General features: G+C 39.7%; 13 non-coding genes across 13 annotated transcripts; 11 read left to right on the plus strand and 2 right to left on the minus strand.

Moving 5' to 3' along the window:
- Window positions 1-26,812: 26,812 nt before the first annotated feature.
- Window positions 26,813-26,884, plus strand: trnap-ugg (transfer RNA proline (anticodon UGG)). The gene has a single exon. It is a non-coding gene; the product is annotated as a tRNA-Pro (tRNA).
- A 1,968-nt stretch (window positions 26,885-28,852) lies between these two features.
- trnas-uga (transfer RNA serine (anticodon UGA)) lies at window positions 28,853-28,934 on the minus strand. The gene has a single exon. It is a non-coding gene; the product is annotated as a tRNA-Ser (tRNA).
- Window positions 28,935-34,106: 5,172 nt separating this feature from the next.
- Window positions 34,107-34,178, plus strand: trnap-ugg (transfer RNA proline (anticodon UGG)). The gene has a single exon. It is a non-coding gene; the product is annotated as a tRNA-Pro (tRNA).
- Window positions 34,179-36,146: 1,968 nt separating this feature from the next.
- On the minus strand, window positions 36,147-36,228 carry trnas-uga (transfer RNA serine (anticodon UGA)). The gene has a single exon. It is a non-coding gene; the product is annotated as a tRNA-Ser (tRNA).
- Window positions 36,229-45,189: 8,961 nt separating this feature from the next.
- Window positions 45,190-45,261, plus strand: trnap-ugg (transfer RNA proline (anticodon UGG)). The gene has a single exon. It is a non-coding gene; the product is annotated as a tRNA-Pro (tRNA).
- Window positions 45,262-50,779: 5,518 nt separating this feature from the next.
- trnap-cgg (transfer RNA proline (anticodon CGG)) lies at window positions 50,780-50,851 on the plus strand. Its single transcript has one exon. It is a non-coding gene; the product is annotated as a tRNA-Pro (tRNA).
- A 5,517-nt stretch (window positions 50,852-56,368) lies between these two features.
- Window positions 56,369-56,440, plus strand: trnap-ugg (transfer RNA proline (anticodon UGG)). Its single transcript has one exon. It is a non-coding gene; the product is annotated as a tRNA-Pro (tRNA).
- Window positions 56,441-61,962: 5,522 nt separating this feature from the next.
- On the plus strand, window positions 61,963-62,034 carry trnap-ugg (transfer RNA proline (anticodon UGG)). Its single transcript has one exon. It is a non-coding gene; the product is annotated as a tRNA-Pro (tRNA).
- Window positions 62,035-67,557: 5,523 nt separating this feature from the next.
- Window positions 67,558-67,629, plus strand: trnap-ugg (transfer RNA proline (anticodon UGG)). The gene has a single exon. It is a non-coding gene; the product is annotated as a tRNA-Pro (tRNA).
- Window positions 67,630-73,151: 5,522 nt separating this feature from the next.
- Window positions 73,152-73,223, plus strand: trnap-ugg (transfer RNA proline (anticodon UGG)). Its single transcript has one exon. It is a non-coding gene; the product is annotated as a tRNA-Pro (tRNA).
- A 9,318-nt stretch (window positions 73,224-82,541) lies between these two features.
- On the plus strand, window positions 82,542-82,613 carry trnap-cgg (transfer RNA proline (anticodon CGG)). The gene has a single exon. It is a non-coding gene; the product is annotated as a tRNA-Pro (tRNA).
- Window positions 82,614-88,131: 5,518 nt separating this feature from the next.
- Window positions 88,132-88,203, plus strand: trnap-cgg (transfer RNA proline (anticodon CGG)). The gene has a single exon. It is a non-coding gene; the product is annotated as a tRNA-Pro (tRNA).
- An 11,110-nt stretch (window positions 88,204-99,313) lies between these two features.
- Window positions 99,314-99,385, plus strand: trnap-ugg (transfer RNA proline (anticodon UGG)). The gene has a single exon. It is a non-coding gene; the product is annotated as a tRNA-Pro (tRNA).
- The last annotated feature ends 2,779 nt before the right edge of the window (window positions 99,386-102,164 follow it).

The following is a 102,164-nucleotide window of genomic DNA, read 5'->3' on the forward strand; positions in this document are numbered from 1 at the left end:
GGGTGCATCAAAAACCAAACCTAAAAAAAGATAATTGGTCAATTTTGGACAAGTGGAATAAACTTAAAAAAGAGATCAGGAAGAACTGGAAATACAAAATGGGGACATTTGGACAAACCATTTCCAAACTCTCTTCCAGACAGTAGAATCAAATGCAAATCTTCAACAAAATCCTATAAAGCAAAAACTGGAGGTGCTACAATTGGCTAATCAAAACACATTAGACTTCTCAATTACTCAGCAGAAACTTCAGGAGAAAATTAACAAACTAAAATCAAAGAAGGCATGTGGGCCTGACAGTGTACTAAATAAAATGATAAATTTTTCAAGCTCTAAATTTCATTTGGCTATTCTAAAACTGTTTAACCTGAATGGAGGTTTTTTCCCTGAAATCTGAAACCAAGGATTAATAGCACCAATCTTTAAATCCGGTGATAAATTCGACACTAAGAATTACAGAGGCATCTGTGTGAACAGTAACCTAGGGAAGATAATGTGTAGTGTAGCATTTTAAATTCTAGATTTCTGAAATTCCTTACTAAACACAATATCCTGAGTAAAAGACAAATTGGATTTCAGCCAAATTACCACACCATTGCCTATATTTACCCCCTATATTATTATAATTATTATTATTGTTTATTGGTAATAGGAGTTGTTGTAGTTATATTATTGTTGTACTTACTATCATTGTTAGCAGTAATTTCTTCACTAAAGCTTTGGCACAATTGAATTGAACTGAATGTGTGTGTGTTTGTGTTCTCATAAAAAGTCTTCAAGTGTCCAGAACAACCTCTCAATCCCAGAACACCCTGAGCAAGAGAGACACAGAGAGAGGGAGAGGGAGAGGGAGAGAGAGAGAGAGAGAAAGAAAGAAAGAAAGAAAGAAAGAAAGGGAAGAGAGAAAATGGGGAGACAAATGAAGGGAGAGGGACAGAGAGGGAGAATGAAAGATGAAGAAGAATGGAAACAGAAACCGAGAGTTGATGGGTGATATTTTGTTGAGTGAATGAGAGAGTGAACTTAAGAGACTCAGAAAGATACCCGAAAGAGAAAAAGCAGGATTAGATGTGGGAGTCTATTGGATGATGGATGACGAGTAAGGGCAGTGGAGTCTGACACAGCTGGAAACAGCCCTCAAGCTCCATCCATTCCAACTCCAAACTTGGACAAATGTGGTCAAAATTGGAAAAAGATCTTAAGGCATTCTTGGCAACTTGCTTGTCTAAATAGGAGCATTATTCCTGCTGTCATGGAAGCAAACTGTAACACTGCATGAATTCCATGCCTGTTAGTCTGGCTGAGATTGCTTCTAGTAGCAAGGAACCATTTATAAAAGTCTTACTGAACCCACTGACAAGTAGGGCTACCAAGGTCTGCACAAGGGCAGGTATGAGCAATCATTTTGGGAACACAAACTTTATAATAGGAACTAGAATAGATAAGACCTTTGGAAGATCTGGCAACCCAAAACAAACTTTGATGTTTGTACCAGTGTGCCAGTAATCCCCCCAGCTACTTGTACATCTGCATATCTTCCAGTCTACTTTTCAAAGAAAGAAAGTAAGGGATAAATATTATGCTGAATTTCCAAAGCACTTATATTTGTCATGTTGTGAATACGATGTTACTTCTGTGCTTGGTGGAATAGAAGGTAACATGCCTGCATACAGGATATTAAAGTAAAGGGCTTGTGCGTTTGTGTGGCTGTCTGTGTGTGTGTGTGTGTGTGTGTGTGTGTGTGTGTGTGTGTGTGTGTGTGTGTGTGTGTGTGTGTGTGTGTGTGTGTGTACGCGTGTGTGCGTGTGGCCATGTGTCTGTCTGTGTGTGTGTGCCCATGCCTAAAGTTTGACATTGACCATATGTACAGTGTTTATATCATCATACAGTAACAGTGATGAAAGCCAGTGTGTGTCACAGGGTGTCGACAAGTGAAAGATCCATTATGAAGAAGTTGGAGAAAAATCTGTTATTGCTTATTACAGCCTATTATATATAGATTGCAGGCAGTAATAATGGAAGAATAAGAGGATGAAGGAGTCCAACAGACAAGTAAAAGAACCCTTATAAAGAAGTTGGGGGAAAAGGAAGAGAACGGGGCAGTACAGCGCTGCCTATACATGAAGTCTCAGTGAGAAAGAATGAAGCCCAACTCAGTGTCCTGATGTTCAGTGCTTATGAATCAAACACATGCTATTAGTTTAGCATGGCAGGCCTGGTGAGGCTAATTCACTATAATAACGATAAAGCCCTGAAATTCATTTGTATTCTAAAATTTGTGAAATATTTTTCATAAAACATGTCTGTGAAATTAACTAACTGTCCCTCTGAATATTTAGTTCAGTTCTACATATAAGTGCCTTCACTGTCATGTGGTATTATGACATCACAGTCTAGCCCTATGATGTCACTATGTGTGTAATAAAACTAAATATAAATCTATGAATATAAATCTATAAATAGGGGTCATTTTGCAAGATGGTCATTAAAGAAGTTGTGAAGCGTTCATGCAGTTTGGAGCGTGTCTGATCTGAGGCAGGAACTTTCCCAAAGGTGAGTACACATAAATGAAGACAGACTGCTTGGAAATGTCTTGGCCTCGGACTAAAAGACATTTTGTGAAAGAGTCCAAGCGCTAAAAATCAGATTGTAGAAGAGGGAAAAGGCCACGGCTGGATAAACTTGGTCATTGTCTAATTCTAACTCTCTCTCCAGCTAGCGGAAATTAGCCAGACTGTCATTAGCGATCCAGGTAGATGTACCACATGCATAAATAAACGCCAAAGAGTCAAGCTTATTTGAAGTCGTTTCTAGTAGGCTGTGTTGTTGTTGACTTAATTATGGATAAGCCGTTCACCCGGTGAGCTCGAGATTATAAGCCAAACCCGACACGTCCACGTGCTAAAGACAAACCACGCGACTCTTGTGATCGTACACGAACTTTCCGATTCGCACACTGCTGATGTGAGATTTTAGCACCGATCACAACCTGAGTTTCTCCTAAGAGCGGCATAAATGTTGGCCTATGTGGGAGCAGGTGTAAGGTGAGGCTTCACAGCTCCCTTTTCTGTGGGAACAGAGTTAAACTCTCCAACAGCAGGTGCGCGTGATGGCGACATCATATCAGCTTTACATGTTCAGCTAGAATAAAGCAACGTGAGGCCTGATTCAGAGACTCGGGAGCACATTAGTCACGTAACTGTTGTTAAGCAGCTTTGTTTAGAGCTCAGCATGGTTTATATGAACAATATAATTTGTTTATATGAGAGATGCAATTAGTAATAGTGCAGGTTGCTTAGCAATGGGCATACATTCCAAGTTTTAAACGAGCACATGCATCTCTACTAGTCTTGGTGCAACAGGCTTAAACCTCTCTATGAAAAATGGTCTCAGTTTCCGCCAGTTTGGCAGTTAATCCCAGTTGGTGCACCAGCCCTGGGGACGAGCATGAGGACCGGGCATCCATTCAATTCAGCTGGATCTCAAAGTCACGTCCTTGTGCACTAGCGTTTACTGAAAAGAAATCAAGTCGGACTGAAAGGTTCACGGAAGGTTTTACGGCCACATTTCTTAAGTCTGTCATGCACCATGTCACCCCCTCCACTCCGGATGGACATGCCAGTGCCTGCAGATCTAACTACACCTGCTACTTGGTACCTTCATTAACGCTCGTGTATAAAACCTCCTGGTCTGTGTTCCAGTTGCGAAGTCTCTTTCTGCACAGCGAGCGTGTCTGAACCTTGTTTACACTTTATGGCTTGTTTTCTTCTTTCAACCTATGCCTGATATTATGGTTCCTGCCTTTGCACCTGTAGTGGTTTGTATTGTTTAATCCAGTCTTTACTTTGTTCAATAAAGCCTTAAATTCCTTTTTATCTGTGTAACGATGAACGGTTGGAAGGTGAACGCACACGTGGAGAAGCGCAAGATTTATTAAGGGCTGATGCAGAATCATAATCACTACACCAGCCCAATGCCATAGAATACATGATACAAAGAGGCTGAGAGTACATGCTGAACAAAAGTAAACAACACAGATGAAGACAAAGTGGAAGGAGGCTAAAACAATAACACAAGCAATGACAAGAACACTTAACTAATACTGGCAATAGAAAACATGAGGCTTGGACTACGAACAGAGGCTGGGAATAATAATGAGCAGCAAATGAACAGTGCACAACACAGGGATTTCCAATGCTTTGCCCCATTATCTGAAAATGACCTTTGTGGTTTCCCTTGTTCCACAGGTTTTATTTTAACTGAAGTTTATGTGGAGTTTTGATGCAGTTACGAGTTGCATGCTGATAGTGATGGTTCAGTGTCTTCTGGCATGGACTACTATGTTTGCATTGCAAATCATTGGTGGTATCCTTTCACTGCTAGAAAAATTCGTAAGTGCTGTTAAAATCGTAAGTATAAATGAACGTTTGTGCATTAAAGAAAGCATAATATTTTTTAAGCTTATTGCAGTATTTTCCCCAGGATAGCTTTTTAGCCTAATGGCAATGGAGATAATGTTATTTAGCCTTTAATAATGAAGCTTTATTGAAGCTAATAATTTATTTTAGTAAGTTGTCAAACATTGTTGTGACATTTTAGGAAAAAAGTCGCACACTCGATGTATATTGTCTGACTTTTTGTCGGTCTGAAAAGGAGAGGGTTTTTTTACACCTAGTGGAAACTATTGTGCAGTTCCTGAGTAATTGTAGCTCCTATACATTTCGAAGAACAATGTGTTGTTGATGCTGTAAAATTGCTGTTCTGTGCATCTTGGTGTATGTGTGTTTATGCATGTATGTAAAAAGAATGCTAAATATTATACACGTTTTTCATAGTGTGAAAGAGTCAAGTCCAGTTTCGCCACAGTGTTTCCACAACTACAGCGCACCGGGACTCCCTCATCCATCCTCCAAAAGCCTGGCAAGGCTGCGCTTAATGAGCCTAACTGCCTCCTGCTACCTGTGGGCATGGAAACCTCCGATCGCAGCTCTGACGTTGCCCAGAGTCGGCATACAAAGTTTGCATCTAGTAAGGAAAGCTTGCATGATAGATCGCTGCTGCCAGAGGTGAAGTATATGACTGCCAAGACAGGCAGAGCCCGCACACTGAATGAGGAGAGTGATGCAGCAGCTGATTTTGCAGTTGTGAGTAAATGTGTCATAAGATATTTTCATACAGTAGTCATTTTATGCATAATCTCTACTATATGTTTTCTGTTTTTCTGTCTGGAGTTGGCATTCTCAAACTGTCCCATGCTTAATGCCATGGTAAACAGAATGAAGTAATTTGAATCAATGTCTGAATACATGTTAGAAAGTGTTATTATAATAGGAGGGGCTCATTGTTTGCTGTGGCTAAGATATGTCCACTCATAAGGCAGTGTCTTGTTGTTTTCATTCCTTCAGAGAGACTGGATTTCCCACGTTAAGATGAGAGTGGATGAATTGGAGGCAATAATTCTGATGGAAGAAGAGTATGAAGGAGTCCAACAGACAAGAAAAGGAACAATTAAAAAGAACTTGGAGAATGTGGAGCTCAAAGATGAACTGAAGTCCCTGAAAGCTCAAATGGAGATAGTAGGAACACAAAAATGAAACCTTCAGTTCCACTGCAGTCACATACAGTCAATGTCATACTATAGACAGAGGGTGATTTTAGACAGAAATAAGGAGATGTCTTATGCCTACAGCACAACTTCACAACTCGACGAGCAATGTGGTGTTGGTCATGTCAGATTGCTTTTCTGTGTGTTAGTGTTTTTGCGCATGTGTGTAATAAGAATGCTAAATATTATGCACTTTTTCCACAGTGGAAAAGAATCAGGTTCAACTTCCCTAGAGTGGTTACAACACTGCATCCCACCAGGACTCCCCCATCCATCCTCCAAAAGCCAGGCAGGGCTGCTCTTAATTGCCCCCTGCGACCTGCAGCCACGGAAACCCCCAAGCGCCCCATTGCTGTTGCCCGGAGGCAGCACAAAAAGTTTGTGTCTAGTACACACGTCCCGTATTGCAGAACAGGGCTGACAGTAATTATGGAGGAGGATGAAGGAGTGATAGTGATTATGGAGGAAGAAGAGGATGAAAAAGTTCAGCAGACATGTGAAGGAACCTATAAAAGGAAGTGGTGGAAAAATCTATGGAATGTCCTGATAAGGACTAAGAAATCTGAGGAAAATGCAAGAGAGAAAGAGAGAAAAGCAAAGGAAAAACAGCTGCAAAGGAAAATTAAGCACCATATTAAACAGGAAAAGGAACGGAAGAAAAGACGAAAGCGCCGGGAGAGGGAGCGTAGACTGTGCAGAATGATGGAGATGTTGAGGCTGAAAGGCTTCCAGAAAGAGCAGAAGCAGCAAACCAAAGGAAAACGTAAATCAAAACGTAAGGGAAAAGGATTTCTGCAGCGATTGTGGCTCTCTGTGAAAAGAAGATGAGGGCGCATTGGATTGGAACAATATACAAAAAGTACCACTTTTGTAATAGACCATAAACCCAAAACTAATAAAATCAATAATGAATCTGAGAAGGCTTGATGTTACAAAGAACACATGTTAACAGTGAAAGCAAGTCCATTCACAGCCACTTATGAAGAACATCTGTTTTCCCCAACACACAATCAGCTTCTTCAACCATGAAGTGATAGGAATCAGGAATCAGTTCCAAATTGTCCGATCCATCGGAATGATATGCCTCCAAGATGATCACTTCTTTTTAGCAATGCGAGGATATTTTTCTGACAGTTGAGAATTGCAAAAATCTTGAGCGTCATGATGTCAAACCATGTATGCGCTGCAGCAAACTTGCAACAAGGGGTCAGAGAGGGGAGGCCACCCCAATGCTGCTGCCAGGATTGAGGTTAAAATGGACAGGGGTCCCATCTGGGAGCAGCAGCCATAGAAACCCGTGTGCCACACGAGAGGTTGGTCTTTCCTCTGGTTCCATGCATGATACTTACATCAGTTTATTCTCAACAGACACAGAGCAAGAGACACTGAGACAGTGTGATGAAGAGGAGGAAGACTATGCTCAGATCATTATTATGATCATATGGCATGGATTATAACATGAAGCTTCAATAAAGTCATTAAACTAAACCTGATGATGATGATGATGATAGTAATAATATTAATTATAATCATAGAACAAAAAAAAGTACACAGTCAAGTTATAAAACAGTAAAAACATAAGGATAAAGCACCGGATATTAAAATTATAAAACCTGCTAATACTGAGTGTACAATAGAAAACAGAAAAACAGAAAAAAAGTAGTTAGAGGGATAAAACTTTATGATATTAAAAAAAAAGTTTATGAACCATGTAATTTTCAGACTCCCCAACTGAGATGGATTATGCAGATCTGTGCCCTTCAGAGCTATTAGACTGAAACAGGTCAAAAGCATTTATGACAGGCCCCACCCCACCCCACCCATGTGCTCCACACGCCCCACATGATCAACACAATGCTGAGCTGGGATTTGACCTGACCGTTAAGATTTGTATTCTAGTGTTCATCCTCTTCACTGGATGTTAAAAATAACCACTGGCTATATGCACAGTAAATGGGGGAAGTGTGACTTGTGTGTCACCTAGAGGATTTCTAATTCCTAATATTTTCTAAAACATTCCACCATTAATTATTAATCTTAATTAATGATATTCTTCCATTCCACTGAAATTTATATATAAATATTTTATAGTTAATTTTGATCACCTGGCAAAAAAGTGTATATACTCAGCAAAAACCATCACAAAGGCAAAGTTCCTTCAAAAATGATTTAGTCATCAAAATAGCTTTAAACAAAAATAAAACAGTAAAACAAAGACAAATACAACTTTTTGTAATTAATTAATAATCTGTCTATGCACATCCAGGTCTAAGCTCATTTGTGAACGATTTGCACTTGTTCACTTTAACATTAGTTATCTGAAATTATACAAGCTTATTTTTCCATCATTTAGGTTGCATTTGAGCTCTTCTAATACAAAACAAAAATGTAAAAAAAAAATTAAAAAAAACCCCACCTTTGATTCTTGGGGTGTATAATGTGTCTTTTGATGCTGGAGATTAATTTTCAGTCATGCTCTACATTTCCTGATTCACTTGGGTAAATAAATAAATTCAACACTTTTCCACTATTTTCCACTAGGTGTCCTAGACATCTCCACAGTGTCCAAAAACCTCTCCAAATGCACACAAAGTCATCAGTCACTATACACTGAGTTTGCATGTTTATTTTGGCTAAAACATCACAGTAAGTTACTTTAGTAAGTTCCACAACAATTATAGCTTCATAGCATCATTGTTATTAGGGGAAAATACTGTAATACTGTAAATGCTGTAATACTGTAAAGAAATAATAATCTTTCTCATTTATACTTACATTTTGTAGAAGGATTACGATTTTTTCCAGCAGTGAATGGAAACACCCAGTGATTTGCGATGCAAACATTGTAGCTAGTCCATGCTAGAAGCACCCAGACAACTCCACATAAACTTGGCGATCAAATCATTCTTACAGCTGAATGCGTTTTGCCAAACAGCGTCAAACGCATGCGCAACACTTTGTCTGCTTACAATGCGGAAGCTGGTTCACAGTAGTCTAAGTGTTCACTATTTGTTGAAACAGCTGCAAATCACGACGTTTGCCACTGAAAACGCTTGTGAAGTAATATTAAAGTTCCCCTCCCCTTCACACCTCCGTGAGAATTGCTTTCATTCAAAGACAATGGCGCTGCAATGGCCAATAGAAATCAATATATTGATGAAAGCCAGTGTGTGTCATGGTGTGATGTCACATGGAGTGATGTCAGTGTTGTGTCCATGTGCTTCAAAGTGTCACTAAAGTCTCAGGCTTTTGTTGTTCTACGTCACTAAGCATTTTTTGTTCTAGCTGCAAGCTAACGGTGCTTTAACCTACCTATGCTTTAGTTATCTTGAAATAATTGAGGTTCATCGCGAGAGGGTGCTGTTCACTTTTATGACCACAGCTTTCTTTTACGTATATTTTTTTATTATGGAAGAAGTTGTAGCATTTACTGGGAGGTGCATGGCAGAGCGAGACATACCTGCTGTGGGCTTGTTTGCTGACCCCTCAGTGAAATCAAATGTGGTTGCTGAAGTTCTTATAGTGTGGAAAATAAAAGGAAACGTCAGTGCCCGAGATATATTTGCAGTATATTTGACAAACTAAATTACATAAATTTGAATTGGGATTTTCATGCCATTTGCAATATATTTGACACACCACTGAAACATACTTGAAGTGAGATTTTCATTCCATTTGCAATATATTTGACACACCACTGAAACATACTTGAAGTGGGATTTTCATCCCATTTGCAATATATTTGACACACTAAATGACATACTTGCATTGGCATTTTCATGCCATTTGCAGTATATTTGACACACTTAATGACATATACCTGAATTGGGATTTTCATCCCATTTGCAGTATATTTGACCAGACTAAATGACATACTTGCAATGGGATGACATACTTGCATTGGTATATTTTCCATCCCACTTGCAATATATTTGACAATGTTAAAATACACTTGAAGTTGGAGTGTCAGATCTCAGCTTTGGAACAAGATATCAAAGAAAAAGGAGGGCCCCTGTATACATCTGGGTCTCTCCTAATCAAAATGTGAGTTTGAAGAAGATTGGAGAAAGTCAACATTTTCACCCAAAAAAACTCCAAGATGTATGTACCCCCTTGGGGTTTTTTGGTCCAAATTTTTGACTTTTTCCAATCTAATCCAAACTCACAACCTTAGTAAGAGTGACCCAGATTTAGATAATGGTGCTGTTAGTTTCAAAATATCTCCCACAAATTCAGAGATGTGATGATCCCATTTCAAGGATATTCCATTCAAGAATATATATACGGGTTTTGGACAGTAAAATTTCACAACTCTTTTGAGACAGATATGGGGTTAGGTAGAGATGGGTTACAAGGAAAATTGGTATTAAAGCATCAAAATCATTTTTTACAATAATACTTTGGAAACTTTGGACACCATCCCACATGCAGTGTATTTGAGATCTCACGGGCAATATATTTGACATAATTCAAATATACTTTGAAGTGGGACTGTCAGAAAGTGGGACTGTCAGAAAGTAAAAGAGCATATGTTAAGGGTCGGCCTATGCCCACCTTTTACCTAGACACTTCAAACTTGGAAGACTTCATCGCACTTAGGTCTAGTATCTAGCTTGTGAGTACTGGACACCTATGTTGGGTTTAGGGCCCTGAAATGTAAGTTAGGCCTCTCCTATTTATATGCATTGACTATGAGAGCTTATGTTACGAGTTGGCGTACGTAAACCTTTTAACCTAGAAACTTCAAACTTGGGACACTTCAAATCACTTAGTTTTAGTATCTAGCTAGCGAGTTTGTGGCTCCTATGTTGCACCACTGTTCCTTAGAGCCCTAAAAAATACATATCAAAAGAAAGGGTTATCGTTTCAGGATCAGGAACACGTAGGGTCATGAAATTTCATGGGTGGGATGTAGGAGGTCTCTTAGATGACATATTGGGGCAGTGGCCCCCTAGGTGATCAGAAACAACAAAAATCAACTGATATCCAAAACAAGTATATGACATATGAATGGAAATATGCTTGGAGAGGGGTGTTTACAAACAGTGTTTAGGATGGGGCACAGACTTTACTGCATCGAATGTTGACAGAGCTGGGTGCCCCAAATAACAAATCAGACAGCCGTGTTGCTACGCCCTTCCCTAGCCGAGAAAAAAAATCAACAAATTTATTCTTGAAAAATGTTTTCTTCCTGCTCCTGTGTGTCTGTGTCCTTTCAAATCTGCACACAATGCAGGGAGAAATCTTCTGGGTTGTTGTAATAGAAAACAACACACTAGGGTGTCCTCCTTTCACACACTGTCTCATGGGTTGGCCCTGGCAAACATAATGAATTTTTGTGTCAATCTGACCTTTCTAAAGGGTGTCCAAAACAAGTATATGAGATACGAATGGAAATATACTTGGAGTGGAATGTTTACAAACAGTGTTTTAGGGAGGGGCCCAGACTTTGTCGTGTTGACCGGTGGCTCATCTGGATGCCGAATAACATATCAGAAGGCCGAGGTTCCACAGCTTACGGAAAACTACTTTCTGTTTCATAAGCTCTAGGGGTCTGGCACTTTAATATGTTGACGCTGAAGCCTCCTTTACCCAGCCAGTGAAATCATGTGACCCTACAAGTGAGGGAAAGTTACTTCCTGTTCCTTAAATTCTAGGTGTCAGGCACTTCCATTTTTGTCCTTGGGGGTGCCACTTTGCGAATGGATGCACTTTGGGGCCAATCTGGCCTTCCTTGACCTTTCCTGACCTTTTCTGACCAGTGTCCATTTGGTGCCCATTCATATATACTCAGAGTGGGATCCATTAGACAGACAGACAGAAATGGACAGGACAGCTGTAGTGGACCAATGAACGGTCCATCCCACTCCAAATATAAATGACACCATCCAACATGCTTGAATTGGTGTTATAGATTTCTCTGTGCTCATACTGCTTTCAGGGTGTTCAATTTGTATGTGGAACTAGGGTCTAGGGTGGGGTGAGGGGCAAGAAAGCACAAGAGTGCTAGTGAGTCCCAAAACCTGTATATTGACTGTGGTAAGCATGTCAGTAAAAGGCAGTAAAGGACAATCACTTAACCTAGCACTTACTGGGATCCAAAATGAGCTAGCAAACCCATTGCGCATATATGTGTCCAATGGCAGTATGTAAGAATGGGGCCCGATCCCAAAAAGTGTATGTCAGTACTAACTAGTGAAATAGCATATTGTCAGACATTTTTCTAACTGGTCTTTCACTCCTGATTTGCACATAGATGTTTAAAAAATTGAGACATATTTAAACATTGTTTCCTTGAATATTCTCTAATGTTTTGTCTTTGAGTAATGAACAGTTTTTGAGGTCCTTCATCAGCTGTGCAAGCAAAGTACTTCTGAATTAGTGGTAGGAGAAGCCAGTTTATATATGAAAAATTAGTTGTTTGCTTTATATTGTTTGTAAGAACTGTTTCTTTTTATTTAGAAATATGCAGACTAAGTGCTCAGGTGAAATTAGTGTGATAAAAATGTTCCCACCTATTAGTTCAAGTTCAACCTTCAAAAGGCTTTTATTGTCATTTCAGCTTTATACAAGTACACTGCAAAAATGAAACGATGTTCCTCTCGGACCATGGTGCAACATAAAACAAGTGCAACAGACAGCACTCTACACGAGTGCAAACAATACAATCCAGTACAATAATGTCATACAATAAATAATTACAGGACAGGACCAATATACAAAGAACAGACAGTGCATTTATTTTTACCAGTACGTAGTATTGGGAATATGCAAAGTGCGTTGTGCATAGGAGTCAGTGACACGCTATACTGAACATAGCAGTCACTGGTAGCAGCCAGAACAGTTCAGAGTACAGTGCTGATTTAGTACAGTACTCTAGCAGTAAGTAGGAATGATGTGCAAGTGTGCAAAAGGAATGCGTATATGTGTGTGAAGTTTGACTTCAGCAACTACTCCGATACAAAAACAATGTGTGTGTGTGTGTGTATGGATATGTATGTATATGTGTGTGTGTGTGTGTGTGTGTGTGTGCGTGTGTGTGCGCGTGTACATGACTGTGTATAAGAGAGAGATAGTATATAATGGTAAAAATGATTTATTGCTTGATTTTACTGATTGATTTGACAGCGGTCTAAATATATATATATATATATATATATATATGTATATATATATATATATATATATATATATATATATATATATATATATATATATATAATTATTATTATGATATATGATATGATGTGACATTATATGAAAATAAAATAAAACACAATGAGGGATCCTCAAAATAGTTTTATTGACTTTTTTTTTTTTACATTTGAGAAATAGTGATTAAAGATCAAGTGATTAAAGTAAATAAAAGTTATCAGTCTTAAACAAATATGTACCACATAGTATTTAATGTCCGCTCTGCTCCACTGCCGGTCATGTACTGATACTCAAACATGTTAATGGGTCTCAGTTGTTTCGCTGTCTGCCTCTCTCTTACTCACCCACTCACTCACCCATCCCACTCTCCTCCCATTGGCTGATTCTCTAAAAAGTCACACCTCCTCCCGAGTCCCTCCCCCTAATTTACATGAAAACCACTTCTGACAAAAATTGATATATGCCCCAAAATTTCAAATTTTGCCAACTTTTTCTTTCTACCCAACCAACCAGACCTGTGTATAAGAGGTTTCTCTAATTGAGAAATATTGTCGTGATTAAAGAAATATTGTCGTGATTTTCTCCACTTTCGCTGTCTTTACAGTATCCTCTCTGACAGACACTCTGCAGTCAGGGGTCATTGACACACACACTCTCTCTCTCACACCTCCTCACATCTTATCTGCCATATGTACTAAAACAGGGCAATAAGTAAACTTTTCACAAAACATAAAGTTTCCTTTTATTTATTTTTTCTCTGCTCTCTAAGCAAATGTACTTACTCTATAAGTTTTATCACACAAGGTTCTTGTCTGTTATCACATGTTGGGCCCTTAACACTTTACAGTGCATTCCACATCTGAGAGTGGTGTTGTGGAGGGGTGAATTGTAATTTACAGCTTTTATTCGAAAACCATCTCTTTTCCCCACCTACATTTCTTTCTTAAAGCCGTGCTTTACGGTACTTCACGCCTTTAGGTCACAGTCGTAATTGTAAGCGATACATCTGAAAACTTTTGCCAAGACCTCTGAAAGAACATGGACATGGCTCAGCAGTTATCAACAGGTACGTTCTTTTTATCCATTCATGTTATAACTTATATTAGTATATGTTACTAAAAAGGCTAACGTGTATTTAGCTATTTATTTAGCTAATGGTTGAAATACTTTATCGTTCGTTGTTGGATTTAACTCGTTGGGGCCTACATTCAGGTCTAGATAAAACCTACAAGACCTGTACTGTCAGGATCTGAAAATTATTAATCGGATTAGAAAATGAGTACATTGGTCAGTCGTCTTTTATCACCGCCACATATTAGCTAAACTAGGGGGAAAATAGCAATGTTCTTCCATGAAGGTATTTTATGAAATAGCCGATTGGATATCTCTACCGGTTGTGTAAATTAATTGTATTTTATCAAACAATCAATACATATTATGTACAAGCTATTGTAACTATTCTTTTCGTGAACTATCTAGGAAATTATATTGTCTTTATTCTGCTGACTACTGATCATTATGTAATATGCCCAATGTGTTTTAGAGTCCGTGAAACATTTTGATCGACTGAAACTCTTTTGATCGACGGCTATTCTTATTCTCATGGCTAGCTATATAGAAAAACTTAAACTTAGAAGGAGGTGATTCTATTTACTTAAATTAAACATTAAATGAAGTAACATCAATGTGTTTTAGTGTAAAGTATACCATCATGATGATCTTTCCTATGCACGGTCTATAATTCTATTCTGTGTATTTTTGTAGGTTCAGACGATCACGAGTTCCTTGAATGTGTCGAGAGAATTGCTGATCAAGGTAATTTCTTATTTGTGAACTTTTAGACATTTTATTTTTATGAATTTAATTTATCATATTAAAATTTTTTGTTAATTTTTATCAGCCGATATAAGGACACAAGGTGATGAAACAGTTCATATACTGAATGAGTTGATACAAGTTAATCCATTCTAGAGCGAGTCTAACATATGTTAAAAGACCGCATTTTGTCTAAAGGTTTATGCAGTGCATCCATTTGTCACACAGAGGCAGAAGGGGTGAATCCCTCTATCGTCATCCACTATTCATCGAGCCCCCTGGCTGAGCTCACAATCTTTTCAGGGGACCTCATACAAATGGCAACATCTATAGAAATGTATGTACAGGTCATTGTGGCTTATAACATACGTCTAAATAACTCTAGGCCTATTCAAGCTGTTCAACCACTAACCTGTAGGCCACCATCACCGTGTAAGTATAATTTTAAAAGCATGATTATTAATCACATTTATACCAGAATAATTGAATCAATTTTTTTTCCAAGATGTCTCGGACGATCGGGATCAGGGGTTGACTCTGTTCGACTGGGAGGAGGAATTAAGAGTGCCTCCCCCATCATGTGACTGATCTGATAAAGAATTCTAACTGATTACTGAAAATAATCAATTTTTTTCCCAATCAATTGCTAAAGTTGTTATCAACATTGTTGAGTCAACAGAAGCAACAGTGGCAGCAGCATCACCTCCTGACCATCTTTCACAACTGGAGCGTATATTGTCTGACCTGTTATGAAAAATAACTTGTGGATCGAGTGTTTGCTAAACTGATCTCTACACCTGTATATGGTCCTGGGTGCGGAATACACACCCACATGCCCTTGTTATTGTAGTGGATAATATCTCTTCCTGTCATGCGTAAGACTGGGATTTGATTCCCTGATGGGGAGACTCTGTACACTAAGTGTTCAGTTGGACAGCATTTTGTCAGAGGCACACTGAGCCAGAAAATAGATCAAAACCATGGAGGAAAGTGCAATGCATTATCTCGGGCATTGACCTAAGCTGAATGTTGTCAAGACTCTGCAGCTCAGTACAATAAATTACAATACAATAAGAAAACGTCCGGCAAATTGAGTCAAAGCCAAATTTGATAGAAAAGGTACATATGACTTAACTCGTAGAGCAGATCAATCAAATGATCAATCCTCCAGGTGGGGAGGCTCCCAACACTAAGCCCTTTGCTGACAAACCGCTACCTTGGCTACTTTTTCAGGAAAGATAACCTTGCGCTACTTTTTTCTACATAGATGAATCAAGAGTTGACCAAGTTGTAAATCGTTCATTTGATAAAGCACCTATGAGAGAAATTGGTAAACAGTGGCAACGTGATGTCTTAGAAGTCGTGACAAAACATACATGCCAACAAGGCTGAAACTGAAGAGGTCATCATGAAAAGTCAAGTGGACACAACACAAGTCCTAGGGTAGAGTGGAATATTGAGGAGGCTACCTGTGCCTTTTGCCAGCTTCAGTATGCCTGTCAATAATCAGGGTTGTAACCACACCAATAGAAACACTGCCAACACAGTCGACACTTGCAAAGTCACCTACATGGAAACACAGGACAGCTGAAGTTGGCTCAGCAGGTTGGCATGAACACTTTGTTCATTAAAAAATGAAAACTAGCTGTTTAAAAACAATTTTGTCACAGGCACACTGATCCAGAATAGACACTGATCCACAACACATCAAAATCAGTGGGACGAGTGCATCTCTGGCATTATCTTGGGCATTATCTTTGGCATTAACCTAAGCTGAATGTTGACAAGACACTGCAGCTCAATACACTAAATTACAATACAATAAAAAAATATATTGCAAATTAAGTCAAAGCCAAATTGGATAAGAATGGTGCATATGACATAGCTTGTAGTGTAGATCAATCAAATGTTTAGCACACTGAGGTAAGCAAAATGCTCTGAATTATTTTCCATTTTTCCAAGTATTCGAAAAGAAGCACGAATCATAAGCCATCACACCGATGCTGGTAAAAGAGGAAAATGAAGAGTGAGTAAACATGCAACATCGTGCTTCAGGTCTCATGGAAGAATGAATTCCCACTTGCTGTCCAGACAGCAGAGTCCCTTGCAGTCTTCAAACACAGACTGAAGACCAATCTATTTGTGGAATATTTAAATGACAACTGACCCTCCTCCCATATTGACTGACAAAATTGATACTTATTGCAGGGTATTGTGTTTTACACTGCTGTTGTTTATCAAGCTCTAATACATATTGTTTATTACACATTGTTTAAAAGAGACCTTATGTATTTTGTACTTCTAAATATCAGAATTAACTATACCCGATACCAAGATGCTGGAGTCTCATCGCTCCCATGAGGAGCAGATGTACTGGAGTAGGAGTGATCACCTATGGAGAGCAGATCTATGTTGTATGGACCACATGCACACACTTATGCCTAGTATATGACACACAATAACACGGACCTCAATCAGATACACACACATACGGTTACAACCCCAGGTCAGTTGTTTTGTTTGTATGTCCTGTTTCATGTTAAGTGTCTAGTCGGCCACTGTCTCCATCCATGCACCATGCCAGTGACTGTGAGCCGCACCAGTGACCTCTAAGAAGTAAATATCTCGTTTTTGTCTGCTCTTGTCGAGACTGCAGAATTTACCAGAGGATCGGTAGTTCCCAGATGTAAGGTGACTGTAATTAATGTAACTTCTACCCCAAAGTAACACATTCAGAAGAATCTCTCTTTACTGCATTTGTAGGTGGATAGAAGCGTAGAAGCCTGTGACCCCATGACGAACATGCGGACAGACATCCCCACGGTGCTCAACCCACGAAGCAGCTATTGCATTGAGGTGGCAACACACTCTCTCACCAACACACACACACACACACACACACACACACACACACACACACACACACACTCTCACTCACTGAGGCGATGATGATGATGAGGATGATGATGGGGCAATATTTTGTCACATAAAACTGTCTCACAAAATGGACTGTATATAGGTGTATACAGGCACCATAAAGGAAGACAACAGACAACAGATAGTGGTTACACTGTCACACTTTTGTGGAAATTTACTTTGCCTCGCTTTACTTTGCTTTGTGTTTCTATAGTCACAGCATAACAGTCCGTAGATTGGCGGTTTTCTGTTTCTCAAAGAGGGTTTGGTTGACTGGGCTCACTGCACAACACTGGGTCTTTGCTATTCATTTAATGGGCTATTTATTTTTATCTGATGGATGAGCAGCCAAGACAAAATGATGCTGTACCTGTAACCCTAAATCAAAACCCGCACAAAGGAAAATGTTTTTAAGATCCAGATTTAAATAATCGCACAAAATATGGAGCAGTCCCCATTTATAGGATGTAAAAGATGTGAAAAACAGAGACGACTGTCTTAGAACAGCAATGTTAATCGCTTCAAAAATGAGGGACGTGCCAATAGCAGTTTTCCCGCACGCACTGCGTCAAGCAGAACGCATGCCAACAGTTTGGACTTATTCATCCATGCAGTCTGTACTTCACGTGTGGACTTGCTATCCAAAATACAACATTTATTCTTTCTTTTTTCCATTTTCATTTGATAAAGCTGTGATTGCATATGAGGTAATGTAAGCCTACAACATTTGTAATTTGCAGGACAACCTCAGCCAACTGAATGTTTGCTGTCTAACACTGAAGCTTGAATATCTGACAACAGTTATCCAGGCTTGAATATCTCAGTAATTAGAAAAATAAGTACCAGAATGCTTTATCGTTTTATTTGAAATATGTGATTTAAAATAAATAATCTAATTGTAAGTATTTAGCTGGAAACTAGAGTTATATTATACAGCATATCATTAGGTTGATTGGGATTGTAAAATAGTAGCTAGTGAGTTGCGACCCACTCAACGATGCACACCAGGTTGTGGATGAAGGGGGTTTCCTTTTATTTTCCACACGATAACAACTTCAGCAACCACATTTAATTTCCATGAGGGGTCAGCAAACAAGCCCACAGCAGGTATGTCTTGCTCTGCCATGCACCTCCCAGTAAATGTTACAACTTCTTCCATAATAAAATATATAAATAAAACAAAGCTGTGGTTATAAAAATTAACAGCACCCTCTAGTGATGTACCTCAATTATTTTAAGATAACTAAAACATAGGTAGGTTAAAGCACCGTTAGCTTTCTGCTAGAACAAAAAAATGCTCAGTGAGGTAAAACAACAAAAGCCTGAGACATTAGTGACACTGTTTGAAGCACATGCCTACAACCCTGACATCACACCATGTGACGTCACAGCATGACACATACTGGCTTTCATCACTCTTACTGTATGATAAACACTACATATGTTCAAAGTTACAGTTTAGGCATTGGCATACACACTCAGCCCTTTAGTTTCCTGCATGCTAAAAAATAAGTTTTTTAATGTTAACATTTTAACTACTAAATTCTTTTATAAGATATTCTTTTAAAATGTTCTCTTGTTCTGCTTTAGGCATGTTGAATAAGTTGGATAAAAACTGCCAACCAGCCTGACAACGCATTAATGTCAGATGGTGTATGTCTGCCTGTTGCATTATTTAGCTTCGAGCACTGGGTGACATTACAAGATTTTAAAATGTTTTCGGGTCAAAGAAAAGCCAAGTAATTCTCTGTACTTTCATAAGGTGATCTGTGATATATAATAGTAGAATTTGAATGTCTCTGTGACGGGTTCAGAGTGGTGCAAGACTGTTTAAAAGCATAAAGGTTTAGAACTTTTCTGAGGAATCTTAAGATCCTGGTACAGAGAGCTTCCAGACTACTGACCAGGAGAAAAGCAGATTATTAGAAGGACAGGCGAGATTTGTTTTTGTTTTTTTGTTTTTTAAAAGAGAAGTCCAACTTCTTAATAAAGGTTTTTTTTTACTTGTCTGCTGGACTCCTTCTTCCTCTTCTTCTTCCATAATTACTGCCAGCAATCAATATATAATAGGCTGTAATAAGCAATAACAGATTTTTCTCCAACTTCTTCATAATGGATCTTTCACTTGCCAACACCCTGTGACACACACTGGCTTTCATCACTCTTACTTTATGATATAAATACTGTACATATGGTTAATGTCACAGTTTAGGCATGGGCACAGACACACAGACAGACACACAGTCACACGCACACACACGCGCACACACATGCACAAGCCCTTTACTTTAATATCCTTTATGCAGGCATGTTACCTTCTATTCCACCAAACACAGAAGTAACATCGTATTCACAACATGACAAATATAAATGCTTTGGAAATTCGGTATAATATTTATCCCTTACTTTCATTCTTTGAAAGGTAGTCTGGAAGATATGCAGATATACAAGTAGCTGAGGGGATTACTGTCACACTGGTAGACCAGCTCTCAAAGTTTGTTTTGGGTTGTCAGATCTTCCAAATGTCTTATCTATTTTAGTGCCTATTATAAAGTGTGTATTCCCAAAATGATTCCTCATACCTGCCCTTGTGCAGACCTTGGTAGCCCTGCTTGTCAGTGGGTTCAGTAAGACTTTTATAAATGGTTCCTTGCTACTAAAAGCAATCTCAGCCAGACTAACAGGCATGGAATTCATGCAGTGTTACAGTTTGCTTCCATGACAGCAGGAGTACTGCTCCTATTTCAGACAGGCAAGTTCCCTTTCTCCTTTCTCTTTCTCTCTCTCTCTCTCTCTCCCACTCTCTCTCTCTCTCTCTCTCTCTCTCTCTCTCTCTCTCTCTCTCTCTCTCTCTCTCTTGCTCAGGGTGTTCTGGGATTGAGAGGTTGTTCTGGAACTCTCCTACCACTGGTGGTGGCAGCCAAGATAGATTCATGAGGACACTTGAGGATTATTCATGAGGACACACAAACACACACACAAACACACACACACACACACACAGTGTGTTCACACAGATGGCTCTGTAATTCTTAGTGTCGAATTTATCTCCGGATTTAAAGATTGGTGCTCTTAATCCTTGGTTTCAGATTTCAGGGAAAAAACCTCCATTCAGGTTAATCAGTTTTAGAATAGCCAAATGAAATTTAGAGGTTGAAAAATTTATCATTTTATTTTGTACACTGTCAGGCCCACATGCCTTCTTTGATTTTAGGTTGTTAATTTTCTCCTGAAGTTTCTGCTCAGTAATTGAGAAGTCTAATGGGTTTTGATCAGCCAATTGTAGCACCTCAAGTTTTTGCTTTATAGGATTTTGTTGAAGATTTGCATTTGATTCTACTGTCTGGAAGAGAGTTTGGAAATGGCTTATCCAAATGTCACCATTTTGTATTTCCATTTCTTCCTGGTCTCTTTTTTAAGTTTATTCCACTTGTCCAAAATTGACCAATTATCTTTTTTTAGGTTTGGTTTTTGATGCACCCTTTTGTTTTAATGTTGGTTTTGCTGGTGTCTTTTCTAAGAACACATTTAGATGTTTTATTGCCAGATTGAGTCTTCTATATTTTGAACACATGTGGTGTCCAGAAAGGCATCTAAAAGTATTTTAATTTAGGCAGTTCTGATTTCTTTCTGGAATTGTTCTGTGCTGTTTTGGGCCCATCTGTATGGTCACCTAGTGTTGTACAGCTTACTGGGCTGTGCGAGTGCAGTGTTAGTCTCTGTTCTATTCATGAACACAGCAATCTGGTTGTGATCAGACAGAGGGGTTTGTGTTTTAGCAATGAATGCACTGAGAGAGAAATGGTCTAAATTTGTTATGACATAATCTACTGTACTATTCCCAAGAGGTGAGCACAACATGTATCTTCTTAAGGAGTCCCCCGTGTCCTACAATTGACGACGTACAGACCCAGACTTTGACAGAGCTGCAGAAGTTATTTTCCATTTTTGTTGATTACATTATCATGTTTTTTTCTGTAGGGGCAAAAATAATTGTTATTTATACCAGATAATTTGTTAGTATTCTATTAAATAAGTTTTTTGTAGAAATCCTTTACAATATTTGTTTGATGTCAGGCTGATGTTGGGCATGGTTCTGGTACAGAGGCGCTGATGTGGGGTGTGGTCTGGCTGCTGTGGGGCAATGGTCCTGGTAAAGAGGTGATGATCTGGAGGTGTAGTCAAGCTGCTGTGGGGGGTGGTCCTTGTACAATTTGATTTGTTTATTTTATAGAGCTTCCAATATTGCATATATGAACCCGGACTTTGGTACCCCATTACTCCGAATTCCTACGGTAAAAATGACTATAAATCATGCAATGGGTACAAGAGGATGTGTGCTTCAAGAATCTCATACAGGGATCTGATAGCGGTTTGATTTGTGTATTCAAGTAGTGATATACAGTGAACCGAATAGACATTTAAGAGGATTTTGCCATCCCATGACTCCAAAGTCCTACACTAAAAACATTTCAACATTATATTTTGAATATGTTGAAAAGTGTTCTCCAAGAATGAGAGTGAGAAGGATGAGAAATAGCATGGAAATATTTGGCACTCAAGTACACAGAATACACAGTAAATTGGTACAATCAAATATGCTTTGGCTCTCTAGATGCTTTCGTTAACAGATTCAAACTTCCAAAAGGAGTGAGCCAAGTACAAATGAACCTTTCTGTGCCTCACACAGTGAACTAGACTACGTGACACACAGGTTTATGCCATATTTTGTATTTGTACAAGAATTTAAAAAGAAATACACTGACATTGTAAAAAGCAACTGACAATGTTAAAAGAGTAGAATGAAGACTAGGTCAACATCAACAGAATGTGTTTAAAAACCTTTTTGTCGCAGGAAAATTGATCCAGAATATTTAAAAACCTGTGGATCTCAGTCAGTATCTTTAAATATACATCTCCCAGTCCTCATTAAGGTAGATTAGATTGGATTTTTCTACATAGATGAATAAAGACACTAGCACAATGACTTGAAGGGTAGTACTTGGTAACTGTCCATCTTGAATTTGGATTGTATGTATTCACATGTGACTTGTCTCGGGACTTCAGTGTCAAGTCTTGAGATGTACTTGTTACATTTACACTTACTTTTACGGCATTTAGCAGACACTCTTATCCAGTGCGACTTACAAAAGTTCTTTGTCATTTACTCATAGAATACACCCTAGCCATTACAGTAGGTTAGAGTCCAATATACCAATGATCTAGAATACTGTAGAAATAGAGGGAAGAATGATGTTGCCTAGTAGTACAAAATGCACAAGGTCTATCTTAAACAATGATAAGTGCAATAAACAATAAGTACTAAAGTTTGTTAGACAACATCAGTATAATAAATAGTACCCTACAATAAGTGCTAATTTAGTTAGTCAATGTAGGAGCAGGGTCATTTCACATTTAAATATTCCATGAATAGATGGGTCTTTACTCAGTGTTTGAAGACTGCAAGGAACTCTGCTGTCAGGATAGCAAGTGGAAGTTCATTTCACCATCTGTGAGCCAGGACAGAAAAGAGTCTCAATGCTCATCTTCCATGAGACTTGGATCATCTAATTTCAAGCCGAGCCACACTTGAGGTTCGAAGCACTTGAGGTACGAATCGGGCTTTGACCATTGACTCAATGTATCAAAGGCCTGGCCCATTTTTGGCTTTGTAGGGGAGTATCAAGATTTTAAATTTAATGTGTGCAGCTACTGGAAGCAAACGAAGGGAGCGCAGCAGCGGGGTAACACGTGTGAACTTTGGAAGAATGAAAACGAGTCATGCTGCTGCTACTACTGCTGTTACTTTCAAGTACATCATCTTGTTAGTGACTTTTGGTGGGTGGGCACTGGAGTGAACAGTGTAATAGCTAAAGTGTTATAGTTATAGTTAAAGAGAGAAGATGGTGCTGTCCCTGGAATGCTCATACAAGACATGGAAGAGAAGCATAGGCAAACACCACTGCAATTTGCATGTGAGAAATAGTCTTCCAGAATTTTCACTGAGCTAAGATGACTGTCCAATAGTTGAAGAGTTTTTATATGCCCTTGACATCACGGAAGTAAGAAGGATGTGCTTTCTCCACTACATGAAACAAGACACTGCTATGTGGCAGATAGATTGTTCAGGAAAGGGTCTGGGAGTGCAAGATCTCCCCACTGGAGAATTGGTGCTGTATGCCAAGTTCAAGTGTCACCTGGGAGAACAGGTGTGACAAAAAGTTCATGCCTTGGTCAGATTATATAACTTTGGGCAATCCAAAGGTAGTGCAGAATTTATTAACAGCTCTGCTTACTGTTTTGGATTTTAGGGATCAAAGGTGAATAGCCTCAGGATACGTGGTGGCAGCACACATTATAGTCAATAGGTAGCAATGCCCAGAACGGGTCTTTGGCAAAGGGCCCACACAATCAACCAACACCTTTTCAAAGGGCTCACCAACTGCTGGAATGGGGCACAGAGGAACAGACAGAATGACCTGATTTGGTTTTCCGGCCATGTAAGGCATGAACGGCAGTGTCCAACATCACTCCTAATCGATGGCCAAAAGAAATGTTGTAGAATTTGTTGTTTTGTCATTTTTCTGATACCTAGGTGTCCAGACAGGATATGGTCATGGGCTAGTGATAATATGTGTATTTGGTATGATGCTGGAACAACTACCTGGGCTACAGAGTTTCACTCCTCCTCAGAATCAGACTCACTCCATGTCCTGAATACAACACCACCTCAAATGAAATACATGCGCCGATAACCTTTCGGTTTGTTTTGTCACGATTCTTATTTTCTAGTACACATCCATTGGTCAAATATATTTATCATTTACTAAAATTTTATTCTGTGCATTGGAATACTTTTAAAATATACATCAGTAAGGTAATGTACATGAACCCATGTTTTCTGATTGTTTTTGGATAACAGAAAAATGGCTTGTCACGTGCATCCTTGACTCAGTCTATCTGTTACAGAAACAACATTTTTTGAGACAATTCTAATAGCCATTATTGTGGAAAAACCTCATCAGCCAGGATGATTTTGCATGTAGCTGTTTAATACAATCGTATAGGGTAGTTGTGTGTTTGATTATAAATGATGATCTCATAATAATCTTATCTACATATTCTTATACATTTACATAGTAGCATTCACTCATATACTCAAATTCCATATGATACATAGAAAAGGTCCACCTCATCCATTTTAGTTTTTACCTGATCAATAATCCAAAAAATATATATAAATAACAGCACCCTCTAGCGATGAACCTCAATTATTTCAAGCTAAATATAAAGTATAGCTAGGATAAGTCAGCACTATCTTGCAGCTAGAACAAATTATTCTCAGATTAATTTATGCATCATGGCAAGTGGCTGAGTTAAAAATGAAACACAATTAAGTCAAATTAAATTGACCCACCTGCAACAAGTTCAGCAACCACATTTAATTTCACTGAATGGTCAGCTAGCCAGCCTATACAAAACAGGTTATTGTTCGAAATTCTGCATGTGTGATTCACTTATCTTCACATCTCAGATTGCTTATAATGATATACTAATGTATCCACGTTAGAAATAATTGGTGAAATCCACCACAAAAGGTGAGACTCAACATAATAAATAATGAGACAAATCTTGGGATATGACTTGGATATTAACCTACCCAAAGCAGCTATGACTCGCTCTGCTCTATATAAGGGGCTGGAGACTTTCTGACCAGCAGGTTGCGCTGAACCCATTTTGCAGGCATTTCACAACTTTATCATTTTTAACACTGAGACATTGTTTTAGGTAATCTGTGTTCTACATATTCAAAAGAAACACACTAGGAAGTAAGAATGGCTTCTTCTTTGGTGAAAATCTCCTTGTTAAATAATCTTTTTTTTCTACTGCATTGTTGTAAGTTTAAATTTGGTTAACATTTTTTCAGGGTTGCATGATTTGTAATTTTTTTACTGTTTGGAATGCCCAAGGTTTATAATATTACAAGTGGGACTATTCTCTACAAACCTATGCGATATCAGATCAAAGTTATTAGAATGTGTGATTTTCTGCTGTTTATTATATATGTCAATGTTTACAGTAGCGATTTTCTTTGTTCAATCATTTTTTATGTGGTCTAACTGGAAGCATCTAATGACTGTGGTAACTCAAAGAGCTATTTAAAGGGCTCCGTCAGTGATTTTTAATCATTGCTGCACATACATTGTTGGTTTTCTTAAACGTTAATTTTGCCATGTCATTGCCAATGTGTTTTTCACAGGCTAAGAACATCAGTGAGCCCTCTCTGACCAAGGTCTAGTTTATAGCCAGCGAGTTTGGTGGAGTTATGTTAAAGGGTTGGCATGCAGGCTTCCTGAGTGGTTTTTAAAACGTGTGTTTTGCTGAATCATTGGCAACACAAAACACCGAATGCTCCATCTGGTCATGGCCAATATTATAGCCAGCAAGTTTGTTGTTGCTACCTGAAAGTATTAGTGTGCAAGATTTAGGATTTTTTTTTTTACAGGCTATTTAAAATATGCTGTCAATGCAGTGGCTATGCTGTAACATTCTTGTTAGATTAGACTTGCAACTAGACTTTGTAGGGTGGAAGAACTACGGGAACAGAACTGGGTTGTGCTTCCGTACCCATTACCGACACATTTTTTAGTACCATTTGTGTGAAGTAGGAAAGTCAGCTGTGGTGGAACAACAGTAGAGCCAAAAACATAGCAAAGGGCTGAAATGACCTTACCTTTGATGTTAAGGTCTCTCAAGAATGCCTAAGGTAACTAAGCATGTGGAAGGTCACAAAGAGCAGATGGCTTGCATTCCCTCAGCCTTCAATGACATGCCGGCATGTTGTTGCATCATTTTCATACACTGACCCATTCTCACAAATCAAATTAATTGTCTTGCAAACATGTTTTGAATTGTTTCTAGTGGTAGATCAATGACAAGGAATAATACCTGTCAAGTATGTACCTTGCAATGTTGCAAAGTCATCAGTCATCAAAAGAACTCTAAATTAATAAAATGAAAATTGTAATAAGTCAAGAATGCCAACTGAGCAGAAGGTGTCCAAATGTGGACATGAGACAAAAATCCAAAGGTAAACAAATGCAATGGGCTTGTTGGTCTAGGCGTATGATTCTTGCTTAGGGTGCGACGGATTCCAGGTTCAAATCGGGAACGAGCTCTTTATACTTACTTTGGATCCACAGGTGTCTTGCACCATATGTTAGTGTCGCTTCATGAAAGAGTAAAAGAACTGAAAGACCACCTCAATTCTGTTTCTTAACATTGCCCAGTCAAAAAAAGGGCTATACTGAGTTTAATGATGGCTTGTTGGTCTAGGGGTATGATTCTCGCTTTGGGTGTGAGAGGTCCTGGGTTCAATTCCCAGACAAGCCCACTTTGACTTCAACCAGTTGCTGGAGGTGAGATCATGCCTTCTCTATTTAAAAGTTTTTGCTAAGGGATGTCCAAATTAAGAAAGAGCTAGAGTGCCCACTTCCTGTCCTGGTGATCCAGTCTTCCACAGAGTATACAGCTGGCTCTAAGATTCTTGAAAAATTGCATTTCATTTAGCACTTGCTTTACATTCCGTTTGGAACTAAACTCTCCAGGTCCAGAATTGGCATGTTACGTTTTAAGGAATTTACTATGGTAATGCTTACCTTAACATGAGGTCTATCTATACAGAGAAGTGGACAGGGTCGCCCTATGACCAAGGCCTTAATCTCTCGGCCATTGCAGCTGTTGCATACTTTGGGCACTTGTGGGTTATGTCCTTGGACTTCTTCAAGCTCAATTATGAGTCCACATGTGTCAATTATGAGTCCACATCACTTCAAATAAGCAACTAAATTCTCTATTCTGCAAGAGACTGCATTGGAGTTCCACACCAACACCTTAATTCCTGGGCCATCACAACTTATGGACAAAGCAGCTATTTCTGCATCAATTCGTAGGACTCCTACAGTTTCACTGGCACGAAGTTGCAAATGGCATGGCAAGCATATGCGAAAGGAGACCTATCTTGGGATATGACTTGAATGTCAAGTCCTGAGATGTACTTGTTACATATACATATACATTTACATTTACGGCATTTCCCAGACACTCTTATCCAGAGCGACTTACAAAAGTGCTTTGTCATTTACTCATAGAATACATCCTAGCCATTACAGTAGGTTAGAGTCCAACATACCAATGATCTAGAATACTGTAGAAAAAAGGGATCACTGCTGTTGCCTAGAAGTACAAAATGCATAAGGTCTATCTTAAACAATGATAAGTGCAATAAACAATAAGCACCAAAGTTTGTTAGTCAATATAGGAGCAGGGTCATTTGTCCTTTAAATATTCCATGAATAGATAGATCTTTAGTCTGTGTTTGAAGACTGCAAGGGACTCTGCTGTTAAGACAGCAAATGGAAGTTTATTCCATCTTCTGTGAGCCAGAACAGATAGTAATCTAAACACTTGTCTTCCATGAGACTTGAAGCATGGAATTTCACGCCGAGCCATACCTGAGGTTCGAAGCACTCGAGGTACAAATCAGGCTTTGACCATTGACTCAATGTAACAAGGGGCTGCACCATTTTTGACTTTGTAGTTAAGCGTCAAGATTTTAAATCTGATGTGTGCAGCTACTGGAAGCAAACGAAGGGAGCGCAGCAGCGGGGTAACACGTGTGAACTTCGGAAGATTGAACACCAGTTGTGCTGCGGCTACTACTGCTGTTACTTGCACGTACATCATCTTGTTAGTGACTTGTGGGTGGGCACTGGAGTGAACAGTGTAAGAGCTAAAGTGTTATAGTTATAGTTAAAGAGAAAAGAGGCCGCTGTCCCTGGAATGCTGGTGCAAGACATGGAAGAGAATCATAGGCAAACACCACTGCAATTTGCATGTGAGAAATAGTCTTCCAGAACTTTCTCTGAGCTAAGATGAATGTCCAATAGTTGAAGAGTTTTTACATGTCCTTTACATCACGCAGGTAAAAAGGATTTGCTTTCTCCTCTACATGAAACAAGACACTGCTATGTGGCAGATAGATCGTTCAGCAAAGGATCTGGGAATGCAATCTCTCCCCACTGGTGGCATGATGTCTCTGCAGAAATCACTTCAAATAAGCAACTAAATCCTCTATTCTGCGAGAGACTACATTGGAGTTCCACACCAACACCTTAATTCCTGGGCCATCACAACTTATGGACAAAGCAGCTATTTCTGCATCAATTCCTAGGACTCCTACAGTTTCCCTGGCACAAAGTTGCAAATGGCATGGCAAGCATATGCAAAAGGAGACCTAGAGGACACTGTACACTCATTCTTCCAGTAAAGGAATCAGAACAGAAACATGTCATCTCCTTACGCTGCAAGCAGGAGTCGAACCTGCGCGGGGATCCCCCATTGGATTTCAAGTCCAACGCCTTAACCTCTCGGCCATTGCAGCTGTTGCATACTTTGGGCACTTGTGGGTAATGTCCTTGGACTTCTTCACGCTCAATTATGAGTCCCCATGTGTCATTGATTCAGGGTTGCAAATGGCCTGATATGCAAATTCAAAGACAGGACTCTCCCGCATGGTCTGCTCACTATTTTAGCAAGCTAATGTCAATTCCAGATAAACAGGTGCTCAGAAGCTTGTCAGAGTATTAGACTGATGCACTACCTACTACACTAATGTGGCCTCCAAGGTCTTCCACGTGAAAACGTGGGACAGCTCAAGGTGGCTCACCAATTTTGCCTGAACACTGCTTTTGTTTTTAAAAAATCACACCTAGCTGATGTAGGTGTCATGTAAAGTTTTCACTGGCATGCTGTTAGTACAAGTGGGCAGAAATGTAAGTCAACAAAGATGAAACTTGCACATTGGAAATAAATTAGTGCAGGATATCGCTTGACCTAAGTTGAATGTTGACAAGAGAGTGCAGCTCAGTACATTAATTTGCAATGGAATAATCAGACATTTTGCAAACAGAGTCAAAGCCAAATTTGATAAAAATGCTGCATATGACATAACTCATAGTGTAGACCAATCTCGTGTTTATCACACAGGGATAGTCAAAATGCTTTGAATATTTTGCATTTTTACAAGAATTCGAAAAGAAATACAAATCATAAGCCAGCACACCAACATTGTTAAAAGAGGAAAATGAAGACAGGGTCAACATCACCAGAATGTGTTTAAAAAACTTTCTGTTGTATGTGCACTGATCCAAAATACTTCAAAACCTGTGGGATGTGTACATCTCAGTCAGTTTCTTTTAACACACATGCATCTGTCCTTGTTAGTATATTAGATAGTATCTCTGCCTCTCAGGCAGAAATTCTTGGGTTGTTTCCCCGGCAGGGAGTATTCCTATTCTTAGTGCACTGCAGACAAACCGGTGACTTGGCACCCTTTTTAGGAATGATAACATCGAATCCTACACCCACAGTTGCTCTTTTCTACTTATATGAATCAAGACACTAGCACATTGTGGATCAATACTTTGATAAAGCACCTGGGAGAGAATTTGGTGCCCAGTGGCGACATTATCTCTAAGCAGACATGACAAAACATGCATACCATCAAGGCCAAGACTGAAGAGCATGGAAAAATTTTGTCAATTTCATAAACTACATCAAATGCTTTGCTGGTGTCAAATATTGTAATGACATTAAATATTGTGACTTGACAATTATGTGAAGGGTAGTGCTTGGTAACTGTCCATCTTGACTTTGGATTGTACATTTTCTCTCTTGACTTGTCTCGGGACTACAGTGTCAATTCTTGAGATGTATTTGTTCCATTTACATTTACATTTAAGGCATTTAGCAGACACTTTTATCCAGTGTGACTTACAAAAGGGCTTTGTCATTTACTCATAGAATACACCCTAGCCATTACAGTAGTTTAGAGTCCAATATACCACTGATCTAGAATACTGTAGAAATAAAAGGATCACTGCCGTTACCTAGAAGTACAAAATGCATAAGGACTAAAGTTTGTTAGACAACATCAGTGTAATAAATACTACCCTACAATAAGTGCTAATTTAGTTAGTCAATATAGGAGCAGGGTCATTTGTCAGATTCCATGAATAGATGGGTCTTTAGTCTGTGTTTGAAGACTGCAAGAGCTCTGCTGTCAGGAGAGCAAGTGGAAGCTCATTTCACCATCTGTGAGTCTCAATGCTTGTCTTCCATGAGACTTGGAGCATGGAATTTCAAGCCGAGCCATACTTGAGGCTCGAAGCACCTGAGGTATGAATCGGGCTTTGACTACTGACTCAATGTATCAAGGGCCTGGCCCATTTTTGGCTTTGTAGGGCAGCATCAAGATTTTAAATCTGATGTGATTAGAGTTTTTATATGCCCATGATATCACGGAGGTAAGAAGGATGTGCTTTCTGCACTACATGAAACAAGACACTGCTATGTGGCAGGTAGATCATTCAGGAAAGGGTGTGGGAGTGCAAGATCTCCCCACTGGAGAATTGGTGCTGTATACCAAGTTCAATTGTCACCTTTGAGAACAGATGTGACATAAAGTTCATGCCTTGGTCAGATTGTATAACTTTGGGCAATCCAAAGGTAGTGCAGAATTTAATAACAGCTCTTCAATTTTAGTTATCGAAGGGGAATTGCCTCAGGTTACGTGGTGGCAGCACACATTATAGTCAATAGGTAGCAATGCCCAGAACGGGTCTTTGGCAAAGGGCCCACACAATCAACCAACACCTTTTCAAAGGGCTCACCAACTGCTGGAATGGGGCACAGAGGAACAGACAGAATGACCTGATTTGGTTTTCCGGCCATGTAAGGCATGAACGGCAGTGTCCAACATCACTCCTAATCGATGGCCAAAAGAAATGTTGTAGAATTTGTTGTTTTGTCATTTTTCTGATACCTAGGTGTCCAGACAGGGGATGGTCATGGGCTAGTGATAATATGTGTATTTGGTATGATGCTGGAACAACTACCTGGGCTACAGAGTTTCACTCCTCCTCAGAATCAGACTCACTCCATGTCCTGAATACAACACCACCTCAAATGAAATACATGCGCCGATAACCTTTCGGTTTGTTTTGTCACGATTCTTATTTTCTAGTACACATCCATTGGTCAAATATATTTATCATTTACTAAAATTTTATTCTGTGCATTGGAATACTTTTAAAATATACATCAGTAAGGTAATGTACATGAACCCATGTTTTCTGATTGTTTTTGGATAACAGAAAAATGGCTTGTCACGTGCATCCTTGACTCAGTCTATCTGTTACAGAAACAACATTTTTTGAGACAATTCTAATAGCCATTATTGTGGAAAAACCTCATCAGCCAGGATGATTTTGCATGTAGCTGTTTAATACAATCGTATAGGGTAGTTGTGTGTTTGATTATAAATGATGATCTCATAATAATCTTATCTACATATTCTTATACATTTACATAGTAGCATTCACTCATATACTCAAATTCCATATGATACATAGAAAAGGTCCACCTCATCCATTTTAGTTTTTACCTGATCAATAATCCAAAAAATATATATAAATAACAGCACCCTCTAGCGATGAACCTCAATTATTTCAAGCTAAATATAAAGTATAGCTAGGATAAGTCAGCACTATCTTGCAGCTAGAACAAATTATTCTCAGATTAATTTATGCATCATGGCAAGTGGCTGAGTTAAAAATGAAACACAATTAAGTCAAATTAAATTGACCCACCTGCAACAAGTTCAGCAACCACATTTAATTTCACTGAATGGTCAGCTAGCCAGCCTATACAAAACAGGTTATTGTTCGAAATTCTGCATGTGTGATTCACTTATCTTCACATCTCAGATTGCTTATAATGATATACTAATGTATCCACGTTAGAAATAATTGGTGAAATCCACCACAAAAGGTGAGACTCAACATAATAAATAATGAGACAAATCTTGGGATATGACTTGGATATTAACCTACCCAAAGCAGCTATGACTCGCTCTGCTCTATATAAGGGGCTGGAGACTTTCTGACCAGCAGGTTGCGCTGAACCCATTTTGCAGGCATTTCACAACTTTATCATTTTTAACACTGAGACATTGTTTTAGGTAATCTGTGTTCTACATATTCAAAAGAAGCACACTAGGAAGTAAGAATGGCTTCTTCTTTGGTGAAAATCTCCTTGTTAAATAATCTTTTTTTTCTACTGCATTGTTGTAAGTTTAAATTTGGTTAACATTTTTTCAGGGTTGCATGATTTGTAATTTTTTTACTGTTTGGAATGCCCAAGGTTTATAATATTACAAGTGGGACTATTCTCTACAAACCTATGCGATATCAGATCAAAGTTATTAGAATGTGTGATTTTCTGCTGTTTGTTATATATGTCAATGCTTACAGTAGCGATTTTCTTTGTCCAATCATTTTTTATGTGGTCTAACTGGAAGCATCTAATGACTGTGGTAACTCAAAGAGCTATTTAAAGGGCTCCGTCAGTGATTTTTAATCATTGCTGCACATACATTGTTGGTTTTCTTAAAAGTTAATTTTGCCATGTCATTGCCAATGTGTTTTTCACAGGCTAAGAACATCAGTGAGCCCTCTCTGACCAAGGTCTAGTTTATAGCCAGCGAGTTTGGTGGAGTTATGTTAAAGGGTTGGCATGCAGGCTTCCTGAGTGGTTTTTAAAACGTGTGTTTTGCTGAATCATTGGCAACACAAAACACCGAATGCTCCATCTGGTCATGGCCAATATTATAGCCAGCAAGTTTGTTGTTGCTACCTGAAAGTATTAGTGTGCAAGATTTAGGATTTTTTTTTTTACAGGCTATTTAAAATATGCTGTCAATGCAGTGGCTATGCTGTAACATTCTTGTTAGATTAGACTTGCAACTAGACTTTGTAGGGTGGAAGAACTACGGGAACAGAACTGGGTTGTGCTTCCGTACCCATTACCGACACATTTTTTAGTACCATTTGTGTGAAGTAGGAAAGTCAGCTGTGGTGGAACAACAGTAGAGCCAAAAACATAGCAAAGGGCTGAAATGACCTTACCTTTGATGTTAAGGTCTCTCAAGAATGCCTAAGGTAACTAAGCATGTGGAAGGTCACAAAGAGCAGATGGCTTGCATTCCCTCAGCCTTCAATGACATGCCGGCATGTTGTTGCATCATTTTCATACACTGACCCATTCTCACAAATCAAATTAATTGTCTTGCAAACATGTTTTGAATTGTTTCTAGTGGTAGATCAATGACAAGGAATAATACCTGTCAAGTATGTACCTTGCAATGTTGCAAAGTCATCAGTCATCAAAAGAACTCTAAATTAATAAAATGAAAATTGTAATAAGTCAAGAATGCCAACTGAGCAGAAGGTGTCCAAATGTGGACATGAGACAAAAATCCAAAGGTAAACAAATGCAATGGGCTTGTTGGTCTAGGCGTATGATTCTTGCTTAGGGTGCGACGGATTCCAGGTTCAAATCGGGAACGAGCTCTTTATACTTACTTTGGATCCACAGGTGTCTTGCACCATATGTTAGTGTCGCTTCATGAAAGAGTAAAAGAACTGAAAGACCACCTCAATTCTGTTTCTTAACATTGCCCAGTCAAAAAAAGGGCTATACTGAGTTTAATGATGGCTTGTTGGTCTAGGGGTATGATTCTCGCTTTGGGTGTGAGAGGTCCTGGGTTCAATTCCCAGACAAGCCCACTTTGACTTCAACCAGTTGCTGGAGGTGAGATCATGCCTTCTCTATTTAAAAGTTTTTGCTAAGGGATGTCCAAATTAAGAAAGAGCTAGAGTGCCCACTTCCTGTCCTGGTGATCCAGTCTTCCACAGAGTATACAGCTGGCTCTAAGATTCTTGAAAAATTGCATTTCATTTAGCACTTGCTTTACATTCCGTTTGGAACTAAACTCTCCAGGTCCAGAATTGGCATGTTACGTTTTAAGGAATTTACTATGGTAATGCTTACCTTAACATGAGGTCTATCTATACAGAGAAGTGGACAGGGTCGCCCTATGACCAAGGCCTTAATCTCTCGGCCATTGCAGCTGTTGCATACTTTGGGCACTTGTGGGTTATGTCCTAGGACTTCTTCAAGCTCAATTATGAGTCCACATGTGTCAATTATGAGTCCACATCACTTCAAATAAGCAACTAAATTCTCTATTCTGCAAGAGACTACATTGGAGTTCCACACCAACACCTTAATTCCTGGGCCATCACAACTTATGGACAAAGCAGCTATTTCTGCATCAATTCGTAGGACTCCTACAGTTTCACTGGCACGAAGTTGCAAATGGCATGGCAAGCATATGCGAAAGGAGACCTATCTTGGGATATGACTTGAATGTCAAGTCCTGAGATGTACTTGTTACATATACATATACATTTACATTTACGGCATTTCCCAGACACTCTTATCCAGAGCGACTTACAAAAGTGGTTTGTCATTTACTCATAGAATACATCCTAGCCATTACAGTAGGCTAGAGTCCAACATACCAATGATCTAGAATACTGTAGAAAAAAGGGATCACTGCTGTTGCCTAGAAGTACAAAATGCATAAGGTCTATCTTAAACAATGATAAGTGCAATAAACAATAAGCACCAAAGTTTGTTAGTCAATATAGGAGCAGGGTCATTTGTCCTTTAAATATTCCATGAATAGATAGATCTTTAGTCTGTGTTTGAAGACTGCAAGGGACTCTGCTGTCAAGACAGCAAATGGAAGTTTATTCCATCTTCTGTGAGCCAGAACAGATAGTAATCTAAACACTTGTCTTCCATGACACTTGAAGCATGGAATTTCACGCCGAGCCATACCTGAGGTTCGAAGCACTCGAGGTACAAATCAGGCTTTGACCATTGACTCAATGTAACAAGGGGCTGCACCATTTTTGACTTTGTAGTTAAGCGTCAAGATTTTAAATCTGATGTGTGCAGCTACTGGAAGCAAACGAAGGGAGCGCAGCAGCGGGGTAACACGTGTGAACTTCAGAAGATTGAACACCAGTTGTGCTGCGGCTACTACTGCTGTTACTTGCACGTACATCATCTTGTTAGTGACTTGTGGGTGGGCACTGGAGTGAACAGTGTAAGAGCTAAAGTGTTATAGTTATAGTTAAAGAGAAAAGAGGCCGCTGTCCCTGGAATGCTGGTGCAAGACATGGAAGAGAATCATAGGCAAACACCATTGCAATTTGCATGTGAGAAATAGTCTTCCAGAACTTTCTCTGAGCTAAGATGAATGTCCAATAGTTGAAGAGTTTTTACATGTCCTTTACATCACGCAGGTAAAAAGGATTTGCTTTCTCCTCTACATGAAACAAGACACTGCTATGTGGCAGATAGATCGTTCAGTAAAGGATCTGGGAATGCAATCTCTCCCCACTGGTGGCATGATGTCTCTGCAGAAATCACTTCAAATAAGCAACTAAATCCTCTATTCTGCGAGAGACTACATTGAAGTTCCACACCAACACCTTAATTCCTGGGCCATCACAACTTATGGACAAAGCAGCTATTTCTGCATCAATTCCTAGGACTCCTACAGTTTCCCTGGCACAAAGTTGCAAATGGCATGGCAAGCATATGCAAAAGGAGACCTAGAGGACACTGTACACTCATTCTTCCAGTAAAGGAATCAGAACAGAAACATGTCATCTCCTTACGCTGCAAGCAGGAGTCGAACCTGCGCGGGGATCCCCCATTGGATTTCAAGTCCAACGCCTTAACCTCTCGGCCATTGCAGCTGTTGCATACTTTGGGCACTTGTGGGTTATGTCCTTGGACTTCTTCACGCTCAATTATGAGTCCCCATGTGTCATTGATTCAGGGTTGCAAATGGCCTGATATGCAAATTCAAAGACAGGACTCTCCCGCATGGTCTGCTCACTATTTTAGCAAGCTAATGTCAATTCCAGATAAACAGGTGCTCAGAAGCTTGTCAGAGTATTAGACTGATGCACTACCTACTACACTAATGTGGCCTCCAAGGTCTTCCACGTGAAAACGTGGGACAGCTCAAGGTGGCTCACCAATTTTGCCTGAACACTGCTTTTGTTTTTAAAAAATCACACCTAGCTGATGTAGGTGTCATGTAAAGTTTTCACTGGCATGCTGTTAGTACAAGTGGGCAGAAATGTAAGTCAACAAAGATGAAACTTGCACATTGGAAATAAATTAGTGCAGGATATCGCTTGACCTAAGTTGAATGTTGACAAGAGAGTGCAGCTCAGTACATTAATTTGCAATGGAATAATCAGACATTTTGCAAACAGAGTCAAAGCCAAATTTGATAAAAATGCTGCATATGACATAACTCATAGTGTAGACCAATCTCGTGTTTATCACACAGGGATAGCCAAAATGCTTTGAATATTTTGCATTTTTACAAGAATTCGAAAAGAAATACAAATCATAAGCCAGCACACCAACATTGTTAAAAGAGGAAAATGAAGACAGGGTCAACATCACCAGAATGTGTTTAAAAAACTTTCTGTTGTATGTGCACTGATCCAAAATACTTCAAAACCTGTGGGATGTGTACATCTCAGTCAGTTTCTTTTAACACACATGCATCTGTCCTTGTTAGTATATTAGATAGTATCTCTGCCTCTCAGGCAGAAATTCTTGGGTTGTTTCCCCGGCAGGGAGTATTCCTATTCTTAGTGCACTGCAGACAAACCGGTGACTTGGCACCCTTTTTAGGAATGATAACATCGAATCCTACACCCACAGTTGCTCTTTTCTACTTATATGAATCAAGACACTAGCACATTGTGGATCAATACTTTGATAAAGCACCTGGGAGAGAATTTGGTGCCCAGAGGTGACATTATCTCTAAGCAGACATGACAAAACATGCATACCATCAAGGCCAAGACTGAAGAGCATGGAAAAATTTTGTCAATTTCATAAACTACATCAAATGCTTTGCTGGTGTCAAATATTGTAATGACATTAAATATTGTGACTTGACAATTATGTGAAGGGTAGTGCTTGGTAACTGTCCATCTTGACTTTGGATTGTACATTTTCTCTCTTGACTTGTCTCGGGACTACAGTGTCAATTCTTGAGATGTATTTGTTCCAATTACATTTACATTTAAGGCATTTAGCAGACACTTTTATCCAGTGTGACTTACAAAAGGGCTTTGTCATTTACTCATAGAATACACCCTAGCCATTACAGTAGTTTAGAGTCCAATATACCACTGATCTAGAATACTGTAGAAATAAAAGGATCACTGCCGTTACCTAGAAGTACAAAATGCATAAGGACTAAAGTTTGTTAGACAACATCAGTGTAATAAATACTACCCTACAATAAGTGCTAATTTAGTTAGTCAATATAGGAGCAGGGTCATTTGTCAGATTCCATGAATAGATGGGTCTTTAGTCTGTGTTTGAAGACTGCAAGAGCTCTGCTGTCAGGAGAGCAAGTGGAAGCTCATTTCACCATCTGTGAGTCTCAATGCTTGTCTTCCATGAGACTTGGAGCATGGAATTTCAAGCCGAGCCATACTTGAGGCTCGAAGCACCTGAGGTATGAATCGGGCTTTGACTACTGACTCAATGTATCAAGGGCCTGGCCCATTTTTGGCTTTGTAGGGCAGCATCAAGATTTTAAATCTGATGTGATTAGAGTTTTTATATGCCCATGATATCACGGAGGTAAGAAGGATGTGCTTTCTGCACTACATGAAACAAGACACTGCTATGTGGCAGGTAGATCATTCAGGAAAGGGTGTGGGAGTGCAAGATCTCCCCACTGGAGAATTGGTGCTGTATACCAAGTTCAATTGTCACCTTTGAGAACAGATGTGACATAAAGTTCATGCCTTGGTCAGATTGTATAACTTTGGGCAATCCAAAGGTAGTGCAGAATTTAATAACAGCTCTTCAATTTTAGTTATCGAAGGGGAATTGCCTCAGGTTACGTGGTGGCAGCACACATTATAGTCAATAGGTAGCAATGCCCAGAACGGGTCTTTGGCAAAGGGCCCACACAATCAACCAACACCTTTTCAAAGGGCTCACCAACTGCTGGAATGGGGCACAGAGGAACAGACAGAATGACCTGATTTGGTTTTCCGGCCATGTAAGGCATGAACGGCAGTGTCCAACATCACTCCTAATCGATGGCCAAAAGAAATGTTGTAGAATTTGTTGTTTTGTCATTTTTCTGATACCTAGGTGTCCAGACAGGGGATGGTCATGGGCTAGTGATAATATGTGTATTTGGTATGATGCTGGAACAACTACCTGGGCTACAGAGTTTCACTCCTCCTCAGAATCAGACTCACTCCATGTCCTGAATACAACACCACCTCAAATGAAATACATGCGCCGATAACCTTTCGGTTTGTTTTGTCACGATTCTTATTTTCTAGTACACATCCATTGGTCAAATATATTTATCATTTACTAAAATTTTATTCTGTGCATTGGAATACTTTTAAAATATACATCAGTAAGGTAATGTACATGAACCCATGTTTTCTGATTGTTTTTGGATAACAGAAAAATGGCTTGTCACGTGCATCCTTGACTCAGTCTATCTGTTACAGAAACAACATTTTTTGAGACAATTCTAATAGCCATTATTGTGGAAAAACCTCATCAGCCAGGATGATTTTGCATGTAGCTGTTTAATACAATCGTATAGGGTAGTTGTGTGTTTGATTATAAATGATGATCTCATAATAATCTTATCTACATATTCTTATACATTTACATAGTAGCATTCACTCATATACTCAAATTCCATATGATACATAGAAAAGGTCCACCTCATCCAATTTAGTTTTTACCTGATCAATAATCCAAAAAAATATATAAATAACAGCACCCTCTAGCGATGAACCTCAATTATTTCAAGCTAAATATAAAGTATAGCTAGGATAAGTCAGCACTATCTTGCAGCTAGAACAAATTATTCTCAGATTAATTTATGCATCATGGCAAGTGGCTGAGTTAAAAATGAAACACAATTAAGTCAAATTAAATTGACCCACCTGCAACAAGTTCAGCAACCACATTTAATTTCACTGAATGGTCAGCTAGCCAGCCTATACAAAACAGGTTATTGTTAGAAATTCTGCATGTGTGATTCACTTATCTTCACATCTCAGATTGCTTATAATGATATACTAATGTATCCACGTTAGAAATAATTGGTGAAATCCACCACAAAAGGTGAGACTCAACATAATAAATAATGAGACAAATCTTGGGATATGACTTGGATATTAACCTACCCAAAGCAGCTATGACTCGCTCTGCTCTATATAAGGGGCTGGAGACTTTCTGACCAGCAGGTTGCGCTGAACCCATTTTGCAGGCATTTCACAACTTTATCATTTTTAACACTGTGACATTGTTTTAGGTAATCTGTGTTCTACATATTCAAAAGAATCACACTAGGAACTAAGAATGGCTTCTTCTTTGGTGAAAATCTCCTTGTTAAATAATCTTTTTTTTCTACTGCATTGTTGTAAGTTTAAATTTGGTTAACATTTTTTCAGGGTTGCATGATTTGTAATTTTTTTACTGTTTGGAATGCCCAAGGTTTATAATATTACAAGTGGGACTATTCTCTACAAACCTATGCGATATCAGATCAAAGTTATTAGAATGTGTGATTTTCTGCTGTTTGTTATATATGTCAATATTTACAGTAGCGATTTTCTTTGTTCAATCATTTTTTATGTGGTCTAACTGGAAGCATCTAATGACTGTGGTAACTCAAAGAGCTATTTAAAGGGCTCCGTCAGTGATTTTTAATCATTGCTGCACATACATTGTTGGTTTTCTTAAAAGTTAATTTTGCCATGTCATTGCCAATGTGTTTTTCACAGGCTAAGAACATCAGTGAGCTCTCTCTGACCAAGGTCTAGTTTATAGCCAGCGTGTTTGGTGGAGTTATGTTAAAGGGTTGGCATGCAGGCTTCCTGAGTGGTTTTTAAAACGTGTGTTTTGCTGAATCATTGGCAACACAAAACACCGAATGCTCCATCTGGTCACGGCCAATATTATAGCCAGCAAGTTTGTTGTTGCTACCTGAAAGTATTAGTGTGCAAGATTTAGGATTTTTTTTTTTACAGGCTATTTAAAATATGCTGTCAATGCAGTGGCTATGCTGTAACATTCACGTTAGATTAGACTTGCAACTAGACTTTGTAGGGTGGAAGAACTACGGGAACAGAACTGGGTTGTGCTTCCGTACCCATTACCGACACATTTTTTAGTACCATTTGTGTGAAGTAGGAAAGTCAGCTGTGGTGGAACAACAGTAGAGCCAAAAACATAGCAAAGGGCTGAAATGACCTTACCTTTGATGTTAAGGTCTCTCAAGAATGCCTAAGGTAACTAAGCATGTGGAAGGTCACAAAGAGCAGATGGCTTGCATTCCCTCAGCCTTCAATGACATGCCGGCATGTTGTTGCATCATTTTCATACACTGACCCATTCTCACAAATCAAATTAATTGTCTTGCAAACATGTTTTGAATTGGAACACGCTGGAACAGGCTGAGGGCTCGGGCACACCGAGCTCCCTTACCTAGCATCCTGCTAGCCAACGTCCAGTCTCTGGATAACAAGCTAGACGACCTCCGGGCCAGGATAAAGTTCCAGAGGGACATTCGGGATTGCAATCTCCTCTGCTTCACCGAGTCGTGGCTGAACCCAGCGGTACCAAACCACGCTATCCTGCCGGCCGAGTTCTTCTCGGTTCACCGCATGGACAGGACGGCAGATTCGGGGAAATCGAGAGGCGGCGGAGTGTGTGTGATGGTAAACAACAGCTGGTGCAACAATGCCAACGTTGTTACTCTCGCCTGCTCCTGCTCACCCAACCTGGAGCTGCTCGACCTCAAACTTCGTCCTTTCTACCTTCCTCGGGAGTTCACTTCGGTCATCATCAACACCGTGTACATCCCACCTCAGGCTAACATGGACACTGCACTGTGGGAACTTCATGAGGCTCTCACACAGTTTCAGGCACAGCACCGGGACGCTGCACTTATTGTGGTTGGGGATTTCAACAGCGCTAACCTCAAGCGTGCGGTGCCCAACCTTTACCAGCACGTAACCTTCCCCACCAGGGGAAATAGGACACTAGATCACTGCTACACCCCATACAAGGACAGCTACAAGGCACTAGCTCAGCCACCGTTTGGTAAGTCGGACCACGCCGCCATCTTCCTCCTACCAAAATATAAACAATGGCTGAAACGGGAAGCTCCGGTTCAGAGGGAGGTCGCGCGCTGGACAGACCAATCGGTGGCCACTCTGCAGGACGCTCTGGATGACGCGGACTGGGACATGTTCCGGCGCAGCACTGATGATGTCAGCGAGTTTACGGAGGCAGTAGTAGGATTTATTGGGAAACTGGTGGACGACACGATCCCAAGAATCACCATCAAGAAGTTTTCCAACCAGAAGCCCTGGGTGGACAGAACCATCCGCGAGGCTCTGAACTCTCAAACTGCTGCCTACAATGCGGGGATCATCAGCGGGAACATGGACGAGTACAAGTCTGCAGCATACGGAGTGCGCAGGGCGGTGAGGGAGGCGAAGCGGCGCTACGGGAAGAAACTAGAGACACAGTTCCAGCAGAGTGGCTCTAGATCCCTGTGGCAGGGAATACGGATGATCACGGACTACAGGAGCCCACCCTCTGGGCTGATGAGTGCGGATGAGTCTCTGGCGAACGAGCTGAATACATTCTTTGCTCGCTTCGAGGCTACATCTAGCAGCGCTAGTGCTAACAGCACCAATGCTAACGGCGCTAGTTGTAACAGCACCAATGCTAACGGCGCTAGTGCTAACAGCGCCAATGCTAACGGCGCTAGTGCTAATGGCACTATCGGCGCAGCCAATGGCACATGCGCGGGGCCCACCATAGAACAGCGCCCTCTCATCATCACGGAGAGTGACGTGAGGAGAGTGTTTAAAAGGGTGAATACCAGGAAGGCGATGGGACCAGACGGTATCTGCGGGAGGGTCCTCAAAGCCTGCGCAGATCAGCTAGCCCCGGTATTCACCGACATCTTCAATCTCTCCCTGACGCTCGGTATTGTCCCGTCCAGCTTCAAGCGGTCCACCATCGTCCCCGTCCCGAAGAAACCTCGACCCTCCGACCTCAATGACTACCGCCCTGTCGCCCTCACATCAGTCATGATGAAGTGCTTTGAAAAGCTAGTTAGAGACTTCATCACATCTTCACTGCCAGCCTCCACGGACCCACTGCAGTTTGCATACCGCCACAACCGCTCCACTGACGATGCGATTGCACATCTGCTCCACACTACACTGACTCACCTGGACAAAGGGAGGGGAAATTATGTTAAAATGCTATTTGTCGACTACAGTTCAGCATTTAACACTATCATTCCCTCCCTACTCACTACTAAGTTGGGAGATCTAGGACTGCATACATCCCTGTGCGACTGGATCTCCAACTTCCTAACAGACAGACCACAATTATTACGGGTGGGCAACTGCGCCTCATCCACCCTCACCCTCAGCACTGGAGCTCCTCAGGGTTGTGTCCTAAGCCCCCTGCTCTACTCACTGTACACCTACGACTGCACAGCCACTTCCAGCTCTAACACCATTGTCAAGTTTGCTGATGACACCGTTGTCGTGGGTCTGATCTCGGACAACGACGAGAGGGCCTACCTGGAGGAGATTAAACACCTGGAAAACTGGTGCCAGGAAAATAATCTCCTCCTAAACGTCAGTAAAACAAAGGAGCTGATCGTGGATTGCAGCAAGAAGCAGGAGCGGCACTACCAACCTGTGAGGATCAGTGGAACCACGGTGGAGAGAGTAGATAGTTTCAGGTACCTTGGTGTTCACATCTCGCAGGACCTGTCCTGGTCCCGCCATACCAGCTCCCTGGCAAAGAAGGCTCGTCAGCGTCTTTACCACCTCAGACGCCTAAGGGACTTCAGACTGCCCACCAAGGTACTGCGGAACTTCTACACCTGCACTATCGAGAGCATCCTCACGGGGAACATCACAGTCTGGTTTGGAAATGGCACCAAGCAGGACAGACAAGCACTCCAAAGGGTAGTGCGTTCAGCAGAGCGCATCACTCACTCGGAACTTCCTGACCTGCAGACCACCTACTACAAGCGGTGCCAAACCAAGGCCAGGAAAATTGTGAAGGACCCCACCCATCCCAACAATAGACTCTTCTCTCTGTTGAGGTCAGGGAGGCGCTTCCGCTCCCTGAAGACCAAAACAGAGAGACTGAAGAGGAGCTTCTTCCCACAGGCCATTCGGGCCCTGAATCAGGGAAACTGATAAACTGTGGGGACCACCACCACCACCACGTAACATGACTGTATATCTGTACATCTGTATATATAGATTTACATTTATACTCAATTAACCTGTTACAACAACTGTAGATATGGTACTATACAATGGATCTGTACATTCTGTAGATTGTGTACATATATACTCAGCCATATACATTGTACATTGTGTATATAATCATAATATACATATATTGTACATACATTGTTAATATATTTTTGTACATACATAGAATATATATTTATCTGTATATATATTTTTTTCTCTATGCACCCCTGGTTCTCTTCCTCAGTTTGGACAGAGCACTCTCCACCATTTCACTGCGTGTTGTACTGTGTATGACTATGTATGTGACAAATAAACCGAACTTGAACTTGAACTTGTTATGTTAAAGGGTCGGCATGCAGGCTTCCTGAGTGGTTTTTAAAACGTGTGTTTTGCTGAATCATTGGCAACACAAAACACCGAATGCTCCATCTGGTCACGGCCAATATTATAGCCAGCAAGTTTGTTGTTGTTACCTGAAAGTATTAGTGTGCAAGATTTAGGATTTTTTTTTTTACAGGCTATTTAAAATATGCTGTCAATGCAGTGGCTATGCTGTAACATTCACGTTAGATTAGACTTGCAACTAGACTTTGTAGGGTGGAAGAACTACGGGAACAGAACTGGGTTGTGCTTCCGTACCCATTACCGACACATTTTTTAGTACCATTTGTGTGAAGTAGGAAAGTCAGCTGTGGTGGAACAACAGTAGAGCCAAAAACATAGCAAAGGGCTGAAATGACCTTACCTTTGATGTTAAGGTCTCTCAAGAATGCCTAAGGTAACTAAGCATGTGGAAGGTCACAAAGAGCAGATGGCTTGCATTCCCTCAGCCTTCAATGACATGCCGGCATGTTGTTGCATCATTTTCATACACTGACCCATTCTCACAAATCAAATTAATTGTCTTGCAAACATGTTTTGAATTGTTTCTAGTGGTAGATCAATGACAAGGAATAATACCTGTCAAGTATGTACCTTGCAATGTTGCAAAGTCATCAGTCATCAAAAGAACTCTAAATTAATAAAATGAAAATTGTAATAAGTCAAGAATGCCAACTGAGCAGAGGGTGTCCAAATGTGGACATGAGACAAAAATCCAAAGGTAAACAAATGCAATGGGCTTGTTGGTCTAGGCGTATGATTCTTGCTTAGGGTGCGACGGATTCCAGGTTCAAATCGGGAACGAGCTCTTTATACTTACTTTGGATCCACAGGTGTCTTGCACCATATGTTAGTGTCGCTTCATGAAAGAGTAAAAGAACTGAAAGACCACCTCAATTCTGTTTCTTAACATTGCCCAGTCAAAAAAAGGGTTATAGTGAGCTTAATGATGGCTTGTTGGTCTAGGGGTATGATTCTCGCTTTGGGTGTGAGAGGTCCTGGGTTCAATTCCCAGACAAGCCCACTTTGACTTCAACCAGTTGCTGGAGGTGAGATCATGCCTTCTCTATTTAAAAGTTTTTGCTAAGGGATGTCCAAATTAAGAAAGAGCTAGAGTGCCCACTTCCTGTCCTGGTGATCCAGTCTTCCACAGAGTATACAGCTGGCTCTAAGATTCTTGAAAAATTGCATTTCATTTAGCACTTGCTTTACATTCCGTTTGGAACTAAACTCTCCAGGTCCAGAATTGGCATGTTACGTTTTAAGGAATTTACTATGGTAATGTTTACCTTAACATGAGGTCTATCTATACAGAGAAGTGGACAGGGTCGCCCTATGACCAAGGCTTTAATCTCTCGGCCATTGCAGCTGTTGCATACTTTGGGCACTTGTGGGTTATGTCCTTGGACTTCTTCAAGCTCAATTATGAGTCCCCATGTGTCATTGATTCAGGGTTGCAAATGGCCTGATATGCAAATTCAAAGACAGGACTCTCCCGCATGGTCTGCTCACTATTTTAGCAAGCTAATGTCAATTCCAGATAAACAGGTGCTCAGAAGCTTGTCAGAGTATTAGACTGATGCACTACCTACTACACTAATGTGGCCTCCAAGGTCTTCCACGTGAAAACGTGGGACAGCTCAAGGTGGCTCACCAATTTTGCCTGAACACTGCTTTTGTTTTTAAAAAATCACACCTAGCTGATGTAGGTGTCATGTAAAGTTTTCACTGGCATGCTGTTAGTACAAGTGGGCAGAAATGTAAGTCAACAAAGATGAAACTTGCACATTGGAAATAAATTAGTGCAGGATATCGCTTGACCTAAGTTGAATGTTGACAAGAGAGTGCAGCTCAGTACATTAATTTGCAATGGAATAATCAGACATTTTGCAAACAGAGTCAAAGCCAAATTTGATAAAAATGCTGCATATGACATCACTCATAGTGTAGACCAATCTCGTGTTTATCACACAGGGATAGTCAAAATGCTTTGAATATTTTGCATTTTTACAAGAATTCGAAAAGAAATACAAATCATAAGCCAGCACACCAACATTGTTAAAAGAGGAAAATGAAGACAGGGTCAACATCACCAGAATGTGTTTAAAAAACTTTCTGTTGTATGTGCACTGATCCAAAATACTTCAAAACCTGTGGGATGTGTACATCTCAGTCAGTTTCTTTTAACACACATGCATCTGTCCTTGTTAGTATATTAGATAGTATCTCTGCCTCTCAGGCAGAAATTCTTGGGTTGTTTCCCCGGCAGGGAGTATTCCTATTCTTAGTGCACTGCAGACAAACCGGTGACTTGGCACCCTTTTTAGGAATGATAACATCGAATCCTACACCCACAGTTGCTCTTTTCTACTTATATGAATCAAGACACTAGCACATTGTGGATCAATACTTTGATAAAGCACCTGGGAGAGAATTTGATGCCCAGTGGCGACATTATCTCTAAGCAGACATGACAAAACATGCATACCATCAAGGCCAAGACTGAAGAGCATGGAAAAATTTTGTCAATTTCATAAACTACATCAAATGCTTTGCTGGTGTCAAATATTGTAATGACATTAAATATTGTGACTTGACAATTATGTGAAGGGTAGTGCTTGGTAACTGTCCATCTTGACTTTGGATTGTACATTTTCTCTCTTGACTTGTCTCGGGACTACAGTGTCAATTCTTGAGATGTATTTGTTCCAATTACATTTACATTTAAGGCATTTAGCAGACACTTTTATCCAGTGTGACTTACAAAAGGGCTTTGTCATTTACTCATAGAATACACCCTAGCCATTACAGTAGTTTAGAGTCCAATATACCACTGATCTAGAATACTGTAGAAATAAAAGGATCACTGCCGTTACCTAGAAGTACAAAATGCATAAGGACTAAAGTTTGTTAGACAACATCAGTGTAATAAATACTACCCTACAATAAGTGCTAATTTAGTTAGTCAATATAGGAGCAGGGTCATTTGTCAGATTCCATGAATAGATGGGTCTTTAGTCTGTGTTTGAAGACTGCAAGAGCTCTGCTGTCAGGAGAGCAAGTGGAAGCTCATTTCACCATCTGTGAGTCTCAATGCTTGTCTTCCATGAGACTTGGAGCATGGAATTTCAAGCCGAGCCATACTTGAGGCTCGAAGCACCTGAGGTATGAATCGGGCTTTGACTACTGACTCAATGTATCAAGGGCCTGGCCCATTTTTGGCTTTGTAGGGCAGCATCAAGATTTTAAATCTGATGTGATTAGAGTTTTTATATGCCCATGATATCACGGAGGTAAGAAGGATGTGCTTTCTGCACTACATGAAACAAGACACTGCTATGTGGCAGGTAGATCATTCAGGAAAGGGTGTGGGAGTGCAAGATCTCCCCACTGGAGAATTGGTGCTGTATACCAAGTTCAATTGTCACCTTTGAGAACAGATGTGACATAAAGTTCATGCCTTGGTCAGATTGTATAACTTTGGGCAATCCAAAGGTAGTGCAGAATTTAATAACAGCTCTTCAATTTTAGTTATCGAAGGGGAATTGCCTCAGGTTACGTGGTGGCAGCACACATTATAGTCAATAGGTAGCAATGCCCAGAACGGGTCTTTGGCAAAGGGCCCACACAATCAACCAACACCTTTTCAAAGGGCTCACCAACTGCTGGAATGGGGCACAGAGGAACAGACAGAATGACCTGATTTGGTTTTCCGGCCATGTAAGGCATGAACGGCAGTGTCCAACATCACTCCTAATCGATGGCCAAAAGAAATGTTGTAGAATTTGTTGTTTTGTCATTTTTCTGATACCTAGGTGTCCAGACAGGGGATGGTCATGGGCTAGTGATAATATGTGTATTTGGTATGATGCTGGAACAACTACCTGGGCTACAGAGTTTCACTCCTCCTCAGAATCAGACTCACTCCATGTCCTGAATACAACACCACCTCAAATGAAATACATGCGCCGATAACCTTTCGGTTTGTTTTGTCACGATTCTTATTTTCTAGTACACATCCATTGGTCAAATATATTTATCATTTACTAAAATTTTATTCTGTGCATTGGAATACTTTTAAAATATACATCAGTAAGGTAATGTACATGAACCCATGTTTTCTGATTGTTTTTGGATAACAGAAAAATGGCTTGTCACGTGCATCCTTGACTCAGTCTATCTGTTACAGAAACAACATTTTTTGAGACAATTCTAATAGCCATTATTGTGGAAAAACCTCATCAGCCAGGATGATTTTGCATGTAGCTGTTTAATACAATCGTATAGGGTAGTTGTGTGTTTGATTATAAATGATGATCTCATAATAATCTTATCTACATATTCTTATACATTTACATAGTAGCATTCACTCATATACTCAAATTCCATATGATACATAGAAAAGGTCCACCTCATCCATTTTAGTTTTTACCTGATCAATAATCCAAAAAAATATATAAATAACAGCACCCTCTAGCGATGAACCTCAATTATTTCAAGCTAAATATAAAGTATAGCTAGGATAAGTCAGCACTATCTTGCAGCTAGAACAAATTATTCTCAGATTAATTTATGCATCATGGCAAGTGGCTGAGTTAAAAATGAAACACAATTAAGTCAAATTAAATTGACCCACCTGCAACAAGTTCAGCAACCACATTTAATTTCACTGAATGGTCAGCTAGCCAGCCTATACAAAACAGGTTATTGTTAGAAATTCTGCATGTGTGATTCACTTATCTTCACATCTCAGATTGCTTATAATGATATACTAATGTATCCACGTTAGAAATAATTGGTGAAATCCACCACAAAAGGTGAGACTCAACATAATAAATAATGAGACAAATCTTGGGATATGACTTGGATATTAACCTACCCAAAGCAGCTATGACTCGCTCTGCTCTATATAAGGGGCTGGAGACTTTCTGACCAGCAGGTTGCGCTGAACCCATTTTGCAGGCATTTCACAACTTTATCATTTTTAACACTGTGACATTGTTTTAGGTAATCTGTGTTCTACATATTCAAAAGAAGCACACTAGGAAGTAAGAATGGCTTCTTCTTTGGTGAAAATCTCCTTGTTAAATAATCTTTTTTTTCTACTGCATTGTTGTAAGTTTAAATTTGGTTAACATTTTTTCAGGGTTGCATGATTTGTAATTTTTTTACTGTTTGGAATGCCCAAGGTTTATAATATTACAAGTGGGACTATTCTCTACAAACCTATGCGATATCAGATCAAAGTTATTAGAATGTGTGATTTTCTGCTGTTTGTTATATATGTCAATGTTTACAGTAGCGATTTTCTTTGTTCAATCATTTTTTTATGTGGTCTAACTGGAAGCATCTAATGACTGTGGTAACTCAAAGAGCTATTTAAAGGGCTCCGTCAGTGATTTTTAATCATTGCTGCACATACATTGTTGGTTTTCTTAAAAGTTAATTTTGCCATGTCATTGCCAATGTGTTTTTCACAGGCTAAGAACATCAGTGAGCTCTCTCTGACCAAGGTCTAGTTTATAGCCAGCGAGTTTGGTGGAGTTATGTTAAAGGGTTGGCATGCGGGCTTCCTGAGTGGTTTTTAAAACGTGTGTTTTGCTGAATCATTGGCAACACAAAACACCGAATGCTCCATCTGGTCACGGCCAATATTATAGCCAGCAAGTTTGTTGTTGTTACCTGAAAGTATTAGTGTGCAAGATTTAGGATTTTTTTTTTTACAGGCTATTTAAAATATGCTGTCAATGCAGTGGCTATGCTGTAACATTCACGTTAGATTAGACTTGCAACTAGACTTTGTAGGGTGGAAGAACTACGGGAACAGAACTGGGTTGTGCTTCCGTACCCATTACCGACACATTTTTTAGTACCATTTGTGTGAAGTAGGAAAGTCAGCTGTGGTGGAACAACAGTAGAGCCAAAAACATAGCAAAGGGCTGAAATGACCTTACCTTTGATGTTAAGGTCTCTCAAGAATGCCTAAGGTAACTAAGCATGTGGAAGGTCACAAAGAGCAGATGGCTTGCATTCCCTCAGCCTTCAATGACATGCCGGCATGTTGTTGCATCATTTTCATACACTGACCCATTCTCACAAATCAAATTAATTGTCTTGCAAACATGTTTTGAATTGTTTCTAGTGGTAGATCAATGACAAGGAATAATACCTGTCAAGTATGTACCTTGCAATGTTGCAAAGTCATCAGTCATCAAAAGAACTCTAAATTAATAAAATGAAAATTGTAATAAGTCAAGAATGCCAACTGAGCAGAGGGTGTCCAAATGTGGACATGAGACAAAAATCCAAAGGTAAACAAATGCAATGGGCTTGTTGGTCTAGGCGTATGATTCTTGCTTAGGGTGCGACGGATTCCAGGTTCAAATCGGGTACGAGCTCTTTATACTTACTTTGGATCCACAGGTGTCTTGCACCATATGTTAGTGTCGCTTCATGAAAGAGTAAAAGAACTGAAAGACCACCTCAATTCTGTTTCTTAACATTGCCCAGTCAAAAAAAGGGTTATAGTGAGCTTAATGATGGCTTGTTGGTCTAGGGGTATGATTCTTGCTTCGGGTGTGAGAGGTCCTGGGTTCAATTCCCAGACAAGCCCACTTTGACTTCAACCAGTTGCTGGAGGTGAGATCATGCCTTCTCTATTTAAAAGTTTTTGCTAAGGGATGTCCAAATTAAGAAAGAGCTAGAGTGCCCACTTCCTGTCCTGGTGATCCAGTCTTCCACAGAGTATACAGCTGGCTCTAAGATTCTTGAAAAATTGCATTTCATTTAGCACTTGCTTTACATTCCGTTTGGAACTAAACTCTCCAGGTCCAGAATTGGCATGTTACGTTTTAAGGAATTTACTATGGTAATGTTTACCTTAACATGAGGTCTATCTATACAGAGAAGTGGACAGGGTCGCCCTATGACCAAGGCTTTAATCTCTCGGCCATTGCAGCTGTTGCATACTTTGGGCACTTGTGGGTTATGTCCTTGGACTTCTTCAAGCTCAATTATGAGTCCCCATGTGTCATTGATTCAGGGTTGCAAATGGCCTGATATGCAAATTCAAAGACAGGACTCTCCCGCATGGTCTGCTCACTATTTTAGCAAGCTAATGTCAATTCCAGATAAACAGGTGCTCAGAAGCTTGTCAGAGTATTAGACTGATGCACTACCTACTACACTAATGTGGCCTCCAAGGTCTTCCACGTGAAAACGTGGGACAGCTCAAGGTGGCTCACCAATTTTGCCTGAACACTGCTTTTGTTTTTAAAAAATCACACCTAGCTGATGTAGGTGTCATGTAAAGTTTTCACTGGCATGCTGTTAGTACAAGTGGGCAGAAATGTAAGTCAACAAAGATGAAACTTGCACATTGGAAATAAATTAGTGCAGGATATCGCTTGACCTAAGTTGAATGTTGACAAGAGAGTGCAGCTCAGTACATTAATTTGCAATGGAATAATCAGACATTTTGCAAACAGAGTCAAAGCCAAATTTGATAAAAATGCTGCATATGACATCACTCATAGTGTAGACCAATCTCGTGTTTATCACACAGGGATAGTCAAAATGCTTTGAATATTTTGCATTTTTACAAGAATTCGAAAAGAAATACAAATCATAAGCCAGCACACCAACATTGTTAAAAGAGGAAAATGAAGACAGGGTCAACATCACCAGAATGTGTTTAAAAAACTTTCTGTTGTATGTGCACTGATCCAAAATACTTCAAAACCTGTGGGATGTGTACATCTCAGTCAGTTTCTTTTAACACACATGCATCTGTCCTTGTTAGTATATTAGATAGTATCTCTGCCTCTCAGGCAGAAATTCTTGGGTTGTTTCCCCGGCAGGGAGTATTCCTATTCTTAGTGCACTGCAGACAAACCGGTGACTTGGCACCCTTTTTAGGAATGATAACATCGAATCCTACACCCACAGTTGCTCTTTTCTACTTATATGAATCAAGACACTAGCACATTGTGGATCAATACTTTGATAAAGCACCTGGGAGAGAATTTGATGCCCAGTGGCGACATTATCTCTAAGCAGACATGACAAAACATGCATACCATCAAGGCCAAGACTGAAGAGCATGGAAAAATTTTGTCAATTTCATAAACTACATCAAATGCTTTGCTGGTGTCAAATATTGTAATGACATTAAATATTGTGACTTGACAATTATGTGAAGGGTAGTGCTTGGTAACTGTCCATCTTGACTTTGGATTGTACATTTTCTCTCTTGACTTGTCTCGGGACTACAGTGTCAATTCTTGAGATGTATTTGTTCCAATTACATTTACATTTAAGGCATTTAGCAGACACTTTTATCCAGTGTAACTTACAAAAGGGCTTTGTCATTTACTCATAGAATACACCCTAGCCATTACAGTAGTTTAGAGTCCAATATACCACTGATCTAGAATACTGTAGAAATAAAAGGATCACTGCCGTTACCTAGAAGTACAAAATGCATAAGGACTAAAGTTTGTTAGACAACATCAGTGTAATAAATACTACCCTACAATAAGTGCTAATTTAGTTAGTCAATATAGGAGCAGGGTCATTTGTCAGATTCCATGAATAGATGGGTCTTTAGTCTGTGTTTGAAGACTGCAAGAGCTCTGCTGTCAGGAGAGCAAGTGGAAGCTCATTTCACCATCTGTGAGTCTCAATGCTTGTCTTCCATGAGACTTGGAGCATGGAATTTCAAGCCGAGCCATACTTGAGGCTCGAAGCACCTGAGGTATGAATCGGGCTTTGACTACTGACTCAATGTATCAAGGGCCTGGCCCATTTTTGGCTTTGTAGGGCAGCATCAAGATTTTAAATCTGATGTGATTAGAGTTTTTATATGCCCATGATATCACGGAGGTAAGAAGGATGTGCTTTCTGCACTACATGAAACAAGACACTGCTATGTGGCAGGTAGATCATTCAGGAAAGGGTGTGGGAGTGCAAGATCTCCCCACTGGAGAATTGGTGCTGTATACCAAGTTCAATTGTCACCTTTGAGAACAGATGTGACATAAAGTTCATGCCTTGGTCAGATTGTATAACTTTGGGCAATCCAAAGGTAGTGCAGAATTTAATAACAGCTCTTCAATTTTAGTTATCGAAGGGGAATTGCCTCAGGTTACGTGGTGGCAGCACACATTATAGTCAATAGGTAGCAATGCCCAGAACGGGTCTTTGGCAAAGGGCCCACACAATCAACCAACACCTTTTCAAAGGGCTCACCAACTGCTGGAATGGGGCACAGAGGAACAGACAGAATGACCTGATTTGGTTTTCCGGCCATGTAAGGCATGAACGGCAGTGTCCAACATCACTCCTAATCGATGGCCAAAAGAAATGTTGTAGAATTTGTTGTTTTGTCATTTTTCTGATACCTAGGTGTCCAGACAGGGGATGGTCATGGGCTAGTGATAATATGTGTATTTGGTATGATGCTGGAACAACTACCTGGGCTACAGAGTTTCACTCCTCCTCAGAATCAGACTCACTCCATGTCCTGAATACAACACCACCTCAAATGAAATACATGCGCCGATAACCTTTCGGTTTGTTTTGTCACGATTCTTATTTTCTAGTACACATCCATTGGTCAAATATATTTATCATTTACTAAAATTTTATTCTGTGCATTGGAATACTTTTAAAATATACATCAGTAAGGTAATGTACATGAACCCATGTTTTCTGATTGTTTTTGGATAACAGAAAAATGGCTTGTCACGTGCATCCTTGACTCAGTCTATCTGTTACAGAAACAACATTTTTTGAGACAATTCTAATAGCCATTATTGTGGAAAAACCTCATCAGCCAGGATGATTTTGCATGTAGCTGTTTAATACAATCGTATAGGGTAGTTGTGTGTTTGATTATAAATGATGATCTCATAATAATCTTATCTACATATTCTTATACATTTACATAGTAGCATTCACTCATATACTCAAATTCCATATGATACATAGAAAAGGTCCACCTCATCCATTTTAGTTTTTACCTGATCAATAATCCAAAAAAATATATAAATAACAGCACCCTCTAGCGATGAACCTCAATTATTTCAAGCTAAATATAAAGTATAGCTAGGATAAGTCAGCACTATCTTGCAGCTAGAACAAATTATTCTCAGATTAATTTATGCATCATGGCAAGTGGCTGAGTTAAAAATGAAACACAATTAAGTCAAATTAAATTGACCCACCTGCAACAAGTTCAGCAACCACATTTAATTTCACTGAATGGTCAGCTAGCCAGCCTATACAAAACAGGTTATTGTTAGAAATTCTGCATGTGTGATTCACTTATCTTCACATCTCAGATTGCTTATAATGATATACTAATGTATCCACGTTAGAAATAATTGGTGAAATCCACCACAAAAGGTGAGACTCAACATAATAAATAATGAGACAAATCTTGGGATATGACTTGGATATTAACCTACCCAAAGCAGCTATGACTCGCTCTGCTCTATATAAGGGGCTGGAGACTTTCTGACCAGCAGGTTGCGCTGAACCCATTTTGCAGGCATTTCACAACTTTATCATTTTTAACACTGTGACATTGTTTTAGGTAATCTGTGTTCTACATATTCAAAAGAAGCACACTAGGAAGTAAGAATGGCTTCTTCTTTGGTGAAAATCTCCTTGTTAAATAATCTTTTTTTTCTACTGCATTGTTGTAAGTTTAAATTTGGTTAACATTTTTTCAGGGTTGCATGATTTGTAATTTTTTTACTATTTGGAATGCCCAAGGTTTATAATATTACAAGTGGGACTATTCTCTACAAACCTATGCGATATCAGATCAAAGTTATTAGAATGTGTGATTTTCTGCTGTTTGTTATATATGTCAATGTTTACAGTAGCGATTTTCTTTGTTCAATCATTTTTTATGTGGTCTAACTGGAAGCATCTAATGACTGTGGTAACTCAAAGAGCTATTTAAAGGGCTCCGTCAGTGATTTTTAATCATTGCTGCACATACATTGTTGGTTTTCTTAAAAGTTAATTTTGCCATGTCATTGCCAATGTGTTTTTCACAGGCTAAGAACATCAGTGAGCTCTCTCTGACCAAGGTCTAGTTTATAGCCAGCGAGTTTGGTGGAGTTATGTTAAAGGGTTGGCATGCAGGCTTCCTGAGTGGTTTTTAAAACGTGTGTTTTGCTGAATCATTGGCAACACAAAACACCGAATGCTCCATCTGGTCACGGCCAATATTATAGCCAGCAAGTTTGTTGTTGCTACCTGAAAGTATTAGTGTGCAAGATTTAGGTTTTTTTTTTTTACAGGCTATTTAAAATATGCTGTCAATGCAGTGGCTATGCTGTAACATTCACGTTAGATTAGACTTGCAACTAGACTTTGTAGGGTGGAAGAACTACGGGAACAGAACTGGGTTGTGCTTCCGTACCCTTTACCGACACATTTTTTAGTACCATTTGTGTGAAGTAGGAAAGTCAGCTGTGGTGGAACAACAGTAGAGCCAAAAACATAGCAAAGGGCTGAAATGACCTTACCTTTGATGTTAAGGTCTCTCAAGAATGCCTAAGGTAACTAAGCATGTGGAAGGTCACAAAGAGCAGATGGCTTGCATTCCCTCAGCCTTCAATGACATGCCGGCATGTTGTTGCATCATTTTCATACACTGACCCATTCTCACAAATCAAATTAATTATCTTGCAAACATGTTTTGAATTGTTTCTAGTGGTAGATCAATGACAAGGAATAATACCTGTCAAGTATGTACCTTGCAATGTTGCAAAGTCATCAGTCATCAAAAGAACTCTAAATTAATAAAATGAAAATTGTAATAAGTCAAGAATGCCAAATGAGCAGAAGGTGTCCAAATGTGGACATGAGACAAAAATCCAAAGGTAAACAAATGCAATGGGCTTGTTGGTCTAGGCGTATGATTCTTGCTTAGGGTGCGACGGATTCCAGGTTCAAATCGGGAACGAGCTCTTTATACTTACTTTGGATCCACAGGTGTCTTGCACCATATGTTAGTGTCGCTTCATGAAAGAGTAAAAGAACTGAAAGACCACCTCAATTCTGTTTCTTAACATTGCCCAGTCAAAAAAAGGGCTATACTGAGTTTAATGATGGCTTGTTGGTCTAGGGGTATGATTCTTGCTTTGGGTGTGAGAGGTCCTGGGTTCAATTCCCAGACAAGCCCACTTTGACTTCAACCAGTTGCTGGAGGTGAGATCATGCCTTCTCTATTTAAAAGTTTTTGCTAAGGGATGTCCAAATTAAGAAAGAGCTAGAGTGCCCACTTCCTGTCCTGGTGATCCAGTCTTCCACAGAGTATACAGCTGGCTCTAAGATTCTTGAAAAATTGCATTTCATTTAGCACTTGCTTTACATTCCGTTTGGAACTAAACTCTCCAGGTCCAGAATTGGCATGTTACGTTTTAAGGAATTTACTATGGTAATGTTTACCTTAACATGAGGTCTATCTATACAGAGAAGTGGACAGGGTCGCCCTATGACCAAGGCTTTAATCTCTCGGCCATTGCAGCTGTTGCATACTTTGGGCACTTGTGGGTTATGTCCTTGGACTTCTTCAAGCTCAATTATGAGTCCCCATGTGTCATTGATTCAGGGTTGCAAATGGCCTGATATGCAAATTCAAAGACAGGACTCTCCCGCATGGTCTGCTCACTATTTTAGCAAGCTAATGTCAATTCCAGATAAACAGGTGCTCAGAAGCTTGTCAGAGTATTAGACTGATGCACTACCTACTACACTAATGTGGCCTCCAAGGTCTTCCACGTCACGTGAAAACGTGGGACAGCTCAAGGTGGCTCACCAATTTTGCCTGAACACTGCTTTTGTTTTTAAAAAATCACACCTAGCTGATGTAGGTGTCATGTAAAGTTTTCACTGGCATGCTGTTAGTACAAGTGGGCAGAAATGTAAGTCAACAAAGATGAAACTTGCACATTGGAAATAAATTAGTGCAGGATATCGCTTGACCTAAGTTGAATGTTGACAAGAGAGTGCAGCTCAGTACATTAATTTGCAATGGAATAATCAGACATTTTGCAAACAGAGTCAAAGCCAAATTTGATAAAAATGCTGCATATGACATAACTCATAGTGTAGACCAATCTCGTGTTTATCACACAGGGATAGTCAAAATGCTTTGAATATTTTGCATTTTTACAAGAATTCGAAAAGAAATACAAATCATAAGCCAGCACACCAACATTGTTAAAAGAGGAAAATGAAGACAGGGTCAACATCACCAGAATGTGTTTAAAAAACTTTCTCTTGTATGTGCACTGATCCAAAATACTTCAAAACCTGTGGGATGTGTACATCTCAGTCAGTTTCTTTTAACACACATGCATCTGTCCTTGTTAGTATATTAGATAGTATCTCTGCCTCTCAGGCAGAAATTCTTGGGTTGTTTCCCCAGCAGGGAGTATTCCTATTCTTAGTGCACTGCAGACAAACCGGTGACTTGGCACCCTTTTTAGGAATGATAACATCGAATCCTACACCCACAGTTGCTCTTTTCTACTTATATGAATCAAGACACTAGCACATTGTGGATCAATACTTTGATAAAGCACCTGGGAGAGAATTTGATGCCCAGTGGCGACATTATCTCTAAGCAGACATGACAAAACATGCATACCATCAAGGCCAAGACTGAAGAGCATGGAAAAATTTTGTCAATTTCATAAACTACATCAAATGCTTTGCTGGTGTCAAATATTGTAATGACATTAAATATTGTGACTTGACAATTATGTGAAGGGTAGTGCTTGGTAACTGTCCATCTTGACTTTGGATTGTACATTTTCTCTCTTGACTTGTCTCGGGACTACAGTGTCAATTCTTGAGATGTATTTGTTCCAATTACATTTACATTTAAGGCATTTAGCAGACACTTTTATCCAGTGTGACTTACAAAAGGGCTTTGTCATTTACTCATAGAATACACCCTAGCCATTACAGTAGTTTAGAGTCCAATATACCACTGATCTAGAATACTGTAGAAATAAAAGGATCACTGCCGTTACCTAGAAGTACAAAATGCATAAGGACTAAAGTTTGTTAGACAACATCAGTGTAATAAATACTACCCTACAATAAGTGCTAATTTAGTTAGTCAATATAGGAGCAGGGTCATTTGTCAGATTCCATGAATAGATGGGTCTTTAGTCTGTGTTTGAAGACTGCAAGAGCTCTGCTGTCAGGAGAGCAAGTGGAAGCTCATTTCACCATCTGTGAGTCTCAATGCTTGTCTTCCATGAGACTTGGAGCATGGAATTTCAAGCCGAGCCATACTTGAGGCTCGAAGCACCTGAGGTATGAATCGGGCTTTGACTACTGACTCAATGTATCAAGGGCCTGGCCCATTTTTGGCTTTGTAGGGCAGCATCAAGATTTTAAATCTGATGTGATTAGAGTTTTTATATGCCCATGATATCACGGAGGTAAGAAGGATGTGCTTTCTGCACTACATGAAACAAGACACTGCTATGTGGCAGGTAGATCATTCAGGAAAGGGTGTGGGAGTGCAAGATCTCCCCACTGGAGAATTGGTGCTGTATACCAAGTTCAATTGTCACCTTTGAGAACAGATGTGACATAAAGTTCATGCCTTGGTCAGATTGTATAACTTTGGGCAATCCAAAGGTAGTGCAGAATTTAATAACAGCTCTTCAATTTTAGTTATCGAAGGGGAATTGCCTCAGGTTACGTGGTGGCAGCACACATTATAGTCAATAGGTAGCAATGCCCAGAACGGGTCTTTGGCAAAGGGCCCACACAATCAACCAACACCTTTTCAAAGGGCTCACCAACTGCTGGAATGGGGCACAGAGGAACAGACAGAATGACCTGATTTGGTTTTCCGGCCATGTAAGGCATGAACGGCAGTGTCCAACATCACTCCTAATCGATGGCCAAAAGAAATGTTGTAGAATTTGTTGTTTTGTCATTTTTCTGATACCTAGGTGTCCAGACAGGGGATGGTCATGGGCTAGTGATAATATGTGTATTTGGTATGATGCTGGAACAACTACCTGGGCTACAGAGTTTCACTCCTCCTCAGAATCAGACTCACTCCATGTCCTGAATACAACACCACCTCAAATGAAATACATGCGCCGATAACCTTTCGGTTTGTTTTGTCACGATTCTTATTTTCTAGTACACATCCATTGGTCAAATATATTTATCATTTACTAAAATTTTATTCTGTGCATTGGAATACTTTTAAAATATACATCAGTAAGGTAATGTACATGAACCCATGTTTTCTGATTGTTTTTGGATAACAGAAAAATGGCTTGTCACGTGCATCCTTGACTCAGTCTATCTGTTACAGAAACAACATTTTTTGAGACAATTCTAATAGCCATTATTGTGGAAAAACCTCATCAGCCAGGATGATTTTGCATGTAGCTGTTTAATACAATCGTATAGGGTAGTTGTGTGTTTGATTATAAATGATGATCTCATAATAATCTTATCTACATATTCTTATACATTTACATAGTAGCATTCACTCATATACTCAAATTCCATATGATACATAGAAAAGGTCCACCTCATCCATTTTAGTTTTTACCTGATCAATAATCCAAAAAAATATATAAATAACAGCACCCTCTAGCGATGAACCTCAATTATTTCAAGCTAAATATAAAGTATAGCTAGGATAAGTCAGCACTATCTTGCAGCTAGAACAAATTATTCTCAGATTAATTTATGCATCATGGCAAGTGGCTGAGTTAAAAATGAAACACAATTAAGTCAAATTAAATTGACCCACCTGCAACAAGTTCAGCAACCACATTTAATTTCACTGAATGGTCAGCTAGCCAGCCTATACAAAACAGGTTATTGTTAGAAATTCTGCATGTGTGATTCACTTATCTTCACATCTCAGATTGCTTATAATGATATACTAATGTATCCACGTTAGAAATAATTGGTGAAATCCACCACAAAAGGTGAGACTCAACATAATAAATAATGAGACAAATCTTGGGATATGACTTGGATATTAACCTACCCAAAGCAGCTATGACTCGCTCTGCTCTATATAAGGGGCTGGAGACTTTCTGACCAGCAGGTTGCGCTGAACCCATTTTGCAGGCATTTCACAACTTTATCATTTTTAACACTGTGACATTGTTTTAGGTAATCTGTGTTCTACATATTCAAAAGAAGCACACTAGGAAGTAAGAATGGCTTCTTCTTTGGTGAAAATCTCCTTGTTAAATAATCTTTTTTTTCTACTGCATTGTTGTAAGTTTAAATTTGGTTAACATTTTTTCAGGGTTGCATGATTTGTAATTTTTTTACTGTTTGGAATGCCCAAGGTTTATAATATTACAAGTGGGACTATTCTCTACAAACCTATGCGATATCAGATCAAAGTTATTAGAATGTGTGATTTTCTGCTGTTTGTTATATATGTCAATGTTTACAGTAGCGATTTTCTTTGTTCAATCATTTTTTATGTGGTCTAACTGGAAGCATCTAATGACTGTGGTAACTCAAAGAGCTATTTAAAGGGCTCCGTCAGTGATTTTTAATCATTGCTGCACATACATTGTTGGTTTTCTTAAAAGTTAATTTTGCCATGTCATTGCCAATGTGTTTTTCACAGGCTAAGAACATCAGTGAGCTCTCTCTGACCAAGGTCTAGTTTATAGCCAGCGAGTTTGGTGGAGTTATGTTAAAGGGTTGGCATGCGGGCTTCCTGAGTGGTTTTTAAAACGTGTGTTTTGCTGAATCATTGGCAACACAAAACACCGAATGCTCCATCTGGTCACGGCCAATATTATAGCCAGCAAGTTTGTTGTTGCTACCTGAAAGTATTAGTGTGCAAGATTTAGGTTTTTTTTTTTTACAGGCTATTTAAAATATGCTGTCAATGCAGTGGCTATGCTGTAACATTCACGTTAGATTAGACTTGCAACTAGACTTTGTAGGGTGGAAGAACTACGGGAACAGAACTGGGTTGTGCTTCCGTACCCTTTACCGACACATTTTTTAGTACCATTTGTGTGAAGTAGGAAAGTCAGCTGTGGTGGAACAACAGTAGAGCCAAAAACATAGCAAAGGGCTGAAATGACCTTACCTTTGATGTTAAGGTCTCTCAAGAATGCCTAAGGTAACTAAGCATGTGGAAGGTCACAAAGAGCAGATGGCTTGCATTCCCTCAGCCTTCAATGACATGCCGGCATGTTGTTGCATCATTTTCATACACTGACCCATTCTCACAAATCAAATTAATTATCTTGCAAACATGTTTTGAATTGTTTCTAGTGGTAGATCAATGACAAGGAATAATACCTGTCAAGTATGTACCTTGCAATGTTGCAAAGTCATCAGTCATCAAAAGAACTCTAAATTAATAAAATGAAAATTGTAATAAGTCAAGAATGCCAAATGAGCAGAAGGTGTCCAAATGTGGACATGAGACAAAAATCCAAAGGTAAACAAATGCAATGGGCTTGTTGGTCTAGGCGTATGATTCTTGCTTAGGGTGCGACGGATTCCAGGTTCAAATCGGGAACGAGCTCTTTATACTTACTTTGGATCCACAGGTGTCTTGCACCATATGTTAGTGTCGCTTCATGAAAGAGTAAAAGAACTGAAAGACCACCTCAATTCTGTTTCTTAACATTGCCCAGTCAAAAAAAGGGCTATACTGAGTTTAATGATGGCTTGTTGGTCTAGGGGTATGATTCTTGCTTTGGGTGTGAGAGGTCCTGGGTTCAATTCCCAGACAAGCCCACTTTGACTTCAACCAGTTGCTGGAGGTGAGATCATGCCTTCTCTATTTAAACGTTTTTGCTAAGGGATGTCCAAATTAAGAAAGAGCTAGAGTGCCCACTTCCTGTCCTGGTGATCCAGTCTTCCACAGAGTATACAGCTGGCTCTATTATTCTTGAAAAATTGCATTTCATTTAGCACTTCCTTTACATTCCGTTTGGAACTAAACTCTCCAGGTCCAGAATTGGCATGTTACGTTTTAAGGAATTTACTATGGTAATGTTTACCTTAACATGAGGTCTATCTATACAGAGAAGTGGACAGGGTCGCCCTATGACCAAGGCTTTAATCTCTCGGCCATTGCAGCTGTTGCATACTTTGGGCACTTGTGGGTTATGTCCTTGGACTTCTTCAAGCTCAATTATGAGTCCCCATGTGTCATTGATTCAGGGTTGCAAATGGCCTGATATGCAAATTCAAAGACAGGACTCTCCCGCATGGTCTGCTCACTATTTTAGCAAGCTAATGTCAATTCCAGATAAACAGGTGCTCAGAAGCTTGTCAGAGTATTAGACTGATGCACTACCTACTACACTAATGTGGCCTCCAAGGTCTTCCACGTCACGTGAAAACGTGGGACAGCTCAAGGTGGCTCACCAATTTTGCCTGAACACTGCTTTTGTTTTTAAAAAATCACACCTAGCTGATGTAGGTGTCATGTAAAGTTTTCACTGGCATGCTGTTAGTACAAGTGGGCAGAAATGTAAGTCAACAAAGATGAAACTTGCACATTGGAAATAAATTAGTGCAGGATATCGCTTGACCTAAGTTGAATGTTGACAAGAGAGTGCAGCTCAGTACATTAATTTGCAATGGAATAATCAGACATTTTGCAAACAGAGTCAAAGCCAAATTTGATAAAAATGCTGCATATGACATAACTCATAGTGTAGACCAATCTCGTGTTTATCACACAGGGATAGTCAAAATGCTTTGAATATTTTGCATTTTTACAAGAATTCGAAAAGAAATACAAATCATAAGCCAGCACACCAACATTGTTAAAAGAGGAAAATGAAGACAGGGTCAACATCACCAGAATGTGTTTAAAAAACTTTCTGTTGTATGTGCACTGATCCAAAATACTTCAAAACCTGTGGGATGTGTACATCTCAGTCAGTTTCTTTTAACACACATGCATCTGTCCTTGTTAGTATATTAGATAGTATCTCTGCCTCTCAGGCAGAAATTCTTGGGTTGTTTCCCCGGCAGGGAGTATTCCTATTCTTAGTGCACTGCAGACAAACCGGTGACTTGGCACCCTTTTTAGGAATGATAACATCGAATCCTACACCCACAGTTGCTCTTTTCTACTTATATGAATCAAGACACTAGCACATTGTGGATCAATACTTTGATAAAGCACCTGGGAGAGAATTTGATGCCCAGTGGCGACATTATCTCTAAGCAGACATGACAAAACATGCATACCATCAAGGCCAAGACTGAAGAGCATGGAAAAATTTTGTCAATTTCATAAACTACATCAAATGCTTTGCTGGTGTCAAATATTGTAATGACATTAAATATTGTGACTTGACAATTATGTGAAGGGTAGTGCTTGGTAACTGTCCATCTTGACTTTGGATTGTACATTTTCTCTCTTGACTTGTCTCGGGACTACAGTGTCAATTCTTGAGATGTATTTGTTCCAATTACATTTACATTTAAGGCATTTAGCAGACACTTTTATCCAGTGTGACTTACAAAAGGGCTTTGTCATTTACTCATAGAATACACCCTAGCCATTACAGTAGTTTAGAGTCCAATATACCACTGATCTAGAATACTGTAGAAATAAAAGGATCACTGCCGTTACCTAGAAGTACAAAATGCATAAGGACTAAAGTTTGTTAGACAACATCAGTGTAATAAATACTACCCTACAATAAGTGCTAATTTAGTTAGTCAATATAGGAGCAGGGTCATTTGTCAGATTCCATGAATAGATGGGTCTTTAGTCTGTGTTTGAAGACTGCAAGAGCTCTGCTGTCAGGAGAGCAAGTGGAAGCTCATTTCACCATCTGTGAGTCTCAATGCTTGTCTTCCATGAGACTTGGAGCATGGAATTTCAAGCCGAGCCATACTTGAGGCTCGAAGCACCTGAGGTATGAATCGGGCTTTGACTACTGACTCAATGTATCAAGGGCCTGGCCCATTTTTGGCTTTGTAGGGCAGCATCAAGATTTTAAATCTGATGTGATTAGAGTTTTTATATGCCCATGATATCACGGAGGTAAGAAGGATGTGCTTTCTGCACTACATGAAACAAGACACTGCTATGTGGCAGGTAGATCATTCAGGAAAGGGTGTGGGAGTGCAAGATCTCCCCACTGGAGAATTGGTGCTGTATACCAAGTTCAATTGTCACCTTTGAGAACAGATGTGACATAAAGTTCATGCCTTGGTCAGATTGTATAACTTTGGGCAATCCAAAGGTAGTGCAGAATTTAATAACAGCTCTTCAATTTTAGTTATCGAAGGGGAATTGCCTCAGGTTACGTGGTGGCAGCACACATTATAGTCAATAGGTAGCAATGCCCAGAACGGGTCTTTGGCAAAGGGCCCACACAATCAACCAACACCTTTTCAAAGGGCTCACCAACTGCTGGAATGGGGCACAGAGGAACAGACAGAATGACCTGATTTGGTTTTCCGGCCATGTAAGGCATGAACGGCAGTGTCCAACATCACTCCTAATCGATGGCCAAAAGAAATGTTGTAGAATTTGTTGTTTTGTCATTTTTCTGATACCTAGGTGTCCAGACAGGGGATGGTCATGGGCTAGTGATAATATGTGTATTTGGTATGATGCTGGAACAACTACCTGGGCTACAGAGTTTCACTCCTCCTCAGAATCAGACTCACTCCATGTCCTGAATACAACACCACCTCAAATGAAATACATGCGCCGATAACCTTTCGGTTTGTTTTGTCACGATTCTTATTTTCTAGTACACATCCATTGGTCAAATATATTTATCATTTACTAAAATTTTATTCTGTGCATTGGAATACTTTTAAAATATACATCAGTAAGGTAATGTACATGAACCCATGTTTTCTGATTGTTTTTGGATAACAGAAAAATGGCTTGTCACGTGCATCCTTGACTCAGTCTATCTGTTACAGAAACAACATTTTTTGAGACAATTCTAATAGCCATTATTGTGGAAAAACCTCATCAGCCAGGATGATTTTGCATGTAGCTGTTTAATACAATCGTATAGGGTAGTTGTGTGTTTGATTATAAATGATGATCTCATAATAATCTTATCTACATATTCTTATACATTTACATAGTAGCATTCACTCATATACTCAAATTCCATATGATACATAGAAAAGGTCCACCTCATCCATTTTAGTTTTTACCTGATCAATAATCCAAAAAAATATATAAATAACAGCACCCTCTAGCGATGAACCTCAATTATTTCAAGCTAAATATAAAGTATAGCTAGGATAAGTCAGCACTATCTTGCAGCTAGAACAAATTATTCTCAGATTAATTTATGCATCATGGCAAGTGGCTGAGTTAAAAATGAAACACAATTAAGTCAAATTAAATTGACCCACCTGCAACAAGTTCAGCAACCACATTTAATTTCACTGAATGGTCAGCTAGCCAGCCTATACAAAACAGGTTATTGTTAGAAATTCTGCATGTGTGATTCACTTATCTTCACATCTCAGATTGCTTATAATGATATACTAATGTATCCACGTTAGAAATAATTGGTGAAATCCACCACAAAAGGTGAGACTCAACATAATAAATAATGAGACAAATCTTGGGATATGACTTGGATATTAACCTACCCAAAGCAGCTATGACTCGCTCTGCTCTATATAAGGGGCTGGAGACTTTCTGACCAGCAGGTTGCGCTGAACCCATTTTGCAGGCATTTCACAACTTTATCATTTTTAACACTGTGACATTGTTTTAGGTAATCTGTGTTCTACATATTCAAAAGAAGCACACTAGGAAGTAAGAATGGCTTCTTCTTTGGTGAAAATCTCCTTGTTAAATAATCTTTTTTTTCTACTGCATTGTTGTAAGTTTAAATTTGGTTAACATTTTTTCAGGGTTGCATGATTTGTAATTTTTTTACTGTTTGGAATGCCCAAGGTTTATAATATTACAAGTGGGACTATTCTCTACAAACCTATGCGATATCAGATCAAAGTTATTAGAATGTGTGATTTTCTGCTGTTTGTTATATATGTCAATGTTTACAGTAGCGATTTTCTTTGTTCAATCATTTTTTTATGTGGTCTAACTGGAAGCATCTAATGACTGTGGTAACTCAAAGAGCTATTTAAAGGGCTCCGTCAGTGATTTTTAATCATTGCTGCACATACATTGTTGGTTTTCTTAAAAGTTAATTTTGCCATGTCATTGCCAATGTGTTTTTCACAGGCTAAGAACATCAGTGAGCTCTCTCTGACCAAGGTCTAGTTTATAGCCAGCGAGTTTGGTGGAGTTATGTTAAAGGGTTGGCATGCGGGCTTCCTGAGTGGTTTTTAAAACGTGTGTTTTGCTGAATCATTGGCAACACAAAACACCGAATGCTCCATCTGGTCACGGCCAATATTATAGCCAGCAAGTTTGTTGTTGCTACCTGAAAGTATTAGTGTGCAAGATTTAGGTTTTTTTTTTTTACAGGCTATTTAAAATATGCTGTCAATGCAGTGGCTATGCTGTAACATTCACGTTAGATTAGACTTGCAACTAGACTTTGTAGGGTGGAAGAACTATGGGAACAGAACTGGGTTGTGCTTCCGTACCCTTTACCGACACATTTTTTAGTACCATTTGTGTGAAGTAGGAAAGTCAGCTGTGGTGGAACAACAGTAGAGCCAAAAACATAGCAAAGGGCTGAAATGACCTTACCTTTGATGTTAAGGTCTCTCAAGAATGCCTAAGGTAACTAAGCATGTGGAAGGTCACAAAGAGCAGATGGCTTGCATTCCCTCAGCCTTCAATGACATGCCGGCATGTTGTTGCATCATTTTCATACACTGACCCATTCTCACAAATCAAATTAATTGTCTTGCAAACATGTTTTGAATTGTTTCTAGTGGTAGATCAATGACAAGGAATAATACCTGTCAAGTATGTACCTTGCAATGTTGCAAAGTCATCAGTCATCAAAAGAACTCTAAATTAATAAAATGAAAATTGTAATAAGTCAAGAATGCCAAATGAGCAGAAGGTGTCCAAATGTGGACATGAGACAAAAATCCAAAGGTAAACAAATGCAATGGGCTTGTTGGTCTAGGCGTATGATTCTTGCTTAGGGTGCGACGGATTCCAGGTTCAAATCGGGAACGAGCTCTTTATACTTACTTTGGATCCACAGGTGTCTTGCACCATATGTTAGTGTCGCTTCATGAAAGAGTAAAAGAACTGAAAGACCACCTCAATTCTGTTTCTTAACATTGCCCAGTCAAAAAAAGGGCTATACTGAGTTTAATGACGGCTTGTTGGTCTAGGGGTATGATTCTCGCTTTGGGTGTGAGAGGTCCTGGGTTCAATTCCCAGACAAGCCCACTTTGACTTCAACCAGTTGCTGGAGGTGAGATCATGCCTTCTCTATTTAAAAGTTTTTGCTAAGGGATGTCCAAATTAAGAAAGAGCTAGAGTGCCCACTTCCTGTCCTGGTGATCCAGTCTTCCACAGAGTATACAGCTGGCTCTAAGATTCTTGAAAAATTGCATTTCATTTAGCACTTGCTTTACATTCCGTTTGGAACTAAACTCTCCAGGTCCAGAATTGGCATGTTACGTTTTAAGGAATTTACTATGGTAATGTTTACCTTAACATGAGGTCTATCTATACAGAGAAGTGGACAGGGTCGCCCTATGACCAAGGCTTTAATCTCTCGGCCATTGCAGCTGTTGCATACTTTGGGCACTTGTGGGTTATGTCCTTGGACTTCTTCAAGCTCAATTATGAGTCCCCATGTGTCATTGATTCAGGGTTGCAAATGGCCTGATATGCAAATTCAAAGACAGGACTCTCCCGCATGGTCTGCTCACTATTTTAGCAAGCTAATGTCAATTCCAGATAAACAGGTGCTCAGAAGCTTGTCAGAGTATTAGACTGATGCACTACCTACTACACTAATGTGGCCTCCAAGGTCTTCCACGTCACGTGAAAACGTGGGACAGCTCAAGGTGGCTCACCAATTTTGCCTGAACACTGCTTTTGTTTTTAAAAAATCACACCTAGCTGATGTAGGTGTCATGTAAAGTTTTCACTGGCATGCTGTTAGTACAAGTGGGCAGAAATGTAAGTCAACAAAGATGAAACTTGCACATTGGAAATAAATTAGTGCAGGATATCGCTTGACCTAAGTTGAATGTTGACAAGAGAGTGCAGCTCAGTACATTAATTTGCAATGGAATAATCAGACATTTTGCAAACAGAGTCAAAGCCAAATTTGATAAAAATGCTGCATATGACATAACTCATAGTGTAGACCAATCTCGTGTTTATCACACAGGGATAGTCAAAATGCTTTGAATATTTTGCATTTTTACAAGAATTCGAAAAGAAATACAAATCATAAGCCAGCACACCAACATTGTTAAAAGAGGAAAATGAAGACAGGGTCAACATCACCAGAATGTGTTTAAAAAACTTTCTGTTGTATGTGCACTGATCCAAAATACTTCAAAACCTGTGGGATGTGTACATCTCAGTCAGTTTCTTTTAACACACATGCATCTGTCCTTGTTAGTATATTAGATAGTATCTCTGCCTCTCAGGCAGAAATTCTTGGGTTGTTTCCCCGGCAGGGAGTATTCCTATTCTTAGTGCACTGCAGACAAACCGGTGACTTGGCACCCTTTTTAGGAATGATAACATCGAATCCTACACCCACAGTTGCTCTTTTCTACTTATATGAATCAAGACACTAGCACATTGTGGATCAATACTTTGATAAAGCACCTGGGAGAGAATTTGATGCCCAGTGGCGACATTATCTCTAAGCAGACATGACAAAACATGCATACCATCAAGGCCAAGACTGAAGAGCATGGAAAAATTTTGTCAATTTCATAAACTACATCAAATGCTTTGCTGGTGTCAAATATTGTAATGACATTAAATATTGTGACTTGACAATTATGTGAAGGGTAGTGCTTGGTAACTGTCCATCTTGACTTTGGATTGTACATTTTCTCTCTTGACTTGTCTCGGGACTACAGTGTCAATTCTTGAGATGTATTTGTTCCAATTACATTTACATTTAAGGCATTTAGCAGACACTTTTATCCAGTGTGACTTACAAAAGGGCTTTGTCATTTACTCATAGAATACACCCTAGCCATTACAGTAGTTTAGAGTCCAATATACCACTGATCTAGAATACTGTAGAAATAAAAGGATCACTGCCGTTACCTAGAAGTACAAAATGCATAAGGACTAAAGTTTGTTAGACAACATCAGTGTAATAAATACTACCCTACAATAAGTGCTAATTTAGTTAGTCAATATAGGAGCAGGGTCATTTGTCAGATTCCATGAATAGATGGGTCTTTAGTCTGTGTTTGAAGACTGCAAGAGCTCTGCTGTCAGGAGAGCAAGTGGAAGCTCATTTCACCATCTGTGAGTCTCAATGCTTGTCTTCCATGAGACTTGGAGCATGGAATTTCAAGCCGAGCCATACTTGAGGCTCGAAGCACCTGAGGTATGAATCGGGCTTTGACTACTGACTCAATGTATCAAGGGCCTGGCCCATTTTTGGCTTTGTAGGGCAGCATCAAGATTTTAAATCTGATGTGATTAGAGTTTTTATATGCCCATGATATCACGGAGGTAAGAAGGATGTGCTTTCTGCACTACATGAAACAAGACACTGCTATGTGGCAGGTAGATCATTCAGGAAAGGGTGTGGGAGTGCAAGATCTCCCCACTGGAGAATTGGTGCTGTATACCAAGTTCAATTGTCACCTTTGAGAACAGATGTGACATAAAGTTCATGCCTTGGTCAGATTGTATAACTTTGGGCAATCCAAAGGTAGTGCAGAATTTAATAACAGCTCTTCAATTTTAGTTATCGAAGGGGAATTGCCTCAGGTTACGTGGTGGCAGCACACATTATAGTCAATAGGTAGCAATACCCAGAACGGGTCTTTGGCAAAGGGCCCACACAATCAACCAACACCTTTTCAAAGGGCTCACCAACTGCTGGAATGGGGCACAGAGGAACAGACAGAATGACCTGATTTGGTTTTCCGGCCATATAAGGCATGAACGGCAGTGTCCAACATCACTCCTAATCGATGGCCAAAAGAAATGTTGTAGAATTTGTTGTTTTGTCATTTTTCTGATACCTAGGTGTCCAGACAGGGGATGGTCATGGGCTAGTGATAATATGTGTATTTGGTATGATGCTGGAACAACTACCTGGGCTACAGAGTTTCACTCCTCCTCAGAATCAGACTCACTCCATGTCCTGAATACAACACCACCTCAAATGAAATACATGCCCCGATAACCTTTCGGTTTGTTTTGTCACGATTCTTATTTTCTAGTACACATCCATTGGTCAAATATATTTATCATTTACTAAAATTTTATTCTGTGCATTGGAATACTTTTAAAATATACATCAGTAAGGTAATGTACATGAACCCATGTTTTCTGATTGTTTTTGGATAACAGAAAAATGGCTTGTCACATGCATCCTTGACTCAGTCTATCTGTTACAGAAACAACATTTTTTGAGACAATTCTAATAGCCATTATTGTGGAAAAACCTCATCAGCCAGGATGATTTTGCATGTAGCTGTTTAATACAATCGTATAGGGTAGTTGTGTGTTTGATTATAAATGATGATCTCATAATAATCTTATCTACATATTCTTATACATTTACATAGTAGCATTCACTCATATACTCAAATTCCATATGATACATAGAAAAGGTCCATCTCATCCATTTTAGTTTTTACCTGATCAATAATCCAAAAAAATATATAAATAACAGCACCCTCTAGCGATGAACCTCAATTATTTCAAGCTAAATATAAAGTATAGCTAGGATAAGTCAGCACTATCTTGCAGCTAGAACAAATTATTCTCAGATTAATTTATGCATCATGGCAAGTGGCTGAGTTAAAAATGAAACACAATTAAGTCAAATTAAATTGACCCACCTGCAACAAGTTCAGCAACCACATTTAATTTCACTGAATGGTCAGCTAGCCAGCCTATACAAAACAGGTTATTGTTAGAAATTCTGCATGTGTGATTCACTTATCTTCACATCTCAGATTGCTTATAATGATATACTAATGTATCCACGTTAGAAATAATTGGTGAAATCCACCACAAAAGGTGAGACTCAACATAATAAATAATGAGACAAATCTTGGGATATGACTTGGATATTAACCTACCCAAAGCAGCTATGACTCGCTCTGCTCTATATAAGGGGCTGGAGACTTTCTGACCAGCAGGTTGCGCTGAACCCATTTTGCAGGCATTTCACAACTTTATCATTTTTAACACTGTGACATTGTTTTAGGTAATCTGTGTTCTACATATTCAAAAGAAGCACACTAGGAAGTAAGAATGGCTTCTTCTTTGGTGAAAATCTCCTTGTTAAATAATCTTTTTTTTCTACTGCATTGTTGTAAGTTTAAATTTGGTTAACATTTTTTCAGGGTTGCATGATTTGTAATTTTTTTACTGTTTGGAATGCCCAAGGTTTATAATATTACAAGTGGGACTATTCTCTACAAACCTATGCGATATCAGATCAAAGTTATTAGAATGTGTGATTTTCTGCTGTTTGTTATATATGTCAATGTTTACAGTAGCGATTTTCTTTGTTCAATCATTTTTTATGTGGTCTAACTGGAAGCATCTAATGACTGTGGTAACTCAAAGAGCTATTTAAAGGGCTCCGTCAGTGATTTTTAATCATTGCTGCACATACATTGTTGGTTTTCTTAAAAGTTAATTTTGCCATGTCATTGCCAATGTGTTTTTCACAGGCTAAGAACATCAGTGAGCTCTCTCTGACCAAGGTCTAGTTTATAGCCAGCGAGTTTGGTGGAGTTATGTTAAAGGGTTGGCATGCGGGCTTCCTGAGTGGTTTTTAAAACGTGTGTTTTGCTGAATCATTGGCAACACAAAACACCGAATGCTCCATCTGGTCACGGCCAATATTATAGCCAGCAAGTTTGTTGTTGCTACCTGAAAGTATTAGTGTGCAAGATTTAGGTTTTTTTTTTTTACAGGCTATTTAAAATATGCTGTCAATGCAGTGGCTATGCTGTAACATTCACGTTAGATTAGACTTGCAACTAGACTTTGTAGGGTGGAAGAACTACGGGAACAGAACTGGGTTGTGCTTCCGTACCCTTTACCGACACATTTTTTAGTACCATTTGTGTGAAGTAGGAAAGTCAGCTGTGGTGGAACAACAGTAGAGCCAAAAACATAGCAAAGGGCTGAAATGACCTTACCTTTGATGTTAAGGTCTCTCAAGAATGCCTAAGGTAACTAAGCATGTGGAAGGTCACAAAGAGCAGATGGCTTGCATTCCCTCAGCCTTCAATGACATGCCGGCATGTTGTTGCATCATTTTCATACACTGACCCATTCTCACAAATCAAATTAATTGTCTTGCAAACATGTTTTGAATTGTTTCTAGTGGTAGATCAATGACAAGGAATAATACCTGTCAAGTATGTACCTTGCAATGTTGCAAAGTCATCAGTCATCAAAAGAACTCTAAATTAATAAAATGAAAATTGTAATAAGTCAAGAATGCCAAATGAGCAGAAGGTGTCCAAATGTGGACATGAGACAAAAATCCAAAGGTAAACAAATGCAATGGGCTTGTTGGTCTAGGCGTATGATTCTTGCTTAGGGTGCGACGGATTCCAGGTTCAAATCGGGAACGAGCTCTTTATACTTACTTTGGATCCACAGGTGTCTTGCACCATATGTTAGTGTCGCTTCATGAAAGAGTAAAAGAACTGAAAGACCACCTCAATTCTGTTTCTTAACATTGCCCAGTCAAAAAAAGGGCTATACTGAGTTTAATGACGGCTTGTTGGTCTAGGGGTATGATTCTCGCTTTGGGTGTGAGAGGTCCTGGGTTCAATTCCCAGACAAGCCCACTTTGACTTCAACCAGTTGCTGGAGGTGAGATCATGCCTTCTCTATTTAAAAGTTTTTGCTAAGGGATGTCCAAATTAAGAAAGAGCTAGAGTGCCCACTTCCTGTCCTGGTGATCCAGTCTTCCACAGAGTATACAGCTGGCTCTAAGATTCTTGAAAAATTGCATTTCATTTAGCACTTGCTTTACATTCCGTTTGGAACTAAACTCTCCAGGTCCAGAATTGGCATGTTACGTTTTAAGGAATTTACTATGGTAATGTTTACCTTAACATGAGGTCTATCTATACAGAGAAGTGGACAGGGTCGCCCTATGACCAAGGCTTTAATCTCTCGGCCATTGCAGCTGTTGCATACTTTGGGCACTTGTGGGTTATGTCCTTGGACTTCTTCAAGCTCAATTATGAGTCCCCATGTGTCATTGATTCAGGGTTGCAAATGGCCTGATATGCAAATTCAAAGACAGGACTCTCCCGCATGGTCTGCTCACTATTTTAGCAAGCTAATGTCAATTCCAGATAAACAGGTGCTCAGAAGCTTGTCAGAGTATTAGACTGATGCACTACCTACTACACTAATGTGGCCTCCAAGGTCTTCCACGTCACGTGAAAACGTGGGACAGCTCAAGGTGGCTCACCAATTTTGCCTGAACACTGCTTTTGTTTTTAAAAAATCACACCTAGCTGATGTAGGTGTCATGTAAAGTTTTCACTGGCATGCTGTTAGTACAAGTGGGCAGAAATGTAAGTCAACAAAGATGAAACTTGCACATTGGAAATAAATTAGTGCAGGATATCGCTTGACCTAAGTTGAATGTTGACAAGAGAGTGCAGCTCAGTACATTAATTTGCAATGGAATAATCAGACATTTTGCAAACAGAGTCAAAGCCAAATTTGATAAAAATGCTGCATATGACATAACTCATAGTGTAGACCAATCTCGTGTTTATCACACAGGGATAGTCAAAATGCTTTGAATATTTTGCATTTTTACAAGAATTCGAAAAGAAATACAAATCATAAGCCAGCACACCAACATTGTTAAAAGAGGAAAATGAAGACAGGGTCAACATCACCAGAATGTGTTTAAAAAACTTTCTGTTGTATGTGCACTGATCCAAAATACTTCAAAACCTGTGGGATGTGTACATCTCAGTCAGTTTCTTTTAACACACATGCATCTGTCCTTGTTAGTATATTAGATAGTATCTCTGCCTCTCAGGCAGAAATTCTTGGGTTGTTTCCCCGGCAGGGAGTATTCCTATTCTTAGTGCACTGCAGACAAACCGGTGACTTGGCACCCTTTTTAGGAATGATAACATCGAATCCTACACCCACAGTTGCTCTTTTCTACTTATATGAATCAAGACACTAGCACATTGTGGATCAATACTTTGATAAAGCACCTGGGAGAGAATTTGATGCCCAGTGGCGACATTATCTCTAAGCAGACATGACAAAACATGCATACCATCAAGGCCAAGACTGAAGAGCATGGAAAAATTTTGTCAATTTCATAAACTACATCAAATGCTTTGCTGGTGTCAAATATTGTAATGACATTAAATATTGTGACTTGACAATTATGTGAAGGGTAGTGCTTGGTAACTGTCCATCTTGACTTTGGATTGTACATTTTCTCTCTTGACTTGTCTCGGGACTACAGTGTCAATTCTTGAGATGTATTTGTTCCAATTACATTTACATTTAAGGCATTTAGCAGACACTTTTATCCAGTGTGACTTACAAAAGGGCTTTGTCATTTACTCATAGAATACACCCTAGCCATTACAGTAGTTTAGAGTCCAATATACCACTGATCTAGAATACTGTAGAAATAAAAGGATCACTGCCGTTACCTAGAAGTACAAAATGCATAAGGACTAAAGTTTGTTAGACAACATCAGTGTAATAAATACTACCCTACAATAAGTGCTAATTTAGTTAGTCAATATAGGAGCAGGGTCATTTGTCAGATTCCATGAATAGATGGGTCTTTAGTCTGTGTTTGAAGACTGCAAGAGCTCTGCTGTCAGGAGAGCAAGTGGAAGCTCATTTCACCATCTGTGAGTCTCAATGCTTGTCTTCCATGAGACTTGGAGCATGGAATTTCAAGCCGAGCCATACTTGAGGCTCGAAGCACCTGAGGTATGAATCGGGCTTTGACTACTGACTCAATGTATCAAGGGCCTGGCCCATTTTTGGCTTTGTAGGGCAGCATCAAGATTTTAAATCTGATGTGATTAGAGTTTTTATATGCCCATGATATCACGGAGGTAAGAAGGATGTGCTTTCTGCACTACATGAAACAAGACACTGCTATGTGGCAGGTAGATCATTCAGGAAAGGGTGTGGGAGTGCAAGATCTCCCCACTGGAGAATTGGTGCTGTATACCAAGTTCAATTGTCACCTTTGAGAACAGATGTGACATAAAGTTCATGCCTTGGTCAGATTGTATAACTTTGGGCAATCCAAAGGTAGTGCAGAATTTAATAACAGCTCTTCAATTTTAGTTATCGAAGGGGAATTGCCTCAGGTTACGTGGTGGCAGCACACATTATAGTCAATAGGTAGCAATACCCAGAACGGGTCTTTGGCAAAGGGCCCACACAATCAACCAACACCTTTTCAAAGGGCTCACCAACTGCTGGAATGGGGCACAGAGGAACAGACAGAATGACCTGATTTGGTTTTCCGGCCATATAAGGCATGAACGGCAGTGTCCAACATCACTCCTAATCGATGGCCAAAAGAAATGTTGTAGAATTTGTTGTTTTGTCATTTTTCTGATACCTAGGTGTCCAGACAGGGGATGGTCATGGGCTAGTGATAATATGTGTATTTGGTATGATGCTGGAACAACTACCTGGGCTACAGAGTTTCACTCCTCCTCAGAATCAGACTCACTCCATGTCCTGAATACAACACCACCTCAAATGAAATACATGCCCCGATAACCTTTCGGTTTGTTTTGTCACGATTCTTATTTTCTAGTACACATCCATTGGTCAAATATATTTATCATTTACTAAAATTTTATTCTGTGCATTGGAATACTTTTAAAATATACATCAGTAAGGTAATGTACATGAACCCATGTTTTCTGATTGTTTTTGGATAACAGAAAAATGGCTTGTCACATGCATCCTTGACTCAGTCTATCTGTTACAGAAACAACATTTTTTGAGACAATTCTAATAGCCATTATTGTGGAAAAACCTCATCAGCCAGGATGATTTTGCATGTAGCTGTTTAATACAATCGTATAGGGTAGTTGTGTGTTTGATTATAAATGATGATCTCATAATAATCTTATCTACATATTCTTATACATTTACATAGTAGCATTCACTCATATACTCAAATTCCATATGATACATAGAAAAGGTCCATCTCATCCATTTTAGTTTTTACCTGATCAATAATCCAAAAAAATATATAAATAACAGCACCCTCTAGCGATGAACCTCAATTATTTCAAGCTAAATATAAAGTATAGCTAGGATAAGTCAGCACTATCTTGCAGCTAGAACAAATTATTCTCAGATTAATTTATGCATCATGGCAAGTGGCTGAGTTAAAAATGAAACACAATTAAGTCAAATTAAATTGACCCACCTGCAACAAGTTCAGCAACCACATTTAATTTCACTGAATGGTCAGCTAGCCAGCCTATACAAAACAGGTTATTGTTAGAAATTCTGCATGTGTGATTCACTTATCTTCACATCTCAGATTGCTTATAATGATATACTAATGTATCCACGTTAGAAATAATTGGTGAAATCCACCACAAAAGGTGAGACTCAACATAATAAATAATGAGACAAATCTTGGGATATGACTTGGATATTAACCTACCCAAAGCAGCTATGACTCGCTCTGCTCTATATAAGGGGCTGGAGACTTTCTGACCAGCAGGTTGCGCTGAACCCATTTTGCAGGCATTTCACAACTTTATCATTTTTAACACTGTGACATTGTTTTAGGTAATCTGTGTTCTACATATTCAAAAGAAGCACACTAGGAAGTAAGAATGGCTTCTTCTTTGGTGAAAATCTCCTTGTTAAATAATCTTTTTTTTCTACTGCATTGTTGTAAGTTTAAATTTGGTTAACATTTTTTCAGGGTTGCATGATTTGTAATTTTTTTACTGTTTGGAATGCCCAAGGTTTATAATATTACAAGTGGGACTATTCTCTACAAACCTATGCGATATCAGATCAAAGTTATTAGAATGTGTGATTTTCTGCTGTTTGTTATATATGTCAATGTTTACAGTAGCGATTTTCTTTGTTCAATCATTTTTTATGTGGTCTAACTGGAAGCATCTAATGACTGTGGTAACTCAAAGAGCTATTTAAAGGGCTCCGTCAGTGATTTTTAATCATTGCTGCACATACATTGTTGGTTTTCTTAAAAGTTAATTTTGCCATGTCATTGCCAATGTGTTTTTCACAGGCTAAGAACATCAGTGAGCTCTCTCTGACCAAGGTCTAGTTTATAGCCAGCGAGTTTGGTGGAGTTATGTTAAAGGGTTGGCATGCGGGCTTCCTGAGTGGTTTTTAAAACGTGTGTTTTGCTGAATCATTGGCAACACAAAACACCGAATGCTCCATCTGGTCACGGCCAATATTATAGCCAGCAAGTTTGTTGTTGCTACCTGAAAGTATTAGTGTGCAAGATTTAGGTTTTTTTTTTTTACAGGCTATTTAAAATATGCTGTCAATGCAGTGGCTATGCTGTAACATTCACGTTAGATTAGACTTGCAACTAGACTTTGTAGGGTGGAAGAACTACGGGAACAGAACTGGGTTGTGCTTCCGTACCCTTTACCGACACATTTTTTAGTACCATTTGTGTGAAGTAGGAAAGTCAGCTGTGGTGGAACAACAGTAGAGCCAAAAACATAGCAAAGGGCTGAAATGACCTTACCTTTGATGTTAAGGTCTCTCAAGAATGCCTAAGGTAACTAAGCATGTGGAAGGTCACAAAGAGCAGATGGCTTGCATTCCCTCAGCCTTCAATGACATGCCGGCATGTTGTTGCATCATTTTCATACACTGACCCATTCTCACAAATCAAATTAATTGTCTTGCAAACATGTTTTGAATTGGAACACGCTGGAACAGGCTGAGGGCTCGGGCACACCGAGCTCCCTTACCTAGCATCCTGCTAGCCAACGTCCAGTCTCTGGATAACAAGCTAGACGACCTCCGGGCCAGGATAAAGTTCCAGAGGGACATTCGGGATTGCAATCTCCTCTGCTTCACCGAGTCGTGGCTGAACCCAGCGGTACCAAACCACGCTATCCTGCCGGCCGAGTTCTTCTCGGTTCACCGCATGGACAGGACGGCAGATTCGGGGAAATCGAGAGGCGGCGGAGTGTGTGTGATGGTAAACAACAGCTGGTGCAACAATGCCAACGTTGTTACTCTCGCCTGCTCCTGCTCACCCAACCTGGAGCTGCTCGACCTCAAACTTCGTCCTTTCTACCTTCCTCGGGAGTTCACTTCGGTCATCATCAACACCGTGTACATCCCACCTCAGGCTAACATGGACACTGCACTGTGGGAACTTCATGAGGCTCTCACACAGTTTCAGGCACAGCACCGGGACGCTGCACTTATTGTGGTTGGGGATTTCAACAGCGCTAACCTCAAGCGTGCGGTGCCCAACCTTTACCAGCACGTAACCTTCCCCACCAGGGGAAATAGGACACTAGATCACTGCTACACCCCATACAAGGACAGCTACAAGGCACTAGCTCAGCCACCGTTTGGTAAGTCGGACCACGCCGCCATCTTCCTCCTACCAAAATATAAACAATGGCTGAAACGGGAAGCTCCGGTTCAGAGGGAGGTCGCGCGCTGGACAGACCAATCGGTGGCCACTCTGCAGGACGCTCTGGATGACGCGGACTGGGACATGTTCCGGCGCAGCACTGATGATGTCAGCGAGTTTACGGAGGCAGTAGTAGGATTTATTGGGAAACTGGTGGACGACACGATCCCAAGAATCACCATCAAGAAGTTTTCCAACCAGAAGCCCTGGGTGGACAGAACCATCCGCGAGGCTCTGAACTCTCAAACTGCTGCCTACAATGCGGGGATCATCAGCGGGAACATGGACGAGTACAAGTCTGCAGCATACGGAGTGCGCAGGGCGGTGAGGGAGGCGAAGCGGCGCTACGGGAAGAAACTAGAGACACAGTTCCAGCAGAGTGGCTCTAGATCCCTGTGGCAGGGAATACGGATGATCACGGACTACAGGAGCCCACCCTCTGGGCTGATGAGTGCGGATGAGTCTCTGGCGAACGAGCTGAATACATTCTTTGCTCGCTTCGAGGCTACATCTAGCAGCGCTAGTGCTAACAGCACCAATGCTAACGGCGCTAGTGCTAACAGCACCAATGCTAACGGCGCTAGTGCTAACAGCACCAATGCTAACGGCGCTAGTGCTAATGGCACTATCGGCGCAGCCAATGGCACATGCGCGGGGCCCACCATAGAACAGCGCCCTCTCATCATCACGGAGAGTGACGTGAGGAGAGTGTTTAAAAGGGTGAATACCAGGAAGGCGATGGGACCAGACGGTATCTGCGGGAGGGTCCTCAAAGCCTGCGCAGATCAGCTAGCCCCGGTATTCACCGACATCTTCAATCTCTCCCTGACGCTCGGTATTGTCCCGTCCAGCTTCAAGCGGTCCACCATCGTCCCCGTCCCGAAGAAACCTCGACCCTCCGACCTCAATGACTACCGCCCTGTCGCCCTCACATCAGTCATGATGAAGTGCTTTGAAAAGCTAGTTAGAGACTTCATCACATCTTCACTGCCAGCCTCCACGGACCCACTGCAGTTTGCATACCGCCACAACCGCTCCACTGACGATGCGATTGCACATCTGCTCCACACTACACTGACTCACCTGGACAAAGGGAGGGGAAATTATGTTAAAATGCTATTTGTCGACTACAGTTCAGCATTTAACACTATCATTCCCTCCCTACTCACTACTAAGTTGGGAGATCTAGGACTGCATACATCCCTGTGCGACTGGATCTCCAACTTCCTAACAGACAGACCACAATTATTACGGGTGGGCAACTGCGCCTCATCCACCCTCACCCTCAGCACTGGAGCTCCTCAGGGTTGTGTCCTAAGCCCCCTGCTCTACTCACTGTACACCTACGACTGCACAGCCACTTCCAGCTCTAACACCATTGTCAAGTTTGCTGATGACACCGTTGTCGTGGGTCTGATCTTGGACAACGACGAGAGGGCCTACCTGGAGGAGATTAAACACCTGGAAAACTGGTGCCAGGAAAATAATCTCCTCCTAAACGTCAGTAAAACAAAGGAGCTGATCGTGGATTGCAGCAAGAAGCAGGAGCGGCACTACCAACCTGTGAGGATCAGTGGAACCACGGTGGAGAGAGTAGATAGTTTCAGGTACCTTGGTGTTCACATCTCGCAGGACCTGTCCTGGTCCCGCCATACCAGCTCCCTGGCAAAGAAGGCTCGTCAGCGTCTTTACCACCTCAGACGCCTAAGGGACTTCAGACTGCCCACCAAGGTACTGCGGAACTTCTACACCTGCACTATCGAGAGCATCCTCACGGGGAACATCACAGTCTGGTTTGGAAATGGCACCAAGCAGGACAGACAAGCACTCCAAAGGGTAGTGCGTTCAGCAGAGCGCATCACTCACTCGGAACTTCCTGACCTGCAGACCACCTACTACAAGCGGTGCCAAACCAAGGCCAGGAAAATTGTGAAGGACCCCACCCATCCCAACAATAGACTCTTCTCTCTGTTGAGGTCAGGGAGGCGCTTCCGCTCCCTGAAGACCAAAACAGAGAGACTGAAGAGGAGCTTCTTCCCACAGGCCATTCGGGCCCTGAATCAGGGAAACTGATAAACTGTGGGGACCACCACCACCACCACGTAACATGACTGTATATCTGTACATCTGTATATATAGATTTACATTTATACTCAATTAACCTGTTACAACAACTGTAGATATGGTACTATACAATGGATCTGTACATTCTGTAGATTGTGTACATATATACTCAGCCATATACATTGTACATTGTGTATATAATCATAATATACATATATTGTACATACATTGTTAATATATTTTTGTACATACATAGAATATATATTTATCTGTATATATATTTTTTTCTCTATGCACCCCTGGTTCTCTTCCTCAGTTTGGACAGAGCACTCTCCACCATTTCACTGCGTGTTGTACTGTGTATGACTATGTATGTGACAAATAAACCGAACTTGAACTTGAACTTGAACTTGTTATGTTAAAGGGTCGGCATGCAGGCTTCCTGAGTGGTTTTTAAAACGTGTGTTTTGCTGAATCATTGGCAACACAAAACACCGAATGCTCCATCTGGTCACGGCCAATATTATAGCCAGCAAGTTTGTTGTTGCTACCTGAAAGTATTAGTGTGCAAGATTTAGGATTTTTTTTTTTACAGGCTATTTAAAATATGCTGTCAATGCAGTGGCTATGCTGTAACATTCACGTTAGATTAGACTTGCAACTAGACTTTGTAGGGTGGAAGAACTACGGGAACAGAACTGGGTTGTGCTTCCGTACCCATTACCGACACATTTTTTAGTACCATTTGTGTGAAGTAGGAAAGTCAGCTGTGGTGGAACAACAGTAGAGCCAAAAACATAGCAAAGGGCTGAAATGACCTTACCTTTGATGTTAAGGTCTCTCAAGAATGCCTAAGGTAACTAAGCATGTGGAAGGTCACAAAGAGCAGATGGCTTGCATTCCCTCAGCCTTCAATGACATGCCGGCATGTTGTTGCATCATTTTCATACACTGACCCATTCTCACAAATCAAATTAATTGTCTTGCAAACATGTTTTGAATTGTTTCTAGTGGTAGATCAATGACAAGGAATAATACCTGTCAAGTATGTACCTTGCAATGTTGCAAAGTCATCAGTCATCAAAAGAACTCTAAATTAATAAAATGAAAATTGTAATAAGTCAAGAATGCCAACTGAGCAGAGGGTGTCCAAATGTGGACATGAGACAAAAATCCAAAGGTAAACAAATGCAATGGGCTTGTTGGTCTAGGCGTATGATTCTTGCTTAGGGTGCGACGGATTCCAGGTTCAAATCGGGAATGAGCTCTTTATACTTACTTTGCATCCACAGGTGTCTTGCACCATATGTTAGTGTCTCTTCATGAAAGAGTAAAAGAACTGAAAGACCACCTCAATTCTGTTTCTTAACATTGCCCAGTCAAAAAAAGGGTTATAGTGAGCTTAATGATGGCTTGTTGGTCTAGGGGTATGATTCTCGCTTCGGGTGTGAGAGGTCCTGGGTTCAATTCCCAGACAAGCCCACTTTGACTTCAACCAGTTGCTGGAGGTGAGATCATGCCTTCTCTATTTAAAAGTTTTTGCTAAGGGATGTCCAAATTAAGAAAGAGCTAGAGTGCCCACTTCCTGTCCTGGTGATCCAGTCTTCCACAGAGTATACAGCTGGCTCTAAGATTCTTGAAAAATTGCATTTCATTTAGCACTTGCTTTACATTCCGTTTGGAACTAAACTCTCCAGGTCCAGAATTGGCATGTTACGTTTTAAGGAATTTACTATGGTAATGTTTACCTTAACATGAGGTCTATCTATACAGAGAAGTGGACAGGGTCGCCCTATGACCAAGGCTTTAATCTCTCGGCCATTGCAGCTGTTGCATACTTTGGGCACTTGTGGGTTATGTCCTTGGACTTCTTCAAGCTCAATTATGAGTCCCCATGTGTCATTGATTCAGGGTTGCAAATGGCCTGATATGCAAATTCAAAGACAGGACTCTCCCGCATGGTCTGCTCACTATTTTAGCAAGCTAATGTCAATTCCAGATAAACAGGTGCTCAGAAGCTTGTCAGAGTATTAGACTGATGCACTACCTACTACACTAATGTGGCCTCCAAGGTCTTCCACGTGAAAACGTGGGACAGCTCAAGGTGGCTCACCAATTTTGCCTGAACACTGCTTTTGTTTTTAAAAAATCACACCTAGCTGATGTAGGTGTCATGTAAAGTTTTCACTGGCATGCTGTTAGTACAAGTGGGCAGAAATGTAAGTCAACAAAGATGAAACTTGCACATTGGAAATAAATTAGTGCAGGATATCGCTTGACCTAAGTTGAATGTTGACAAGAGAGTGCAGCTCAGTACATTAATTTGCAATGGAATAATCAGACATTTTGCAAACAGAGTCAAAGCCAAATTTGATAAAAATGCTGCATATGACATCACTCATAGTGTAGACCAATCTCGTGTTTATCACACAGGGATAGTCAAAATGCTTTGAATATTTTGCATTTTTACAAGAATTCGAAAAGAAATACAAATCATAAGCCAGCACACCAACATTGTTAAAAGAGGAAAATGAAGACAGGGTCAACATCACCAGAATGTGTTTACAAAACTTTCTGTTGTATGTGCACTGATCCAAAATACTTCAAAACCTGTGGGATGTGTACATCTCAGTCAGTTTCTTTTAACACACATGCATCTGTCCTTGTTAGTATATTAGATAGTATCTCTGCCTCTCAGGCAGAAATTCTTGGGTTGTTTCCCCGGCAGGGAGTATTCCTATTCTTAGTGCACTGCAGACAAACCGGTGACTTGGCACCCTTTTTAGGAATGATAACATCGAATCCTACACCCACAGTTGCTCTTTTCTACTTATATGAATCAAGACACTAGCACATTGTGGATCAATACTTTGATAAAGCACCTGGGAGAGAATTTGGTGCCCAGTGGCGACATTATCTCTAAGCAGACATGACAAAACATGCATACCATCAAGGCCAAGACTGAAGAGCATGGAAAAATTTTGTCAATTTCATAAACTACATCAAATGCTTTGCTGGTGTCAAATATTGTAATGACATTAAATATTGTGACTTGACAATTATGTGAAGGGTAGTGCTTGGTAACTGTCCATCTTGACTTTGGATTGTACATTTTCTCTCTTGACTTGTCTCGGGACTACAGTGTCAATTCTTGAGATGTATTTGTTCCATTTACATTTACATTTAAGGCATTTAGCAGACACTTTTATCCAGTGTGACTTACAAAAGGGCTTTGTCATTTACTCATAGAATACACCCTAGCCATTACAGTAGTTTAGAGTCCAATATACCACTGATCTAGAATACTGTAGAAATAAAAGGATCACTGCCGTTACCTAGAAGTACAAAATGCATAAGGACTAAAGTTTGTTAGACAACATCAGTGTAATAAATACTACCCTACAATAAGTGCTAATTTAGTTAGTCAATATAGGAGCAGGGTCATTTGTCAGATTCCATGAATAGATGGGTCTTTAGTCTGTGTTTGAAGACTGCAAGAGCTCTGCTGTCAGGAGAGCAAGTGGAAGCTCATTTCACCATCTGTGAGTCTCAATGCTTGTCTTCCATGAGACTTGGAGCATGGAATTTCAAGCCGAGCCATACTTGAGGCTCGAAGCACCTGAGGTATGAATCGGGCTTTGACTACTGACTCAATGTATCAAGGGCCTGGCCCATTTTTGGCTTTGTAGGGCAGCATCAAGATTTTAAATCTGATGTGATTAGAGTTTTTATATGCCCATGATATCACGGAGGTAAGAAGGATGTGCTTTCTGCACTACATGAAACAAGACACTGCTATGTGGCAGGTAGATCATTCAGGAAAGGGTGTGGGAGTGCAAGATCTCCCCACTGGAGAATTGGTGCTGTATACCAAGTTCAATTGTCACCTTTGAGAACAGATGTGACATAAAGTTCATGCCTTGGTCAGATTGTATAACTTTGGGCAATCCAAAGGTAGTGCAGAATTTAATAACAGCTCTTCAATTTTAGTTATCGAAGGGGAATTGCCTCAGGTTACGTGGTGGCAGCACACATTATAGTCAATAGGTAGCAATGCCCAGAACGGGTCTTTGGCAAAGGGCCCACACAATCAACCAACACCTTTTCAAAGGGCTCACCAACTGCTGGAATGGGGCACAGAGGAACAGACAGAATGACCTGATTTGGTTTTCCGGCCATGTAAGGCATGAACGGCAGTGTCCAACATCACTCCTAATCGATGGCCAAAAGAAATGTTGTAGAATTTGTTGTTTTGTCATTTTTCTGATACCTAGGTGTCCAGACAGGGGATGGTCATGGGCTAGTGATAATATGTGTATTTGGTATGATGCTGGAACAACTACCTGGGCTACAGAGTTTCACTCCTCCTCAGAATCAGACTCACTCCATGTCCTGAATACAACACCACCTCAAATGAAATACATGCGCCGATAACCTTTCGGTTTGTTTTGTCACGATTCTTATTTTCTAGTACACATCCATTGGTCAAATATATTTATCATTTACTAAAATTTTATTCTGTGCATTGGAATACTTTTAAAATATACATCAGTAAGGTAATGTACATGAACCCATGTTTTCTGATTGTTTTTGGATAACAGAAAAATGGCTTGTCACGTGCATCCTTGACTCAGTCTATCTGTTACAGAAACAACATTTTTTGAGACAATTCTAATAGCCATTATTGTGGAAAAACCTCATCAGCCAGGATGATTTTGCATGTAGCTGTTTAATACAATCGTATAGGGTAGTTGTGTGTTTGATTATAAATGATGATCTCATAATAATCTTATCTACATATTCTTATACATTTACATAGTAGCATTCACTCATATACTCAAATTCCATATGATACATAGAAAAGGTCCACCTCATCCATTTTAGTTTTTACCTGATCAATAATCCAAAAAAATATATAAATAACAGCACCCTCTAGCGATGAACCTCAATTATTTCAAGCTAAATATAAAGTATAGCTAGGATAAGTCAGCACTATCTTGCAGCTAGAACAAATTATTCTCAGATTAATTTATGCATCATGGCAAGTGGCTGAGTTAAAAATGAAACACAATTAAGTCAAATTAAATTGACCCACCTGCAACAAGTTCAGCAACCACATTTAATTTCACTGAATGGTCAGCTAGCCAGCCTATACAAAACAGGTTATTGTTAGAAATTCTGCATGTGTGATTCACTTATCTTCACATCTCAGATTGCTTATAATGATATACTAATGTATCCACGTTAGAAATAATTGGTGAAATCCACCACAAAAGGTGAGACTCAACATAATAAATAATGAGACAAATCTTGGGATATGACTTGGATATTAACCTACCCAAAGCAGCTATGACTCGCTCTGCTCTATATAAGGGGCTGGAGACTTTCTGACCAGCAGGTTGCGCTGAACCCATTTTGCAGGCATTTCACAACTTTATCATTTTTAACACTGTGACATTGTTTTAGGTAATCTGTGTTCTACATATTCAAAAGAAGCACACTAGGAAGTAAGAATGGCTTCTTCTTTGGTGAAAATCTCCTTGTTAAATAATCTTTTTTTTCTACTGCATTGTTGTAAGTTTAAATTTGGTTAACATTTTTTCAGGGTTGCATGATTTGTAATTTTTTTACTGTTTGGAATGCCCAAGGTTTATAATATTACAAGTGGGACTATTCTCTACAAACCTATGCGATATCAGATCAAAGTTATTAGAATGTGTGATTTTCTGCTGTTTGTTATATATGTCAATGTTTACAGTAGCGATTTTCTTTGTTCAATCATTTTTTATGTGGTCTAACTGGAAGCATCTAATGACTGTGGTAACTCAAAGAGCTATTTAAAGGGCTCCGTCAGTGATTTTTAATCATTGCTGCACATACATTGTTGGTTTTCTTAAAAGTTAATTTTGCCATGTCATTGCCAATGTGTTTTTCACAGGCTAAGAACATCAGTGAGCTCTCTCTGACCAAGGTCTAGTTTATAGCCAGCGAGTTTGGTGGAGTTATGTTAAAGGGTTGGCATGCGGGCTTCCTGAGTGGTTTTTAAAACGTGTGTTTTGCTGAATCATTGGCAACACAAAACACCGAATGCTCCATCTGGTCACGGCCAATATTATAGCCAGCAAGTTTGTTGTTGCTACCTGAAAGTATTAGTGTGCAAGATTTAGGTTTTTTTTTTTTTACAGGCTATTTAAAATATGCTGTCAATGCAGTGGCTATGCTGTAACATTCACGTTAGATTAGACTTGCAACTAGACTTTGTAGGGTGGAAGAACTACGGGAACAGAACTGGGTTGTGCTTCCGTACCCTTTACCGACACATTTTTTAGTACCATTTGTGTGAAGTAGGAAAGTCAGCTGTGGTGGAACAACAGTAGAGCCAAAAACATAGCAAAGGGCTGAAATGACCTTACCTTTGATGTTAAGGTCTCTCAAGAATGCCTAAGGTAACTAAGCATGTGGAAGGTCACAAAGAGCAGATGGCTTGCATTCCCTCAGCCTTCAATGACATGCCGGCATGTTGTTGCATCATTTTCATACACTGACCCATTCTCACAAATCAAATTAATTGTCTTGCAAACATGTTTTGAATTGTTTCTAGTGGTAGATCAATGACAAGGAATAATACCTGTCAAGTATGTACCTTGCAATGTTGCAAAGTCATCAGTCATCAAAAGAACTCTAAATTAATAAAATGAAAATTGTAATAAGTCAAGAATGCCAAATGAGCAGAAGGTGTCCAAATGTGGACATGAGACAAAAATCCAAAGGTAAACAAATGCAATGGGCTTGTTGGTCTTGGCGTATGATTATTGCTTAGGGTGCGACGGATTCCAGGTTCAAATCGGGAACGAGCTCTTTATACTTACTTTGGATCCACTGGTGTCTTGCACCATATGTTAGTGTTGCTTCATGAAAGAGTAAAAGAACTGAAAGACCACCTCAATTCTGTTTCTTAACATTGCCCAGTCAAAAAAAGGGTTATAGTGAGCTTAATGATGGCTTGTTGGTCTAGGGGTATGATTCTCGCTTCGGGTGTGAGAGGTCCTGGGTTCAATTCCCAGACAAGCCCACTTTGACTTCAACCAGTTGCTGGAGGTGAGATCATGCCTTCTCTATTTAAAAGTTTTTGCTAAGGGATGTCCAAATTAAGAAAGAGCTAGAGTGCCCACTTCCTGTCCTGGTGATCCAGTCTTCCACAGAGTATACAGCTGGCTCTAAGATTCTTGAAAAATTGCATTTCATTTAGCACTTGCTTTACATTCCGTTTGGAACTAAACTCTCCAGGTCCAGAATTGGCATGTTACGTTTTAAGGAATTTACTATGGTAATGTTTACCTTAACATGAGGTCTATCTATACAGAGAAGTGGACAGGGTCGCCCTATGACCAAGGCTTTAATCTCTCGGCCATTGCAGCTGTTGCATACTTTGGGCACTTGTGGGTTATGTCCTTGGACTTCTTCAAGCTCAATTATGAGTCCCCATGTGTCATTGATTCAGGGTTGCAAATGGCCTGATATGCAAATTCAAAGACAGGACTCTCCCGCATGGTCTGCTCACTATTTTAGCAAGCTAATGTCAATTCCAGATAAACAGGTGCTCAGAAGCTTGTCAGAGTATTAGACTGATGCACTACCTACTACACTAATGTGGCCTCCAAGGTCTTCCACGTGAAAACGTGGGACAGCTCAAGGTGGCTCACCAATTTTGCCTGAACACTGCTTTTGTTTTTAAAAAATCACACCTAGCTGATGTAGGTGTCATGTAAAGTTTTCACTGGCATGCTGTTAGTACAAGTGGGCAGAAATGTAAGTCAACAAAGATGAAACTTGCACATTGGAAATAAATTAGTGCAGGATATCGCTTGACCTAAGTTGAATGTTGACAAGAGAGTGCAGCTCAGTACATTAATTTGCAATGGAATAATCAGACATTTTGCAAACAGAGTCAAAGCCAAATTTGATAAAAATGCTGCATATGACATAACTCATAGTGTAGACCAATCTCGTGTTTATCACACAGGGATAGTCAAAATGCTTTGAATATTTTGCATTTTTACAAGAATTCGAAAAGAAATACAAATCATAAGCCAGCACACCAACATTGTTAAAAGAGGAAAATGAAGACAGGGTCAACATCACCAGAATGTGTTTAAAAAACTTTCTGTTGTATGTGCACTGATCCAAAATACTTCAAAACCTGTGGGATGTGTACATCTCAGTCAGTTTCTTTTAACACACATGCATCTGTCCTTGTTAGTATATTAGATAGTATCTCTGCCTCTCAGGCAGAAATTCTTGGGTTGTTTCCCCGGCAGGGAGTATTCCTATTCTTAGTGCACTGCAGACAAACCGGTGACTTGGCACCCTTTTTAGGAATGATAACATCGAATCCTACACCCACAGTTGCTCTTTTCTACTTATATGAATCAAGACACTAGCACATTGTGGATCAATACTTTGATAAAGCACCTGGGAGAGAATTTGGTGCCCAGTGGCGACATTATCTCTAAGCAGACATGACAAAACATGCATACCATCAAGGCCAAGACTGAAGAGCATGGAAAAATTTTGTCAATTTCATAAACTACATCAAATGCTTTGCTGGTGTCAAATATTGTAATGACATTAAATATTGTGACTTGACAATTATGTGAAGGGTAGTGCTTGGTAACTGTCCATCTTGACTTTGGATTGTACATTTTCTCTCTTGACTTGTCTCGGGACTACAGTGTCAATTCTTGAGATGTATTTGTTCCAATTACATTTACATTTAAGGCATTTAGCAGACACTTTTATCCAGTGTGACTTACAAAAGGGCTTTGTCATTTACTCATAGAATACACCCTAGCCATTACAGTAGTTTAGAGTCCAATATACCACTGATCTAGAATACTGTAGAAATAAAAGGATCACTGCCGTTACCTAGAAGTACAAAATGCATAAGGACTAAAGTTTGTTAGACAACATCAGTGTAATAAATACTACCCTACAATAAGTGCTAATTTAGTTAGTCAATATAGGAGCAGGGTCATTTGTCAGATTCCATGAATAGATGGGTCTTTAGTCTGTGTTTGAAGACTGCAAGAGCTCTGCTGTCAGGAGAGCAAGTGGAAGCTCATTTCACCATCTGTGAGTCTCAATGCTTGTCTTCCATGAGACTTGGAGCATGGAATTTCAAGCCGAGCCATACTTGAGGCTCGAAGCACCTGAGGTATGAATCGGGCTTTGACTACTGACTCAATGTATCAAGGGCCTGGCCCATTTTTGGCTTTGTAGGGCAGCATCAAGATTTTAAATCTGATGTGATTAGAGTTTTTATATGCCCATGATATCACGGAGGTAAGAAGGATGTGCTTTCTGCACTACATGAAACAAGACACTGCTATGTGGCAGGTAGATCATTCAGGAAAGGGTGTGGGAGTGCAAGATCTCCCCACTGGAGAATTGGTGCTGTATACCAAGTTCAATTGTCACCTTTGAGAACAGATGTGACATAAAGTTCATGCCTTGGTCAGATTGTATAACTTTGGGCAATCCAAAGGTAGTGCAGAATTTAATAACAGCTCTTCAATTTTAGTTATCGAAGGGGAATTGCCTCAGGTTACGTGGTGGCAGCACACATTATAGTCAATAGGTAGCAATGCCCAGAACGGGTCTTTGGCAAAGGGCCCACACAATCAACCAACACCTTTTCAAAGGGCTCACCAACTGCTGGAATGGGGCACAGAGGAACAGACAGAATGACCTGATTTGGTTTTCCGGCCATGTAAGGCATGAACGGCAGTGTCCAACATCACTCCTAATCGATGGCCAAAAGAAATGTTGTAGAATTTGTTGTTTTGTCATTTTTCTGATACCTAGGTGTCCAGACAGGGGATGGTCATGGGCTAGTGATAATATGTGTATTTGGTATGATGCTGGAACAACTACCTGGGCTACAGAGTTTCACTCCTCCTCAGAATCAGACTCACTCCATGTCCTGAATACAACACCACCTCAAATGAAATACATGCGCCGATAACCTTTCGGTTTGTTTTGTCACGATTCTTATTTTCTAGTACACATCCATTGGTCAAATATATTTATCATTTACTAAAATTTTATTCTGTGCATTGGAATACTTTTAAAATATACATCAGTAAGGTAATGTACATGAACCCATGTTTTCTGATTGTTTTTGGATAACAGAAAAATGGCTTGTCACGTGCATCCTTGACTCAGTCTATCTGTTACAGAAACAACATTTTTTGAGACAATTCTAATAGCCATTATTGTGGAAAAACCTCATCAGCCAGGATGATTTTGCATGTAGCTGTTTAATACAATCGTATAGGGTAGTTGTGTGTTTGATTATAAATGATGATCTCATAATAATCTTATCTACATATTCTTATACATTTACATAGTAGCATTCACTCATATACTCAAATTCCATATGATACATAGAAAAGGTCCACCTCATCCATTTTAGTTTTTACCTGATCAATAATCCAAAAAAATATATAAATAACAGCACCCTCTAGCGATGAACCTCAATTATTTCAAGCTAAATATAAAGTATAGCTAGGATAAGTCAGCACTATCTTGCAGCTAGAACAAATTATTCTCAGATTAATTTATGCATCATGGCAAGTGGCTGAGTTAAAAATGAAACACAATTAAGTCAAATTAAATTGACCCACCTGCAACAAGTTCAGCAACCACATTTAATTTCACTGAATGGTCAGCTAGCCAGCCTATACAAAACAGGTTATTGTTAGAAATTCTGCATGTGTGATTCACTTATCTTCACATCTCAGATTGCTTATAATGATATACTAATGTATCCACGTTAGAAATAATTGGTGAAATCCACCACAAAAGGTGAGACTCAACATAATAAATAATGAGACAAATCTTGGGATATGACTTGGATATTAACCTACCCAAAGCAGCTATGACTCGCTCTGCTCTATATAAGGGGCTGGAGACTTTCTGACCAGCAGGTTGCGCTGAACCCATTTTGCAGGCATTTCACAACTTTATCATTTTTAACACTGTGACATTGTTTTAGGTAATCTGTGTTCTACATATTCAAAAGAATCACACTATGAACTAAGAATGGCTTCTTCTTTGGTGAAAATCTCCTTGTTAAATAATCTTTTTTTTCTACTGCATTGTTGTAAGTTTAAATTTGGTTAACATTTTTTCAGGGTTGCATGATTTGTAATTTTTTTACTGTTTGGAATGCCCAAGGTTTATAATATTACAAGTGGGACTATTCTCTACAAACCTATGCGATATCAGATCAAAGTTATTAGAATGTGTGATTTTCTGCTGTTTGTTATATATGTCAATGTTTACAGTAGCGATTTTCTTTGTTCAATCATTTTTTATGTGGTCTAACTGGAAGCATCTAATGACTGTGGTAACTCAAAGAGCTATTTAAAGGGCTCCGTCAGTGATTTTTAATCATTGCTGCACATACATTGTTGGTTTTCTTAAAAGTTAATTTTGCCATGTCATTGCCAATGTGTTTTTCACAGGCTAAGAACATCAGTGAGCTCTCTCTGACCAAGGTCTAGTTTATAGCCAGCGAGTTTGGTGGAGTTATGTTAAAGGGTTGGCATGCGGGCTTCCTGAGTGGTTTTTAAAACGTGTGTTTTGCTGAATCATTGGCAACACAAAACACCGAATGCTCCATCTGGTCACGGCCAATATTATAGCCAGCAAGTTTGTTGTTGCTACCTGAAAGTATTAGTGTGCAAGATTTAGGTTTTTTTTTTTTACAGGCTATTTAAAATATGCTGTCAATGCAGTGGCTATGCTGTAACATTCACGTTAGATTAGACTTGCAACTAGACTTTGTAGGGTGGAAGAACTACGGGAACAGAACTGGGTTGTGCTTCCGTACCCTTTACCGACACATTTTTTAGTACCATTTGTGTGAAGTAGGAAAGTCAGCTGTGGTGGAACAACAGTAGAGCCAAAAACATAGCAAAGGGCTGAAATGACCTTACCTTTGATGTTAAGGTCTCTCAAGAATGCCTAAGGTAACTAAGCATGTGGAAGGTCACAAAGAGCAGATGGCTTGCATTCCCTCAGCCTTCAATGACATGCCGGCATGTTGTTGCATCATTTTCATACACTGACCCATTCTCACAAATCAAATTAATTGTCTTGCAAACATGTTTTGAATTGTTTCTAGTGGTAGATCAATGACAAGGAATAATACCTGTCAAGTATGTACCTTGCAATGTTGCAAAGTCATCAGTCATCAAAAGAACTCTAAATTAATAAAATGAAAATTGTAATAAGTCAAGAATGCCAAATGAGCAGAAGGTGTCCAAATGTGGACATGAGACAAAAATCCAAAGGTAAACAAATGCAATGGGCTTGTTGGTCTAGGCGTATGATTCTTGCTTAGGGTGCGACGGATTCCAGGTTCAAATCGGGAATGAGCTCTTTATACTTACTTTGGATCCACAGGTGTCTTGCACCATATGTTAGTGTCGCTTCATGAAAGAGTAAAAGAACTGAAAGACCACCTCAATTCTGTTTCTTAACATTGCCCAGTCAAAAAAAGGGCTGTAGTGAGTTTAATGATGGCTTGTTGGTCTAGGGGTATGATTCTTGCTTTGGGTGTGAGAGGTCTTGGGTTCAATTCCCAGACAAGCCCACTTTGACTTCAACCAGTTGCTGGAGGTGAGATCATGCCTTCTCTATTTAAAAGTTTTTGCTAAGGGATGTCCAAATTAAGAAAGAGCTAGATTGCCCACTTCCTGTCCTGGTGATCCAGTCTTCCACAGAGTATACAGCTGGCTCTAAGATTCTTGAAAAATTGCATTTCATTTAGCACTTGCTTTACATTCCGTTTGGAACTAAACTCTCCAGGTCCAGAATTGGCATGTTACGTTTTAAGGAATTTACTATGGTAATGTTTACCTTAACATGAGGTCTATCTATACAGAGAAGTGGACAGGGTCGCCCTATGACCAAGGCTTTAATCTCTCGGCCATTGCAGCTGTTGCATACTTTGGGCACTTGTGGGTTATGTCCTTGGACTTCTTCAAGCTCAATTATGAGTCCCCATGTGTCATTGATTCAGGGTTGCAAATGGCCTGATATGCAAATTCAAAGACAGGACTCTCCCGCATGGTCTGCTCACTATTTTAGCAAGCTAATGTCAATTCCAGATAAACAGGTGCTCAGAAGCTTGTCAGAGTATTAGACTGATGCACTACCTACTACACTAATGTGGCCTCCAAGGTCTTCCACGTCACGTGAAAACGTGGGACAGCTCAAGGTGGCTCACCAATTTTGCCTGAACACTGCTTTTGTTTTTAAAAAATCACACCTAGCTGATGTAGGTGTCATGTAAAGTTTTCACTGGCATGCTGTTAGTACAAGTGGGCAGAAATGTAAGTCAACAAAGATGAAACTTGCACATTGGAAATAAATTAGTGCAGGATATCGCTTGACCTAAGTTGAATGTTGACAAGAGAGTGCAGCTCAGTACATTAATTTGCAATGGAATAATCAGACATTTTGCAAACAGAGTCAAAGCCAAATTTGATAAAAATGCTGCATATGACATAACTCATAGTGTAGACCAATCTCGTGTTTATCACACAGGGATAGTCAAAATGCTTTGAATATTTTGCATTTTTACAAGAATTCGAAAAGAAATACAAATCATAAGCCAGCACACCAACATTGTTAAAAGAGGAAAATGAAGACAGGGTCAACATCACCAGAATGTGTTTAAAAAACTTTCTGTTGTATGTGCACTGATCCAAAATACTTCAAAACCTGTGGGATGTGTACATCTCAGTCAGTTTCTTTTAACACACATGCATCTGTCCTTGTTAGTATATTAGATAGTATCTCTGCCTCTCAGGCAGAAATTCTTGGGTTGTTTCCCCGGCAGGGAGTATTCCTATTCTTAGTGCACTGCAGACAAACCGGTGACTTGGCACCCTTTTTAGGAATGATAACATCGAATCCTACACCCACAGTTGCTCTTTTCTACTTATATGAATCAAGACACTAGCACATTGTGGATCAATACTTTGATAAAGCACCTGGGAGAGAATTTGATGCCCAGTGGCGACATTATCTCTAAGCAGACATGACAAAACATGCATACCATCAAGGCCAAGACTGAAGAGCATGGAAAAATTTTGTCAATTTCATAAACTACATCAAATGCTTTGCTGGTGTCAAATATTGTAATGACATTAAATATTGTGACTTGACAATTATGTGAAGGGTAGTGCTTGGTAACTGTCCATCTTGACTTTGGATTGTACATTTTCTCTCTTGACTTGTCTCGGGACTACAGTGTCAATTCTTGAGATGTATTTGTTCCAATTACATTTACATTTAAGGCATTTAGCAGACACTTTTATCCAGTGTGACTTACAAAAGGGCTTTGTCATTTACTCATAGAATACACCCTAGCCATTACAGTAGTTTAGAGTCCAATATACCACTGATCTAGAATACTGTAGAAATAAAAGGATCACTGCCGTTACCTAGAAGTACAAAATGCATAAGGACTAAAGTTTGTTAGACAACATCAGTGTAATAAATACTACCCTACAATAAGTGCTAATTTAGTTAGTCAATATAGGAGCAGGGTCATTTGTCAGATTCCATGAATAGATGGGTCTTTAGTCTGTGTTTGAAGACTGCAAGAGCTCTGCTGTCAGGAGAGCAAGTGGAAGCTCATTTCACCATCTGTGAGTCTCAGTGCTTGTCTTCCATGAGACTTGGAGCATGGAATTTCAAGCCGAGCCATACTTGAGGCTCGAAGCACCTGAGGTATGAATCGGGCTTTGACTACTGACTCAATGTATCAAGGCCTGGACCATTTTTGGCTTTGTAGGGCAGCATCAAGATTTTAAATCTGATGTGATTAGAGTTTTTATATGCCCATGATATCACGGAGGTAAGAAGGATGTGCTTTCTGCACTACATGAAACAAGACACTGCTATGTGGCAGGTAGATCATTCAGGAAAGGGTGTGGGAGTGCAAGATCTCCCCACTGGAGAATTGGTGCTGTATACCAAGTTCAATTGTCACCTTTGAGAACAGATGTGACATAAAGTTCATGCCTTGGTCAGATTGTATAACTTTGGGCAATCCAAAGGTAGTGCAGAATTTAATAACAGCTCTTCAATTTTAGTTATCGAAGGGGAATTGCCTCAGGTTACGTGGTGGCAGCACACATTATAGTCAATAGGTAGCAATGCCCAGAACGGGTCTTTGGCAAAGGGCCCACACAATCAACCAACACCTTTTCAAAGGGCTCACCAACTGCTGGAATGGGGCACAGAGGAACAGACAGAATGACCTGATTTGGTTTTCCGGCCATGTAAGGCATGAACGGCAGTGTCCAACATCACTCCTAATCGATGGCCAAAAGAAATGTTGTAGAATTTGTTGTTTTGTCATTTTTCTGATACCTAGGTGTCCAGACAGGGGATGGTCATGGGCTAGTGATAATATGTGTATTTGGTATGATGCTGGAACAACTACCTGGGCTACAGAGTTTCACTCCTCCTCAGAATCAGACTCACTCCATGTCCTGAATACAACACCACCTCAAATGAAATACATGCGCCGATAACCTTTCGGTTTGTTTTGTCACGATTCTTATTTTCTAGTACACATCCATTGGTCAAATATATTTATCATTTACTAAAATTTTATTCTGTGCATTGGAATACTTTTAAAATATACATCAGTAAGGTAATGTACATGAACCCATGTTTTCTGATTGTTTTTGGATAACAGAAAAATGGCTTGTCACGTGCATCCTTGACTCAGTCTATCTGTTACAGAAACAACATTTTTTGAGACAATTCTAATAGCCATTATTGTGGAAAAACCTCATCAGCCAGGATGATTTTGCATGTAGCTGTTTAATACAATCGTATAGGGTAGTTGTGTGTTTGATTATAAATGATGATCTCATAATAATCTTATCTACATATTCTTATACATTTACATAGTAGCATTCACTCATATACTCAAATTCCATATGATACATAGAAAAGGTCCACCTCATCCATTTTAGTTTTTACCTGATCAATAATCCAAAAAAATATATAAATAACAGCACCCTCTAGCGATGAACCTCAATTATTTCAAGCTAAATATAAAGTATAGCTAGGATAAGTCAGCACTATCTTGCAGCTAGAACAAATTATTCTCAGATTAATTTATGCATCATGGCAAGTGGCTGAGTTAAAAATGAAACACAATTAAGTCAAATTAAATTGACCCACCTGCAACAAGTTCAGCAACCACATTTAATTTCACTGAATGGTCAGCTAGCCAGCCTATACAAAACAGGTTATTGTTAGAAATTCTGCATGTGTGATTCACTTATCTTCACATCTCAGATTGCTTATAATGATATACTAATGTATCCACGTTAGAAATAATTGGTGAAATCCACCACAAAAGGTGAGACTCAACATAATAAATAATGAGACAAATCTTGGGATATGACTTGGATATTAACCTACCCAAAGCAGCTATGACTCGCTCTGCTCTATATAAGGGGCTGGAGACTTTCTGACCAGCAGGTTGCGCTGAACCCATTTTGCAGGCATTTCACAACTTTATCATTTTTAACACTGTGACATTGTTTTAGGTAATCTGTGTTCTACATATTCAAAAGAAGCACACTAGGAAGTAAGAATGGCTTCTTCTTTGGTGAAAATCTCCTTGTTAAATAATCTTTTTTTTCTACTGCATTGTTGTAAGTTTAAATTTGGTTAACATTTTTTCAGGGTTGCATGATTTGTAATTTTTTTACTGTTTGGAATGCCCAAGGTTTATAATATTACAAGTGGGACTATTCTCTACAAACCTATGCGATATCAGATCAAAGTTATTAGAATGTGTGATTTTCTGCTGTTTGTTATATATGTCAATGTTTACAGTAGCGATTTTCTTTGTTCAATCATTTTTTATGTGGTCTAACTGGAAGCATCTAATGACTGTGGTAACTCAAAGAGCTATTTAAAGGGCTCCGTCAGTGATTTTTAATCATTGCTGCACATACATTGTTGGTTTTCTTAAAAGTTAATTTTGCCATGTCATTGCCAATGTGTTTTTCACAGGCTAAGAACATCAGTGAGCTCTCTCTGACCAAGGTCTAGTTTATAGCCAGCGAGCTTGGTGGAGTTATGTTAAAGGGTTGGCATGCGGGCTTCCTGAGTGGTTTTTAAAACGTGTGTTTTGCTGAATCATTGGCAACACAAAACACCGAATGCTCCATCTGGTCACGGCCAATATTATAGCCAGCAAGTTTGTTGTTGCTACCTGAAAGTATTAGTGTGCAAGATTTAGGTTTTTTTTTTTTACAGGCTATTTAAAATATGCTGTCAATGCAGTGGCTATGCTGTAACATTCACATTAGATTAGACTTGCAACTAGACTTTGTAGGGTGGAAGAACTACGGGAACAGAACTGGGTTGTGCTTCCGTACCCTTTACCGACACATTTTTTAGTACCATTTGTGTGAAGTAGGAAAGTCAGCTGTGGTGGAACAACAGTAGAGCCAAAAACATAGCAAAGGGCTGAAATGACCTTACCTTTGATGTTAAGGTCTCTCAAGAATGCCTAAGGTAACTAAGCATGTGGAAGGTCACAAAGAGCAGATGGCTTGCATTCCCTCAGCCTTCAATGACATGCCGGCATGTTGTTGCATCATTTTCATACACTGACCCATTCTCACAAATCAAATTAATTATCTTGCAAACATGTTTTGAATTGTTTCTAGTGGTAGATCAATGACAAGGAATAATACCTGTCAAGTATGTACCTTGCAATGTTGCAAAGTCATCAGTCATCAAAAGAACTCTAAATTAATAAAATGAAAATTGTAATAAGTCAAGAATGCCAAATGAGCAGAAGGTGTCCAAATGTGGACATGAGACAAAAATCCAAAGGTAAACAAATGCAATGGGCTTGTTGGTCTAGGCGTATGATTCTTGCTTAGGGTGCGACGGATTCCAGGTTCAAATCGGGAACGAGCTCTTTATACTTACTTTGGATCCACAGGTGTCTTGCACCATATGTTAGTGTCGCTTCATGAAAGAGTAAAAGAACTGAAAGACCACCTCAATTCTGTTTCTTAACATTGCCCAGTCAAAAAAAGGGCTATACTGAGTTTAATGATGGCTTGTTGGTCTAGGGGTATGATTCTTGCTTTGGGTGTGAGAGGTCCTGGGTTCAATTCCCAGACAAGCCCACTTTGACTTCAACCAGTTGCTGGAGGTGAGATCATGCCTTCTCTATTTAAAAGTTTTTGCTAAGGGATGTCCAAATTAAGAAAGAGCTAGAGTGCCCACTTCCTGTCCTGGTGATCCAGTCTTCCACAGAGTATACAGCTGGCTCTAAGATTCTTGAAAAATTGCATTTCATTTAGCACTTGCTTTACATTCCGTTTGGAACTAAACTCTCCAGGTCCAGAATTGGCATGTTACGTTTTAAGGAATTTACTATGGTAATGTTTACCTTAACATGAGGTCTATCTATACAGAGAAGTGGACAGGGTCGCCCTATGACCAAGGCTTTAATCTCTCGGCCATTGCAGCTGTTGCATACTTTGGGCACTTGTGGGTTATGTCCTTGGACTTCTTCAAGCTCAATTATGAGTCCCCATGTGTCATTGATTCAGGGTTGCAAATGGCCTGATATGCAAATTCAAAGACAGGACTCTCCCGCATGGTCTGCTCACTATTTTAGCAAGCTAATGTCAATTCCAGATAAACAGGTGCTCAGAAGCTTGTCAGAGTATTAGACTGATGCACTACCTACTACACTAATGTGGCCTCCAAGGTCTTCCACGTCACGTGAAAACGTGGGACAGCTCAAGGTGGCTCACCAATTTTGCCTGAACACTGCTTTTGTTTTTAAAAAATCACACCTAGCTGATGTAGGTGTCATGTAAAGTTTTCACTGGCATGCTGTTAGTACAAGTGGGCAGAAATGTAAGTCAACAAAGATGAAACTTGCACATTGGAAATAAATTAGTGCAGGATATCGCTTGACCTAAGTTGAATGTTGACAAGAGAGTGCAGCTCAGTACATTAATTTGCAATGGAATAATCAGACATTTTGCAAACAGAGTCAAAGCCAAATTTGATAAAAATGCTGCATATGACATAACTCATAGTGTAGACCAATCTCGTGTTTATCACACAGGGATAGTCAAAATGCTTTGAATATTTTGCATTTTTACAAGAATTCGAAAAGAAATACAAATCATAAGCCAGCACACCAACATTGTTAAAAGAGGAAAATGAAGACAGGGTCAACATCACCAGAATGTGTTTAAAAAACTTTCTCTTGTATGTGCACTGATCCAAAATACTTCAAAACCTGTGGGATGTGTACATCTCAGTCAGTTTCTTTTAACACACATGCATCTGTCCTTGTTAGTATATTAGATAGTATCTCTGCCTCTCAGGCAGAAATTCTTGGGTTGTTTCCCCAGCAGGGAGTATTCCTATTCTTAGTGCACTGCAGACAAACCGGTGACTTGGCACCCTTTTTAGGAATGATAACATCGAATCCTACACCCACAGTTGCTCTTTTCTACTTATATGAATCAAGACACTAGCACATTGTGGATCAATACTTTGATAAAGCACCTGGGAGAGAATTTGATGCCCAGTGGCGACATTATCTCTAAGCAGACATGACAAAACATGCATACCATCAAGGCCAAGACTGAAGAGCATGGAAAAATTTTGTCAATTTCATAAACTACATCAAATGCTTTGCTGGTGTCAAATATTGTAATGACATTAAATATTGTGACTTGACAATTATGTGAAGGGTAGTGCTTGGTAACTGTCCATCTTGACTTTGGATTGTACATTTTCTCTCTTGACTTGTCTCGGGACTACAGTGTCAATTCTTGAGATGTATTTGTTCCATTTACATTTACATTTAAGGCATTTAGCAGACACTTTTATCCAGTGTGACTTACAAAAGGGCTTTGTCATTTACTCATAGAATACACCCTAGCCATTACAGTAGTTTAGAGTCCAATATACCACTGATCTAGAATACTGTAGAAATAAAAGGATCACTGCCGTTACCTAGAAGTACAAAATGCATAAGGACTAAAGTTTGTTAGACAACATCAGTGTAATAAATACTACCCTACAATAAGTGCTAATTTAGTTAGTCAATATAGGAGCAGGGTCATTTGTCAGATTCCATGAATAGATGGGTCTTTAGTCTGTGTTTGAAGACTGCAAGAGCTCTGCTGTCAGGAGAGCAAGTGGAAGCTCATTTCACCATCTGTGAGTCTCAATGCTTGTCTTCCATGAGACTTGGAGCATGGAATTTCAAGCCGAGCCATACTTGAGGCTCGAAGCACCTGAGGTATGAATCGGGCTTTGACTACTGACTCAATGTATCAAGGGCCTGGCCCATTTTTGGCTTTGTAGGGCAGCATCAAGATTTTAAATCTGATGTGATTAGAGTTTTTATATGCCCATGATATCACGGAGGTAAGAAGGATGTGCTTTCTGCACTACATGAAACAAGACACTGCTATGTGGCAGGTAGATCATTCAGGAAAGGGTGTGGGAGTGCAAGATCTCCCCACTGGAGAATTGGTGCTGTATACCAAGTTCAATTGTCACCTTTGAGAACAGATGTGACATAAAGTTCATGCCTTGGTCAGATTGTATAACTTTGGGCAATCCAAAGGTAGTGCAGAATTTAATAACAGCTCTTCAATTTTAGTTATCGAAGGGGAATTGCCTCAGGTTACGTGGTGGCAGCACACATTATAGTCAATAGGTAGCAATGCCCAGAACGGGTCTTTGGCAAAGGGCCCACACAATCAACCAACACCTTTTCAAAGGGCTCACCAACTGCTGGAATGGGGCACAGAGGAACAGACAGAATGACCTGATTTGGTTTTCCGGCCATGTAAGGCATGAACGGCAGTGTCCAACATCACTCCTAATCGATGGCCAAAAGAAATGTTGTAGAATTTGTTGTTTTGT

The sequence above is a fragment of the Electrophorus electricus genome, chromosome 15 (assembly GCF_041902795.1).
Source record: "Electrophorus electricus isolate QZ-2024a chromosome 15, ASM4190279v1, whole genome shotgun sequence".
NCBI classification, from domain to species: domain Eukaryota; kingdom Metazoa; phylum Chordata; class Actinopteri; order Gymnotiformes; family Gymnotidae; genus Electrophorus; species Electrophorus electricus.